Source organism: Pelobates fuscus, chromosome 3 (genome assembly GCF_036172605.1).
Source record: "Pelobates fuscus isolate aPelFus1 chromosome 3, aPelFus1.pri, whole genome shotgun sequence".
In the NCBI taxonomy this organism is placed as follows: Eukaryota; Metazoa; Chordata; class Amphibia; order Anura; family Pelobatidae; genus Pelobates; species Pelobates fuscus.
In genome coordinates, this window is record NC_086319.1 from 187646368 (window position 1) to 187790546 (window position 144179).

General features: G+C 42.6%; 1 protein-coding gene across 2 annotated transcripts; it reads left to right on the forward strand.

Annotated features, from left to right (window-relative positions):
* Positions 1-31136: 31136 nt before the first annotated feature.
* Positions 31137-87500, forward strand: BPGM (bisphosphoglycerate mutase). 2 transcript variants are annotated; one of them, XM_063447825.1, is made up of 3 exons: positions 31137-31680; positions 66037-66692; positions 87088-87500. In XM_063447825.1, exons 2-3 carry the CDS (start codon positions 66092-66094, stop codon positions 87264-87266), a joined length of 780 nt encoding a protein of 259 aa, XP_063303895.1. In that variant the 5' UTR covers positions 31137-31680; positions 66037-66091; the 3' UTR covers positions 87267-87500. The 2 variants fall into 2 exon arrangements, with proteins under 2 accessions (XP_063303895.1, XP_063303896.1); XM_063447826.1 differs by having other exon boundaries at positions 31137-31676.
* The last annotated feature ends 56679 nt before the right edge of the window (positions 87501-144179 follow it).

Below are 144179 nucleotides of genomic sequence, written 5' to 3' on the forward strand. Positions count from 1 at the left end.
TTAGTGGTCTCCCCCTCTTAGTGGAGACCCTCTTAGTGGTCTTTCCTTCCCCCCCTTTAGTGGTCTCTCCTCTTTAACCCACCTTCTTAGTGGTCACTCCCCCCCCCCTTTAGTGGTCTCTCCTCTTCTCCCCCTTTTAGTGGTATCTCCCCCCACTTAGCGGTCTATCCTCTCCCCCCCCTTTTAGTGTTCCTCTCTCCCCCTCCCCTTGGTGCTAACTCCCTGTTGTGCCTCCGCGGTACAGGAGCTACAGTTTCCTGTACCCAGCCGGACTGAAAGGAAGTGCTATTTCTGTGAGCACTTCCTGTCAGTCTGGCCAGGTACAGGAAACTAAAGCTCCTGTACCGCGGAGGCACAACAGGGAGTTAGCTGAGTCCGCGCTGCCCGGCCACGTTACACTGAGTGACTGGTGAGAGGGAGTGCTTTGCGCTTTCCTCCTACCGAGTCACTCAAATCTGGAGCCCATCCCCCCGGGCCGTTGCACCTTAGGCGGCTGTGTGTATGTGTATATGTGCATACATTCCAGCATTCAATTGCTACCACTACACACAAACTACCCCTGTATCCAAACACCAAAATTATATACAAACGCAAGCCTGCATTCAAAAGTCAACACAACATTAGAGATGTCGCGAACATAAAATTTTCCGTTCGCGAACGGCGAACGCAAATTTCCGCAAATGTTCGCAAACGGGCCAACCGGGTGAACCGCCATAGACTTCAATAGGCAGGCGAATTTTAAAACCCACAGGGACTCTTTCTGGCCACAAAAGTGATGGAAAAGTTGTTTCAAGGGGACTAACACCTGGACTGTGGCATGCCGGAGGGGGATCCATGGCAAAACTCCCATGGAAAATTACATAGTTGATGCAGAGTCTGGTTTTAATCCATAAAGGGCATAAATCACCTAACATTCCTAAATTGTTTGGAATAACGTGCTTTAAAACATCAGGTATGATGTTGTATCGATCAGGTAGTGTAAGAGTTACGCCCGCTTCACAGTGACAGACCAAACTCCCCCTTTAACGCACCGTAAACAACCGCAAACAGTCCATTTGCACAACCGCAAACTCCCCATTTGCACAAGGTTGGATACCAAGCTAGCCATGTCCCGTTCCTTGTCCTCACTGATGTAATTGAAGGTCTCTTCCTCCACCCAGCCACGTACAACACCAAGGGTCACCGAAAGGTGACAACAAGCCCCCTGGGACGCCTGCTGTGTTTGGTCTTCCACCTCCTCAAAGCAACCTTCCTCCTCTGACTCCTGTTCTTCAGACTCCTCTCTCTGCGTTGCCTCTCTCTGCGTTATTATGAGGTGTGTTAAGTAGTACTATTCCTATCAGTTTAATCCCTGTTACGTCCCCTATCAGGGGACGTGTATATGGCATCGATTTTAGGATCCGGGAGATGGAAAAAGATTGGTCGGTCCTACTTCAAATTTGGGGCACTGCGCGTGCAATCTAATGTGCCACCAGATAGGAGTGGGGTGTTAAGTAGTACTATTCTTATCAGTTTAATCCCTGTTACGTCCCCCTCATCAGGCCTTTTTTAGTTGAATGTATCGCCCACTGTCAGTCCCTTCGGGATCCATCCCTCATTCATCTTAATAAAGGTGAGGTAATCTAGACTTTTTTTACCTAGGCGACTTCTCTTCTCAGTGACAATACTGTGTCTTCTACCTGTCAGTCGAATCGTTCTCTGAGGGTGGATCCTGAAGGGCTGTGGCGATGCATAGGACTTAAAAAGCTCTGCATGTCCTTCATCAACAACATGTCTTTAAAGCGTCCTGTCCTTGCCGCGTGGTCGTGAGAGGAGGAGGATGACTTTCACCTCTTCCCCTGTTAGATTCCCGTTGTGCTGTGACATCACCCTTATACGCTGTGTAAAGCATACTTTTTAATTTATTTTGCAAATGCTGCATCCTTTCCGACTTGTTGTAATTTGGTAACATTTCAGCCACTTTCTGCTTATACCGGGGGTCTAGTAGCGTGGACACCCAGTACAGGTCGTTCTCCTTCAGCCTTTTTATATGAGGGTCCCTCAACAGGCACGACAGCATGAAAGACCCCATTTGCACGAGGTTGGATGCCGAGCTACTCATTTCCCGTTCCTCCTCCTCAGTGATCTCAATGAAGGTATGTTCTTCCCCCCAGCCACGTACAACACCACGGGTACCAGATAGGTGACAACGAGCACCCTGGGATGCCTGTTGTGGTTGGTCTTCCTCCTCCTCCTCAAAGCCACATTCCTCCTCTGACTCCTCTTCCTCACAATCCTCTTCCAGCGTTGCCGCAGGTCCAGCAAGCGATGCTGATAAGGCTGTTTCTGGTGGTGATGGTGACCACAACTCTTCCTCTTCACGCTCATCTACGGCCTGATCCAGCACTCTTCGCAGGGCACGCTCCAGGAAGAAAACAAATGGTATGATGTCGCTGATGGTGCCTTCGTTGCGACTGACTAGGTTTGTCACCTCCTCAAAAGGACGCATGAGCCTACAGGCATTGCGCATGAGCGTCCAGTAACGTGGCAAAAAAATCCCAGCTCCCCAGAGGCTGTCCTAGCACCCCGGTCATACAAATATTCATTAACGGCTATTTCTTGTTGGAGTAGGCGGTCGAACATTAGGAGTGTTGAATTCCAACGTGTCGGGCTGTTGCAAATCAAGCGCCTCACTGGCATGTTGTTTCGCCGCTGGATATCTGCAAAGTGTGCCATGGCCGTGTAGGAACACCTGAAATGGCGACACACCTTCCTGGCCTGCTTCAGGACGTCCTGTAAGCCTGTGTACTTATGCACAAAGCGTTGTACGATCAGATTACACACATGTGCCATGCACGGCACATGTCTCAACTTGCCCAACTTCAATGCCGCCAACAAATTTGTTCCGTTGTCACAAACCACTTTGCCGAAATCCAGTTGCTGCGGAGTCAGCCACTTTTCCACCTGTGTGCTCAGGGCGGACAGGAGTGCTTGTCCGGTGTGACTCTCTGCTTTCAAGCAAGTCAAACCCAAGACGGCGTGACGCTGCCGTTGATGTGGAGCAAGACGCAGCAGCAGAAGAGGACTCAGCCGAGGAGGTTATGGAAGAGGATGGAGTAGGAGGAGTAGAGGAGGTGGCAGCAGGCCTGCCTGCAAGTCGTGGCGGTGTCACCAACTCCTCTGCAAAGCCACGCATTCCATGCTTGGCAGCCGTCAGCAGGTTTACCCAATGCGCAGTGTAGGTGATATACCTGCCCTGACCATGCTTTGCAGACCAGGTATCAGTGGTCAGATGGACCTTTGCCCCAACACTGTGTGCCAGACATGCCATTACTTCCTTTTGCACAATCGAGTACAGGTTGGGGATTGCCTTTTGTGGAAAGAAATTTCGGCCGGGTACCTTCCACTGCGGTATCCCAATAGCCACAAATTTTTTGAACGCGTCAGACTCCAGCAGCTTGTATGGTAAAAGCTGGCGGGCTAATAGTTCAGACAAGCCAGCTGTCAGACGCTGGGCAAGGGGGTGACTTTCTGACATTGGCTTCTTACGCTCAAACATGTCCTTGACAGACACCTAACTGTGGGCAGATGAGCGGGAACTGCTCAAGGCGAGAGACGGAGTGGCGGATGGTTGAGAGGGGGCAAGGAGGACAGCAGTGGTTGACGTGGCTGAAGATGCTGGACCAGGAGGAGGATGGCGGCTTTGAGTTTGTGTGGTGCTTGTACTCATGTGTTGATCCCATAGGCGTTTGTGATGTGCGATCATGGGCCTACGCAAAGCAGTTGTACCGAGGTGGGTGTTGGACTTCCCACGACTCCCACATTTCTTTTGGCACAGGTTGCAAATGGCATCGCTGTTGTCAGAGGCAGACACACAAAAAAAATGCCACACTGCTGAGCTCTGCAATGACGGTATTCTGGTGGTGGACACAGCATGCGTTGATTGGCGTGCTGTCGGGCTGACCCCGGGTGCCGATGCATGCTGTCTGACTGTGCCACTAGCTCCTTGCGACGACCTCCCCCTGCTTCCAACTCGTCTCCTCCTCCTCTCTGTCTCCCCATCTGAACTTTCGCCCTGTTCTTCTTCTTGCCGAGCGGGCACCCACGTGACATCCATGGACGCATCGTCATCATCAACCACTTCACTTGTATCTGACAACTCAGCAAAGGAAGCAGCAGCAGGTACAACATCATCATCATCACACCGTACGTCCATGTGTGTAATGCTGCCTGACTGAGACATATCCCTGTTATCTACATCCTCTGGCAATAATGGTTGCGCATCAGTCATTTCTTCAAACGGATGTGTAAATAACTCCTCTGACAGATAAAGTGAAGCGGCCGTGTTGCTAGTGTTGGTGGTGGCGGCAGGCGGGTGAGTGGTATCTTGAGAGGTGCCCGAAGCTAAGCTGGAGGAGGATGGTGCGTCAAGGTTCCGAGCGGAAGCTGTAGAAGATTGGGTGTCCTGTGTTAGCCAGTCAACTATGTCCTCAGAACTTTTCAAGTTCAGGGTACGTGGCCTCTGAAAATTGGGCATTATTCTAGGGCAAAAGGGAATCACAGCACCACGACCACGACGGCCCCTGCGGGGTGTCCTGCCTCTGCCTGTCATTTTTTTTTGGATTAGTGGTACTATGCGTGCAAGCTACTGTGAGACCAGATATGAGTGGCAATGTGCACTGGCAGAGGTTGGCAGAGTACACGCTGTAGGCCTGACCTGCTTGAAGACAAGTAACTGCTATTCAATCTATAACAGTGAAAAACGTTTTTGGGTTTTAAATGCACGCTATAGTGACACCAGATATGAGTGGCAATGTGCACTTGCAGAGGTTGGCAGAGTACACGCTGAAGGCCTGACACCCGCTTGAAGGACACTGACTGCTATTAGCTTACAGTGAAAAACTGTTTTTCTTTTTAAAGGCACGCTATTGTGACACCAGATATGAGTGGCAAAGTGGACTGGCAGAGGTTGGCAGAGTACACGCTGAAGGCCTGACACCCAGACGCTTGCAGACAACTAACTGCTATTCAATCTATTACAGTGAAAAAAAAATGTTTGTTTTTAAATGCAAGCTATTGTGACACCAGATATGAGTGGTGGCACTGGGCAAGTGGGCACAGTATCCACTGTGAGCCTGACACAGAAGCTGGCAGGCAGGCAACTGCAATTACATTACACACAAAAAAACAAAAAAAAAAACAGACATGTTCTAGCCCTTTTGGGGTGCTGTCCTTACAGCAGAGATCAGATGAGTCCTTCAGGACTGTAGTGGACACTGAATGCCCTAGCCTAGCTATCCATTTCCCTATCAAATTAGCAGCAGCTACACTTTCCCTCCTCTATCTAAGAATGCAGCTTCAGAATGAATCTAAAATTGATGCTGTACAGGAGGTGGGAGGGTTTGGAAGGGAGGGTCTGTTGCTAATTTGCTGGAATGTGTTTGCTGACCGTGAGGCACAGGGTCAAAGTTTACTCAATGATGACGAATAGGGGGCGGATCAAACCGCGCATGTGTTCGCCCGCCGTGGCGAACGCGAACACGCTATGTTCGCCGGGAACTATTCGCCAGCGAACAGTTCAGTACATCACTACACCAGATATGAGTTGACCTGGTGTGACACTGTGCCCTGGCAGGCCCTGAAACGCACACTCGTGAAGGAAACTGACTGCTATTATTTCACAGTCAAAAAAGTGTTGTTTTTTTAAATGCAAGCTATTGTGACACCAGATATGAGTGGTGGCACTGGGCAAGTGGGCACAGTATACGCTGTGAGCCTGACACACACGCTGGCAGGCAGGCAACTGCAATTAGATAAAAAAAAAAGCAGACTGATGTTCTAGCCCTAAAAAGGGCTTTTTGGGGTGCTGTCCTTACAGCAGAGATCAGATGAGTCCTTCAGGACTGTAGTGGACACTGAATACACTAGCCTAGCTATCGATTTCCCTATTAAATCAGCAGCAGCTACACTGTCCCTCCTCTCACTAAGAATGCAGCTTCCGAATGAATCTAAAATGGATGCTGTCCAGGAGGTGGGAGGGTCTGGGAGGGAGGGTCTGCTGCTGCTGATTGGCTGGAATGTGTCTGCTGACTGTGAGGTACAGGATCAAAGTTTACTCAATGATGACGAATAGGCGGCGGACCGAAAATCGCATATGTCCGCACGCCGTGGCGAACGCGAACAAGCTATGTTCGCCAGGAACTATTCGCTAGCAAACTATTCGGGACATCTCTACACAACCTATAACAATCCACACAAACTCCTGCGTTCAAAACAAATACTATATATAACTGCAAAAGCCAACACTACACACAAATACACTGCTATATTCACACACATCTTTCATACAAAACATGCTAACATTCAAGCACAGAAATCACCAGAGGGCAAAGAATTGTGGGAATCATACGACAGTTGAGGGCCTACTGTTTGACCTCCCTTGTGCAAGAGATCACCCCCAAGATTTTGCACCTGGGCTCTTTTTACAATCGCTCAGCCTCTGCTTTTACACAATCCACGGATGTGGTTCCTAACTATATGACTGTTCTTTTGTTTGATTTGGCTTTGCATTTGATTATTCTCATTTATGGTTTTCTGACTCATGGATTTGTTAAATGTTTATTCTGAATTCTAGCATGCTAAATATGGTTTGCCTGTAGTTTTACTGCTGATCCTCCTCTTAGGCTCTGTAACTTTACTAAAGCTTTCTTTACTTTAAACTACTCGACAAACAGATATTCCCTATCATAGTAACTTTGCCAGAATTACCCTGACAGTATGGTCCAAGAAAACTCATCAAAAGAGATTATTCTCATGGTGTCTAGAGTCTGTGTGTACTGGTTTTCACATGGAAACGCTGCCCATACAGAGATTAACCACTTAGCTGTCAGAGATTTAACTCCACCTATGGCAGCATCATAAGGGTGTCATAAGCCAGACAGGAACTAGAATTCCTGAGTGGCGTATGTCAATTCTGTACAACTTTAATGTTTCAAAGCTTTATTAAGGTTAAGGAACTTGAGTACAATAACACAGTAATACAAGGGGTGTAAATGCAAAGCTTGCAGGTCTCAAAGCAGTAGAATGAGAATGCAACAATACATGCAAAGTTTCATATGTAGTAGTTTGAAAAACATAAGCAGTAACAATACCGATATGTAGAGGTTTCGAAGCCCATCATATCTGAATGCATAGTAAGAGCGTATAGACCCCAGAAGCTCCGATTGAATGTGGGAACTGTTGAATGATTATGTCACTGGTGGTCTACGGGGGTCGAGTGGATCCAGGCTGGTAAGGGCCCACCAGAATATGTCTAACACCTCTGATTAATCATCCCCATGAGCATGCTTATGTGGGTAACAGGAGCTAGTGCTTTGAATGGGTGAGGTAAGGTCGTGGTGTGAGACATAGGCAGTGGTTAGGGGTGTTATGAGTGTTCGTGCGTGTGTCCACCCAAGCATTTGATATCCCATTTCACTACTATGTGGGATTCTCAGGGTTAGTCTAATAGTTCACATGTGTCAGGAGTTGGGACTCATTAACATGGATCCCCCTACGCCGATCAGGGCCATTTTTTTATATTTACAAGGCTTTATGAAGATTAAGACACCAAAAATACTATTATACCAGTGCATTAGGTGCAAATGTAGGATACGCAGGCCTCCCAGCTAGTGATCAGTAGTGCATAAATACAAGCTGTGACGAAAGCACCTTCGTCACTGGGATTTGGAGAGGCCTGCTTGCCAGCCTCTTGCCCTGTGACTATGGCCCTTGGGATGTATTGCCCTTCAAACACTATATTTGGGCTTATGGGGTTTTAATACACTATTTCTGCCCCAAGACTATGGGCCCTGCAAAAAGACATGCTTAAAAATGACTTCCATGGGAAAATGTGCCTCTTCCCCTCCCCCTTTTTCTTGTCCTATTGTTTTCCAGCAGGGCGTTGTCCCAGGGACCCTGCCAGACCAGTTGAAACTGGCTGCTTTGTCCCTCCTCAATCTCTCATCAGCCTTTGCTATTGTTTAACCGCATGGCGACCCCACTGTATTCGTAACATCTGAGCGCTTCTCGAACATATTGAGCGCTTAGATCCAAGCTATCTCGGGATATGTTGGACATATAGGTTTAACATTGTATTATAAGAGTTATGTATTTTTATGTGGTTTTTGTAACAGTTTTTGACTTAGAGATTTTTTCTGTACCTGGAGATAATTAAGTTACCACAGTCACTTGCCAATTATCTCCAGGATAGAGGAGAAGATCTGGGTTTTGTTTGGACATGTTGTTCACCCAGATCAGGGCTATCCAGGGATGTATATTTTGTGGGGATATGTGGTTGTTTTGGGGTGTTTCTGTGTGTTGGGTAAAAACTGTATATTTTCTGCCTGTGATAATTAAGTTAGCCCATTGTGTTTGGTAATTATATCACAGGCAGAGGGGAGGGTTTGTGTGCATTAGCTGGGAGTGTCTAACTGTACTGTATGGATTTTGATTGGCTGTTGTAACTCTGTGTCCTGTGTACCACAAGGTCCACGTGGGTGGTAACCTTGTGGGAAAATGTGTATAAAAGAAAGGTCTTTTGTGCTCATAAAACAGACCTGCTTACCCCTTCATGAAGTCTTGGCTCATGTTTGGGGGATTGGAGAACTACACTCTGGGGACTGCTATAATCACTATACTCCCCAGAGTATAATCACTAGCTGTTCTTATTCCTGGTTCCTGCTCTCTGGGTTTAGGAGAGGTTCACCCACTGGAAGCTGGAGCCCAGTCTTGGGTCCAGAGTGGGTGGAGGACGGCGAAACCCCAAACCAAGCTGCGGCAGTTCGTGGGGTTGGCGGTGGTTGTGGTGTTGAGTGCAGTGCTGATTGTCCTTGGAAAGCACTAGGAGCATCTTTAACGAAGCACCCAGTCGGGGTGGCAGGCGTTCCGTCACACAAGCGAATGTTCATTTTCTACGTGTCAGAAAAACATGGGTAGGAGCAATATAGAAGTGTAGAGGTATCAGAGCCCATCAGACATGTCTAAACGTATTTTATGTGTGTGCAAGCCTCATATGAGCCAGCTAGGCATCGAACCCATCAAGCAAGTACTCACTGGAGGACTACGATTGTCAAGCGGACCCCATCCGGCAAGGGGTCGCCTGGATATATCTAACACATCTGATTGATTGGCCGTATGAGTGTGTTTGTGCAGTTGGTAAGGGCTACTGCTTTGGGAGGATAGGATGAATTTGAGGTATATGGCACAATGGTGTTTTCGTAGGGGTGGTATTAGTGCTGGTACAAGCGTCTACCTTAGCTTTCAAGTGTCCTCTGTCGCCACTGGTTAGGACTTTTAGGGTGATTCTAATAGTTCACCCATATCAGATGTCATGTCTAGTTAACTGACAGATGTCATGTCACTACACTGACCAGGCCCATCCGGACCGGCGCCTGCATGGTCACTAAGATAGAAAGGGGATAGATATTGGGAATAGAATGCAGTAGACAGTAGGGTGAAAGTAGGAAGGTTAGTGAGGAAGTGGTTAGGTGAGAGTGAAGGTCGGAGAGAGGGATAGGGTATACCCTTTATTCAGCACCCCGCCACATATTCGAACCAGGGCCGCCAGCGCTCTGTGTGTTTCGTGTCATTCCCTGTCAAGAACGCTGGCATTGCCTCTGCTGACTGGATGTCTATGACCTTATCCAACCACTGCTCTACCGTGGGGGGCTTTTTTTGTTTCCAGAGGGCAGGTATCGTGGATTGGGCTGCATTTAGGAGATGACAGTAGATGACAGTAGATAGATTTTTTGTACGTGGCTAGCGGGGAAGGAATAGCATGTAGAAGTGTTGTTGAAGGGTGGGGTCTCCCCTAGTATCTCTGAGATCTTGGTGCTGACCAACTCCCAGAATGGTGTTATTCGGGGGCAATCATTTTTGTTTATTTTCATTTTATTTGTTCATTTTATTTTATCATTATTATTTCCATTTTCATTTATTTTTTTCTCATTTGATGTTTTCTTTTTATCATATTTTTTCAGTATTTTTTATATATACTGTTATTCTCTATCTCTATCAGTTATATGGTTGGACTTTGTACTTGCTATATAGATGCATATGTATAGTATCTCAGTGTTACTCTCTGTTTATATTTGTCCTATTCCAAATGTAGTTGATGATTAATCTTTTGTTTTTTATTATATATCTTTGTATCGTTTTATTATAATTATATGGACTTTTTACTTCCTGCGTATGGAATGCATTCACGAACGTTGAACGCATATCGGCGGAAAGTGATGACATCACATTATCGACAGATGGAAATCCCCACACGGAAATGAGGCTTGGAACGCAAGTCGCGGCACAACAAACTACAGCTGCGAGAGCTTTATGCGGATTGGCTGCTGGCAACCCGCGGGAATTTTTGCACGTAGTTAAAATGCTCCACGGACTTTGTTTGATGTAATGTTATTTTTTTTACCCTGAGGAAGTTCAGTATTTGAACAAAATGCGTAGGGCCTTAGTGTTTGTGTTATTAGAGTTTCCTTTTTATATCTTTTTTTTATACTTTTATTTGTTGGCGCTTTTAGAAGGACCCCATCTATTTTACATCATTCTTGAGGGAGTTCCTGCTTTCCTACACTGAGTTACTTCTTTGTGATGTGCCTATTTACTCATTTGATCCTGTAAGTGCAATGTTTATTAAAGGGTTTATACTGCTATAGAAACTCTGCACTATTACTTTTTTTATTTCTCTCCTATATGCTGTGATACTGATACGAAGATATTCTTCAATGTACTGATAAGCCTTCAATCAATTTGGGTTTGCCAGTGTACCTTTACAGATTTTAGTATTATTTTGTACACGTCAATATTACCCTATGTCTTCTCTTTTTATTTTTGCGTTGTAGTTACCTGCTCTCTGGTATTGTGTATACCCTATGAAGGTAGTCAGGTGTACGATACCAAGAGGAAAGGAGTTTGTAGTTGGTTTCCTGGTACCTGGTGCTTAATTGAACTTTTATGGGCCAAAATCAGGATCTTCTCCCATAGCGCGTAAGTGATAGTTTTTTCAAGGATGTTTTCCCAAGATCGTTTGAAGGTATGATTGCTCTCCAGGTGTCCAAGGAAACCAAGGTAGAGCAAGGAAACCGGAGCATCAAATTTGTTGCTAATTCTGTACAACTTTAATTACACGGATAGCCATGTAATTGGCTGAGAGTGATCAGCTGATTATCTCATACAATGAAAAGCGACTGATGTGGCTTCCAGCTTCTGCAAACTAGTAGAAACAGGAATCGTGGCACTGGACCACTAGAGAATATCGCATTCCAACAGGAACTTATTTAAGGGGGCAAACCGTTGCCTCTTTACTAAGAAACAGGGTCAGGGTACCCTCGGCATCATATCCTCTACAGTAGCTTTAGTGGTTATAACGCTTGCTGTAACCCTTTAATATAAATATGAATGTGTACAAAGGTTTAAAGGGTTTCTGTCATGGTAGACACAACATATACTCACCATAAAGAGTATAAAATATAATCTATACATTGTTCCAGTAGAATTGCTGCAAATATATAGAGATTGGGATTAAAGAAAAATATTTAAAAATATGTATTTCACCCATGTGTCAATCAATAGACATCTATGCCAAAGAACTGACTAACAAGAAGAGCAGAATAGACCTTCTAAAGGCGTACCTGCTACTGTTAACGCTTCTAGAACTGACTAGGAAGTAAAGGAATGGTGTGATGTCAGATGTCGAAATGCAGACAATAAAATGTTATGGAGAAAGTGTCCCCAATCAGTGGGAGGTGGGTGTTACAACAGTGTAACAGTCACAAAGATGAAGATATGGCACTGCTCGGCCAGAGGGGAGGTAAGTTAATGTCAACATTCTACAGTGGTAATAAATCATCTGCCTCGGTTATAAACAATATATGCAATGGCTATAGAGGAGATTTTTGTTAACATAAAAAATAATGCATGCTCCCTTGATAAAGGCGTATAGCGCCGTAACATTGGGGGCTTTTTTTTGTGCCTTTTTCACCCTTCTCTCATTCACTTGGATAGGTTCTATTGATTCTGGTATTCATTATTTGGTTAACATTTGTATACAGGTATCAATTCTCGTTTGTATTGGTATCAGCACCATCTAGTCTGCATATCCAATAATGCTTATTTTTATTTTTCTGTTTATGTCAAAGCTTTCAAATTGACTATATATGTATGATTATATTTACACTTTGATTCACAGATTGGATATTTTGTGATACCTGTTACTCTTGTACCTGTATAATAAAGTACTTTGTATTTTAGTTGGTTGTGCTCCTCGTTCAGTACTGTAACATAAAAAATAATGACAGGTTTTTCTTTTAAAACTGGAGACAGATATGTAGATAAGATTGCAACACGTCACTTTATAAAGTTTAGAAGTTCTAGGATGTTACACAGGAGAAAAAAACTCTGTATGGGAAAGTAAAGACCTGGGTAAAACAGATAACATAATGTTAGTTTGCCTTTATTGTGCTCTTTTTGTCAAATGCTAAATACTTTCAACTCTTGCAATCCAAGAAGTTTTTTCGGTTTTATTTGTTACCAAAACGTTACATTTTCATCCTCTTCCACGTACATATCCTGATGACATAATATTTATCAGGAATGACGTACCAGATAATAATTTTATCTATAGATTGTGATAAATAACATGTTCAAATGTGTAGCTGAAAGTTTGTTCCAATTTTCTTTTTTTCTGAATTCCGTAGCCTTTGCTACTATGTTATTAGCAATATAAACCCATATATTGTGTAGTGGGTAATGAATGTTGGTAATGATACCGGAGAAACTGACGGAAGCCAAGCACAGAGAGATGGACACAGGTTTCTTCAGGAAGGAAGAGATTCTTTATTCGATTCACCAAACGGGACTCAGAGGGACTAGTGTCACCAAAATACAACAAGATCTGAGCCCCGGACAATAGTGTAGGCTCCTTATATAGGCATGTAACTCCTCCCATAATAAGCTCCACCCACACATACTCTTACCCAATCAATCGAACAAGAACTAACTTCCTGTTTGACCACATGGCTTGCCCAGCACAATGGAGGAGGGGAATACTACATCCGGTATTCTCGCACATGCTCCGTACACTACTGATTGTATCTTTGCCACGTGCAACCAACCGACCGATACACCAGTATATGCACGTACACATGCCACGTGGTAATCTCGGCCTACTAAATTTATTTTTACCGAGATTCCACCACATTCCCCCCTTTGATGCTTCTGATATTTTCACAATTCCAGAGGCATCACTTAACCATAGTTTGCATATACCTCAGGTTGCCATGAACCAGACCAGACTTTGCGACATGAATCCCTCAACATTCCTCTTCCTGTTCTGGTTCTCCCTGATTTAAAGCCTCATATCTATATATGGCCATTATCTGTGCAGCAGCCTTTCTCTCTGCTACAGACCTAACTACCAAAGGAACAAGATATGGTAGGAGAAAACACATCATTAATATTAGCATGACTCCACCTACCAATGCCTTAAGTCCTCCAAACTGCTCATACCAATTACCAAACCAACTACTTGGATTATACCCTTTCCATACCTGAGTAGGCACATGCGCTAGTTTAACCATATGGCTAGTAAGCTCAGCTATTGCTTGCCCTTCATCATCTATTTGAAGACAGCAATTGCTTAGGTTAAACTTCCCACATACACCTCCCTCTACTGCCAATAGGTAATCCAAAGCTAATCTATTTTGGTAAACGGCTGTCCTCATCCTAGTATTATGCTTCGCTGGGAGATTGAGCGCTTGCGATGTCTCATTGGTAATTATCTCAACCACTGCCTGTAACCTTATAATACGGTTGAGCATATATATTGGGGTTCTATATCCAAAAGTACCATCCTCTGCCCATGTAGCAGGCCCATAATAATCTATAATACGCTGGGGAGGCCATTCATTATCTTCCCAGGTACCTATCTCTAGGGGTCCCCTTTTCTTCCTATGATTCACATCATATACTTTAACTCCCAAAGTCTCTCCTGTTTCAATAGGCAACAAGAAGAAGGATGGTTTGAGCATACCTAACACACATGCCCCTTCCCAGTCCTGTGGTAACTCCGAATAGGCTTTCTTACCACAGATCCAGTACAAATTTGCCGGGGCTTTCCAACTAGATGTGATAGATAGATCAAACCACACGTCCTTTAAATTGGTATAACTTGCAAATGGGTTAGGTGGTTCTGAGACATTTGAAGCCGACCACCAGGTTGTATTCTTTGTATTATCATCATAAGCTTTTTGCCCTAGACAAGTCAGTTCTCCTGCAGATGTATTAAACATTATTCCTTTCCTTGCTATGCAAACATAACCGATAATGGAGGTCTTTAATCGCCACTCAGATTTACCTCTAACACACATTTGATAATCGGCTTGAGAAGATATTATTTGTTCAATTGTCTCAGAACCAGAATACATTACCTCCTTTGCTTCCCAGGGCCATTGGTCTCCCATGTTAGTACCTCCACACACATAGCAGTTGGTCACATTAAGACTACCAGCAATACTCTCAGCCAGATCAATAAACAGGTTTTTAGCATTATGGGGGATCTTATTTTCTACACTCATCTCTTCATAGAAAGAATGGAAAACCTGATGAGTTTGGGATGCTATGGTATCGGTCTCTATCCCTATAAATAATATTGTCCCAGGATCCAAACCCGTCCCATATATCTGAAACCCAAATAAATTTCCGAACCTATCTATAAATTGTTCAGGATTATTAATAAGTATATGGACTGGGTTACACTCCATAGACTTACAATATGGTTTGGTAGGCAACTTAGTAACAATCATATCCCTATCTACTATCTGTCCCCAAGTTGCCCACCCCACACAAGACCAATATGGACAATAATTATAATCCCTATCTGGGCATTTTGGATTTACATACTTGTTTTTACTACAGGGACAAATATACTTATCATTGGACCCGTACGCTCTTTCCCATTTAAGATCCCCGCATACATTCCACGGTTTTCTACCACTTGATATCGCCTTACATGCATCAAATAGCAGAACACCCGAAGAATGTACGGTTTCTAATACTGTTTTATTTATTAGGGTCCCTTGTGGGTCTCCATTCCGGAGGGTCAACCAAATTGTACGGGGTTGATACTCTGGATTGAAGCACTTAGGTTCTCCTACTCCTAAATGGCATACACTATACTCTACACCTAGATACATATCCTTTACACTCATATTGTGAATGCCAAATAAGGGTCTGGGAAATACCTGTTATAGTAGTCTTAATGCAAACCTCACAGCTAGGTGTGTCGGTACCTCTACCTTCCTGAATAATTAAAATCACAAAAATATACATTATCAAGAGCACTTCTTTCGACGTCTTCATCATCATTCTTCGTCCGTGCGATGGCACCTCAGCTTCCAGGATGTAAGGGCTGCAAGGAATGGAGTTCTTCAGGTCCTCTCTTCCCTTCACAGAGGTCCCTTCAAGACACTCTGGCTATGTCACGTGGGTAAGTGGTCAGGCTTTATTATGGCCGTCAAAACACTCACTTGCTGATCTCTTTAAACACACTTGAAATCCCGATATCTCCTCGTCACTCCGACTGAATCGTGCGCTTTAACCAGATCTTGCAGGGATTCTCTGGATCTGGTGTAGCTTGCCAAGAATCTACTGATGCTGGTTTAACCCTGGAGTGATGAATCCACGGAGTCACTTCAGCCACCTTTATAGCTGTAGGGGTAGACAAAAGAACAACATAAGGACCCCTCCACTTAGGCCCTAACGGTACACTGTTCCACTCTTTTATCCATACTTGATCTCCTGGATGATAACTATGAACAGGGGGATAAATATTCACAGGTAATCTATCTTGTACCCATTTCTGTACCTCCTCCATAGTTTTACCCAACTCTACAACCTGCTGCCGGGTAATTCCTTCTCCCAACTGACTCAAATCCCCCCTTAAGTTACCAAGTACGGGAGGTGGACGCCCATACATGATTTCAAAAGGTGAGAGACCCATACTTCTGGTAGGTGTACTACGAATGTGCAACAGAGCTATGGGCAAAAGAACACATCTTTGCCAATTGGTTCTTAATAGTTCTGTTCATCCTTTCTACTTTCCCAGAGCTCTGAGGTCTATATGCCGTATGAAGATTCCACTTAATACCAAGCATATGAGTCAGTTGTTGTAGGCACTGGTGAACAAAGGCTGAACCATTATCCGATCCTATAGAGCATGGTAGTCCATATCGGGGTATTATTTCTCGCAACAGGAATCGTACAACTTCTCCTGCTTTCTCTGTACGAGTAGGACATGCTTCTACCCAACCTGAGTAGGTACACACAACTACTAGTAGGTAGCGATGTCCACCGGATTTAGGCATTACCGTATAGTCTATTTGAAGATCGGACATAGGGAATCCCCCCATATACTGGACTCCCGGTGGTTTCACTGGTCCTTGCCTTGCGTTATTCTTAGCACATATCACACATCTTCGTACAATGGCTTGAGTCAAGTTGGACAATCTTGGTATATAGAAATGTTTTCTGAGAGATTCTTCCATACTATCTCTTCCAGAATGTGTCCTGTTATGATAGTTCTGGACAATTTCTACAGCTAGTGATGCTGGAATACTTATTCTTCCATCTTCTAACTGATACCAATTGTTCTCCAGGTACTTTCCAGCTTCAGTCTTTAACCACTCTTCTTCTTGAGCTGTATAAACTGGAGTCCATTGAGACAGTGGAGTCGGTATAAGAGCAGCTATATGTTCCACATACTCCTGTCTTCCTGATTCAGCGGCACGCTTAGCTGCATTATCTGCCATCCGATTTCCTTTGGTTACATCACCATCTCCTTTCAGATGCGCTCGACAATGTATAATACCAACTTCTTTCGTTTCCCACACGGCTTCCAGTAGTTGTAATATCTCAGCTGCGTACTTGATTTCTTTACCCTCTGAGTTCAATAATCCTCTTTCTTTATACAAAGCTCCGTGGGCATGAGTGGTTAAAACGCATACTTGGAGTCCGTGTAGATGTTCACTCTTAAACCTTCTGCCAATTGTAACGCTCGTGTTAGTGCAATTAGTTCTGCCTTCTGTGCCGATGTTCCTTTTGACAATTGCCGAGCTTCTATCACCTTGTCTATGGTTGTTACTGCATATCCTGCATAGCGAATCCCTTCTTTCACATAACTACTGCCGTCCGTATAGTACTGGACATCAGGGTTCTGGATGGGAAAGTCACGAAGATCTGGTCTACTTGAGAATACTTCATCCATCACTTCCAGGCAATCATGTTGACTCTCAGTAGGTTGTGGCAAAAGGGTAGCTGGATTTAAGGTGTTAACAGTCTCTAGATGCACTCTTGGGTTTTCACACAACATAGCTTGATACATGCGGCTGTTACTAAACCAATGATTGCCTTTATAGTCTAGCAACGTTTGGACTGCGTGCGGGACTCGCACATAGAGTTCCTGACCCAGAGTGAGTTTATCAGCTTCGGCTACCAGCAGGGCGGCAGCAGCTACGGCTCTTAGACCAGGTGGAAGACCACTGGCCACTGCATCCAGTTGTTTGGACATATATGCAACAGGTCATTGCCATGATCCCAAGTACTGTGCCAATACTCCCACAGCCATTCTTCTTTGCTCGTGTACATATAAGTAGAATGGACGTGTATGATCAGGTAGACCTAATGCTGGGGCACTCATCAAAGCCTTCTTCACATCTTCAAATGCCTTTTGCTGTTCAGGGGTCCACAGGAAGGGATCGTGTTCTGTACCTTTGATAGCTGCATAAAGAGGCTTCGCCAATATCGCATAACTGGGAATCCATATCCTACAGAAGCCTGCTGCCCCCAAGAATTCCCGCACTTGTCTTCTATTCTTGGGTATTGGTATTTGGCATACAGCTTCTTTTCTCTCTGGCCCCATTATTCTTTGACCTTCAGAGATATGGAATCACAGATACTTGACAGTCGGCTGACACAACTGAGCTTTCTTCCTGGACAGCTTGTATCCTGCCTTCCAGAGAATGTGTAGTACATCATGTGTTGCTTGCTGACATATTTCTCTAGTAACTGCCGCTATCAACAAATCATCTACGTATTGCAATAGTACACACTCTCCTGGGATGGACTTGAAATCCAGTGAGTCTTGACTTAAAGCTGATCCAAATAGGGTAGGTGAATTTTTAAATCCTTGGGGCAGTCTTGTCCAAGCCATCTGGCGTTTCGAGCCCGTTACAGCATTTTCCCATTGGAATGCGAAGATACACTGGCTTTCCGCAGCAATTCGAAGGCAAAAGAAGGCATCTTTGAGATCTAGGACAGTAAAATAGGTAGTCCCGCCCGGAATTAAAGCAAGCAGGTTATATGGATTGGGCACAACTGGGTGTATACTTACGACCGCATCATTGACTGCTCTCAAGTCCTGCACAGGGCGATACTCATCTGTACCGGGCTTTTGAACAGGCAACAATGGGGTGTTCCAGGGGGAAGTACAGAATTTTAGGATACCATACCTTATGAACTTATCCAAATATGATTGTATGTTCTTCTTGGCCTTTTGTGGGATATGATATTGTCTTAAGCTCACTGGATAAACCCCAAGTTTCAATTCAATTCGAATTGGTGGAATATTGCGAGCAAGTCCTGGTGGGTTGTTCTCTGCCCACACTCCTGGTATATTGAACAGGGATTCATCACTCTTAGGGTTTTGGCTAGTCAACACTGTATAAAGTCGCCACTCTTCTTCCTTTGGTACAGATATTGTCATTATACCTGAAGGTCCATTGAACTTTAAAGATGTTGTTCCATTAGGTAGAAACTTTATCTGTGCTTGTAATTTTGACAACAAATCACGTCCTAGCAAGGAATTGATGTTTCACTACGTGGCCTCCCAATGTACAGAGTCGACTTTTAAGAACCGGTTTAGCAGCACTCCTTCCAGTTGCTCCTATTACGGTGATAGTTCTTCCAGATGGAGGAGCAACTAGGTCAGTAACCACCGAATGTTCAGCACCAGTATCAAACATGAAAGCACTCCTTTTTCCCCCTATTGCTACATCGACCATAGGCTCCGCTCGGCCAAGGGGGATGGAGCCCGGTCGGTATCAATAGTCCTCCATGACTGTGTCCGCCAAACCTACAAAGTCCCTATCTTCTCTATTGCGGGGTCTCTGCGCTGCTGGGTAGTACCTATCTCCACTAACACTTCCTCTATTGTTACCACTATTCCCTCCAGGACCTCCTCTACCTCTCACTCTGCCTCTATAATTACCATATCCTGCCCTAGGTCTGTCTCTCTCATACTGTTCCCTTTGTGGACGCTCACTTCTCCAATGCCCTTCTTCCCTACAGTACGCACATTGATTCCTACTCAAGGGTTCCCTATTCCATTTACTCTCGCCTTTATCCGTTCCCCTATACACTTCCTTTTCCCTTCTATCTACGCCTGCGATCGCTACCGCTAGCATATCTGCCTTTCTACGCATCTTACGCTCTTCCTCCTTCTTTGTCTCTGTTTCCCTATTCATGTATACCTTGTTTGCTACCTTCATTAGTTGGGTTATGGACATCCCTACAAACCCTTCTAACTTTTGTAGCTTGCGCTTTATATCTCCGTAGGCTTGGCTGACAAAGGCAGAGTTAACCATCCGGGAATTCTCAGGAGCCTCTGGATTAAAGGGGGTATACAAATGGTATGCCTCCAATAATCGGTCATAAAAGACACTGGGCGATTCATCACATTTCTGTAATACCTCAGCCGTCTTAGACATGTTAATCACCTTCTTTCCTCCAGCTTTCATGCCCTATAAGCTTTTAAATGGACCATGTCTGCGCCATTGGCATTCCCATTTGGATCGGTGTTTGGATAATGGGCTGCGGCCCATGCTGCCGGGTTGGCCTGATTTTGTGTACGGGCCACTTCTTCCAGCGCTTTAATTGCCGCTTGATTTATCCTTGTCCTTTCCTCATTATTAAATAATGTCATCAACAATTGCTGGCAACAGCCCAAGTGGGATTGTGTGTCTATTGAGGTAAACAAATCCGTCATGGCTTGAGGCTTTTCGGTGTAAGAGGAGTTATGGGTCTTCCAATTAAAGAGATCGGTGGTTGTAAAAGGGACATAGACGAAGACTGGATCAGCATATTGTATCTCGCCGTCACCGTTAATGTGTGTCGGGCCTGGAGTCAATCGAAGAGGCATCTGATAATGTCGGGGTTGTAGGGTACCAGTCATTTGTCGGGTTAGTATGGGGCTTCGTTGAGATACGTCAGTTAGGGGTTCCGGTCAAGGGGTAGTAAGACAAGGGGATGGAGACGCTTTACTAAGGGGAAGGTTGGTGAGTAGAATATTCCGGGCCGGGCTAGGAGGAGCCTGACCGGAAACTAGATATGGCGCCAGATCTGGGTAAGTGGAGTTAACGGAAGTAGGTATCGGAAGGGGAGGGTTTGAAACAAGGGGGCTGGGCTCTGAGCTAGAGGAGGGAGTAGGTGGGGACAACGGGGCAAGGGGAGGAGCGTTTCCAACAGCACCCCCTCTTCCTCTTCCGGTGGAGGAGGAGTAAGGGGGCGGCATGGGGATCTCAGACTCAGGGGGCGTGTCCAAAATAGGCGTAATTACGGCCTTAGTGGACAAGCGAGTCCTGGCCACCATGAGGCGACATTGTTCCTCGTGGCATACTCGGATCCATTTTGGCGAGTCATTTACGGCCTGCCTCCAACAATCAATATATGGAAACTGGCCGTAAAGTTCAGGCCTACCTGATACAGCCACGTGTACACGCTGTACCAGATTAGGATCCAAACTGCCACGTGGTGGCCATGCGGCAACCAAAGTAGGCCATTCCCTACTACATAAAATAGTCAGGCGTGCTGGAGACATCTTTACCCCAAAATCACATGTAGTATATCCCTTTTTAAAGTTTTTTATCATACATCCTAAGGGATCCAAAATCGTTGAATCTGACGCGCCCATACTTAACAATGAAGCGTCGTCTCCAACAGAAACTAAACAAACACTCTTCCAACGGTCACACCTGTTCCCTCGGCAACAGCACCACGTGGTACAGTTACTAAGCGAAACGCACACAACAAAACACTCAGGGAATTCCCGTACACACAGCTGTTACACCAGTCACTAAATAACTAATACTGTGCCCTTTGGCAAAACTATACAGTCACCCACGCTATAATTCCCTATATCTGAATTACCCGTCTATAACATACCCCAGTAACATCGTCTTTACAAACAGTAGTTATAGTACAGTTAGCATTGGTTAGAGTACAATTTAAAGTCACAGTTCAATTAGTAGTGGTTATGGTGTTAAACATACAACTTAGACAACAATTATTAGTACTTATTTACAGTGTCAGTAATTATACATGGTTATGGTACCGTGCGCTATAATACAGTTACACACTATTCACACTCTCGCTAGACGGCAGAGCTCACGCTATCTAGCAAGATATACACGCTACTATAACAATCTTTAGCACATTTACAATTCCCAACTAATCTATTGGCCAGTACCTTGATGGACTACCTAAAACTATCTACATACGTTTTGGTTAGCCACACTGCCCAAGCACCACATATAGCGAACTAGAGGGCGGAATTTACAACAGTACCCTCTTAGTCTATCTACTCTATCAAAAATCTAGTGGGTTCCAAATTTACACGCCTTCCCACTTAGCCAAGATAGGTTGAGATCTAGCGAACCGAATTTACACAGGCGCCGCTTAGTCTCCCGGTCCCTCCGACCTAGCGAACGTAATATACACCCTAGAACGCTAGTCTAGACAAGACACCGGTGTCCGGCTAGGGCTATTTACACCAGAACCTCGCCTGACTCCAAACCAAAATTAAACGGGCTGACTACAGGGCGTTTAATTGAGCGGTGCGCCTTCGCTCCTTCCCTCCACTGGAGGGGGCAGATTCCAAATAACCCCTTATGGGCCTACCGCACAATCGGTATCCAATACCCCTAGTGGGTCCGCCGTCTAAAACAGCGGTCGTCTTACCTCCTCGTTCCTGAACCTGAGTTCACACTCATCGACGGGAACACCCCAGCACTTACTACATAGAGGCCGATGATCTCCTGGACAACAGACCAGTGGCGCCGAGACGAAGGGAGGTCCACGCAGAAGTTCAGGGGTGCAGCCGTAGAGAACGTGGGCAAAGATAGACCGTCTCACGCCTCTGCTTCTCAGCTACCGTTGAACGATGAGCTTCCCGGCCAATGCACCAAATGATACCGGAGAAACTGACGGAAGCCAAGCACAGAGAGATGGACACAGGTTTCTTCAGGAAGGAAGAGATTCTTTATTCGATTCACCGAACGGGACTCAGAGGGACTAGTGTCACCAAAATACAACAAGATCTGAGCCCCGGACAATAGTGTAGGCTCCTTATATAGGCATGTAACTCCTCCCATAATAAGCTCCACCCACACATACTCTTACCCAATCAATCGAACAAGAACTAACTTCCTGTTTGACCACATGGCTGGCCCAGCACAATGGAGGAGGGGAATACTACATCCGGTATTCTCGCACATGCTCCGTACACTACTGATTGTATCTTTGCCACGTGCAACCAACCGACCGATACACCAGTATATGCACGTACACATGCTACGTGGTAATCTCGGCCTACTAAATTTATTTTTACCGAGATTCCACCACAGTACCCCAGTTTTTTATTAGATTTCATTCTATTTAATAAAAGGTCTACTTATCCCAAAGTGATAAGGAGCATTGAACACTGCCATAAACAGTAAAGGCTTAGAGGATAACTAAACAATATGATATTTGCAGTTCAAACCAGCTAAACTGCCTGCAGTCACATGCTCTTGGCTATGATTGCTTATCTATACTCTTGTCACTTTCATAATATACTAAACAGCCAGCAAATGTGACTTGGGCATACAAGGCCTAACAATGCATAAAGCATCAGTCTTCAATCTAATAACTGAAACGGACATGCATCACTTTGAGACATTCACTCTGCAGGATGAAAAACAGGTAAAAATTAATTGCTTATTTTTTTCTTATGCTTTCCACACACAGTTAAGAAGGGGGGAGGGGAAGGAAACATATCTAACTAATCATTGGCATATCCCTAGGAATACTGGAAGAGTGCATTGGCCATGCCTGTCAGATTTACACGTGTGCAGTTCAAAGATCTCTTCACTTTGCAACACCCTGACAGAGGGGGAAGAGAGGGAGTTTAATCAGTATGATTATTTGCAGGATCCAGTGTAGGGTATTTCTCTCCGACTGCTGCACAATGATACCCTGTATCTGTTATTAGTGAACTGGTCTGAAACTTCTGAAACTAAGATGGCTGTGTAAGGGGAGGGTGCGAGGCTGAATAGGTTTCCCTAGCTGAGAGGTGTGTAATACAATGCAATCTGACCATATTAAGTAAGTATATGCAAAAGTAGGGATATCTGCTGAAAGAGCAAACAGCAAAACAACATAACATATAACTGTGTTGGTAAAATGTCAAAAATGTCAAATCCTTGCAGGGTTGTATTTAGCACTAAGTAGTGTTTGTGTGTGGAGAATGTGTGTGTTAATGTAGGTGTGTGTTTGTATGAATGTTGGCAATTAAATGAAAGCATGACTTTATGTGTAGTGGTTGTGTTTTAATTCAGATGTGTATTTGTATGTAGTGTTGAGTTTGCATGCAGGGGTGTATTTGTGTGTAATGTTGGCATTTAAATGCGGAGATATATGCACATATACACTGCTAAACAAACTATGATACACATACACATGCTGACACTTGAAGATATACATACATATACACACAATGACACACATACAGATAGACAGACACACATATACACACTGACATACATGCAGATACACAGACACACACTGACAGATACACAGACAGTTACACACACTTACACATACAAATACACTGACACACAGATGCACATACAAATACACTGACACACAGATGCACAGACAAATACACAGATACACACGCTGATACACATGCAGTTACACAGACACACAAATACACACTGACGCACACAGACACAAATAGATTGATACACACTCACATATTGGTTCCAATTAGTATCCCCACCTCTCCTTTGAGCTCCGGTTCCTCCAGTCACCGAAACCTGACTGCATTACATTAAAGAAGAGCCCCACATGGGCTGCAGAAAGCGGTCCACAATTCACTGGGCAGCAGAGCTCTGGGAACTTCCAAACCGTATCCAAGGCAAGTAGCCCCTCAAACAGACCTCATTGTGGCCCAGTCTGAGAGAAGGAAGGAGGGAGGGTCCCCGACCAACGACCTTCTTTTGTGCTTCTCTGCACAACACTGTTCACAGAGCCCATCAGGCTAGCTGGACCATAAATCAGTGGTGGAACTCCAGGTGCTGGTCCCCCTTAGCGATCTAAGCCCCGCTGCAGTGGCACTGGAGGTAGTTCCGCCACTGCCATGTATTGTTTTTCACATGGGCATTGTAACATATAAATCACATATATTGTATTTTAAATTTATATTCAATTTTATTTAAAAAATGTTATTGGTAACTGTACTCTTTTGGTTTTTGCATGCCTTACACATGCTACAAGAATTAAAACATTTTATTGTGGATAAAGTGCTTCTTTGTGTTGGTTTTATTGTGTAGCTTGGCGCTCATAAGCTTTTGAGATCTTATGCAATTTTAAAAATTATTGGTGCTTTTTTTGGTAAAACATTTCCTGATAATGGGTCTTTATATAAACGATTCCAATGCTTACTTAAAATGGTTCTTAGTTTTCCGTATTGTACCGGTATATTGTACTGTACTGTGTTATAAAACAAAATTTTAAATTTTGGGTCTCTGTTTTACAAGATGTTTTCCATTTTTATTTTCAATTGCTTCAATTTCCTCCTCTAAAAACACAGGCTCATTCATATTTCAAAAAATGTATTTTAAGTGCCTAGCTTGTTCCATATAGTCTGACATTTTTGAACAATTGCATCCTACTCTTGTTAGTTGACCACTTGGGATGGTTTCTAAGCATGTATCATAATGATAACCTTTTCTATGGATGAAACTGTTACCCTCTGTTTTTTTTAAATGCCATTTTGAATAAATGCTCTGGTTTTCAGTATAGAAGGTGATATCTAAAAAGTCAATGGTATCCATGTTTATGACAAGAGTGAATTTTAGGAGTTAAGAGTTAAAGTTCATCTTGGGAACGTTGATGTCATCTGTGAAACGTTTTCAAAGGAGCAGGTTCGCTGCCCCGCCATACGAAGTTGGATTTTCAATCTTTCATGTAGATGTTGGCATAGCTGGGGGCAAACCTAGTCCCAATTGCTATAACCGTTGTTTGTAGGCAGAAAGTGTCATAAAAAAAAATGAATTGACGGTTAAAATGAATACTATTCTACTATAAAAATCTTGAGAATTTGATGGAACAAATTCCTCAAATTCCTCTTTCACAATTTTTCAACTGTCAAAATACCTTTTTGTTATATTTAATAATTGTATATAATAAAGTGACGTCAATGGTAACCCAGATGATTTCCTCCATCCAACTCATATCCTCAAATGATTTGTAAAATGTGTAATGTATCTTTCAGGTGCGAAGGTGTCTCTTGTGTGTACTTTTGGAGCTTATGATCAACAAATTCATGTGCAGTTAATTAGTTGATACCACTAATGATTGGCCTACCAGGTGGTTTTATGTGATTTTGTTAATGTAATTTAGGTAAAAAAAAAAAAAAGAATAATTGGGTGTGTTCGTTGTTCAAATATTCCATATTTCTTTTAGAAAATGTTTATAGGCCTGATTTAATAAACATTTTAAAATGTAATTAAATCTTCTTGTTGGATCCTCTGTCAGTTTTATATAAGTGTTGGCATATCCTAGAGACCTAGACTGTTGTCTAGGTTTTAGCTCAATCCTGTGTAGTGTAGGTTGGTTTCCTCCCCACCAAGGAGGTAAAAACACTTTTGCGTTTCACCCAAAGGGGCTTTTTCAAAGTATGTTTTTATGTTATTGGTTTTATTATCTTTGTTTTAAATAAAACTAGTTTTTGACCTTACCTGGATATTCCTGATTTTATCTCTGAATATTTTATAAGAAGGAGCCACACTTTCTACCTCCATGGTGGGGAGGAAACAACCTACTCTACACAGGGTTGAGCAAAAACCAAATAATTTTGATCTCCTTTTGTGAATATACCTCCTTTTATAACAACAAAACAGAGAGCACTATTTTTCTGTTTTTATTCTCATTTTATGTATTTGGTGAATATCAGTGACACTGCAATTTGGAGGGAAATACCCGTGAACGCTCAACACGCTGACGCTTGACCCTGACAAGGAACCAAGCTGAGCGACATATCTACAGGCAGGGACATACCGCCCAGGTGCATATATCTAGAGCTGAACATAAGCTCCAGAAAATTGTAAGTGGCATTTTTCCTTTTTTACCTTACCACCTATAGAATATACTATACTATATTCTGGTTATATAATATTTTCCATACTGACTCACCACCATGAGTTTGAGGACACCCAGAAGGCGAGGCTTCCCTGTACCCTTTCCTGACCCATACCTAATTTATAGTTGTTTGTTGCATTTTTAACAAAAATACTGCCCTTTCACCAATGATATCATCAGCATTATATGTTTTACTACTTTAAAACACTCATAATTGTGTTCAGTGATGTCTTACATGTACAACAGTACCCCCATGTCCAGGTTTTATGGTGTTTTGGAAAACAAACAAATAGGATCAAATATAACATGGTCCCATTTTAGTTTTTATAAATTGAAATTTGTCTTTGAGACTGTACGGCAGCCCAGTAATTAGAATTACCCCCATCATGGCACAAGGAGTGTACCTGTACATCGTACACGTTGTACACTCACAAGTACACTGTACAAGCACTAGTGTACTTGTGAGACTTCACTGAACACAAATATAAGTATTTTAAAACAGTAAAACTTATGACGATGATATCATCAGTGAAAAAAAAAAATGAATTTGAACACTAACTTGTGATTAAGTGGCTTTTAAAAAGACTGGACCCCATAGGGTCCCTGGGTTGCCATAGGGTCTTAAAGGAAACATAGGTCCAGCAAACCAATCTGGCAAATTGAAATGAGCAAAACCTATATTTGACCCTATAACATTCCAAAACACTTTCTGAAACCCCATAAGGCCTGTAAATGGAGTTACTGTTATACTCTTGAGTCTTGGCTGAACACAAATATCAGCGTTCTAGAGCACTAACTTTGGCCAGGGATTTTGACTAAGTGGCTAGTAAAAAGACTGGAAACAAGCATTTTTTAATACTTCTATGAACACTAACTTTGGCCAGGGATTTTGACTAAGTGGCTAGTAAAAAGACTGGACATAACCAATTTTTAATACCCTGTGTTGTCTACTTTTGCAAATGGTATACCATGGTGGGGGTAATTTTCACTTCTGGGCTGTCATACTCTCTCAAAAGCAACATAGGCCCAGCAAACCAATCTGGCAAATTTTAATGTGTAAAAACAAAAATGGACAAGCTTTTAATTTGACCCTGTAACATAAAATCTGTACATTGGGGCCATAGGCAGGGCAGGCCCAAGGCATTGTGCTGCCTGGGTCAAAGGATGAAATGCTGCTCCCCCTCCAACAAAACCACACCAACCAAAACACGCCCACGTCCATTATGTTATGCAGTGGGTGTAGTGGATGCAGTGTGTGTATTTTGCACAGTGTGTGTATTTATGTAGTGGAAGAAGTGGATGCACTGTTTGTGTATTGCATTGCGTGTGTGTATAATGGATGCACAGTGTTTGTGTGTGCATAGAGGATGCAGTGAGTGTATAGTAGATACAATGTATTGTGTGTGTGTGTGTGTAGGGAAGTGGATGCAGTGTGTGGCGTGTGGATAGTGGATGCAGTGCGCGTGTGTATAGTGGATGCAGTGTGAGTGTATAGTACATCCGATGTATTGTGTGTGTGTGTATAGTGGATGCAGTGTGTGTTTATATAGTGAATGTAGTGTGTGTGTATAATGGCTGCAGTGTTTGTGTATAGTGGATGTAGTGTGTGTGTATAGTGGATGCAGTGTATATGTGTATAGTGGTTGCAGTGTGTGCAGTGACTGTGTTAATGAAGTGCAGGCAGTGTTTGTTGTGATAAGTACATTTGTGGGGGTTGAGCAGTTTTTTTTATTTTTAACTTATTCCCCCCCACCCTGCCTCTTACCTGTGGGCAGGGAGAGGGATACATGATTCCCTGGTGGTCCAGTGGAGCTGGAAGAAGCTGGAAGAAGGAGCCCTGAGAGTGATCTTACAATCCCCAGCAGCAGGTACTCTTCTCTAGCAAACCGCGAGAACGTTACCATGCAATGCATGCCGGTGTGTTGCCATGGCAACTCATGGTAACTCTCTCACAGCTAGAGAGAGAAGAGCACCTGCTGCTGCTGGGGATTGTAAGATCACTCTCAGGGCTCCTTCTTTACTGTACACACCAACAGGGCCTTGAACAGCACATATGTATCGCGGTACTCACTATACATATGTGCAAATAGGCAGTCCAGGCCCTGTTCCAGATTTATTAAAGGTACATAGTTGGCCACCTCTGTCACAGTGCCGGCAAAATGCCGCCCTTGTCACAGTGCCGCCTGGAGCCGTGGCCCCACTGCGGCCAATGGACGGGCCGGCCCTGTGACATCACAGCATACAAATATGTGTGTTTTAGTGCAGTAAAAGCTAGCAGTACTATACATTCATAGTTAAAATACCATGGAGAACTCGGAAAATAAGAGTTATTAATTTCTCACACTTTTTTAGATTTTATTTTATTCAATTATGTTTCATATATAAATTATGGTTGAACAGACATATAGCTAAAATTCTATGTTTTGTTTTGATCAGAACTTGTACATTTGACTCTGTCCTTAAGGGGTTAAGGACATAAGCAATTTTGGCTGTTTCTGTTCAACTGCAATATGCATTGTTCTCGTTTATTGCACCGACACATTTTATATACCGGTTTTAAGGGACAAAAAGAGCTTTAATCAGATGTAACATAAACATATATAAATTCTCATTTATTAATAAAAAATCCCCAAAAAAACAAAACAAGAATGAATTTTTTTTTCACAGCTTGGCAATATTAATAATATGTTCATAATAAGAAAAATCATTAAAAATAAATTAATTATATGTCTAGGATTTCAGTTCCAGGCATTAGCGCCATGAGCATTGGCATCAGCACTTTCTACTGAGGGCCCTGCTGAATCTGGCAAAGAGTCATCATCAGCGTCACTCTCTGAGAGTCAGCGGTTAAAATTCTATAGGCCTCCTTGGAACTAAACTTCTTAAGCATGATGTGTAAATAAACTTTAAAGGGACACTATAATCATCAGATCAACAGTAGCTTAACCCCTTACTGACGAATGACGGACGCGGTCTGTCATGCCGGAGAAGCTGTTAACGCCATATCAAATATAAAATAACTATAGTTTATAGTAAATTAGCACATACATTATAAAAATTACCTCTCATGTTAAAGGACCCACTCATTTATCTATACTAAATTAGATATCGTTTGAAACATATTTTTCAATGAAACGTCTCAATTTGTAGAGCTATACCTACTTAAAGGGAAAGGAAAAAAAGGGATTAGTACATATAATGTCAACCATATGCACTTATTGTATAAAATATTATAAAAAATTGTATTAAACGTTATAAAAAATTAAAAAGATCAAAATCTATGTTAAGACCATGTTGTAATTTGTGGACCCACTTCATATCTTCTCTTACTATTTTCAAAATATGGTCTCCTCCACTATATGGTTTATTAACTATTTGGATTCCTAAGAAAATTAAACCTCTGGGGTCCATATTGTGTTTTGCTTTAAAATTAGCAGACACTATGTTGAGTAACATCCCTTAAAATGTTCTCCTATTCTCTTGCGAAGTGGGCGTATTGTACGGCCCACATATTGTTGTCCACATGGGCAAATTAAAAGATAAATCAAATTTCTAGTAAAACAATGAATAAAATCATTAATATCAAACTCATTGCCATTTTGTTTGCTCTTGAATTTATTAATACCCATTAAGGTCTTATTTTTGCTATATTTACAGCCTGTACATTTGCCACAGGAATAGAAACCCTTTCTATCGTTCATAAAGTGTTTCTGTGCATTTTTTTCCGGTTGTTTATGAGTTAGAATAAGATTAAAATTGGGGGCACCCCTAAAAGTTATAAAAGGTTTGTGTGGTATGATTTTAACCAACTCTGTATCTTCTTTAAATAGATGCCAATGCCTATTAATTATCTTCTTGACATTCCTATGTGCAATATTAAAATCAAATACTAAGGGTACATTATCATGGTTTTTACTTTCGACACTATGAACCTCTTTTCTTTTAATAAGATCATCTTGATTTAAATTAACGGTTCTCTCACATGCATCAATAACTAAACTTTCAGGATATTTTTTTTCCTGACACTATGCTAAAAACACATTATATGGCCTCTCCTCTTAAACAAGAGTGAAAACTCACCTTTATTCCAGCACCGCACTAATCTGCTGGCGGTGGCTCCACATTCTTGGCAGGCATCATCAGAATTGATATGTCTCTATGCACCATTAAAAAGCCTGTAGAACATGCTATAGCCACTAGAACCACTACATTAAGCTGTAGTTGTTCTGGTGCCTATAGTGTCCCTTTAGTTAATGAAAAACACTGTAGAGTGCTGCCCGCTTCCTGCGGACCAGGGACAGGACCTGGAATATATGGACATATATAGACCTCAAGTAGAGAACACCTAGTTTTTATATATAGATATGACCCAAGATATACATCGACTCTAGTGGCTGTTTAAGGGCTGTGCTCTATGTGAACCCTATACACTCTCCATGCGTTGCAGGCACTGCACACTCCCCCACACACCGCCCGCATTGACTTTCAAAGCAGACATTCTGGGGCACAGTAAACAGCAACTAATGGCAGAATAGAAGCGCTGCTTCCTCCGGATTGGTCCATGGATTGGTCCAGCCATAGCACTGCTCACAATTGGCTGTAACCGCTGCCAATCAAAGCTTACATTTGGGCGGGATCAAAGAAATCAAGCAGGCTGCTGCATCCCAGCCCAGAGGGAGGGAATCCAGAGCGGTAGTTTACTCACTGTAAAACATAGAGAGCTGGGAGCAGCTTGACAGCCATACATACACACACATATACAGAGAGCTGGACAGCATACTGACTGCAAACACCTTACAAGCAATTCCACAACACCAGAGAATACTCTGCAATATAAACACAGATATACAAAGAGCTCTGCTGGGCCTGCAGCACCCAACAGTAATACACCGAGCTCTGCAGGACCTGCAAAACATAAACTGCAATACACACCGCTCTGCAGGAGCTGCAACATAAACACACGACTACACAGAGCTCTGCATGACCTGCTAAACAGAAACAGGAATACACAGAGCTCTGCAGGAGCTGCAATATATACATATATAAACAGGAATACACACAGTTCTGCAGGATCTGCAACTTATTTTTACAGCAATTTGCAGCGCTGCAATAATTGCTGCACCTTTTGAATCCAGGTCTGCAACCTTGGTTGCCTGGCAGCACAAATGCAGTAGCCCAGGACCTTCTGCAGTAGCCCTGTAGGTAAGTGTTTATCTTTCCCTCCATTTTACACATTTTCAATATGACCTAGTTTTAAAATAGAATTGTATTTGTTTACAGTTCTTAAATGGAACTAATTCTTAACTAGGCTATACAGAGCCTTGCAACAACTTCAAATGGGCACATGCATCGTGATGATGCACAATAAACAGAATAGGAGACATTTCCTAAAACAGTTTAGTTTAAAACCTCATGGTCAATTCAGTCCTGTGTGTGTGTTGTTTTCTGAGTCATTCATCACAAGCATCTTTCTTAGTTCATTCAAAAACATCTTGCTTGACATGTTTTCATGTCCTTTTTAGTAGTAACAGGAAATCTTGTTGAAACTTTCCTGTTTACACAAAGCTGTAGTTCTATGACTCATTGAGATCTGTATTAATGGGCCAAGCTAGTTATAACCCCCCAAAATGCTTTTAAATTAAAACTATCAAACCCTCAACTTTAAGGTTTCAATTGGATTAACTTTATGCTGCTTGTGCGTAGGCTGTAAAAGGGTATTTTGCAATAATGTTTCTGTAGACCATTGTAAAATGGTATATCAAGAGTATGCGTTTCGAATAATTACCTATTTATCGTCAAAATGCTCTATTTATAGGAACTCTGTCCCTGTGGAGGCTAGTCCATAGGGGTAGGGAAGGGCTCCCACCAGTTTTTGTTGCAAAAAATAATTTATTGGCCTTGTAAGAACTTTTGACAATGTGTCTGTCGTGATGTCCATTGCATTGACAATACATAACTTATTAGAGCAATAACATTAAACACACTAAACCCCCCACAAAAAAGATTGTAAATGGATATAATGGCCATAGCTTTAAAAATATTAAAACCAATAAAACCAAAATTGAATAAACCTTAAAATAACTTTAAAACCAAGTTTAAAATAATACAGTCCTTCAGATTATCATGCCACTGCCAAAATTGTCAGCAACCTTATCCATTTATTTAAAGGTATACTGTAGTGTTATGAATGCAAACCTGTACACTATAGCTCCCCCACCGCTAATAAAGCGTTAAAAACCCATAATATACTTACCCGATCCCAGCGTTGGAGTCCCTCGACACTGGGTTGGTGCTCCTTCTCTGACGTCTTCTGACAAAGGGACCTAATGTGTGAATGCATTGGGCCCTCCCCATAGGAAAGCATTGAATCAATGCTTTCCTATGGGGTTCTCTGAAGCTGAATGTCCTCATGCAGAACGTCAAGTCACCTAGCAAGCAAGAAGCGCCTCTAGTGGCTGGCTAGTTGACAGCCACTAGAGACGCTGTCTTAGTGCTGCAATATAAACATTGCAGTTACTCTAAAACTGCAATGTTTAACATTGCAGCAGTAAGAGCAATAGAGACTCTGTACCCAGACCACTTTAATGAGCTAAAGTGGTCTGGTTGCCTATAGTGATCATTTAAAAACCTACAACAGATAATTGGGAGAGTGGGTGGGATGCTTGTCCTGGAAAGTTGAGAGAAGAGGTTAAGCCTGCCAAAAAATGCTGACTTATACATCACTAGAGTACTGCACGCACTTGAAAAACACTAGCCAATCAAATTATTGCTTTTTCACACCATTTTTGCTACTAACCACCCTATATTCCCACCCCCTTTTTTTTTTTTCTTTTTTTTTTTTTTTCTTCTTCTACCTAATATACCTGACCTATCTGACAGTTACCGTTCTGGCTATATTACAAGCGCTTTGCAAAACGGTCTAGTAGAAGTGCTCATTCCTGCTGGCCTCCAATGTTAAAATTCTAGAGGCTGTGCTATGTCTCTGCCTTGCCCAATACCAGGGATTGGCTTAGTGCTCTCACCTGATGCTCCCAGGCTATCACTGCCTGCTACCATTGGTATGACTTGAAGCAGAGCTTAGCTCTGCCTCTGCCATTTCGACCTTGGAGGTTGGGCTGCAGGCTGTTGGGGACTGAGCATCTATACTAAATTGTGAGTAACGCGTTTAGCTGTAGCACCCACAGACTCCAAACACCACAACCACGTCAATCTGTTGAAATTATTATGGTTCCTACAGTGCTACAGTATCCCTTTAACATTCTGTACATATTGGACAATAATAATTGCCCCAAAATGCACTAGGACAAGGATTTTACTCCTACACATAGCAAAGTTATTTCTGCAATAACTGCATTGAGTGAATGAATCTTTTATCAAGTAAATGTGCCGAAAACCTTTAAACTGTAAGTTTCGTACCGATTCTAGTTCCCCCCCCCTTTTTTTTTTTTTTTTTTTTTACTCCAGCTCCCATTTCTCATCTTTATTCTGTTGCCTTTAATGTATTTGCGAGGTTACTTCTTATCTCAGTAGATCGTTGAAACCACTTGACTCTATTTCCGTTTTTATCCTCTGAGTGTTTCAATCCAAGCCAAGTCAAGGTTCCACTAACAGAATTGCTGTTGCGTCTTGTGAGGTGTCTTTGTTTTATGAAATCCATTCATATAAATTATTATACCGAAGTGTCTAATGAAGTATAAATGTGTGAGACCAGTTGTTAGAATACAAGCCACTAATAATAAAAATGTATTTAGGAACCCGTAATACTACTTTAAATATCAGAATGATCGACGCAGAATGAAGGATAATTTTCACAATAGAGGTGCTAGTTCACCTGATTTATTACGTGACTGGCAAAGTCTCAATATGTGACACCCATGCTGCAGGTGCTGAATATATAATTACTTTGTCATCTAAATTAGAAACTAATACCCTGCAAGGAATCTTTTAAAGCGTTATTTGAATGATTTTGTCTGTAGGAGGGAGGGGCAGTGGTTTGTATCTTTGGTCTGTATGGGTTGATTTTTAAGATTTTTAAAGGGTTACTCTAAGCCAGAGGTTTCCAAATTGTTTTCCAGTGGAACCATTTGACCTGGTGTATTAGGGATCGACAGATTATCGGTCTAGCCAATATTATCAGCTGATATTTGGTATTTTCTGCAATATCGATATCTGCCAATAAAGATACCGATATTGCCGATAATACATACCTGGACCGCCGGGTCCATGAGAAGCCTGGCGTTCTGGGGGGGGGGGCCCGCAGCAAGCGCTTACTTACCTTCCCAGCAGCTCCCTTCAGTGGCCCTGTGTAAATCTTGCCAGTCCCGCTGGCCACGAGATTTACACAGGGGAGCCGAAGGGAGCTGCTAGGAAGGTAAGGGCTTGCTGCGGGCCCCCTTTGCACAGTCCGTGCCACCGGACACGAGGGAATGCCATATCCCCCACTTCCTGGCCAAGTAAGAAGCAAGGAGGGGGGGGGACTAAAAAAAAGGTATTTTTTTTTTTTAAATTAATAAAAAATGCCCCCCTCCTCCCCTATTTTACACAAATTACAGACCTACAGAAACACACACACTCTACATTATATTCGCACTACACAAACACACGCACTCTGCATTCATTATATACACACACTACACAAACACTATGCATTCATCATATACACACACACTACACAAGCACACATTACATAAACACACACACTGCATTCATTATATACACACTCTGCATCCACTACACACACACACACTACAGAAAAACACACAGCTCCCCTGTCTAAACACACTGCACCCACTACATGTGGCATGTATATTTTGTGCATTTACCTTTAGAAATAGTTTATTTTTTCAAAATGGTAAATGTACAGAATATCGGTAAGCTATCGGCCTGAAAGTTCACAGATTATCTGTATCTGCTCTAAAAAAAAAAATCAATATCGGTCGATCCCTATAGTGTATCAACCTTGTGGAACGCCATAGCATAAACCTTTCTATTAATAGAGCGTAATGTTTTCCTTTTTGGCAAATTTTGTTTGTTTTTTGGAATTTTCATAATGGGATATGTTTGTAATGTTTGCATGTAGTGTTTGCTTTTAAGTGCGGAAGTACTTTTTTGTGTAGAGTTGGTATTTAAGCGTTTGTATATAATTTTAGTGTTCAGGGGTGTTTTTGTATGTCATGTTTGTGTGCAGGAGTGCGTGTTGTGTTGGTGTCTGATTGCTGGGATGTCTGCACACGCATGCTTACACAAATATACATACACATTACCAAGCAGAAACCCACTGACACATACACCGTTGTATACGCACTGACACAGATGCACACACTGGCACGTACAAACACAGTTACACACACCTTGACACACACAGACAAACACTGGCACAAAGATACATGGTGGCACATACACAAATAAATACACTGACACACAGATGCACAAACTGGCAGATATACACATACACATACACACACACACACACACACACACTGACAGGTACACTGACACATACACACACCATGCCTGACCTCGGCAAGTATCCTGACTATTCTTTGGTACGTTAAGTCCAGCCATTCTAAGACCCAGTAAGACGTTACCTTTTAGTCCTATGTGTGATGCTCCACTCCCTGGCCACAGATAAAGGCAGGGAGGGGGGAATAAAATTGTGTGTGTGTGTGTGTATATGTGTGTGTGTATATATATATATATATATAATTATATATAAAAAAAAAAAATATTCCTGTTGTCTCACTGCTCAATTCTCTGCCATTTAGGAGTTAAATTACTTTCTTTATACAGCCCTAGGCACACCACCCTGCATGTGACTTACACAGCCTTCCTAAACACTTCCTGTAAACAATCATCTAATGTTTACACTTCCTTAATTGCAAATTCTGTTTTATTTGTATTTTATCTCCTACTCTGTTAATAGCTTGCTAGACCCAGCAGGTTCTCCTGTATGTGATTAAAGTAAAATTTACAGAGCAGGAGAAAACACTTTTACACCAAGTCACGTCTGATTTAAAATAAAGCCATTTTGTTTTAATGCAGGTTGTCGGTCACAACCAAGGGAAGTTGTGGCTAGGGCTGCATATACAGAAACAAAAATGTTTTAAATCCTAAATGGCATATAATTGAGCAGTGAAACTTCAGAGGCACGAGCTATACACTAAAACTGCTTCTTTAACCCTTTAACCCCTTAAGGACCAAACTTCTGGAATAAAAGGGAATCATGACATGTCACACATGTCATGTGTCCTTAAGGGGTTAAGGACCAAACTTCTGGAATAAAAGGGAATCGTGACGTGTCACACATGTCATGTGTCCTTAAGGGGTTAAGCTAAAGTTGTTTTAGGGACTACAGTGTCCCTTTAAAAAAAAAAAAAAAAATCCTCTGGGGGCTTACCACAGACCTCCGAAAGTAACTCCTAGAGATAGGGAGCAGGACTGCCCACGTGGAGAAATCGATGGACGATTTTGCAGTGGCTCATAATAGCCTTGCGGACAAGATAAAAGAGCCGGAGACCTCATTAAAAACCCCAAAACGTAAAGTAGCAGACCTGAAAGATAGATTCAGAAGGAACAACCTCTGTTTCAGGGGACTACCTGAATCAGTTCAGAACACAGAATTGAATAAATACCTGACCAACCTGTTTCAGGAATTAGTCTCCGCTACCTATCCTGACCTCCTAGTGATCGACAGAACTCACCGCCTGTGCAGCCCCAGCCAACTACCTACTACGACCGTGATGGATGTTATCGCACGCATTCATTTCTAGCACGTGAAAGAGCGCATCACGAAGGTCTGTAGGAACGCAACCCTTCCCGAGCCATACTCCAACATCAAATTCTTTGCGAACCCATCGGCCACCACGCTGCAGTTTAGGAAATCGATGTCCTTGGTCACAACCACTCTCAGATCCAACAACATTGGCTACTGATGGGGATATCTGGCGAAGCTGCTGATACAGAAACAAGAAGTGGTCCATGCCGTGGCGACAGAAACTGAAGGCCTGCACAAGTTACAGGACTAAGTCCCCTGGCATCCTCGCTGGCTAAAGTCCCCAGACGGACGCCGGAATGGACTCACTCCTAAGGGCAGAAAGCCCTCGCCTGTAGGGTATCGTATAGAACTATCTGGATAAGATAAGTAGATTAAACCAAAATATAAGCCTTAATGGCTCACCTCCATATGGTTCCAATAATACCTAGTATCCTCTTCACTCAGGAAATCACTACTGGATACTGACTTTAATAAGCAATTAGCATGGTCAAGTCCAGTGGTTAGAGTGTAAACCATAGGTAACTGTCAGATAGCTGACATAGGTATCAGAGAAGGGTCACTAAAAAGTCTGTCATGTTGGCGAATACCGAATGGCTATTAATTGACACCAGTACACATAGAGCCTATACTGTTACGGCTGTGGATAGCTGGTTAAATCAAAGAAGCCCAAAAACGGTATTGGGGGTAGCATGCAACTGCACCTAAGAATCGTTGCTACTACACTATAGTGCTAACCTATACATGGTTACAATAGCTAAGAAAGATGAGTTCAGCATGCTTTCCAAATGTTACCCCATATCACCCAGAGGAATACCCTCTATAGACTCCAATATAAAATAGTGACCCAACAGAAAAGGAGGTGAAAGAAATAGTTAAAATGCCTCCATGTGCAGAACCATACTTAGAATGTTGGTTGCCTGCACATGGTGATAGATAGCTTAAGTGAGAAAAACGTGTACGTGAGAAAAGAGCCCAAAGAGCCCGACGCGCGTTTCGGTGCTTGCTTAGATGCACCTTCGTCAGGGGCTGACTGGAGACTAGTCCCTAGTCTCCTTTTATATGTTGTCAGATACTTGAGCCTCTAAGCAATGTCCAATCAAAAAGCCGGTAGTCTGTTCATTCCGGCGCCAAAACCCCACGTGGTGGTATGTTAATGAGCTACCTTCCGCCATCCAATCCAGTGTCTATGTTAATCTATCCCGGTTTCAGACCGCATTAACCACCTCAGTGCCGGGTGAGTTCCCAGGCACACAGGTGTATATGAGGGGTGGAACTGTTGTAGCTGTCAGACCTAGCTACAGTAAATATTATAACTTACACATCGCATCTCTGGGATCTAATACGGCTCCGTGGCTTCGGTATACGCCGTGATGATACAAGTCATGTATCGTTTACACTGTTGCTGAAAGTCATAGCCGACGATGACAGTGTTATTTCACGATTTTGTATACAATAAAAATAGAAATTCGTCGCATTGCCTGAGTGACGAATGGTCCGCTAGGAAGAGGATATGGATTGTTGGGAATAGCATTTCATAATTATGCTGATGATGGTTCACATCTCTTGGGGTATCAGTTAGCAAGGTACCATGGATTGCTCACTAGGTATAGGAGTCGTGTTGAGCCCTCCCGAATGTATTAACCATCTCGGTGCCGAGTGGGTTCCCAGGTACCCAGGTGTATACGAGGGGTCAGATATGGCTTCAGTGACTCTCCAAGTTCCGGAGCACATCTCTGAAGTCTAATAGGGCTTTGTTGCTTCGGTATATCCCGTGTGAATTAAATAGTTATGCATTGGTAACATTGTTGCTGAAAATTGTAACAGTATTTACTGTTTTTGTTCTTGTTTAAATACAATTAATTTATGAATGAATTGGTGTAACTTAGAGAGATTCCGCTAAGAGTCCAACTATAAGTAGGGCTAGCATGTACCAATGCCAATTTAATCAAAATTCATTTACTACGAGATGTGATGTGAGTTGTTACATGGCCTGATTGACCTAGAGTCAGCCAGGACGAGGATATAGGTTATCGGGGATAGTTAGCATTATCACTATGACAGTATACTCCTCATCCTTGCTGTCATATTTATGCTAATACTTGGGTTTAGAATGCCATTCAAAGCCTGTGTGGAGTTGGATGGTATGGAGGATAGATATTTACGCGAAAGTGGGGTTTCTTATAGTTCTATTTATAGGGACATGCCAGTTGTGGGTGTTAGAGGCACAGTGGTTATGGTAGAACGTATATACATATTTACAAAATTTACAATATATACAGATTACACTTTAATAATAATTTATATTATTAAGGCATGCTCTAAATGGAAATAGGCGATAGATTAGAGGTTACATGGTTTAGAGTGAAGTGCACATTTAGTTCGTTAAAATACGAAGCTAGTGCTCTTCCGACAATTGTTCACATATCAAATGAAAGGGGTATAGGAGAAGCCTTCGTTTAGGCCATTGGGAGATAGGGTTTTAAGTGTAAAGATCCAATAGCTCTCTCGTTGTAGTAATTTGACGTCTATGTCTCCCTTTCTAGGTCCTAATTTGATTTTTTTCGATACCATGAAAACGTAGGCCCTGTGCTGAGCCATCGTGTCTTAGTTTAAGATGTCGAGAGATGACCGTATCAATTTGTCTAGAGGGGTTTACAGAGTTAACATGCTCCAGAATTATTTTTTTAAAAGGTCTAAAGGTCTTGCCCACATATTTTAGATTGCAACTGCAGGTTAGAAGATAGATCAAACCTGTTGTTTGACAGTTAAAGAAGGTATTGGTCATATGTGTTTGTGTGTTGGTTGAATCCGAGAAGATTTCGGATGTATTTACAGGCTTTACATCTACCACATTGAAAAGTGCCGGTTGCTGGAGTCCTTAGCCATGTGTTTTCTACTTTTGGTAGTGAGAGATGGCTTGGTACCAGTAGGTCCTTCAAGTTGCGACTCCTTCTGGCTGTAAGTGATACATGTGAGGTTAGAACCTCTTTTAGATGTTGATCTTGATATATCAAAGGCCAATACCTTTCTAATATCCGTTTTACAGGGTCCCATCCAGTATCAAAAGTGCCAATGCATCTAATCAGGTTTTGTGTCGTGTCTTTAGTGGTATTGTCCTCTAAGAGAGTTAATCTATCAGTCATTAGTGCTCTTTTATAGGCGGTTTTAAGGCATCTATTGGAGTAACCCTTCGCCTTAAACTGTAGCCTCAATGACTTAGCTTTAATTTTGAACTCATCCATAGTGGAGCAGTTACGTCTAACGCGAAGGTATTGTCCTACTGGTATCCCATATTTCAGAGGTCCAGGGTGATGGCTTTGCCAGTTCAGGAAACTGTTGGTGGCTGTGGGTTTCTTAAAAAGGGGTGGTAGAAATATGGTGTTCATCATCTGTGGTTTTTAAGGTTAGGTCCAAAAAATTAATTTGTTTACCACCCACCTCGTGTGTCAGTCTGAGGTTCAAGTTGTTGGTATTTAGTGCTTTTACGAACTCCTCAAAACGTTCTATTGAGCCTGTCCACACAATCAGCACATCATCTATGTAGCGTTTCCATAGTTTAATACATTCGTGATATTCCGAGAACTGCTGGCTAAACACGATGTTTTCCTCCCACCACCCCAGGTGGAGGTTCGCATAGGAGGGGGCGCAAGTCGTCCCCATAGCAGTTGCTCTCACCTGGTGGTAGTGGGTACCTTCAAAGAGGAAATAATTGTGCGTAAGGATAAATTGTAGGAGTTGTAGTACAAATTGGTTATGGTCACCCAGAGATGTATCTCGTGTCTGGAGAAAGTATTGAACATTGTTTAGGCCTGTTTCATGAGGGATGGAGATGTAGAGTCCTTCTACGTCCAAGCTGCACAGCTTTGCCCCAGTAGGTAGTGTCAGACTGTTTAGTGCTTTCAGTGTTTGTTTAGTGTCTCTTGGGTATGAGGGGAGAATTTTGACAAGTCCACTTAAAATACGTTCCACATAGACACTGCAGTTCTGGGTGAGATTGTTATTACCAGATACTATCGGTCTCCCAGTAAGTATTTCCTGTTGCTTGTGTATCTTCGGTAATGCATAGAAGGTGGCTATGGTAGGTTTCTTGTTAAGCATAAATTTGTGTTCATCTATGCTTATGAGTTTACTCTGAAAAGCCTGATCAAGAATATTCTTTAGATCTAACAGGAAACTATTGGTAGGGTCTGCGGCCAGTGCTACATATGTATCCTTGTCGTCCAGTAATCTGTGTACCATTTTAACGTATTCCGTCCTATCAAGAATTACCAGGTTGCCTCCTTTATCGGATGGTTTTATGATTATTGTATCCTTCCTTCTTAGTTTGGCTAGTGCTCTGGTCTCTTGAGTGCTCAGATTACTGGACTGGGGTCTTGGTTGTACCTCGTTGTCCATTGTCTCTATTTCTTTACAGGACAGTTCAACAAATAGATCGATATACTTATATTCTGGTATATACGGAGTGAATTTGCTTTTTGGTTTCAGGTTAGTGAATGGAGCTAACTGTGCACTGGAGGGATCGTTGCTGTTAAGTAGTTCCACTAGATTGTCTAGCAAATTCATATCCCTTTCTTCTAGGCCTAGTCTTATTGCTTGCTTAGTTTTTTGTATACAATGATACTTATGTAAGGCTAGCTTTCTAGCGAACAAATGGATGTCCTTAATCCAGTTAAATTTGTTGAACTTAGGTGTGGGGACAAATGATAGGCCTTTTTTCAAAAGCTGAGTTTCTGTAGTAGTAAGCTGATAGGAGGAAAGGTTGATAATTTGACTCTCTTAGGTCAGTATGCTTTCCTCCATTGGAACCCTCTTGTGGATCTGCTCCTCGTATTTCTTTGAGGTCTTGTATCCTGGTTGGCTCTGTCTAAAAAATTAATTCCCTTCTTTAAGATACTCTTGGGGTTAGATTCTGACAGAGTGGTAGAGCTATCAGAGCTAAGTTCAGGTTCAGAGCCACTAGTGTCGTATTCAGAGGTGGAAAATTGGTCAAACTCCACCCTTCTGTTCTGTCTAGATCTCTGGTAAACGTTACCTGTCTGAAAGTCTTTCGTGTCACGTATAAACTTAGAATGTTTACGGGTTTTAATTGAGGATTGAAACCTATCCAGTTGGTTTTTTAGTTTAATCTCCAGCTGTTCAAAGCTGTTTTCTGTTTTAAAGGTTTCAATTTTTTCCAACTCTTCATCTACTTCTTTATTGATCTTTTCTAATCTTAATTTTTCCGATCTACACAAAATATCCATGAACTTTCTGGAACATGTACTTGCTGCCTCTTCCCACTCCTTGATATATTCAGTCCCTTCTATATGTGGTCCAGGGATATTTTGGACTCTAAGTCCCCTAGGTATTAGCTCTTTGCTTATGTATCTTTCAAGTGAGGCGACTTCCCACCCTGCTTTAATTTGTTGTTTAAAGAGATATGTCAGGTGGTTAAATGCAGAGTTGATATTTGTATGTGTGACACTTTCATTGAGGTGTCCCTCAGAAAATACTGAATCAATGTCTGTGTACCATGCTTCCTTAATAGTTTTATCGTATAGAAATCCAGCCATATTAGAGCAATGCCTTCAAGGTGATGGGTATTGAAACCGTTATTTACAATAATAACTAGAAAAATTCCGCTTGTGATGATGGGTCAAAAACAATTGGCACCACCTCACTAGTGGAAGAACACCTTAGTGGACACTCCAGGGGTGTCCTGGGGCTTAACCCCTTTAGGTCAAGAGAAAAAAATTATAATACTCAGATGGCTGGAGTAATCCAGACTAGCTGAGTATAGTCCTGGAGAGAAAATCAATAGATAAATAAATAGATAAATAGATAATTTAATAGATCAATCAATAAATCAATAACTATATAATGTGGATACAGTGTAATCTGGATAAGATAAGTAGATTAAACCAAAATATAAGCCTTAATGGCTCACCTCCATATGGTTCCAATAATACCTAGTATCCTCTTCACTCAGGAAATCACTACTGGATACTGACTTTAATAAGCAATTAGCATGGTCAAGTCCAGTGGTTAGAGTGTAAACCATAGGTAACTGTCAGATAGCTGACATAGGTATCAGAGAAGGGTCACTAAAAAGTCTGTCATGTTGGCGAATACCGAATGGCTATTAATTGACACCAGTACACATAGAGCCTATACTGTTACGGCTGTGGATAGCTGGTTAAATCAAAGAAGCCCAAAAACGGTATTGGGGGTAGCATGCAACTGCACCTAAGAATCGTTGCTACTACACTATAGTGCTAACCTATACATGGTTACAATAGCTAAGAAAGATGAGTTCAGCATGCTTTCCAAATGTTACCCCATATCACCCAGAGGAATACCCTCTATAGACTCCAATATAAAATAGTGACCCAACAGAAAAGGAAGTGAAAGAAATAGCTTCTTTGATTTAACCAGCTATCCACAGCCGTAACAGTATAGGCTCTATGTGTACTGGTGTCAATTAATAGCCATTCGGTATTCGCCAACATGACAGACTTTTTAGTGACCCTTCTCTGATACCTATGTCAGCTATCTGACAGTTACCTATGGTTTACACTCTAACCACTGGACTTGACCATGCTAATTGCTTATTAAAGTCAGTATCCAGTAGTGATTTCCTGAGTGAAGAGGATACTAGGTATTATTGGAACCATATGGAGGTGAGCCATTAAGGCTTATATTTTGGTTTAATCTACTTATCTTATCCAGATTACACTGTATCCACATTATATAGTTATTGATTTATTGATTGATCTATTAAATTATCTATTTATCTATTTATTTATTTATCTATTGATTTTCTCTCCAGGACTATACTCAGCTAGTCTGGATTACTCCAGCCATCTGAGTATTATCATTTTTTTCTCTTGACCTAAAGGGGTTAAGCCCCAGGACACCCCTGGAGTGTCCACTAAGGTGTTCTTCCACTAGTGAGGAGTGCCAATTGTTTTGGACCCATCATCACAAGCGGAATTTTTCTAGTTATTATCGTATAGAACTGCAAATTATATGTCCTTGCCTGTGAGATGTTCCAATGTTTATACAGGTGATACTCGAAAAAATAGAATATCGTGCAAAAGTTCATTTATTTCAGTAATGCAACGTAAAAGGGGAAACTAATATATGAGATGCATTACATGCAAAGCAATATAGTTCAAGCTGTGATTTGTCATAAGAGCGATGATTATGGCTTACAGCTCATGAAAACCCAAAATCCACAATCTCAGTAAATTAGAATATTGTGAAAATGTGCAAGGAGTTTTGTTTATTTTATTTGAAATGAACTTTTTCACGATATTCACATTTTTTGAGTATCACCTGTATTTCTATTTGGTTTTACATGGTTTAGACCAGTGATGGCGAACCTTTTTGAGCCCGAGTGCCCAAACCGCAATACATGCCAACTTTTTTTTCCTTAAAGTGCCAATACTGAGGTTTAAGTTTAGAAAAAACAACTCGTAATGTTGTCCGAACTAATTAACAACTTTTGTTTTAAAAGAACACAACAGCAGAGAGTTCAATAATACACATTTTAAATAATGAAATAAATAGATAAAATTATGCTTATATTTATTAGTATCTCCAACAAATGCAATACATACACACAGAGACTGCTGAATACATACACAGTCTGCTGAATATACACACACACGACTGCTGAATACAGAGACTGCTGAATACATACACAGTCTGCTGAATATACACACACGACTGCTGAATACAGAGACTGCTGAATACACACACACAGTCTGCTGAATACACATACATACAGACTGCCGAGTACACACAGACTGCCGAGTACACACACACACACACACACACACACACACACAGACTGCCGAGTACACACACACACACACAGACTGCCGAGTACACACACACACACACAGACTGCCGAGTACACACACACACACACAGACTGCCGAGTACACACACACACACACACAGACTGCCGAGTACACACACACACACACAGACTGCCGAGTACACACACACACACACACAGACTGCCGAGTACACACACACACACACAGACTGCCGAGTACACACACACACACAGACTGCCGAGTACACACACACACACAGACTGCCGAGTACACACACACACACACACACACACACACACACACACAGACTGCCGAGTACACACACACACACACAGACTGCCGAGTACACACACACACACACACACACACACACACACACAGACTGCCGAGTACACACACACACACACACACACACACACACACACACACAGACTGCCGAGTACACACACACACACACACACACAGACTGCCGAGTACACACACACACACAGACTGCCGAGTACACACACACACACACACACACACACAAACACAGACTGCCGAGTACACACACACACACACAGACTGCCGAGTACACACACACACACACACAGACTGCCGAGTACACACACACACACACACAGACTGCCGAGTACACACACACACACACACACAGACTGCCGAGTACACACACACACACACACAGACTGCCGAGTACACACACACACACAGACTGCCGAGTACACACACACACACACACAGACTGCCGAGTACACACACACACACACACAGACTGCCGAGTACACACACACACACACACAGACTGCCGAGTACACACACACACACACACACAGACTGCCGAGTACACACACACACACACACAGACTGCCGAGTACACACACACACACACACAGACTGCCGAGTACACACACACACACACAGACTGCCGAGTACACACACACACACAGACTGCCGAGTACACACACACACACACACAGACTGCCGAGTACACACACACACACACACAGACTGCCGAGTACACACACACACACACAGACTGCCGAGTACACACACACACACACACAGACACAGACTGCCGAGTACACACACACACACACACACACACACACAGACTGCCGAGTACACACACACACAGACTGCCGAGTACACACACACACACACACACACAGACTGCCGAGTACACACACACACACACACAGACTGCCGAGTACACACACACACACAGACTGCCGAGTACACACACACACACAGACTGCCGAGTACACACACACACACACTGCCGAGTACACACACACACACACACAGACTGCCAAGTACACACACACACAGACTGCCAAGTACACACACACACAGACTGCCAAGTACACACACACACAGACTGCCGAGTACACACACACACAGACTGCCGAGTACACACACACACAGACTGCCGAGTACACACACACACAGACTGCCGAGTACACACACACACACACACAGACTGCCGAGTACACACACACACACACACACACAGACTGCCGAGTACACACACACACAGACTGCCGAGTACACACACACAGACTGCCGAGTACACACACACACACACACAGACTGCCGAGTACACACACACACACACACAGACTGCCGAGTACACACACACACACAGACTGCCGAGTACACACACACACACACACACACACTGCCGAGTACACACACACACACACACACACTGCCGAGTACACACACACACACAGACTGCTGAATACACACACAGACTGCATTGAGGGGTGTAGTTTAAGGGGCATTGAGGGGTGCTGTGTGTGTGTGTATGAGGGGTGCTGTGTGTGTGTGTGAGGGATGTGTGTGTGAGGGGAGGGGGTTGCTGTGTGTGTGAGGGGGTTGCTGTGTGTGTGAGGGGAGGGGGTTGCTGTGTGTGTGTGAGGGGAGGGGGTTGCTGTGTGTGTGTGGGGAGGGGGATGCTGTGTGTGTGTGTGTGTGGGGAGGGGGGTGCTGTGTGTGTGTGTGTGTGTGTGTGTGAGGGGAGGGGGTGCTGTGTGTGTGTGTGAGGGGAGGGGGGTGGTGTGTGTGTGTGTGAGGGGAGGGGGGTGCTGTGTGTGTGTGTGTGTGAGGGGAGGGGGGTGCTGTGTGTGTGTGAGGGGAGGGGGTGCTGTGTGTGTGTGAGGGGAGGGGGGTGCTGTGTGTGTGTGTGAGGGGAGGGGAGTGCTGTGTGTGTGTGAGGGGAGGGGGGTGCTGTGTGTGTGTGTGTGTGTGAGGGGAGGGGGGTGCTGTGTGTGTGTGAGGGGAGGGGGGTGCTGTGTGTGTGTGAGGGGAGGGGGGTGCTGTGTGTGTGTGAGGGGAGGGGGGTGCTGTGTGTGTGTGAGGGGAGGGGGGTGCTGTGTGTGTGTGAGGGGAGGGGGGTGCTGTGTGTGTGTGAGGGGAGGGGGGTGCTGTGTGTGTGAGGGGAGGGGGGTGCTGTGTGTGTGAGGGGAGGGGGGTGCTGTGTGTGTGAGGGGAGGGGGGTGCTGTGTGTGTGAGGGGAGGGGGGTGCTGTGTGTGTGAGGGGAGGGGGTGCTGTGTGTGAGGGGAGGGGGGTGCTGTGTGTGAGGGGAGGGGGGTGCTGTGTGTGTGAGGGGAGGGGGGTGCTGTGTGTGTGTGAGGGGAGGGGGGTGCTGTGTGTGTGTGAGGGGAGGGGGGTGCTGTGTGTGTGTGTGAGGGGAGGGGGGTGCTGTGTGTGTGTGTGAGGGGAGGGGGGTGCTGTGTGTGTGTGTGAGGGGAGGGGGGTGCTGTGTGTGTGTGTGAGGGGAGGGGGGTGCTGTGTGTGTGTGTGAGGGGAGGGGGGTGCTGTGTGTGAGGGGAGGGGGGTGCTGTGTGTGTGAGGGGAGGGGGGTGCTGTGTGTGTGAGGGGAGGGGGGTGCTGTGTGTGAGGGGAGGGGGGTGCTGTGTGTGTGTGTGTGTGAGAGGGGTGCTGTGTGTGTGTGTGTGTGAGAGGGGTGGTGTGTGTGTGTGACAGGGGTGCTGTGCTGTGCTGTGTGGGGGGTAGGGGTGCTGTGCTGTGGGGGGTAGGGGTGCTGTGTGTGGGGGGGGTAGGGGTGCTGTGTGGGGGAGGGGTGGGATGCTGGGTGTGGGGGAGGGGTGGGATGCTGGGTGTGGGGGAGGGGTGGGATGCTGGGTGTGGGGGAGGGGTGGGATGCTGGGTGTGGGGGAGGGGTGGGATGCTGGGTGTGGGGGAGGGGTGGGATGCTGGGTGTGGGGGAGGGGAGGGATGCTGGGGGATATGGGTGCTGTGGGGCGTAGGGGTGCTGTGTGTGTGTGGGGGGTAGGGGTGCTGTGTGTGTGGGGGGTAGGGGTGCTGTGTGTGTGGGGGTAGGGGTGCTGTGTGTGGGGGGGGGTAGGGGTGCTGTGTGTGTGTGTGGGGGGTAGGGGTGCTGTGTGTGTGTGTGTGGGGGGTAGGGGTGCTGTGTGTGTGTGGGGGGGGGTAGGGGTGCTGTGTGGGGGGGGGTAGGGGTGCTGTGTGTGGGGGGGTAGGGGTGCTGTGTGTGGGGGGGTAGGGGTGCTGTGTGTGGGGGGGTAGGGGTGCTGTGTGTGGGGGGGTAGGGGTGCTGTGTGGTGGGGGGGTAGGGGTGCTGTGTGGTGGGGGGGTAGGGGTGCTGTGTGGTGGGGGGGTAGGGGTGCTGTGTGGTGGGGGGGTAGGGGTGCTGTGTGGTGGGGGGGTAGGGGTGCTGTGTGGTGGGGGGGATAGGGGTGCTGTGTGGTGGGGGGGATAGGGGTGCTGTGTGGTGGGGGGGATAGGGGTGCTGTGTGTGTGTGTGGGGGGGGGATAGGGGTGCTGTGTGTGTGTGTGTGGGGGGGATAGGGGTGCTGTGTGTGTGTGTGTGTGGGGGGTAGGGGTGCTGTGTGTGTGGGGGGGGGTAGAGGGGCTGCTGTGGGGGGGTATTTAAGTAATAAAATAAAAAAAAAGTATATTAAATCAGTCCCTCCTTCCCCCTTCCCCCTTCCCCCTTCCCCCTTCCTCCTTCCTCCCTCTAATGAAGGAAGGGGGGGACACAGCCATCCCTGGTGGTCCGGTGGTGGCAAGCAGTCTTCCGGGTCGAGAGGCAGGGAGAGGGATCTTTGCAGCAGCTCCCCTGTCCCCCTGCACGATGCTGTGTGGAGCGTTGCCACGGTAACACGTGGCAACGCTCCACATAGCTTGCTCGCGGGAGGACAGGGGAGCTGCATCACAGATCCCTCCCCTGCCTCCCGACCCAGAAGCAGAGTAGGCGCCTGCCGTTTCGGGCAGGCAGGTGCCTACTCTGCATTATTGGCGAACCTATGGCCGCGTGCCCACAGAAAGGGCCCGGCGTGCCACAGGTTCGCCATCACTGGTTTAGACTAACACTCTGCCTCTATGGTTAGAATCCGACACTGCCCGATTCGCAAATATCTTTAACAGATCGTATATTAGATGTGCACAGAGGCAATTAGAGTTACACTTGCATTTAAAAAAAAATAAAAATAACACCTATCCGGTACTCCGAATACGTACTAGCTGATAAACTATAACATTGCACACTAGGGTGTATCATATATACTTATGTACCGCACACAAAGTGCTTCCCCACCTGACTGGGCCCTAAGACCAGAGTGACTCTGGGTTATGGAGACCCTCAAAGCCGCCCCCCCACCCCGTGTGGGTCTGGATAAGCCGGATCACACTGCTGCTCAGATTTGCTGAGCGTTATTCCACCCGCGGTTGCGGGACCTTGTCCCCCCCTCCCCCTTTTGGTTATCCACTCCCAAACACTACCTTCAAACTCTTCTCCTAACCATCAATGAAGTTAAGACAGGGGGCGTGATCCTTTGTGGGGATATTAATTTTATCCAACTGCTGACCATAGATACTACAGCCCGCCCCACGGAGGAAAACACACATGGTACAACACGCATACCCGAATAGACACCTTTTTTCCTCGACAATGCCACCCTAGCGCAACTACAGGAATGCAGAATAGGGGAAATCACTTGGTCTGACCACAGCCTACACCTACATGATGCGCCTCAACGAATCTCTATTGGCGGATGACACCTTTTGAGATTCAATCCAGAATACACGACTGACTACTTCCAAACGAATGGGACATGGGATATAGCAGACGGAACATTCTCGTGCGCCCATAAGGCGGTAGTTCGAGGGCCTTTTATCATACTGGCCTCCTATCTTAAGAGACACAACCAACACACACTGATGGAAGCTTACAAATACTTAGCCGAAATCAGTGCGAAAAATAAAGCCCAACCTACGCAAGCATATTTAAGTAAGATAAATAACCTTCACTCAAACATCGTCAAACTACAGGCGGATAAAACTAATAGCCTTCTCTATAAGCTCAGGGCCACCACATATCACACTTCTGGTAAAGCCCCCAAACATTTAGCAGCAAGGCTCAGGGCCAGATTAACCCAGTCTAAAATTTCCCACATAATAGACAACGGTAATAAACACATAGACCCACAAGCGATTAGCACCGCGTTCGCAGCTTTTTACTCTAAGTTGTACAACCTCCCAAATGGATGATACTAGGTCCCACCCCCAACCCTCTGAAGCCGCCCAATACCTAGCAGACGTCACACTGCGCAGGTTGTCAGATGAAAAATGCCAAGTCCTACTGCAGCCTATCACTGTACAAGAAATCACTCAATCCCCCATATCATCTCCAAGCCCAGACCATAATGGGTTTTACTAGAGCGAGATCAATTGGGTAATCATGAAATCCCACACTTGCTTTGGACTCAGTCACATCTCAGACCTGATCTACCGTTGCTTCCCCCCAGATGCTGTTGTTGTTTCAGATCTGGGATAAATACAGACCCAGGCTGGGCAGCACCCCTGGTCTTTCTCTGGCAACTCCCCTCAAGGCCCTACCTTATATCATCCCCACATTCAATGCCTTACCGTGGCACCGCAAAGGCGTAACGCACCTTTAACAACTATTTACTGCTAATAGACTCCTAGACTACACGAGCTTAACTGCTATATATGCACTCCCACAGTCCTCGCTGTACTCATACCTCCAACTAAAATCCTATATGTCCAGAGAAGTAAAACGCTGCTTAGACACTTCCAGGGATGCAAATAGGATTATTGCATGGGAACAAATGTGTATAACTGCAAAATTATTGCCTCATTGTAAACTGGTCTCCACGTGTCTTAGCTCCATGGCAAATTATAGCCATTTCTCCACTACCAAATATGCCTGACAATGGGAGAGCGATCTTCGCTGTACAGTGCCACCCAAATCCTGGGACACTATTTTATCCGACCCACTCAAATTACTAAAATCGACATCCCACATGGAACAGCACCGTAAAATACTGTACCGTTGGTACTTGGTGCCGACCAGACTACATAAGATCTTTCCCTTCACCTCACCACTGTGTTGGAAATGTCACACAGAGGAGGGCTCGATGCACCATACATGGTGGAGCTGTCCACGGCTACTCAGTTACTGGACTGAAGTCCACGCACTAATCCAAGACATCACTCAAAGCCCCCTTCCATTCACCCCGCTGTCATGCTTACTACTAGATCTCCCTAGAGAGATGCCCCAACACGTCAGGAAACGGACCCTCCACATCGCCTTGATGGCGCAGCAGTTAATAGCAAGGAGATGGAAGTCTCGATCCTTCCCAAGAAGAAGAGCCTACTAGAGGAATTGCATAAGCAGTGGATTTACCAGACCTCCTACAAGTCCCTCTTCACTTCCCTTCCCTCCCCCACTCTACCGAAAAACCTGGGATCTTTGGCAAACATGGAGATCTGGTACTTTACCTTGTTAGTCGGTCCAAAATGTCCTTAAGGCACGTCTACCGCAACCGACCGCCCACACGCCATAGCAAGGTTGAAAGGCCACTTAAACCTTATGGCCCTGCTACTATGAACATTGTTATGCACTGCCATCTGCATGTTGCTATGTGGATATGTTGATGTATTGTTGCTACAATGTTGATATAATGCTTGACTGCTTCATACAGTGATGCACCCCCACCACCCCTTTTTTATGTTTTGTACCCGTTCCCTGAAAAACTATTATTACCTACCTTCCCTTTTCTGTACCCCGACTACGTTGTTTAATGACAAAAAAATAAAAGGTTCCTCTGGAAATGAACCCAGTAAGGGTTATTCACTAAAGGAAAATTTCAAGTGAATTTTAAATTCAAGGCCAAAATAGCTGAACCAGAGGTTTGAGCTCTTTGGGATGGCTTCTAGTTTGACTGTTGTGTCCTTAAATTCGAATTTTAACTTTAAAAAAAAATCATTTATACTTTTATTTTGGAGACCTAAGTGTGGGTGTCTCTATCCCATGGACATACTGTTATCCAAAATAGCTTTAAGGGGATTCTATAGTGCCAGGAAAACAAACTAGTTTTCCCGGCACTGTAGAATCCTGCAGTACCCCTTCAGTGACTTACCGGAATCCAGTGCCGATGACCCTTGCGCTTGGTCAGGCTCCTCCCCTGCCGATGTCAGCCAGCGGGAGAAATCTAATGTGCCTGCTTTCTTATGGGAAAAATCGGACGCTGGAAGTCCTCATGCAGAAGTCTGTTTGGATTCCTGAAGTCCCTATAGTGGCTGTCTAGTAGACAGCTACTAGAGGAGTTGTTAACCTTCAGAGGTAATTCTTGCAGTTTCCCAGAAACTGCAATAATTACTATTGCATGTTTAACCCCTTAAGTCCGGCGGACGTATATTTACGTCCTTTTAAAAGCGGCTCTAAACGCCGCAGGACGTAAATATACGCCCGCCGTTTTTTTTTTACTTACCCGGATCGCGGTTGGGGGGACTCCCAGGGAGCCCCCCCGCGGCAGATCTGCCTCCTCCGGTCCCTCCCGGTCATGTGAGAGTGAGGTCCTTGCGAGGACCTCACAATCACATGGCCGGTATAGCTGTCTTCTGTATTGCCAGCAGGGGGACCAACTGTAATGACAGTTGGTCCCCCTGCTGGCTGAAAATAAAATAAAATAAAGTTAAAAGTGTAAAAAAAAAAATATATATATACTTAGATCATATATATATATTATATATATATGATCTAAGTATATATATATATATATATATATATATATATATATACACATATACACACATACACCGTCTAGGTGTATTTTAATATTAATATATATATATATAATTATATATATATATATATATATATATATATATTATCAAATTACACGTAGACTGATACTGATTAAATATATATATATAATTATTGTTATATATATACTTATAAATAATATTAAAAAAATAAATATGTAAAAAAAATTAAATAAAAAAATAATTAAAAATAAAATATTAAAAAATATATAGATGTTTTATTTCGTTCTAACTGTATTGTGATATTAATATATATATATCAAAATACACGTAGAACGAAATATATATATATCTATATACATAAATATATACGTATATATCACTATATATATATATATATATATATACCTATATATAAATAAAAATATTTAAATATTTAAAAAAAAATATATATATATATACGTATATATACACATATGTATATATATACATATATTAATTCTACACATATATTTATGTAATAATTTTACATAATTAGGTATCCTAATTAATTACAATTAGCGGGACCTGCCTGACAACCCATGCCGAAAGTATAAGGAATTGAATTTGCTAGCACTATATTTAACCTTATAACTTTCCAAGACACCATAAAACCTGTACATGGGGGGTACTGTTTTACTCGGGAGACTTCGCTGAACACAAATATTAGTGTTTCAAAACAGTAAAATGTATTACAACGATGATATCGCCAGTAAAAGTGAAGTTTTTTGCATTTTTCACGCACAAACAGCACTTACACGGACGATATTACTGCTGCAATACTTTTTACTGTTTTGAAACACAAATATTTTTGTTCAGCGAAGTCTCCCGAGTACAACAGTACCCCTCATGTACAGGTTTTATGGTGTTTTCAAAAATTACAGCGTCAAATATAAGGCTTGTGTTTCATTTTTTTCACATTAAAATTCGGCAGATTGCTTACGTTGCCTTTATGACCCTATGGTAGCCCAAGAATGAAGATTACCCCTATGATGACATACTATTTGCAATAGTAGACAACCCAAGGTATTGCAAATGGGGTATGTCCAGTCTTTTTTAGTAGCCACTTAGTCACAAACACTGGCCAAAATTGGCGTTTTTTGCATTTTTCACACACAAACAAATACTAACGCTAACTTTGGCCAGTGTTTGTGACCAAATGGCTACTTAAAAAGACTGGACATACCCCATTTGCAATACCTTGGGTCGTCTACTATTGCAAATGGTATGCCATTATGGGTGTAAATTTATTTCCTGGGCTACTATACAGTCTCAAAGGCAACGTAACCAATCTGACAAATTTCAATTTCAAATGTAACACGCTATATTTGACCCTGTAACTTCCCAAAACACCATAAAACATGTACATAGGGGGTACTGTTTTACACGTGAGACTTTGCTGAATACAAATATGTGTATTTTATTGCAGTTAAAGCAAACAGTATTATGACATTGACAGTTAAAATGTCATGTAGAACTAAAAAAATAAAAATAAATCTTATTTTCTCCCATGTTTTTCATATTAAATTATGTTTCATAGCTAAATATTTGATATTAAATGAAAGCCCTGTTTCCCCTGAATAAAATGATATATAATAAGGGGGGGTGCATTTAATATGAAAGAGGTGAATTACGGTTTGACAGACATATAGCGCAAATGCCAGGTTTTGTTTACATTTTGTTTCGTTCACAACTTGTACATTTGGCTGCGGTGTTAAGGGGTTAAGGTACATGGGACAATGTACCTAGACCACGTCAATGAGATTAAGTGGTCTGGGTGCCTACAGTGTCCCTTTAAGGGAACATGAAGTGTGCACAGCAATACCAGAGAAAGAACTTTGGTTTAAACTTATAATTTATGTACCACTAAGACTCAAATGACGTTCATTTTGCATAACTATTGTGCTTCAAAAGCTGAAGAAATACTGATGCAGATTTTTTTCAGTAACATTTGACAGGATCTTAACCATTCAGAATTGAAATTGTGTATCAAGTTCAGGTATGGAAGTTGCATTTCATGTATAAAATGCCATATATGTGATCGAGCTTGACTGGATTGCACAGAACTGGTGCTTGGTGAGATAAAGTTCGTCAACCTGCAAATGTCAGGGTGCCTTTCTCTGGCTGTCTTTCAATGTTGTGTAACACAATCTATTTCAAACTTAAATTAAATTCTGACCATAATGTCACCTTTTCTAAGGTGGGGGGGGGGGGGGGGGAAGAGGGAAGAGGGTTGTTATTTTAACTTTTTATATTCCTTTTTATAAGAGTGCACAAACTTTTACCGGGGCCACTGCCATATGAAGTCAATGAGATGGTTGTGTTTGAATCTTGGAAGTGATATTTCTAATGTGTGCTTGCAGGCACCTGGTTGAAATCTGTTGAATTCCTTGAAGATTGAAATCTCAACTCATGCTCCCCAATGTTGCCTTTGCCACACCTCCCATGTGTCTCTTCCCAACCTTTACAATCACTCCTTGTAGTACCCCCTGCCTTGTGTCTCTTCCCATTACTCTTTTTTTTTTCTCTGTAACTATGCCTTTTTCACACTCCCCATATATCTCTACACATCGCCCTATTTTACGCTGGCAGTCCTCCCCTGAGCAATACATGGAAGTTGACCTCTTTCTTTGCCAGGCTGCAGTTCACCTCCCCACCATTCACACACAAGGCAATGTACAGTATGTATCCTTTTCAATTCCACCATTTCTCAACCTTCACACATGAACCAAGTTGTAAAGTTGATGAAGAGACCTGTTGCCAGTTTTGGCATAACAGGGCCTACAATTGACACGTTTACATTGTCTGCTGAGATTTTATTTGAGGGCAGGTGCACATGCTCCGTTATTGTTACGTGTAACTTTGTTTGCGAAGGACTGCGGGCTAGTGGTCATGCATTCATGGGCTAAATTTGGGCTGCAGGTTGTATATACATGAGCACGTTTTCTAAGGGAGTGAGGAAGGGAACCATTCTGGGATGTCAGTTGTTACTAAGGGGGTTCTAGAAACACCATTTACATTTGAAATGAGATATTTTGTGAAATAAGACAAAGGGTACAGAATGTTAACAGTAAAGCTTTACAGCAGGATGAAGTGTTTTAAACTAGAAGCATTGAACTTTGAATCTCATTGTGAAACACTGCTCTAATATACAAGGCCCTATGTGAGACCATCTTCAGCAACTGCAATAATTACTATTGCATGGTTAAGGGACATGCAATCATTTCTCAGAAACTCCTATTGTCCTAGATTTGAGATACAGGCATACCCCACTTTACATACACTCACTTTAAGTACACTCGCGAGTACAGACATTCCCGTGCCTCTTCTGTCCGCAAGTGAACAGGAAATGGAAGGTTCTATTCTCGCCCGGAGCAGCTCAGTTCAGAGTCTTTGGGGCAAGAATTTTTCACACCTCACTGGAAATCTGCAGTTGCAGTATCAGTTATGCCTGTAAATGACTATTGCAATGCAGTACATGCATTGGGAAGTGAAATAAGGTATTGCTTCACTTTAAGTACATTTTCGTTTTACATACATGCTCTGGTCCCATTGTGTATTTAAAAGTGGGGTATGCCTGTACTCTAGAACCAAGTAAAGTATTTCTAGTTCTCTGCAGCTAAGCTGTGTAAAACATTTGGTATCTTTTTAATCCATGCATACCACTGGCAGAAATATCATAGCATGGTTCCTGGTGCAATAATTTTTTGGGCCCCTCTTTTGCAAGGATGGCCAAACGGTAGATCCTCATTGTTGTACAAATCCCACAATGCTTTTCCAGCGTGAAATCTACCATTTTGCTTATCCATGCAGGGTTGTGTTTGAATGTAGGCTTGTTTTTGTATGGGTTAAGTGTGTGTGAATGTTAGTTTATTTTGTGTACTTTTTCCATTTGAATAAAGTTGTGTTTTTATGTACTATTGCCATTTGAAGCAGTGGTGTACTTGTGTGTAGTGTTTGCTTTTTAATGTAGGGGTGTGTTTATATATACTACTTGGTGTTTTAATACAGACGTGTATTTGTGTGTAGTGTTGGCATGCAGAGATGCATGCACATATATACATACACTGTCAGACATACCGATAGCGTGCAGGTAGACCTGCCACTGCAGACCACATCTAAACACTGTGCTGACACATAGTGCATCTGTTTTAGACATTAGCCATTATCACCTTGTTTTTTTTTTTTTTTAATATCCATATTCATACTGTATTGTGAGTTTGAGTGGCTAATCTCACTGTTTATTGACCACTACAAACTGTCAAGAGTGAAATGATTATACTGCCCCCCGGTCAGAAGAGTAAAATGTGTCCTACCTCCTTGGCTGAGATAATCAGTCTTGACGATCTCAGCCAATCCAATGTTTTCCCATTAGAATGCATTGGGAGTCTATTGCACATGCACGGCAAAACGCCATGCTATGCCAGTCAGCATCTCCTCATAGCAATGCTTTGAATGAATGCATCCCTGAGGAGCTTTCAACGCCTCCAAACAGACCGTGGAGACTCTGAATGTCGGTGCTGCACGTTGTTCAGCAGTGACCCAGAAAGCACCTCTAGTGGCCATCTGAGGGACTGCCACTGGAGGCGTTCCTAAGCAGTAATGTAAACACTGACTTTTTTCTGAAAACCGGGTAAGCCGTTAGATATGTAATACACATTGTACAGAATTTGCAAGATAAGTCACAGTAGATTAGTAGTACTTCATTTTTATATAATGAAAACAAGCAAAGACAGTCTAAACCAGCATGTCTTTACCAACAGCAGGTGCTATACCTGAAAATGGAAAAGTATGCTAGAAATGTAGATGGAAGATCTGCCTCAGTTGTAATGAAAAGATAAAGAAAGATCAGGCATACAATTTGTTGCAGAAAAGGCGTAAGACATGTGAAGCACTTCGGAAGTAAAGCCGTGTAAATACAAGTCTAGCTAGATTTATATGTCTGCAAACATGCAAAAGGTACAGCAGTCGTACAAAAAAATGCAGACATGGAAAATCTCCAAGTAGTAGAGAGATGCTGGGTGAAATACAAGGTTGAAATAACCACGGCAGCCTGGACCCACTATAAACACACTGCACTGCCTAAACCCATATTCAAAAGGGAAAAAGAAAAATTTACAAATGACAGGTCAGCAGCTAGGCTTGGAAGGCCTGGAACTTCTAATAGATGCAGGATATCATCCATCACTAGCTGGGAAAGCTCTGAATGGGTTAAAGAGGACTACTTCTCTAAAATTAAAGGCAGTTGTCATTCAATACCAAGATTTGCAAGTCGAGTATATGCTGCAGGGAGGTTGTAGATAATGGCGGCAAGACAGGCGGAAGCTGGACTATCCCTCCAGCTTTAGGCCTGAGCAAAGGCCAGCATCGCTGAGCCACTGACTCTGAGGCTCTTAGAGTAGGAAAAAAAGCAGAAGGCCTTGATGTTTTGTCGCTGTCTGCAGCGATGGGACTTCTACTTGTGTGGATGATGCATCGGTGTTGGCCTTAGACCTGGACAGGCAAGAGTCGAGAGAAACGGGCTCCTCTGCATAAGCGTCAACAGAAGGCGTCCCATGCGCACATGGCCACTGCTTCTCAAGCCACTCCAGATGTTGAGACAGTGTTGTAGACATGCGGGCCTTAATTATTGCCCGGAAGTTGTCGAAAATCTCATCCAACCCTCCCAGGCTTTGTCAGCTCATGTCCATTAGCTGAGAATGCCTTTACCATTTCTGGAACACAAGATTCTGGTGAAACTGTGACTGGTGACAGTCTGCATTATTCCACAAAGGTATGTAGTGCAGGTGGACCGGAATAACGTCTGCTGGTCCAAAGGGTGGGGGATTCAGGACTGTGGAGTACTTCCACGAGCGTCCAATAACTATGTACGGGAAGCAGCTGCCTCTCCCATCCGATGATCTGATAGTCCTCACCAGAAAATTTGTTCATTTTGTGTTTTAATCCTCCACTTGTTTTATTTTGTGGAAATTCTTCTACTGCAAACCATATTTTTATTGTGCTACTGTTCTCTATTACAATAACCCACATTTGCCCTTGTATCCAACCCTTGATTCTTCCCATAATAAAACCACTAAAACACCGGGTAATCTCACCTCTCTGTGGGTCCTCTGTACTGTGTGATTGCAGATGAAAGAGATTGATAAAGCCCATGACAACCCAGTAGCAAGGGCCATGCAGACAGATCTCACCCGAGGGACTCCTTGACACCTATTGGGGAGGTGGCTTTGTGGCTTTGGGTTGTAACTCTGACAAAGAAACCCTCTGGTATCTTGAGATTTAATCTCTGCTGTTACTAGAACTGCTAGAAGGTCTTTACCCTGTAGGTGCAATAAAACCCTGCAATGCTTCACTGCCTAGAATCCTAGACCTTCATGTGGTCATTAAGGGGCTAATTGCAGAAATAGTTTTTAGTAAGACACTTTCAATTTATCAGAACATACTCTCCCCTAGCCACACCTCCATTAACATAACTACAGTTAAAGTGTCCCAATGTGTCCATTTGAAAAGTTGGGATGTATGCCTATTTGCTTCTTTAATAAACCTCCTCCAAACTTTTGAGCACAACTGTAGTTTAAATGGGCAATTTGTGAACCATTTATTTAAAATTGCCATTTCTTTGTAGCATGAAACAAAAGCACACATTGATTTGTGCAGGGGGATTTGGAAGGCGTCTACAGATCAGTTTTCTTTCTTTCTAACTTTATTTCTCTTCAATGATGGGTCTAGTTATTAAACCTCACCTCTATGTATGTAGTACTGTTCCGTATTTAGGATCTGACTTAAAGGCTTAAAAATATCTGCACTGAAAGTGTTAGCAGTGTGAAGATTTCAGTTGATTTTCTTACCGTTAATAATTTGTGAGAGTAACATTTTCATAGTTAACCTGAAATGCCTGGCTGCTATTAAAAATATTTTCCCTCCTACTATCTGTTGTCAATAACAACATTGCTTAACTTTTTTTCCCTAAAAAAAATGGAGTCCTAAGAAGTATAGATTTAAATATCAAATTGTCATCTGTGTTAATTTGTTCCCTAATGTGGTCTTTTAAATAGGATCCGTTATCCGCTTGGACACTGCAAAGTTCATTGCAAAGTCCATTGTGGACTTTTTACTTTAGATGAATTTGATCGCCTTTCAATGTTTAACCCTGACATGATTTTAAATTTGATAAGCTCACCCAAGATTTACATATCAGTCTGAACTTCATGGGTAGACTTCAAGCTGTTTATAGCCCTTTAAAGCACTACTTGAGCTTTTTTTTTTTTTTTGGTGTAGGGATCTATCCACAAAGTCGATCTTTAACATTTTCTAACAATAGCTTTATCTTGGAAGGTAAGGTTTTTATTCCTGTACTTGCGCACACATGCTATGAGCAATCTACGAGTGATCTTGGGCTGCACATATCTTTGCACTATATTCTTTGACTACCAATTCATTACTGGGCATAGTCTTCAACTCTAGTTCAGGGCTGGCGCGTCCTATAGGCGACTTGGGCAGTCGCCTAGGGCGCAAAATTCAAATGACCCGGCACAGCGCTTCCTCCTGCCAGTCACTCAGTGTAGCGTGGGCAGCGTACAGGTCATGGGGAGCATTAAGGGGCAGGGGGTTATAGGGGGGACAGACACACCGAAACATACAATGCATACATAACTTACAAACACACACAATGCAACCTTGCACACATACACATAAGCAAACAATGCATCCCTTACACCAGGGCTCGACAAATCCCAGGTCGCTATGGCAAGTAAGAATTTTGCCTCGGCACCTGGAATTGGTCGGCCCGTTTCCTCCCGCAAGGGGATTGCAAGCTTGAAGGCAGCGTTTAAAGACTGCCAGCTTGCCACCCGCCCGCACAAAGCTGGTCAACCCACTCCCATTTTACAGAGCTGACCCTCCACTCCGCCCCTTTAAGCAGAGCCGGGTGCCCGCCCTTACCCTGCGCCAGGATGAAGTAATCACAGTTCCCTTCACTTCCTCCTGGCGCACTGAGATCTGCACAGGGCTGAGGACAGGAGATGGTGTAGTCTGGAACACTGGCAACTGCTCCCATCAGCTGCATTAGCCCCCACTAACCTATTGTCATTTGCTCCTGCCCAGGAAGCCACACCCCTGAGCCCAAGAGGTAGAAAACAGGAGGGTAGCTAAAAATATGTATAAAAAAAAATTAAAAAATGTGTGTATATATCTGTTATGCCTGTTTGTAACTGTGCGTGCGCATTTGATGTAGGTAGGAGACCGTTTGAGTGACGACTACTAGTGGTTTTACTAGGCAGCAATGTGAACATGGCTTTTTCTCTGTAAAAAGCCTGCAGGGACAATCTATAGACACCAGACCACTACATTAACCCCTTAACGCCGTTACGGCGTGCTATGCCGTCACGGGTTAAGTGGGCTTTAAAGCCGTTATGACGGCATAGCACGCCGTAACGGCTTCCAGCCCCTGGAGGTAAGATGTACTTGCCTCCGCCGCGATCCGCTTCGGGAGGACTGCCTCACAGCCCAGGCAGCCCTCCCACGGCAAATCAGGCCCCCGGGGGCCATGTGATCGCTCTCAAAGAGCGATCACATGGCCCTCTATAGCTGGCTGTGGATCTGCCAGCAGGGGGACTGTTTGAAATATCAGACAGTCCCCCTGCTGGTGGGAAGTATAAAAAAAAAAAAAAAAAGACAAGTGTAAAAATAAATTAAATATATTTTTATATATATATATATATATTATATATATGTAACGTCATACAAAGTGTATTTTAATATTAATATAAGTATATATATTAATATTAAAATACACTTAGAATGACGTTACATATATATAATATGTGTATATATATATATATTATATATATATATAATAGATGCACATATATATATATATATATATTATATAAATACGTATAATTAAAATAATAAATAAATAAAATATTGAAACAAAATTTAATATAAATTATATATGCATATGTAATTTCATTCTAACTGTATTTTGTTATTAATATATATATATCGGTAACAAAATACACTTAGAATGACATTCTATATATATATATATATATATATATATATATATATATATATATATATATATATATATATATATAATTACATAAAAGATTACATTAGTATACACGTAGAATTTAAATACCTATAAATGCATATATATTAAAATTCTACATGTATATTTAAATAATCTTTTAACGTAATTATGTGATTTGATTAATTAAAATTTGATTGACATGCCTGACAACACAGGGAGAAAGTGCAGAGAATTTAATTTGCAAGCACTATATTTGACCCTGTAACTCTCCAAGACACCATAAAACCTGTACATAGGGGGTACTGTTTTACTCGGGAGACTTCGCTGAACTCAAATATTCGTGTTTCAAACTGGTAAATTGTATTACAACGATGATATTTTAAGTAAAAGTGACGTTTTTTGCATTTTTACAAGCGAACTGCACTTTTATGGTCTATATTATTGTTGTAATATGTTTTACTGTTTTAAAACACTAATATTTGTGTTTAGTGAAGTCTCCTGAGAATAACAGTACCCCCCATGTACAGGTTTCATGGTGTTTTGGAAAGTTAGAGAGTCACATATAAGGCTTTCATTTCATTTTTTTCACATTGAAATTTGCCAGATTGGTTATGTTGCCTTTAAGAGCGTATGGTAGCCCAGCAATGAGAATTACCCCCATGATGGCATACCATTTGCAAAAGTAGACAACCCAAGGTATTGCAAGTGGGGTATGTCCAGTCTTTCTTAGTAGCCACTTAGTCACAAACACTGGCCAAATATTCGTTTTTTGCTTTTTTCACACAAAAACAAATATGAACGCTAACTTTGGCCAGTGTTTGTGACTAAGTGGCTACTAAAAAAGACTAAACATACCCCACTTTCAATACCTTGGCTTGTCTACTTTTTCAAATGGTATGCCATTATGGGGGTAATTCTCATTCATGGGCTACCACACCGTCTCAAAGGTAACATTACCAATCTGGCAAATTTCAATTTGAAAATGGAATGTTCTATATTTGACCCTGTAACTTTCCAAAACACCATAAAACCTGTTAATGGTGGGTACTGTTGTACTCGTGAGACATCGCTGATTACAAATATGTGCATTTTTTTGCAGTAAAACCTAACAGTATTATGACATTCACAGTTAAAATGTCAGACGGAAATGCAAATTTAAAAAAAATCTTATTTTCTCACATTTTTTTTACTTTTATTCATAATAAATGATCTTCCATATATGAATAGTTAATGATAGATTAAAGCCCTGTTTCTCCTGAACAAAATGATATATAATAAGTGTGGGTGCATATAATTTGAAAGAGGGGAACTACGGGTGAACAGACATATAGCGCAAATTCCAGTTTTTGTTTTGTTTTGATCAGAACGTGCACTATTGACTCCGTCCTGAAGGGGTTAAGCTGTAGTATTTCTGGCGAATATAGTGTCCTTTTAAGAACTGTATTTTTGTCATTGGGGAAAAAAACTGTCTCCTAACTTTTTTTTTTTTTAGCTGGCTCCTAGATTGAAAGCAAATTTGTCAAGCCCTGCCTTTGTAGGGATTGTAGGCATACTCGCGGTCAGGCCCTGGGGGCCCAGACCTTGAGCTGTCTAAGGGGCCCCAAAAAATGAAGTTGTGCTGCTTCCTGTTCATTGATTTTTGTGAGCACTGCCTCCAGAGAGCCTGTTTTAACACCAGACCAGTGGAGCCAGACTGCAGCCTGAGCTCATCATCATCTTGTCCTCATCTGGTGGTAAGTAGGCAATCCATTATATTATTAGTGGAACTAATCTCTATTTTACACCACATTAAATGGACACTATAGTCACCAGAACCACTACAGGGTAATGTAGTGGTTCTGGTGTATATAGCCTATCCCTGCAGGCTTTGTAATGTAAACAGAGAAAAGACACTGTGGGCAGCACTGGCGCATTTGGCAGATCATATGGGTGGGGTATTGTGATGTCACATAATGGGCGGAGCATATAGGGGTTGGAGGAGATATTTGTTTGCCTATGGCGGCAAAAATCCTTGCACCGGCCCTGCTCTAGTTGTTACCTAAAGTAAATGACCTACAACAAAGTATGGAAGGAGTTATTCACTTTACTTATTTGGCAGCATGAAAACTGTAGTCCCCTTCATGTTTAAGGCCTGAAACTCTTCAGCTTTCATTCCCTTTTTGGGTTAATGAGGAATGGAGGAAGTACACAATGTATATTGCAAATCTCGCAAATCCTCTATATCCCTATGTAAATACAATTTTGGGCTCAATGGTGAAGTCAGCTGCCTTAATGATGGCATTAAGAGCATGTTCACTGCCTATCCTTTTGCTTTTACAAGGCTCAAGGGCTGAACCCATAATGCTAGAGAAGGCAGAGCATAATGTGCTCTGGCAGTATATCTTTGACAAATGTTGGCCATAACTCTGAAGCCTGAAAAAACATGTTACTACTGTTGAATAAATTGTGTGTGTGTGTGTGTGTGTGTGTGTGTGTGTGTGTGTATGTATGTATGTATACGTGTGTGTGTGTGTGTGTGTGTATATATATATATATATATATATATATATATATATATATATATATATATATATATATATAAATATAATTATTTTTTGGGGGGGATTATATGCTCTCTTCTGTTACAGCAACCTTTTTCTGCTGAGACATTTTACATTATATACCCATGGCACAATAACAATTTAAATGAAATAAATTTATGATGCTAGGAGGTCCTTGGCGCTTCTTTACCTTTTGAGGTTAAAGCGTTTATGAACTGACCACTCCAATCCAATCAGTGGCGCCCAAGTCCTAGAAATTTTTTTTTTTTTTTTTTTTTTTTTTTTATAGAAGAATTTCTGAAAGCAGATGTGGACGAGGACAGAGAGAAACTGGGCTGCAGAGCATATTTTGTACACAGTAAAATGTAGCACTTGTCCAATCAACTCCTCTCTGAGAAGCATTGATTGAAGTACCCAGTGTGACTGTTATTGCAGGCAGTGGACATCAGTAACATTGTTGTACCTACGAAATTGTAATGTTTTACATTGCAGGACTAAAGCTACAGGACCACTGCACCCAGACCTAATTTACATGAAGAGGTCTGAGTGCCTGAAGAAGTCAGGCACTCAGAAAATTTAAAATTGTGTGAAACCGTTCAGGAATATATGACTCAAATTCTTATTTGCAAGCATGGTTGGGATTCGGTTTACTGATGACTCCAGACTATACACATACACAGCAATACAAAAATAATAATTTTGTAATAAAAAGACAGCACACTTATGCTGCTACCTCAAATGTGATCAGGATATAATTTACTAACTTTACCTCCATTACATAGTGGGCCTCCCAAGTGCTGGTGGTCATAAACGCACTCTTAGAATATCTACAGAATGGAATGAGATGCAAAAATATGCACCATCAATTGTGTTGACTTATGGTAGCAAAAATAAACATGGACAGTGGACATGGACATATGACATATGAAATGTCAAGTCAACACAGATCTCATGCCAAGATGCCTCAGTCAGAGTATCTGAGAGAGATGCGCGTTGTCAAAATGTATTTTTTTTTTGTTTTTCTTTTTTGTTTCCCCTTTTTTACTGTGGGATCTTGACATGAGATTCTTTTTGCCTTGCTATGTTATATAAAGTGTTCCTTTGTCTGTTTTCCTACAATACGTCAACAGACTTGATGGCACTTTTTTTGCTTCTCATTTCATTCGGTCGAATTGTCTTTGTATTATGCATTGTATTTTAACCATTAAGAATTCTTGTTGTGAGTTTGAATGCTTTGCTCTTTTGTCTGTCCTTCACAGGCATAACTTTGTTTTTTTGTTTTTTTTCCCAAGATCGTGTTTTCTCCACTGCCATATCATCTTCCAGGAGGTGAGCCCACTATCCAGTATGTCAAAGTATAAACTGGTTATGCTGAGGCATGGTGAGGGAGCTTGGAACATAGAAAACCGCTTTTGCAGTTGGGTTGACCAAAAGCTGAGTGCTGATGGACTTAAAGAAGCTGAAATGTGTGGGAAACATTTGAAGTCATTGGGTTTTGAATTTGATATGGTGTTCACATCGATCCTGAGCCGTTCCATACAAACGGCGTGGCTAGTGTTGCAGGAGCTGGGACAAGAATGGGTTCCACTACGGAGTTCATGGAGATTGAATGAGCGACATTATGGAGCACTAATAGGCCTCAACCGGGCAGAATTGGCACTGAACCATGGAGAGGAACAAGTGAAGATTTGGAGAAGAAGCTATGATGTTGCACCACCACCAATTGATGAGACCCATCCTTATTACCAAGTAATTCATACAGATCGGAGATATTCATTTTGCGATATCCAGAAAGAAAAATTACCGAAATCTGAAAGCTTGAAGCATGTTTTGGAAAGGCTACTACCCTACTGGAACGATGTAATTGCACCTGAAATAAAAAAAGGAAAAAATATTCTTATATCTGCACATGGTAATAGTACAAGGGCATTACTAAAACATTTGGAAGGTAAGTGTATTTTTTATTTATGTATATAGTTTAAATGTTAAAGATCAACACTTGTTTTGTTAGTCGTTTTACTTTTTAAAGTTGACCTATAACCTTGCAAAAACTTTACCTTCATGGGGCATCCTTCTTGACCTGACTGGCAGGGTTTCGTCCCACATTAATTTATCTTTCCCCTCTGAAAGAGACTTTGTCCTGATAAGTTTACCTGTGTCTGTGTACAAAAGGAGATACGCTTCAATCAGGTGGATGAATAATTACATTTTTTTGAATGTTATTTTGGAAGAAAAAAAAAAATCCAGAAGTTATAAGGCATTAATGGCCAAGCTTGCACCCCAAATATTTATCATCATATAATCACTACTCACACTGGATATGGACATAGGACAAGGTATGTCTCACTTTCTCCTATATGATTGACCCTGCTTAAAAACCATGCATTAAGCAGAATTCTCCTTCCAATGGTTCTGGCACGTAATGTCACTCCTTTGACTCCTGTATTCCGCTGCAAAGAGGAGGGGCCTTATGTTTATAAAGCTTTTATTCCGAACACTATAATGCCTCTCTTGAATGAGATTTACCCACCTTTTCTCCCATGCAGTGCTGGTTTCTGCGCTGCTGCCCCGCCTCCTTTGCTGAGATCATTGAGATTGATGACCAGCCAATGTTTTGAAATAGGAAAGGATTGGGAGACTAGAATATGCTCTGCTGCGCAAATCTATATGAGACCATCTGATTGAAAAAGCAGAGTTTTACTTCGCTGTTTCTTCAAAAGCGCCTTTAGTGGCTATCACTGTGACACTTGGACTCTGCAATTTAAACATTGCGGTTCTGCAGAACAGTATTTTACGTTGCAGGGAGAAAACGACATTGAGATGAAGTGGTGTGTGCGCCTATAGTGACCCTTTTAAGAACAAAACAATTCTCTTAGTAAACTTTATTGTAGAAGTATCCACTAGAGGTGTGTTTAACCCTACAATGTAAACATTGCAGTTTCTACAAAACTGCCATGTCTTACATTGCAGGGTTAATATTACAGGGCAATCTCACCCAAACCAAGCCACGCTATGGAGATGACGTGGTCTGGGTACCTATAATATCCCTTTAAAAACAAAGCAATTATCCTAGCAAAATTGCAAAGCCCATTTGTGTTCCATGAAAACGGCTTTTAAGAGAATTAGTAGAATATTTCATGCAAAGTGTATCCCTAGAATGTATGGCCAAACTTTTTATTTAATTTTTTTTAAATCTTTATTTTAGCAGTTTATTTTTGGATATTTTGAACTTTTAGTTGGTCAAAAAAAACAAATAAAACATAGATGCCTAACTGTGGTTATTACAAGAGAAGAGTTTTCACAGACTCAATCTGTATTCAGTACAATGAACTCTGGCTTCAAATCTCAGGGCGGATAAGAGGGAGAGGAAAAATAAACCTGTTCTTTTCATACACTCTATACGATAATGGCTGCTCTAGTTGTAAAATTATAATAACTAAATTGTTACCTTTCATATAAAGAACATAGAGCTATTGTTCCTACCTCCTTCCAGTCTGAGCAGGTTTGTTCATGACAAAGCTAGTGAGTCATATCTCCTTTTGACCGTTTATATAGAAATTATTGTAAAATGCCATTCTAGCATATAAAATAGTCTAGAGTAGAAAAGAGGCTAATACAAACATTCTGTTTATTTTACTGTTAAGTGTTACGTACAATTCTCTAGTGCTCCGAGAGTTAAGTTTTTCCTTTTGTTTAACTTGGCTGATGGGGCACATGGCTAAGCTTGGTTGATCATTTAAAACAATTTAGAATCAGGCCATGTACAAATTCCTGGCATGCAGCAGACCACAAATGCTGACCAATTAATTTAATTGTACACATAATACTAAGGGAGAATAAAGTATTTGTTTGCGTGTGTTAGGCTTTGTGTTCATTTTGTGTACCTGCTAACGTTACATTGGTGTATTTTAAAATCATATGTATTGTGGGTGATACTTTTCTAGCAAATATTGTATATCCAGAATTCTTTTAAAGGGCAACTGTCACCTCAAAATATGTATTATTTAATAAACCTTTTCATCATGTTCTGAAGGAATTTTTTTTTTTTTTTTAATTAAGTAAACATTTTACTAAATTGGGAAAAGTCATACCTACGTTTAGTATGATCAGTTTTTAGTATGATAAGTTCCGCAGCGCTGTACGATCGGTGGACTAACACCAGGCTAGCGGGCGACAATGGCATGGACCAGCACCTTAGCTGCATCCGGTGTTAAATATGGGCATTATTTTAAATGGAGCTGCAGGATTTGGGAACTAACTGGTCATAAGGGGTGACGGAGAGGTCATAGTCAAAGAACACCTAGGCAGCGAGGTAGAGGTGATGGCAGCGCCATTAAGTTGGAGGGAGACACACTGGAGTACCAATATTTGAGCGAGGAAAGACCAGAAGTGTTCTATTGGACAGGTTGAGTTTAAGGAAGTGAGCAGCCATCCAGTTAGAAATTGCAGAGAGGCAGTCAGACACGAGTCAAGATGGGTGGAGAGAGAGATTAGGAGCGGATCGATAGATTTGCGTGTCATCTGCACAGAAATGATATTGGAAGCCAAAGGAGCCGATGAGTTTACCAAGGGAGGCAGTATAGATGAGGAACGGTAGGGGTCCAAGGACAGAATCTTGGGGAACATCGACAGAGAGGAGTTGAAGAAAAGAGGCAGAGCCAGAAACACTGAAAGTGCTTTGGGAGAGGTAGGAGGAACACCAGGAGAGAGCCGTATCCTGTAGAACAAGATTACGGAGGATGAGAAGAAAGCTGTTGATGATCAGTTAGTCTCTATTGTCTTCCCTGCTTAACTCCCTGCACAAAAGCAGGAAAAACTGTAGAGACCGTCAGTTACCAATCACTGTGTGACCCAAAGTGCATGTTGACTGGAGGATCCAGTTATATACTATGAGATTTTGTTTTTCATACACTTCATTGAAAAACAAAAAAAACACTCTTCTACCTATACCATGTTTGTTCCACATCTGCCTTGAATATTAATTATGCAGAGGTGTTATGTGCAAACACAATGCATATAGCGGCTAACCTGCATTTGGCTTTTCTCATCACTGACACCCTGTGTGCATATCTAGAGATCTGGGCTCACCATGCATTACGTCTAGCACTGCATCCTGATTCATCATTATTAGTGCTTTTCCACAGGCTTAAAAAAAGTCTTATATTTGAAGTGACCCTACTGAATATCCTTGTTGAGTGAAAATGTCTTATCTTTCCAAATATTGTATTAAAATGTAAACGGTACTTGCCAAGTACCATTTACAGCAAGCATGTCAAACTCAAAGGCTAGCAAGGGCCAAATAAACAAGGTTTAAGTTTGTGGGCTACAAAACACAAACGTAAATTTTCACTCCCTCGTCTACTAAACCCCAGTTCCCCCCCCCCTCGTCTACTAAACCCCAGTCCCCCCCTTGTCTACTAAACCCCTGCCCCTGTTTAAAAATAAAAAAACAGCCAACAAGCAGTGTCCGGCATACACCTAATGTCCCAATCCGCACCTTAAAAAAGCAGATCCTCCCGTTTCTCCTTGAAACTCTCACTGAGAAACCCTCACTGACAGACACATACAATCACTCAGACACACACGTTCACTGACACACATGCTCCCTGACAGTCACATGCAGACAGCCAGACAGACGCAGACAGCCGTACACATGCAGACAGTCAGACACGCATACACACAGACTGGGTTGGTTTCTTACCTGGGGTCTAGTGGGGCTGCTGGGCAGACGGGCACGGGGCGGACAGGCAGTGAGGGAGCGCTGAGTGTAAGCTCTCCCTGCTTAGCTCCCTCGTGTGCCGCAGTGACGTCATATTCCGGCTCCCAGCATCACTGCGGGGAGCTGAGCAGGAAGAGCTTACACTGCTCTCTCGCCTCGCCATGTGGGCCACAAACATATTGGTTGCGGGTCGCTAGTTTGACATGGCTGATTTACAGTTTACTGCAATATACCCAGTTAGCTTGTTTTATTCTCGGTGTGAGAATTATTCCCTTACAGTGCTGTTTGTGATTTTTCATACCATTCCCAGAATGGCAACATTGCAATTGTTGTTGGATTCATTTAAGAAATTTGAAATCTGGACCTTTCTTTTCTTGTAGTAGCTTGCAAATGCTAGTATTCTCATTTGCAAACTGTACACCCTCTTTCTCTTTTAAATTTTTTTTTATTTTTTTTTATTAGATTAGATTTTTTGCTCTTCTCTCTCTTTCCCTCTAAAGGGCGTATTTCTTTGAGGGAACACTTTTGATTTATTGTAGTAGATTTTACCCCACCCAAAAAAATATGCATGTAGTATTATTTTTAATTTTTTTTTGCATGTTTTCTTATGTGGGTTTATGGAAAAGCAAAACAGCCAGCAAGCACTCTCATCTTTCCCTGCCTCAGACTTTCAATTTGTGCCAGGGAATACACCAATCAGAGGCTTCTCATTGAGCTGTGCTGTCAACTAGAAGTGTCTTTTCCTCCCAACTACATAAGTGCCAATTTCCATTGAAACCGACACTTTTATAAACTGACCCTAATTCAACAGATTCTGACACATAAAACACTTCAGCAAACTGAAGTGCTTTATGTGTCTGGAATGTTCCTTTAATACAGCTGGATCCTGGAATGGTTTTCCCCACACTTTAATACATTTGAAAACGGTGTTTGTATGTGTTTTTGTTGCATGTGTTATATAGGTTATTTTTTTTTTTTTTTTTTAACCATTCTACCATTGAGGCATTGTTTACTAGAATTAAGAGTTTTTGAGATGTATTCAGAAAACTCAGCTGTGCATTAGGTAAACACATTTTCCTCACAGAAGAGAGCAAGAAATGTTTAGCATGTGTTTGTGCACATAGGAGCTGTGTGCTGGAACAGAAAGAGTGGTGTCAAAGGAAGAAGCGCTACCTACAAGACTTTTATGTAAGGAAAATTATGAAAATTATAAATAACAAAAAAGCAACAACACCTTGTTTGCAAAAGTCTGCACACCCTATTCAACTTATACTTTGTAGAAGCAACATTTGCATGTATTACAGCTTGCTAGTCTTTGTAAATAAGTCTCCATTAATTTTGCACATCTAGACTACTTTGCAAAATAAAGTATCCTTCAAATCGCAACTGCTGTATTTAGGTCCTATCACAAATTTTCGATGGGATTGAGGTCTGGGCTCCAACAGGGCAATTTCAAGACTTAGCTTTTCTTTTAATGAATCCATGCATTGGTAGACCTGGCTGTGTGCTTTGGGTCATTGTTGGGCTGTGAAATTCCTCTTTCTGCAGGTTTTTTGCCACTATATCTTGTAATGTTGGCTATTTATTATCTCCTGTATCTTGATAAGTGCCCCTGACCCAGTTTATGAGAAACTGCCCCAAGGCATGCTTTCAACACCATGTTCACCCAGTATTGTGTTCCCTGGATGATGGAGCTTTATTGACTTTGTGCAAAACATACGTTTTACAATTTTGGCTGAAAAGTTCGACTTCTCTCTCATGAGACCATAGCACAATTTCCCACATTGCTTGGTGTGACTGACTAAAACATTTGGTATAATTTGGATGGACTTGGATGATTATTTTTTTTTGTGATGAAAGGGTTTCTATCTTGCCATCCTACCTCTTAGCCCAGACATGTACAGAATATGAGAGATGGCAGTCAAACACAAGAAGTGACTAGTACCTACCAGAAATTCCTACAGCTACTTCAATGTTGCTTTTGACTTTTTGGTAGCCTTGCTTGTACGTTTTTGTCCTCATCGTCTCATTAACGTGGTCTGATATTTTCAGTTCCTCTGCGGTGGCACATGTTCTCCACTTAATGACAATGTTTTTGACAGTGTTTCAAAGTACATCCAGTGCCTTTTATTATACTTTTATATCCCACTCCTAATTAGTACCTTAAACAATTAGATTTCAACACTTCGTTCTGGACTGCCCTTTTGGGTAGGATCAGTCTGATATGCCTTGGAATATGTTCTCTTATTAGTGGCACAAGTGAGCAAAAACATTTGAGACCTGAGCGGAGATTTGTCGAGGAGCAAGCAACGGAGTTTCTCTAAGCTTTTGTCTGTACTCAGAATTCTCATATGTTTTGTTGTTTTAGGGCAGGGGTAGGCAACCTACGGCACTAGTGCCATGCACGGCACTCGAGGTGTCTTTGTACGGCACTCAAGGCTGCTGGAGCCAAACGCAGGAGTCCCAGTAAAACTTCAGATATTTGCTAATACGAACGAAGAGGTGGTGAAGGACAATCCTCAATTTATGCATTGCAGCACATAGAGTAACTGATCTCAGATCACTTCCTCCCAGCACTTGTGAATGGGAATCCACACTTTAGTAGAGCAGCTATCGCAGCTCCTGTCCTTGACCTGTACCTGGCCAGCCTGGTCCCCACTGGAACCCAGGGAACCCACCCACACTGCTAGATATACACAGAAATGCAGAATAACCCTCCCCTCATACAAATAATATGAACAGCCCACAAACAAACATACACACAATCCGCACAAATGCAACACCACTAACAATACACATACATGCACACAACCCCACATGCAGCCTCTCACATGCAATACCCCAAACAGCCCCCACACACTACCAAACACACAATGTGACATATCCATCCACACACAATTCCACAAGCAGCCCTCATACACAGCCCACATTCATATGTATCATACACGATACCACAAACTACTAATGAATAGATACAATAGCTCATATACGCACAAATACAACGATACAAAGCAATTACAGTAAAAATAACACAAGCAGAATACGGCAGCATACACACCTTAATTTAAAAAAAATAGGAACAGCACGCTACGGAACATCACAATCCTATATCGGCACAGTGCTGCTAAAAGGTTGCCTACCCCTGTTTTAGGGTATGTATGCTATTAACCTATGGGCATGATTTTTAGAATTTGATTGGTTAACACTGCTTGAGTCCACGTGAAAGGGTGTTGTAGTTTTTGAGGTTTTGCTTTTTTACATTTTTGTAATTATTTAAAATGTTCATATTAATTAACGGTTTTATATCTGGATTTATGTTTGTTGGAAGATCGCATTACAGATAAGTCTAACATTTATATTTCTGTTTTTGCATTTTAAACGCCTACATTTCATAAAGGTGTGTAGACTTTTCTAACAAATAATATTTTCACTAATTACCTAACTGCAGTGAATTGAAAACTGAACTGCAAAATTTAGGCGATGCAAATTTGCAGTATGGTGTCTAGTTCACTACAATTTGGTACATTATAACATTACAGAATATGTTCACTAAACACACAGGACATGTGCATGCTATGCTAACATAGGGGAATACCATTCACTCACTTTTAAAAATAAAATTGTGCTTTTATGGGTTTTCTTCACTAAAATTACAAAACAAATACAGTATACTATAAAACCACTGCAGACATTTACTATGTGACTAAATGCGGTAATGCCATGACCTGGCAAATAAAGTTCAAGGTGTAACCCTATATGATCTGCTCACTGACCTTTTACAATGTTAGATTCTTGCTCTCCAGAGAACATCCATGTGTTAGCCTGCTTAATATGGAGCTGAGTGAGTGTGCACCTCTCAAAACAAATGTATTACATTTGATGTCAATCCAGGAAGCATAAATGAACCGGTTTCTCTAATTACATAGTTTAACACACAATCTCTATACCGCTAAATCTTATTTATTTTTGTTCCTGCTTCCATTGAACAGTTTGTCAATTTGAACAGTACCCAATAAAATGAAAACTAATGTTAACACCTATATCCAGTTTTAAAGGGAACCTATAGTATTTGAAATACAAAGTTGTATATAGCGCCCTATGCATTAGGGCCTCTTCGTAGGAAATCATTGCTTCAATGCATTCCTAAGGGGTTTTAACTGACTCTGGGTGTCCTGATGCAGAGCGTGAGGACGTTTAGCATTATTTAGGGGACCTAAAGTCCGAAAAACTACAGTTAGCGCTCCTAGTGGCTTCCTGATCAACAGACGCTTGAGGCTCTCTTAGTACTGCAATTTAACATTTTCTCAAACTGCAATGTTTTACAGGACAAAGAGAGGCAGGTACATTGCACCTAGACCACTTCAATGAGCTGAAGTGGTCTGGGTGCCTATAGTGTCCCTTTAAGGTGGCAATTGTTCCTTTAACACTTTCCTTTTGCCTTATCATTTTAACTCCCTTTCTTTTGCAAATTGCATTTTTATAATTTGGGACTAGAGTGCTTGCACGGCTTTGAGGGTCTGTCCCTTCAATAGAGGGAAACCTGTTCTAACATTTTTAGTTTAAAGGGACACTATAGTCACGAAAACTACAGTTTATTGTATTTGTTCTGATGTGTAATCATTCCCTTAATGCTTTTTGAAGTAAACACTGTCTTTTTAGAGAGAGTGTAGTGTTTACAATGCAGCCTAGTAATAACTCCACTGGCCACTTCTCAGATGGTTACTAAAGGTGCTTTCTGGGGCAGTGCTGCACACTTTGCAGTACTGCCATTCAGTGTATCCACCCTCTGCATGCAGACACTGCACTTTCCTCATAGAGATGCATTGATTCAATGCATCTCTGTGAAGAGCTGCTAATTGGCCAGGGCTGTGTTTGCCTCCTTGACCGTCTCAGCCAATTATATGGAGAAGCATTGTGATTGACTCATACCACCATTTCTGATGTCAGCAGGCAATTCAGGGGCAGAGGCAACCGCTGAAGACTTGAATATATGTAACATTTTACTATATTTAGGGAGGCATGGGGGAGGGCTAGATGGTGGTTTTAACACTATAGGGTCAGGAATACATGTTTGTTTTTGTGATCCTATAGTGTTCCTTTAAAACGCTGTTGTGTTTTGGGTTTTCTTTCTTCAAGCAGAACAAATTAATTCAAAGCACACAATTATAGAAAAAGATTACACTTTGTACCCAATAGATATAATAAATGTATAAACTATTAATGACGTTAGAGGTATACGCCAGGCATAATCACATTTATGTATTTTGATTTTACCAGCATTTTTTTTTTTTTTTTTTTTTTTTTTATATTGCATGCTGTAGTAGTTATTGTGCTTGGAGTGTCCATTGTATGTACTTCAAATAATTAGCTTGTTTCTGTTCTGTTTTTCAGTTTCAGTTAGGGATATGTGACTATTCTGAACTAAAGCATATTGCTATGGTAATAATTTGTTTGTTTAGAAAGTGGTGAATGTGGTATGTGCTTATGTATGAGTGTTGTCTGTTTTTTAATGCCAGAAAAATCTTCTGTATTAAGGTCTTTGATCTTGAGTAATGTCCTGCATCGTAATTACTTACAATGTTACACGCCATTCCTTTTTAAGAAATTAAATTCTGCAGATCTAGAACAATTTTTTTTTTTTGTAAACTGTCATGTCATTGTCATATTAAATGGAAGCTTACAAATTACAAAAAAATAATTTTTTGGGGGGAGCTTAATAAGGGTTTGCTTTTCATTATTTTGGGGGGATTAATTGTTAGTATTTTTTTTTTTTCATTCTTTTTTTTCATTACTTTTTTTTATTCTTTATAAATGAAGTTTAAAGATGGTCTGCTTTTTTCCTTTATCCCAGTGAATATCAGTGATTGCGTACTTACCTGTGCTGTACTTCCACATTTCAGGGGCCTCACCATCCCATGTAGCAACCTGGGCATCTAACAGTGAATTTTAAAATGTGCACTCAGAATTCTCACCGTATGCACACATTATTATCACTATTTATATAGCGCCAATAGATTTCGTATCGCTTTACAACATGCGCCATGTGTGGTACTGCAAGAGTTAACTTTAAAAATTAAAACCGCCAATACCTAACTTATGGTTAACAATTTGGTTGTGTTAAAAGTGAGTAAGTGACTATACTTTAACACTGCAGAACAGAAAGAAACAATTGCTAAGGGTCTCAAACTAAAGCAAGTAATGAGACCCTAGGCATACCTGGATATACGTATAGTAAATTGGAAAAATCAAGATGTATACAAAATACTGATAGCTGTATCCCCCAAGCCAGGGAGGAAAGTGCTACAAAAGTAGTGAATAAATAAATAAAATTAAATAAAGTATATACAACAGATTCAGTCTCTACTGTCTGATAGGTCTGGGATATAGGCAAAGTGCAGAGGACTATTATGGGATAGAGGGAAAAAAATAAAAAATCCTTTAATGTTAGTTATTAAATGAATATATCCATATCCCTGCCCCTAATGCCTACCCAGCCATGTATATATAACCATCTCCTGCTAAAAGCTAGGGCTTAGACCTAATATTTGATATAGTATAGGTCCTCAGCTCCCTAGCAAAAATACAGTTAAATAAAAGAAAATATTCAAAAAATAAAAAATAAAAAATTGAACTGTATCACCAGAGTAATGCAAGCAGGAAATAAAGCAATAAAGTACTGTACACAGTACTGGAGACCCTATCTTCAGAAGGATATTGATACCTTATGCCTCGTTTCCACTGAGCGGATCGGTTCGGGTCGGTACATTTTGGAAGGTTTTGAATGGTCCGGCCTATTCCAGCGAGCGTTTCCACTGCAAGTTGGAACGCCTGGAGGCTTGCGTGGTTTACGCCAAATGCGTGTGACGACACACTTGGTCGACAACATACGTGACGCTACAAATAACAATAATGGAGGTCATCCAGCAGCTCGTCTTTGCTCTATTTGGCTTTTGGTTCTTTGAAATCAAAGTACATGCCGCACTTTATGAGAGAAGGTTGCGAGCGGCGAAGAGAAACACAGCAGAAAAGAGAAGAAAACTTATGGCTTGGGTCTTGAGCCGGGAGGAGAAGTACACCTTTGTGCGGCAAAGACAAAGACGGCAGCGCTATAGGGTAAGCAACTTTATGCCATTTGTCATGTAGTTCTACACGTATTAAAAATTAAAAATAATACTGAATATGTTAAAAATCGAATACAAGATGGGAAGGAAATACATTATGTATTTAACAACATCATGTTGCACACATTTGTAAAAATCAAGAATTACACCTTATACATAAATACTCCTTATGTTATTTTTGTTGATCGCTTTTATACATGATGCTATTAATAGTGATATAGTAACATCTGTCCTTTTTTGTTTGTTTATTTTTTTAGACGCTTCTCCTTTTGTCAAAACAGCGCCGCCGACCAGTCATTTGGGCTCTCCGCCGCGCCAATGAGTGGTGGGATGTGACCGTCCCTGGATTCACACACACACAGTGGGTGCACAATTTCAGAATGTCGGAGGAAACATTTTTATACCTTTGTGCAAAGCTAGGTCCAGCGATGGAGAAGCAAACCACCAACTTCAGAGCTTGTGTGCCTGTGAGGAAAAGAGTTGCCATTGCACTGTGGAAGCTGGCTACCAACAGTGAATACAGAAGTATAGGTCATCTTTTTGGTGTCAGTAAATCATCAGTGTGCCGGTGTGTGCAGGACTTTTGTAAAGCTGTATGCACATTGCTAGCTCCTGAAATTATTCATTTTCCGGACTGGCAAAAGCTTAAAGACATGGCTGACTACTTTGAGAACAGGTGGGGCCTTCCACAGTGTGTTGGTGCTATTGATGGGTCACACATACCAATAATAGCACCACAAGAATACCACACTGACTACTTCAACAGAAAAGGGTGGCATTCCATCATCCTCCAAGGAGTAGTGGATGGAAAAGGACTATTCTGGAGTGTGAACGTAGGAAAGCCTGGGAGCTTGCACGATGCTCGGGTTCTACGACTGTCCACATTTTGGGATTGGGTTGGCCAGGGAGGCCTGTATCCTGTTTGCACTAAGAACATTGGGGGGGTGAATGTTGGCTATTATGTGCTCGGGGACTCTGCCTACCCTTTACAAAATTGGCTCCTGAAACCATTTCCTGACAATGGCCGCCTGACACTAGAACAACAAACCTACAACAAGAAAACATCCAGGGCTCGTGTAGTAGTTGAAAATGCATTCGGAAGACTTAAGGGTAGGTGGCGTTGTCTTATGAAGAGGAATGACAGTGACATTGCACTTGTCAAATCCATGGTGCTTACTTGCTGTGCTCTTCACAATCTTTGTGAAAGACATGGAGAAGACTTCCACCAGGATTGGAATACGTCTGCAGAAGAGCCAGGACGGGTAATTACACTGGATAGCGAAGAAGAGTGCAGTGAAATACGTCAGGCTCTCATGCGGCACCTCAACCTTTAATTTCTTACCCTGGTTTTATTAACGTTTTATTACAGTTTTATTACATTTTAGAAATTTTTAATAAAGTTTTAAATTTAATCAGACACACACAAAAAGTCTCTCCTGTTTTTTATTCTAATAAAAAAATGATCTTTCAAAATATACTCACAAGTACAGAGTAAAAAAATATATTTACAAATAAACATTATTTACAAAAAGCAAAAATAAATGTAATTATCAAAAAAATAAAATAAAGAAGTGTACAGGTCATGTGCTAGTGGAAACGAACTACTGCCTGGGCGGTGACCTGGGATCACGACTGCCTCCCAGCACTTGAACAAGCTGCCCAAGGACACCAAGGAAGGCCTGGTTGAAGTTAGCCAACTGCTCCATCTGCTGCCGGGCGATTTCTGCCTCCTGGCGCCTCGCTTCCTGGGCATCTTGACGCAGTGCCTGAAAGCGCCGCTCAGAAAGGTTCTCCATCCTTTCCTGCTGCCTTTCCTCTGCTGCCCGCATATCCTCCATGACTGTGTGCAAATCCAGCTGAAACCGTCTCCTATCACCTGGAATAAACAAAAGACCATAATAGTGCTTTTTTTTTTTTTAGCAATTGGTACAAAAAACAGGTGGATATTTATCATTTAACATAATGTAAATAAGGAAAATATGTAACACATAAGAACAGTATAAGCACAAAGTACAATAAACACAATATACTTAAGATAAGCTCAAAATACAATGGAATTTAAATAGCAGTATATACAGACAATGTACAATTATGATTATGGATTTAATTATGCAAACAAACTACATATAGAAGCATTTTGAGTGAGTTCACAGTTTGCTGTAAATTAAAAGTTAGGAAAATGCACAATTACAATGTTCACTCTGAACAGCATGTCTTACCAGTGTGCCGGGGTGCATTGGGCATACTCTGCGGTTGGGTCTGTGGTTGGGTCGGTGTTGACGTAATCGTACTGGTGCTGCTGAACGACGTTGATGGACCATCGTCAGAAACATATGAAAAGCTTGAGGTATCATTGGAGAGTCCTTCAACTGTATCTGAAAATGCACAGATCAATAGTTCAGTACACTGTACAAATAAAATGTGTTTTTTGGTGCAAATAGTTAATGGTTTTGTTCAGTGAATCTATAAATGGTTAGCAGAGCGAAAGCCAATGCAAATTAAGAAAAAAATAAATCTTACCAATGGGTTCTATCATGGATTCGAGAAGTGTAGATGCAGAGTCCAGACCGCCCTCCCTGCCTTGGTTTGCCGGCCTATGACCGTAAATGGCGTCCATGGCGTCGTACCACTTCCAACTACTTCGACTGTTTCCACTACGGCTGTTGGCATCCTTAATTTTTTTATATTGGCCTTTCAGCTTTTTAAGCTTTGCCCTACACTGACCCGATGTCCGTTCAAATCCCTCAGCAGCCATCCGCTGAGAAATATCTTTATACACCTTTTCATTTCTCACTGATCCATCAAGCTCACTCTGAATAACGCTATCGCCAATTATAGTTAGGAAAGTGGATAGTTCCTGAGCCGACCAGAGCTTGCTGTTGTTTGCAGGCATCCTTCTCCTATTATCTGGACTAAACGGCGACGTGGTGTTTATTTCGCGCTTGCCTTTGACGTGAGCATTGACGTTTTTCTATCCGCCAATCAGTGGAATGTATTGTGTGACGCCAGTAGCTCCGCCCTAACCGTACCGTACCATTTCCTATGGCCCTACATCTAAAGGGGGACCATGAATGGTGCGGTTTGGTTCGGTTGTATGGGCCACTTTCATAATGGAAACACTCAAAATAGCGTACCGTACCGAACCGACCTGAACCGATCCGCTCAGTGGAAACGAGGCATTAGAGAGAGTTCAAAGAAGGGCTACTAAACTGGTTCATGGATTGCAGGATAAAACTTACCAGGAAAGGTTAAAGGATCTTAACATGTATAGCATGGAGGAAAGACGAGACAGGGGGGATATGATAGAAACATTTAAATACATAAAGGGAATCAACACAGTAAAGGAGGAGACTATATTTAAAAGAAGAAAAACTACCACAACAAGAGGACATAGTCTTAAATTAGAGGGACAAAGGTTTAAAAATAATATCAGGAAGTATTACTTTACTGAGAGGGTAGTGGATGCATGGAATAGCCTTCCAGCTGAAGTGGTAGAGGTTAACACAGTAAAGGAGTTTAAGCATGCGTGGGATAGGCATAAGGCTATCCTAACTATAAGATAAGGCCAGGGACTAATGAAAGTATTTAGAAAACTGGGCAGACTAGATGGGCCGAATGGTTCTTATCTGCCGTCACATTCTATGTTTCTATGTTTCTATAAAGGGAGAGATAAATGTAAGACAGAATAAGAGGTCAGTGCTAAATGCACTGACAAATGCTTTATAAAGCCTCTCTCCCTTTTCAGCTAACTAGACAGACATGGTCTCTACCATGTCTGTCTAGTTAGCTGAAAAGGGATATTTACATTTATCTCTCCCTTTATTTCCTGCTTGCATTACTCTGGTGATACAGTTCAATTTTTTATTTTTTATTTTTTGAATATTTTCTTTTATTTAACTGTATTTTTGCTAGGGAGCTGAGGACCTATACTATATCAAATATTAGGTCTAAGCCCTAGCTTTTAGCAGGAGATGGTTATATACATGGCTGGGTAGGCATTAGGGGCAGGGATATGGATATATTCATTTAATAACGAACATTAAAGGATTTTTTATTTTTTTCCCTCTATCCCATAATAGTCCTCTGCACTTTGCCTATATCCCAGACCTATCAGACAGTAGAGACTGAATCTGTTGTATATACTTTATTTAATTTTATTTATTTATTCACTACTTTTGTAGCACTTTCCTCCCTGGCTTGGGGGATACAGCCATCAGTATTTTGTATACATCTTGATTTTTCCAATTTACTATACGTATATCCAGGTATGCCTAGGGTCTCATTACTTGCTTTAGTTTGAGACCCTTAGCAATTGTTTCTTTCTGTTCTGCATTTATCTAGTTTAGGGGTTAAGCCCCTGGAGACCCCTGGAGTCTCCTTGCGGTACAATAGGACAAGCGGGGCCAGACTGTGACTGTCCCACCTGGTTCAGTGCTAGTGACTGTTCCATCTGGTTCAGTTATCTGGTCTGTTACCCGCTACCTATTTTTTGTTCTGTCTTTGTATACTTTAACACTGTAAATGTTTAACTAAACTTCCGATGCTCAACCATCAAAAGGCTGTGATTTCTTCCTTAGCCCTTCTAACCCACTCCTACAATTAGTCTGAGCTGTATTAAAGGAGCACTAAAGCATTAGGAAGTCAAACTTGTATCCTAACATTTTAGGATCCCTTTCCTGGTTATATAGCCCCTTCCTCCCCCTCATGTGTGTGACTAATAATAAAATAAAGGTTTTTACTTGCCTATTTCCAGCACCAAGGCTTCATCGGAGCTGCTTCTCCTCCCGAGACATCATTAAAGAGGTCATGGCCTCCTCCGACGTGGTCCAATCCAGTAATGCACCTCATAAAGGATCATTGGGGACCTGATGCACTGGTGTGGTGTGCATCCAAACATCCCCATAGGAAAGCATTAAATCAATGGTTTTCTATGGGGGGATTCCACGTCATGTGAGGATTTGACTCCGTGCCGCAGAAGCATCTCTAGTTGTAGTTTTGGCTGCAGTGATGAGTGTGTTCTTGCTCTGGGTTATGGGTAAATTTTTGTACTTGTATGTTTTATGGATTTTTTTGTGTGTTTTTTTTAAAGATTGGTCTAGTAATCTCAACAACAAATCTACATCTAAAAAGGTTTGCATTTTTTTGAGGGGGGTGTATGAATGTTCCTTTAAAGCAATCAATACATTGTGGTGAAGAACCGGTGTCAAATTTTGCATGATCCATAATAGTGTTCTAGTTGAGCAGTTACCACTGACCATAAGTAACGAAACTCACATTTTTCATAGACCAGTTGCAAATTTCTGTGGATTTTTTTTTTGTTTTATTGTTTTTGTCTCTAGTTACTAAATAAATGCAACTTTGAGAAGTAAATTGCTTAGTTGGACAAACACAGATATTCCACTTGTTTGCACATGTCAGAAGATGTATTGCTCTTTATAGTAAATATAGGGCCAATCCTAAAAAATGGTGTACTGTGGTATTTAAATGGTGCTTTCAATGTTTGGAACAAACACTCCACATTCACCAGGCTCCAGTTAATGTTTATTACTGCAGTACTGCTTTCCCCATTGCAGTTAAGACCCATGTGACACCAGAAAGACTATGTTGTTTGGTTTGTTGTTTGTGTGGTTTGTTTTTTGTTTTCAACAGCTCATTTAAGTTAGTAACAAACATTACACACACCACAAACCACTATAGACTTAAATAGATCCTCCATTAAGAGGAAGGAGGAAATTATGAGTTAGCCAGCTATAAGTGATGTCTAAACATGTTTTGTAGTTATTTTTAATATAGCACCAACAAATGCCATAGTGCTGTCAGTAAAAAAAAAAAAAAAAATAATACACATAAGTGGGATGTTATATATGGTAATGATCTCTACTACTTCTCAGTGGTCATACAGGAAGAAAAAAACACTCAGGGACTTTGCTACAGAGTTATTTAATTTTTAGTGAATACGTTTCTTACAGAATTCTAAAAGCTACAAAAGTGCCACAAGACTATTAGAGAAATAATTCTAAAGTTCAAGATAAAATCAATATACCGTATATACTCGAGTATAAGCCGACCCGAATATACCCGAGGCCCCTAATTTTACCCCCAAAAACTGGGAAAACTTATTGACTCGAGTATAAGACTAGGGTGGGAAATGCAGCAGCTACTGGTAAATTTCTAAATAAAATTAGATCCTAAAAAAATTACCGTATATTAATAGAATATTTATTTACAGTGTGTGCGTATGAGTGCAGTGCGTTTGTGTCTGTATGAATGCAGTGTGAGTGTGTGAGTGTGTGTTTGTGTATGTGTTGGGGGGTGGGCATTTTGGTTATTGTTATTTTATTATTTTAATCATTTTTTTGTTATATTATTTATTTTATTATTATTTGAATTTTTTTTGTTAGAATTTTTTTTTTTTAATTATTTTTTTTTTTTATTATTATAATATCTTTTTTTCGTCCCCCCTCCCTGCTTGATATATGGCAGGGAGGGGGGCTCTCCTTCCCTGGTGGTTCAGTGGCATTGGCAGTTCAGTTGGGGCTGCAGAGAGCTGTTACTTACCTCTCCTGCAGCTCCTGTCAGCTCCCTCCTCCTCTGTGCTGTCCGTGCAGCTCTTCTGTCAGCTCCCACTGTTAGTCTCGCGAGATTTACACTCGGAGCTGAACGGACGGCGCGGAGGAGGAGGGAGCTGACAGGAGCTGCAGGAGAGGTAAGTAAGTAAATTGCCATAATACAGACTATTGACTCGAGTATAAGCCGAGTTGGGTTTTTTCAGCACAAAAAATGTGCTGAAAAACTCGGCTTATACTAGAGTATATACGGTATTTATTATTAATGCACCAAATCTATAGTTTGTTACAATCAAGCAATGAGTGGCACTCTCAGCAGCATAACATATATGGTGGGCTGTATTGGTTGTGGTGCTTAGACTATCCCCTTATCGCTGTTAGGGCGTACTATGCCGTCCCACATTAAAGGAACACTATAGTCACCTAAATTACTTTAGCTAAATAAAGCGGTTTTAGTGTATAGATCATTCCCCTGCAATTTTACTGCTCAATTCACTGTCATTTAGGAGTTAAATCACTTTGTTTCTGTTTATGCAGCCCTAGCCACACGTCCCCTGGCTATGATTTGACAGAGTCTGCATGAAAAAAAACACTGGTTTCACTTTCAAACAGATGTAATTTACCTTAAATAATTGTATCTCAATCTCTAAATTGAACTTTAATTAAGATTTTCTTATCCCATGCTAGACCCTCCTGTTTGTGATTAAACAGATCTTGCAATAAAAGCCTAAATAGGGCTCTCTTTACAGGAAGTGTTTATGGAAGGCTGTGCAAGTCACATGCAGGGAGGTGTGACTAGGGTTCATAAACAAAGGGATTTAACTCCTAAATGGCAGAGGATTGAGCAGTGAGGCTGCATGGGCATGTTCTATACACCAAAACTGCTTCATTAAGCTAAAGTTGTTCAGGTGACTATAGTGTCCTTTTAAGTGAACTTAAACGCCATCAGGGCAGCATAGTATGCCCTAACGACCGTGCACTCCCAGGCCTCTATTTACTTACCTGAACCGACAATCCTGGTCTGGGGGGACTGCCTCATGAGCCAGGCAGTCACCCTGCTTTCTTTCCTACCCTCCAGGGCCATGTGATCGCGATGGATGTTGAAATCACATGACCACAATAGCGGTCTTTGAGACTGCCTGAGTGTTCAGGCAGTTCCCCTAGTACCTAAAAATTTAAAAAAGTTAAGATCACACATTACAATAATATATTACAAGTTAATTAAAGCATCTTATTAGCAGATGATGCATATATAATACATGTAATTCTTACTGTATTTTGATATATATATTAATACCAAAATTGGTTCTGGTCTGTCGTCACATTCTTTCGGCCCATCTAGTCTGCCCAATTTTCTAAATACTTTTAGTTAGTCCCTGGCGTTATCTTAAGTCTAGGATAGCCTTATGCCCATCCCACATATGCTTAAACTCACTCACTGTGTTAATCTCTACCACTTCAGCAGGAAGGCTATTCCATGCATCCACTACCCTCTCAGTCAAGTAATACTTCCTGAAATTATTTTTAAACTTTTGCCCCTCTAATTTAAGACTGTCCTCTTGTTGTGGTAGTTTTTCTTCTTTTAAATAGTCTCATCCTTTACTGTGTTGTTTCCCTTTATGACAGAAACATAGAATTAAATCAAATTATAATTAAATTATATTATGTTTTATACGTGTAAAATATGCTACTTAGATGATTTAATTAAATTATTATACATATATTAAAGTACATCAAAATTAATATATGTAATATGCAATAAGCGTGTCTTAATATTCTCTCTCTCTCTCTCTCTCTCTCTCCCCTCACCTCCTTCCTTAATTTACAAGCCCTATATTTAACCCAGTAACTTTCCAAAACACAATAAAACCTGTATTTGTGGGGTACTGTTGTACCTGTATTTGTGGGGTACTGAGAACACAAATGAGTGGTTTTTAAAACACTAAAACTTGTAATGATATCCGTGAAAGCACTGTTTTTCTCTGAAAATAATGCAAATAAAATATATGAAAACAAACTTTGGCTAGTGTTTGTGACTTAGTGGCTATTACAAAAGACTGGACTTACCAAATTATGAATACCCTGGGTTGTCTACTTTTGTGAATGGTATGCCATGATGAAGGTAATTCTCATTCCTTGGCTGCCATATGGTCTCAAAGGCAACACAGGCTCAGCAAACCAATCTGGCAAACTGAAATGGAAAAGAGTGTACTGCTTTATCTGTGAGGAATCCCTGAACATAAATGAGTGTTAGAAAACCTATATTGACAATGATATCAGTGAAAGGGCATTTATTTTCTTGTAAAAATTAAATGGGCAAGCCCTATATTTGACCCTGTATCTTTACAAAATTAAATAAAACCTGTTCAGAAGACCTGTTCATAGTGTTTTACAGCAGTAAAATGTATAATGACCGTGATATCAGTGCAGTCTTTGTGTGAAAAATGCAAAAAACTAATATGAACTCTAGCTTCGGCCAGGCTTTGTGACCAAGTGTAATTTATTGCAGTAAAAACTAACGGTTAAAATGCCATGCAGAATTTGAAAAATAAAATTTCTTAAAAACGTTCATATTAAATTATGTTTCATATAGAAATATTTTGATATGAAATGAAAGCCCTGTTTCTCCTGAACAAAATGCTATATAATAAGTCTGTGCGCACTTAATAGGTAGAGGTGAATTGTAGTTGAACAGACATATAGTGCAAATTCCAGATTTTGGTCAGAACTTGTACAATTGAGTCCATCCTCAAGGGCTTAAAGAGTGAGTTGCCAAGCGGTGTTAATAAAAAACAAAAACACCTCACTAATTTACAGAATCCTTTTTAGACTTTGCATTTAATATATTTATATAAATGTATGTAAGTTTCTCAGTGACCTGCTTAACAGATTTCTTTTGGTTTTGTTTTTCGTTTCTATGTTTTGTTTTGTTTTTAGGCATTTCTGATACGGACATAATAAACATTTCTCTTCCAACTGGTGTTCCTGTGCTTCTTGAACTTGATGAAAATCTGCACCCAATCAAGCCACATGTATTTTTGGGTGATCAAGAAGCTATCCAGGCTGCCATAAAGAAAGTAGAAGATCAAGGAAAAGTGAAGCCTACTGATAATTAGCTTGCAAATGTTATGGTTTGCATTTTTTTTTGCCATTTCCTCCTTTTGAGAGGTCCCTCATGTTTTTGTGTGTTTTAACAAACCTCTTAATTTGTAGCACATTGTGTAAATAGTTTCCTGTTTTTTTTTTTTTTGCAAACAAATGTTGTACCAAGTTTTGTATATGCATATGCTATATATTCAGAAGGGGGTTTATGACTTAGCTAGCACTTTATTAAAATGCTGTTTAATGTGTTCTTTAGGTGTTATTTAGTTTTGCACCTTTTAATGTACATTATCCTTTTTTTTTTAGCATTTCTATTATGTCCTGTATTGGGAACTAATTTGTAAACCAAAGGCTCAGTGTTAAAACACCATAGGTATTTTCCTGCTAGAGACATATGTTGGATACAGCAGAGAGCTCTACTTGCTCCCTGCTCCCTGCTTAATATGCTAAATACTCCTTTTTAAAAAAAAAAATTAAAAAAAAAATTAGAAAGCATGTCTCACATACATCCTATGCAACTCAATAGTGGGGAGTGGCAATTATCTATACACTTTCAAGACAATGGATACAACCAATCTAATTATCAAGGCAGTACTGGCAAATTATCGCTTATGAAAGGATTAAGCTAAAGGTAATTTGTGCATACAATATTTGAGCGTGTCTCTTTAATAAGTAAACCAATGTGAATGGATTGGGCAAAAAAATAGGAGTTGCCTGACCTAAGGGAAGTGCTTAATTGAGCTTCTTTAAACCTATTTATGCTTACATGTGCCTTTTATAGAGGAAACCTTTTTTCATCAGTACCTCAAATGATCCCATTGTTAGTGGCAGGCACAATCTTAATATCAGGTAAGTCTCCTCTGCAGAGATTTTTTTTTTTTTCTTTTACGTTGACTGAGATGCATCTAGTTTTGAAATTCTCCTTAATGGCACCATCGATCATAGATCAAGCAGTTAATACAGTAGGTACTTTTTTTTTTTTTAAACCCATGGGAAATGTCCATTCATGACTACAGGTCAGCTCACCTATCTTCAAAAGATACACCATTCAGGCAATAATTTACTCACCTGTAGCTTAGGCAAAGTAATTAAGAAATAGTTACTTTGGAAATGGAAAAAATAAATATTTAACATCGAATATGGCGGAAAGTTGTAGCAAATATTTTATCACTTTTCAAAGGTTCTTTGTTTGTTTTTATTCTACAAAACCCTTGTAGATGTCCAAGTAGAGAAAAATAAAATTCTGTACAAAGATATACATTTTACCGTTTTAACTAATTAAATTAATTTTTTTTTGGCTAATGGTAATCTACAGTTATAAATATCTGATAATTTTGGTAACACATTTTTTGGGGGGGATAGGGTAATGTAAAACCGAGACACTTTCCCATTTTAGAATTTATTAGCAGTTTTGTGACATAACCCTTAGAATGTGTGGTCAGCAGAGTGGGCGTGAAGTGCCCAACACATAATTGTCACAAGGTAATCTGATCTACTCTGCGCCCTATTGGTTAAAATATAGATGAGTAGGGAGAGTTAAAAGAAGCATTGATTGCTACACAGGTGATACTTGAAAAATTAGAATAACGTGCAAAAGTTTGTTTATTTCAGTAATGCAATGTAAAAGGGGAAAACTAATAAATGAGATAGCCGCATTACATGCAAAGCAAGATCGTTCAAGCCATGATTTGTCATACGTGAGATGATTATGGCTTACAGCTCATGAAAACCCCAAATCCACAATCTCAGTAAATTAGAATATTACATGCAATCAATAAAACAAGGAGTGTACATAGAACAATATCGGACCTCTGAAAAGTATAAGCATGCGTGCGGACTCAGTACTTAGTTTGGGCCCCTTATGCAACAATTACTGCCTCAATGCGGCGTGGCAGCTATCAGCCTGTGGCACTGCTGAGGTGTTATGGAAGACCAGGATGCTTCAATATCGCCCTTCAGCTCTTTTGCATTGTTCGGTCTCATTTCTCTCATCTTTCTCTTGGCAATGCCCCATAGATTCTCTATGGGGTTCAGGTAAGGCGACTTTACTGGAGAATCAAGCACAGTAATCCCACGGTCATTAAACCTGGCTTTAGTGCTTTTGGCAGTGTGGGCAGGTTCCAAGACCTGCTGGAAAATAAAGTCAGTATCCCCATGAAGCTCGTCTGCGGAAGGAAGCATGCAGTGCTCCAAAATCTGACTCCAGCCTCAGTCCACTCCTTGTGAAAGTCCACAACACGTTTGAATGGCCTTTTCCTGACAATCCTCTCCAGGCTGCGGTCATCCCTGCTGCTTGTGCACCTTTTTCTTCCATACTTTTCCCTACCACATAACTTTCTATTAATGTGCTTTGATACAGCACTTTGGGAACAGCCAACTTCCTTCGCAATTACATTTTAAAGTTTCCCTCATTATGGAGGGTGTCAATGATGGTTTTCTGCACAACTGTCAGATCAGCAGTATTCCCCATGAGTGTGATTCCTACTGAACCAGACTGGGACCATTTAAAGGCTCAGAAATCCTTTGCAGGTGTTATGGTTTACTTAGCTGATTAGAGTGAACCTAGACTATTGCACCTTTTCACAATATTCTAATTTACTGAGATACGTTTACTTTACACGATATTCTAATTTTTCAAGTATCACCTGTAAATGTGTTTTGATCAGGTAACTACACTTATACCAGCATATCCTTGATGTCTCTACATGGAGACTTTAAAGCGGCACTATCATGCCGAACTTCTTCTCTCCCTTTGTCAGGATCTGTTCTTCATTTCTTCCTGTCTGCTCTATTTTTCTTTAAAACATAAGACAAAGTAGGGACTACTTGTCTTCTGGAGGTTTCCTACACTTGACTATCTCTGACCAGCGGAGGAGCAAAGTGTGCTTCATTTCCGGTGGTCAGAGCAATTTTCCTACAATTCTCACCTTTCCTCCGTTTTCCTGCGAAGGGGGGGACCTAGCGTCCCCCACCACTAACACTAAGTAATCTTTTCTTAGTATTAGTAAATTTGGCTGAAAGACCAATTCTGATCCGAAAAAAGTCCCAAATTGCGTCCTGCCACAAATGGAGAAACTGTTCTCATTCTGTTAGGGTGCAGTTTGGTAGTTTTGCCAGTGTTCTGTCTAAATGACAGGCCATTCGGGAAAAGTGAAAGGAGGCTTTGCAGGAACACGGAGGAAAGGTGAAAATTGTGGGAAAATTGCTCTGACCACCGGAAATGAAGCACACTTTGCTCCTCCTTTTTCTTATGTTTTAAAGAAAACTAGACCAGACAGGAAGAAACGAAGAACAGATCCTGAGAGAGGGAGAGAAGAGGAATCAATTAAAGAAAGGTAAGTTTGGCATGACAGTGCTACTTTAAGCCTGATCTCTTGTTGTAATTACATCACTGGGAGCATCTGCCATACTCTCAATAATGGTGCAATAAAACTAAATACAGTGGTACCTCGGTTTACGAATTAAATGCATTCTCCGGGACTTTTCTTATTACGAAAGATTTGTAAACCGAAATGCGGTTTCCCATAGGAATGCATGGAAAACCAATTCATCCGTTCTGGAGGTCAGAAAAAAGTCAAAATGAGCTGGCATGGAAACCAACCCACAATGCAGAACACACAATAAAAGGCATGCAAACGACAAAGCTCAGCTCCCTACCTTTCCACAGCTTGAGAAATGCACCAAAAAGTCCCAAAACAACTGCAAATAATTTCCAGAATGGCTCCAAAACTCCAACACCTCCACACTCGACGCCACGTGCTACCACAGGCTCCAGCATGCAGGGGGCAGTGCTATAAACCTCCCAGGTGCAATGCATCCTGGGGAAATTTGCTTTGTATTGCGAAAAAAAAGTGTAAACCGAGGCATTATTTTCAATGGAAAATTATGTTAACCGAGTCGTTTGTAAACCAAGGTCCCACTGTATGAGCAATTGAGTTTTATTTTTACCTTTGCTCCTATAAAGTCTGTATAAAGTGGACTTAATGAGGCTTACACACGTAAACAAAATTTGCTACATTTTGTAACATCTTTAAATTTGCATTTTTTCTTAACAGTATGCATAACCAGAGAATGGCTGAAAACAGCCCCTCTTTTTATACAAAATCTACAACAAATTACCTTATTATTGAAAACACTTTTCTATTTTGCTGCTGCTTGTGCAATGGTGTATATTTTCCAGGTGAAATTTTTATAAACAAAAAAAATTACTAATAAAAATGAAGGAGGGAAAAATCATGGTTTAGGGGTGTTGCAAATTCGCATCAGCTTGTTAAGGATGCTCATGGTGCACTAATTGATTCTATTTGTTTGCGTGCACGAGCATGTTATATTATGGAGAAGCCACAACTAGATTGAACCCTGAAGGTGCATGAATGAGGTAGTGATATGTAACAAAAAAACAAGGCTGTGAGAACAGACAAAAGCTTAGAGAATCTCAGTGGCTTGCTCTTCGGTACATTCCCGCTCAGGTCTTAAAAAATAGTTTTTGCTCCCTTGTGCCATTACAAAGAGCATATCTGAAACATATCAGACTGGTCCCACCCATACAGACAGTGCAGAACTGAAATGCCAGCAAGTTATCTCTGCACAAGTAATACAGCAACCCCAGACAATCATTTTGGCCTCGTTGGTGAGGTGTAGCTGATACCCCTCTAAGCACAGTTAGCACGCGCTCCATGCCTTAATTACACTTTGGGGAGAGCCAGGTTAATGCATTACAACAAAAACAAAGGATGTGAGAACGGACAAAAGCTTAGAGAATCTCCGTAGCTTTCCCTTTGGTAAATCCCCGCTCAGGTCTCAAAATAGTTTTTGCTCACTTGTGCCATTACAGATAGAACATATCTGAATCATAGACTGATATGCTATGTGATGCATCACAGATAGTGCACAAGTGTGGCATCTAAGGTAAATGGATAACCATAAGTTACAAGCAAAGGGCAACTGAAGAGAAGTGTGTATGTTTATTCTAAAGTTGCTTGCTGATATTATATATAGTTTAATGTGTTCGTGTCTCTGTATATGTTTGCTAGTATGTTTCAATGCATATGTGTGTGACGAGGAAGCTCCCCCAAAAGGTGAGGGTGGCCATGGAAATAAATACATTATATAAGCATATAGGAAAACAGAAACATACCTAAAAATGTTGGCAAAATGTCTACATAAAAAATTTCAAATTGTATCATAAGAAATATTGGTACCATGTTCTTCCAATCGGTTTATGGGGTAGTGTTAATTGGTGTAAAATTAAACTCACAAAAAGGTGACATGGAACAGATACATTTATAAAAATGCCATGGCTAGAAATAGAAAGGAACGTGTTACTTATAAGGAATTTTAGCCACAAATACATTAACAAACCTTTATCTAACCTCAGCACTGTATTTGTAAAATGTAGCTAGTTCAGATCGTGGCTGTTATCTAGAATTTTACACAGTGAAAGTTTGAAATTCAATGAAAAATCCATTATTTATGTATGGTTATGAGGAATACAATCCAACCAAACAAATATTATTAAAAACTGTGCCAGTTAAAAACGTCAACCACCCTATGGAGGCTACTTTTCAAAAAGATGTGTTTTGGGAGGCAGTTTTGGGTTTTAAGGAACGCTATACATAAACGAGTATTCCTGACCCTATCATGTTCAAAACATTATTTAGATGCTTGGATACCCAAAAAGGGACACTAAAGGCACCATGAAGGCTCATTGAAATTGCACTGTCCTGGGTCCCTTAACCTTCAAAGGTAATTCTTGCAGCTTATTAAGAAGCTGCAATAATTACCTTTCAGGGTTACCTCCCCCTCTAGTGGACAGCCACTAGAGGGACTTCCGGGTTGTTAGGCAACTTTTGGTCGCCTAGCTGATGCTGGATGTCTTTGCGCCATGCATGAGGACTTCCAGCGTCACCTGAATCCCCATAGCAAAGTATTGTATAATTCTATCCTACGATGGAATCCCTAATGCGCATTAGGTCTCCCCTGCTGGCTGATGTTGGCAGGGGTGGAGTGATGGTGGCCCCGAGCCAGAGCAGAGGTACATGGGCACAGGACTGCTGTTAGTGACAGAAGGGATTTTTAAGCCCTTCTGCACCACAAGGGAGGGGGCGTTAGGTAGTCGGAAGCTGTCCTGGCACTATAGTTTCCTTTTAAGTAGGGTTTACTCTAACCAGGTCTGCTGACTCTGCCCCTGCCCTGACTCCTTGGCTGAGATCTTCAGAATTGAGCATCTCAGCCAATCTAATGCTTTCCCATAGGAAAGCTTTGGGAGGCTATTGTGCAAGTGCTGCAGAACACAGCGCTGGCCAGTCAGCATCTCCTCACAGAGATACATTAAATCAATGTGTAGCGAACCACGGGTAACCCGACTGGTTGCCTCCGCTCATTCCTTCCTTCAACCATTAAAACAAGCAGACATCCATCCCCCCAGTAACCAGACGAAACATAGTTCTGAGAGTCAACTGATTGATTTATTCCAGACCACATACGGCTTTTATGCACAGAGCGCTTCATGGGGTCTCAAATACAATAAAACAGTGGTTTCAGTCCCAAGATCCTCTGTGTCTGAGAGATAATTGCGTGAGAAAAACCTATAATTCAATTATCTCTCAGGCACAGAAAATCCATACAAAATATACACTACTCCAAAAGTGCCCCTTCCATAACTAGGAACCCCACAAAAGTTATATCCCCAGATAGCCCTGATCTGAGTGTATTTCATATCCAAATATCACTCAGATAGGTTTGGTGAACCTGGAATGCCACCGGGGTAAAGTTTTGACTGGCCGGACACGAGACACTAGCCCAAAACAGTTCCAGGGAAATAGGTGCCTTTGCCAGTCTCTGTTCGGAGGTTCCTGTGCGAACACCATGCAAGAGAATCTCTTAGTTTCAGGGTACGAATGCTCCCCCTGTTCGATAGTTCACATCTCCCGAACGTTGTTCGTATAAGTGGTTGGGAAATAGAATCTGCAGCGGGCTAATCTTTACCGGGTTTGTGCGAGTGCCTAGCCGAAAAGAGTTCCAGGCACTCGAAGACCAAGTGCCGATCGCCACTCAGGGGCAGCATTCATTAATTACTTCCCTTGCAGTTTCGCACTTAAGTTGCTGGTGTGAACGTTCTAATGGGGGTACAGGGGTGGTCCTCGTTTGGGAGACGAATAGATAACGTTCGTATATAATAACTCCTGAACGAAAAACACACAAACAGGATCAAAGTATACTAAATTGGCGGTAAGTTCCGTCACACAATGCATCTCTTTGCTAAGCGTGGAGGCGCTGAACGTCAGCACTGCATGCACTGACCCGAGAAGCACCTGCAGTGGCCGTAGTGACTGCCACTGGAGGTGTCCTTAGGCAGCAATGTAAACACTACTAAGATACAACAAAACAGAAATAAGTGCTCGCACTCTGACACTGCAATTCACCAACAAGGTATTCCCCCAACCTTGTGCAAAACAAATTGAGGTAAAGGATATAATAAGGTGAACAGTGCTAATGACAAAAATTACATACGTAATTGGAACGAAATCCAGAAGTATATATCTTAAAATAAAAAGACACAATAATGAGGTAGCATATAGTGGTAATAGTGCAAACAACTATATAGAGCCAAAGGAACACACACTTTGTAGAGCTATATAAGCTCTATTTTAAGAGCCTGGGTGAAATAATCCCTGTCTATGGATTTCTTGGTGTGCAACGGTACTGTTAGGCTTTCAGGTGGATGTAGTCAGCACATAAAAGGGAAAGAAATAAACCAAATGGTGTAGTACATAGGTGTACAATTAAAAAGAAAAGAGTAGACCTACCCAATGACCTGCTTTAGTGTTATGGGTTTCTGGTGGAACAATCCCCACCTAGGGATATACTGGACCCGGAGTCTTCAGCAGAAAAACTTGATGTGAGGTGAGTAGAGCATAGAAATGACTGGGTATGTATAAGAATTTTACAAAGTACTTTGTTATAATTAAACAGTGATAAAATAAAGTGATCTATAAAAATATTAATAAAAATCAGTGCTTTGTAGTAGTCCTCACTTCTCCTCAATCCTCACTTGACGCGTTTGATAAAGCTTCAGCGAAACGCGTCAAGTGAGGATTTAGGACTACTACATAGGACTGGTTTTTATTAATATTAAATACTCTCTGCTCTAGGAGATTCCTGGGGAAAAGGGATTCAGGTAGTGTATGTATATATATATATCTCCATGTGCTGCACAGGGGCAGTATACAAGCAACACGTGGAGCCATATCAGTTGATCGGTCTGTCTGCTTTCAATTTAATCAGTAATGAGTGCTGCAGATCACGAAGGGGGTGGGGGGGTTTGTGAGCTAACATTATTCAGGAGCCTGAGTAACGTACACAAGTGCTGTCAGTGTGAACAGTTGTTAGGCGCAGGCTGGAAGACACATGACAGGCTGTGTCTACCATAAATCAAACCACATGGCACAGACGTAGTAGGTAGAAAAGTCCACAGCTATTTTATTTATTAAATAGTTATTTCCTCCAATTAAGATTACATATCACATTAAAACCATATAATAAAATTAGACAATGCCAATATTTTTAACAGTGTTAACATAACCATAAATAACATAAAGAATGCAAACATAATTAAGCTTTAACATAATTTAATATTTGCAGACCTAACTTTCTCCCAGAGATCCCGATGTTGGAACCAACCCAACCAGTGGGACAGAGCCATCTACCCAGCCCCAATTTAGGCTGAGACCCCTCTTCTGGCACAAAATCTATCACCAAGCCTCCATTAGGCTATCTCCATATCCTCATTGTAAGCCCATACACTGTCCCCTATCAATCAGCAACATTTCTGGCTCCCAGGCGTCTTTTATACAGGTAACGAGCTGAGATTAAAAGCACTCTCTCAAAGTGAGTGCTCCTAATCTCAGCTCATTACCTGTATACAAGACACCTGTCCACAGAAGCAATCAATCAGATTCCAAACTCTCCACCATGGCCAAGACCAAAGAGCTGTCCAAGGATGTCCGGGACAAGATTGTAGACTACACAAGGCTGAAATTGGCTACAAGACCATCGACAAACAGCTTGGTGAGAAGGTGACAGCAGTTGATGCGATTATTCGCAAATGGAAGTAACTGTCAGTCTACCTCGGTCTGGTGCCCCATGCAAGATCTCACCTCGTGGAATTTCAATGATCGTGAGAATGGTGAGGAATCAGCGCAGAACTACACGGGAGGATCTTGTTAATGACCATAGTCATCATGAAAACAATTGGTAACACACTACACCGTGAAGGACTGAAATTCTGCAGTGCCCGCAAGGTCCCCCTGTTTAAGAAAGAATATGTACAGGACTTTTCTTTTTGTATTTGTATTAACTTTTTGCATCACACAGCTAGCTGAGGAGAGAGAGCAGGTAACTTTTTTTTCTTTGGTTTTTACTATATGTATTGGAGCTGATGTGTACTGTGGTTGTTGCTGCCGCCCAGGAGTGATGGGAGTGAGCGCAGGACTTTTCTTTTTGTATTTGTATTCACTTTTTGTATCACACAGCTAGGTTACAATGCTGCCGCCCATCCCATGTGTTCCCTATTAAGGGTTAATACGTATATAGGGGTGTATATAAAAAATACCCCTCTCTGTCTCATTAGAGATATCTGTGCCCGAAGCTCAAGTAAGCAAGGTGAAGGGTCAGAGTAGGACCTGTCTAGGGAGGGGTCTGCCTTGACGTTGGCAGGCGGGCATTCCCTCCAGTGGCCATTGGAGTAACTAAATGAACTCCATTTGTTTAAATATACATAGGGATTGAGGAGAGAGCTCAGGTAACCTTTTTTTTTCTTTGGTTTTTACTATGTACAGGCCCGTCTGAAGTTTGCCAATGAACATCTGAATGATTCAGAGGAGAACTGAGTGAAAGTGCTGTGGTTAGATGAGACCAAAATCGAGCTCTTTGGCGTCAATTCGCCTTGTTTGGAGGAGGACGAATGCTGCTTATGACCCCAAGAACACCACCCCCACCATCAAACATAGGGGTGGAAACATTATGCTATGGGGGTGTTTTTCTGCTAAGGGAACAGGACAACTACACCGCATCAAATGGATGATGGACAGGGCCATGTACTGTCAAATCTTGGGTGAGAACCTCATTCCCTCAGCCAGGGCATTGACAGCATGGAAATGACCCAAAACACCCTGTTTGTACTGACTACGGCAGCACAAAACCAGGATACACCACTGCCTGTAACTGTGTGTTTCTGCCTGGTCCTTTGTATGTGACTATCTGCCTGTGCATGTGGTGGATTTGACAGTGTATATGTATAACTGTGTGCATCTGACTGTGTGAATGTGTGCACTTAACTCTGCAAAAATATACACCTGCATTCACACACAGGTCTAACACATGTCACACAGGTCTAAATGCATGTTTTTATCTGAATTAAATAACCATCACACACAACCAATAAACCCAGCACAAATATCACATACAACCAATACATGCATATTACACACTGTAAATACACCCATTACATATATCACACACAGTCAACACAAAGCATACATATCACACACAGTCATCACACTTACACACAGTGTTTGGTAAAAATGTGTGCAACACCTTTTGATTGATTTGTTGACACTGATGCTGCACTGCCTTGTTAAGTGCAATGGAAACCACCTGACACTGGGAAGAGTCTGATAAAGGTGTTTTGCAGAATGAATGAACATATGTTATATATAATTTTAAAGTGGATGAATGAGTCAGAATTGATGATCTTAGCTAACAGAGGAGTGGTGGCCACGGCAAGATCGACATGCCAATTGGCAGCCATTAAAGGGGCCCCCATTAAAGGGGCTTCTTTGATGTGGTCCTGAAATCTATTGCATCTCCACACTGTGCATGGAGACGCTGAACGCTCATCATAGAAGTGCAATAAGTCAATTCATCTCTATAAGCATGCACACTAGCCTCCCAATACTACCCCTAGGAGAAGCATTGCAGTGGCTGTGGTCATCAGTATTGATGATCCTAACCAGCGGAAGAGTGGACTACACGACAAGACTGGCACACCGAGGAAAACTCTGGGCACCAATACAACTTTACTGCATTTGTTAGATTTAGGTATTATTAATATGCTGTATGATTATCTTTATAGTTTTTGTACAGAAAAAAAGCCTGCCTCCTTAGCTAACCCCCCTCATGCCAGAAAGACATCCTTATTAAAGTCTCAGCACCAACAGCACTGAGTGAGCTGTTTAATTCACAACCTGGCTGCAGACAGTCAGAGATACTGCAAACAGGTAGTGATATCCTTACTAAATGTGTCTCTTGGTGTCCTCTACTTCTAATGCAGGTTGTTTTGTAGTTCAGATCATCCAGTGCAGTCAATGATTGAGCTGCATGCATAACTTTGATGAGTTTTTTTTATGCAAAAAATATAAAGATTTAAATAAAAAAAAATACATTAACCCCTTCCCGACCATGGACGTATCAGGTACGTCTGACAAAAAACGATCCTTTAGGGACGTCTGGGGCTAATTAGAGCACTGGAAGCGATCATGATCGCTTCCAGACACTCTAACGGTATTGCAGTGATTCCTCGATGTCGAGGCATCATGCAATACCTGTCACAGCTCCTGACATCTCTGCCGGCGTGGCTGCACTCAAACATAGCAGCCACGGCGTCAGAGATGTTTCAAACTTACCTTGGGCTCAGCGGGCAGCTACCCGGTCTCCCTCCATTCCGGTCCCCAGCAGGTGTGACATTCTTAGGAACGCTGGCTGCTGCGGATCGGACTTTTATAAGAAACTTACCTTCGCCCAAATCAAAGATGACGCCAACATGCGTGCGGCATCACGTCATAGACACACACGCACGTTATGGGGTCAGAGACAGCCAATTACAGCCTAAGGAGGGTTATTTAAACCCAAATTACCTTTTTGTCAGTGCCCTGTCGTGGTTTCCACTAGATGGTTATCTGAGAGTGTGTTCATGATTGCGTTTTTCTGGTATTTGACTGTACTTCGTTTTGACTTCCCTGATTTCTGGTATCCTTGACTCATCGTTGTGTCTCATTCTGTGTCCCTGACCTCGCAAGTATTTTGACTATTCTGCGGTGCGTTAAGTCCAGCCATTCTAAGGTCCAGTTACATGTTATCCTTAGTCCTAGTTGTGATACTATTCTGCGTGCTGGATCAACTATAATCCTGACATTATGACATGGCCATAGATCCTGCAGATTTGTGTCAGCACATAGCAGCTTGCAAGAGAAAGCTAGGGGAAAATGATCACTGTATGGATCAATTTGCCCAGGCTTTCAATACGCTTCTAATACGTACAGCTCATTTACAGCCTGAAGTTCCTCCGGCAGTTACACTTCCGTCTACTGTACCTACACCTATAGTATATAAGGCACCTACTATCTCCCCAACTCCACCCCCGCATTTTGAAGGTAATACTCAAGAATGTCGGGGATTCCTTAATCAGATTGAGTACCATTTTGAAGCCTCACCTGGGTCCTTCCCCACGGATAGAGCTTAAATTGGGTACTTAATGAACCAACTGAAAGGTAAAGCCTTAGCTTGGGCCAATCCATTATGGGAGAGTGATAGGACTATTGCCCATAATTGCCAAGAATTTATTGCGGAATTTAAATTAACGTTTGAACCATTAGGAAGGGGAAATAACGCTTCCACTGCCCTAATGCGTATCAAACAAGGGAACCCGCCTGTCTCAGATTATGCCATAGAATTTCGCACTCTGGCTTCCGAGGTAGACTGGACTAATAACGGATTAATCACTGCATTTGCAGAAGGATTATCTGAAGCTATCCTTGACGAAATTGCAGCCAAAGAACTACCAGGGAGGTTAAATGAATACATCACGTATGTGATGCATATCAATAATTGACTTAGGAGCAGGGAGTTAACTAGAAATAGAACCAGACGTATGAATATGTCACTGGCACCTCGCTTCTCCAATCCCATTGTCCCTGGCCTTTCTGTACAGTCTGAACCTGAACCTATGCAGTTAAGGGTTATGAGATTGTCAGAGGCAGAGAAACAGTTTAGGAGAAAAGAGGGCTTCTACTTATACTGTGGCAAGAAAGGACACATAAGAAATGCTTGTCCCATACGTCTGCCAGTAAACAACTCATATCAAGGAGAGATCATCACCCCTGGCCGTCAAGGCCATTGATGGAAGACCACTCTCTCAGCCTTTAATTACCCACGAAACACTACCTATCACTACCATGATGGGAGTGTTACACAAAGAACTCATCACATTTCAGATAATTGTTTCCCCTTCTTGTCCCATTATACTTGGATTCCCATGGCTTGTTAAGCATAACTCTCGTGTTGATTGGGCTAAAGGGGAAATACTGGAATCAGGTATGAATGATGCCTCAGTCAACCAAAATTCCTGTGCATTATAGGGAGGTTAAAGAAGTATTTAATAAAAGTTACACTGATACGCTACCCCCTCACAGATCCTATGATTGCTCCATAGATTTGTTACCCAGCACTATACCCCCTAAATGGGGGTATAGTCACCACAGGAAAGTAGAGTTATTGAAAAATACATTAAAGAGTCACTACTAAAAGGCCGCATACATAAATCTTCTTCTCCTGCAGGTGCACAGGTGCAGGGTTATTTTTTGTTACTAAGAAAGGACTAGAGTTACGGCCATGTATTGATTATAGGGCATTGAACAAGATCACCATTAAAAATGCTTTTCCCATTCCCCTTATCTCAGAATTATTTGACAGACTCCAGGGCGCTAAGGTGTTTTCCAAACGCGACCTTAGGAGTGTTTATAATTTGGTAAGAATTAAGGAGGGACATGAAAGGAGAACTGCTTTTAACACGAGAAATGGTCACTATGAGTATCGTGTCATGCCCTTCGGCTTATGCAATGCTCCAGCCTTATTTCAAGATCTCATTAATGATGTTCTCAGAGACTACGTTTATACTTTCGTATTGGTGTATCTGGATGATTTACTTATTTATTCCCCTGATATCCAGGCTCACCATGGGCATGTTAAACAAGTGTTGCAAACTTCGCTAAAAAACAGGCTATATTGCAAACTTAATAAATATCTATTTGACCAGATGGAAGTTCAGTTCTTGGGCTATAATATTTCAGACGCTGGTTTTCAGATGGATCCCGGTAAATTAGAAGCTGTTCTACACTGGCCATTACCCAATGGGTTAAAAGCCATTCAAAGGTTCATTGGGTTTGAGAATTATTATAAGAGATTCATCAAAGGTTTCTCTACTGTAATAGCACCTATCACCAATATGACGTGAAAGGGGGTTGACTGTAATATATGGTCTAAAGAAGCTTCTGAGCTACTTAAGAAATTATTCACATCTGCTGACATATTGGTACACCCTGACACTAGTAAACCCTTCATACTAGAGGTAGACGCCTCTGAGAAAGGGGTCGGGGATGTCCTTTCTCAGAGGGAGAGTCAGGATACCCCTTTGTATCCTTCTGGGTTCTTTTCTAGAAAGTTGTCGCCAGCGGAGCGCAACTATGCTATTGTTAGCAGGGAATTGTTAGCCATTATCCTAGCTCTGAAAGAATGGCGACAATTTTTGGAAGGTTCCAAGGACTCTCTCCTGATCATAACTGATCACAAAAACTTGGCATACATTGTAGATGCTAAAAGACTGTCTTCTAGACAAGCTAGCTGGTCATTGTTCTTGTTACACTTTAACTTTATCATAACGTACAGGCCTGGTCATAAGGACGTTAACCTTATCTAGGCAATTTGACCTAGAGGCGGAACAAGATCAAGAAACTTCTCCCATCATACCACCTGAATGTATCATTGCCTCTGCGGTTCTTTCCTTGTCTTCGCCTCTTCTTTGTGCTATGATGGCAGCTCATCGTGGCAGCTATCACCAAGTGATAAGCCTCAATATAGATGGTTTATTCCGTTACTGGAAAGAGAGGATGTTCTAAGAGTGTTTCACGGTAATGTGACAGCTGGTCATCCAGGTATTAATAAAACTGTGTCTGCTGTCTCTAGGCCATTTTGGTGGCCTTCTCTTAGAAAGGACATCAGAGAGTATGTGGAGGCATGTACTATTTGTGCGGTTTCTAAGGTTCCCCATAAACTATCTTGTGGGCTATTACAACCGCTTCCTATTCCCAGTATTCCATGGTCTTATTTGTCTATGGACTTTATTGTGGAACTACCGATTTCTAAAGGCCACAACACCATCCTCGTGGTTATTGATCGCTTTTCTAAAATGGCACACTTTGTTCCGCTCAAAAAGATACCCTCTTCCCAAGAGCTGGCTCATATATTTATATACAAAATAGTCAGATTACATGGTATTCTGCTAAATATTGTGTCAGCCAGGGGTTCGCAATTTGTGTCACGATTTTGGAGAGCATTTTCTAAACAGTTGGGTATTGATTTATCGTTTTCTTCTTCTTACCATCCTCAAACCAATGGTGCGGCTGAGAGAGCCAACCAATCATTGGAACAATATTTAAGATGTTTTATTAATAGTGTTACAAATCGCTATTTGTAACTGGCCCTTTAAATGAGAAATTGCCCTGCTTCCCTGGATTGTGGAGAAGCATGTTTGCCAGCCTCCTGCCTCATGATTATGGCCCCTGGAATATTGTGCCCCTGAAAACTTATTAACATTTATTGGGTGTGTATGGCCCTTTAAGAACCGTCTGGGGACATATTGTGACTTTGCTGAACAATGCCCCTTTAAGACTATGTCCCCAGACCGGTAAAATAACTTGCCCCTGGCTTTCCCCCACTTGGTTCAGTAAATAGGGCTTACTGAACCAAGTACCACACAGGCAGACCACCCAGAAGTTAAAGTATGCAGGCAATTTACCTCCCAGGCTGTGAGGTTACTGCCGGTTAATTGCACGTGGCGGCGGCCATCTTGGTTTCCTCGAATGCGGTCAGCGGTGTATGTTAAAGATTCTGTGGAACTAAAATCGGCTACACATTCTGCCGAACACCGCTGGCCCTTACCTTCTCCCATACGGAACTTGCAGCTCCAGAGACTAAGTCCCGTTCGAAATGGGACTTAGTCGTTTTTTCGGCATGAAATTGACCGACCGCACAGCCCAAATCTATGGAACTGTTTTGGGCAGGAAATTGTGCTTGCGGTCGGTCATAAAGGACTTCCAGCTAACTTTTGATCCACTGGAGGGATTTGGCTGATTTTTGGAAGGGTTTATGTTTGATGTATGCTGAGTCTGAATATGCAACTTTTATTGAAATTGAATGTATGGTTTTAAAGTTACAGTGTGTGTGTAAAAACTGTATTTTTATTGTATGTAATAATTGGTTTAACTGTTTATCTGAGGGGAGGGAATGTGTGGGCTGCACCAGATGTGTGATTGGTGATTTTATGCCTCCCCCTGGGAGTGTCCTATTTGCATGTAACCTCAATAAAAGCCAGGCTGGGTGTTCCAGACCTCAGACCTCTTCTGACCCTCAATACGTAGCCTTGTCTCGTTATTGGAGGGAACTGCTATATCACACTGGGGATTGCTATGCGCTGCATATTCCCCTGAGCTCTTAATCACTTAGCTCTTTTAAGAGCTTGTTCCGGATACGCTCTCCAGGAGGAGAGATCTTCCCCACACGTTCCTGAATGCTGAAGGTTCATTCCAGGGTGGACGGAAGACGGCGCGGCTCCAGTTAAGCTACGGCGGTTGTGGAGCCTGCGGTGGTTGTGGTGTCGTCTGCAGTGCTTGGAGTCCTCTGAGAGCGCTAGGAGCATCCATCAACGGAGGGTACTCGGTCGGGGTACACGGAGCTCCGTTACAAATAGCACTCAGGAAAACTGGTCTGATTTGCTACCATGGGCCGAATTCGCCAGAAATAATGCTACCCATAACTCATCTGGACATAGTCCAGTTTTTGTTAACCCTACTGTCCTCCCTGCAGTATTCTCTGACACTGCTATTCCCGCTCTGGATGACCATCTCACATGTACACGTGAGACTTGGAATAAGGTCCACACGGCTTTGGAAAGAGCTGCTGCTCATTTCAAAATGCATGCTGATAAGAGGCGTGGTGACAACCCTGGTTACCAGGTAGGTGACAGGGTATGGCTCTCCACACGCAATGTTAAACTCAAGGTTCCTAGCATGAAGTTTGCACCTAGGTTTATTGGGCTCTTTTGAATAATTCACAGGGTTCATCCTGTGTCTTATTCTCTGGCTCTCCACGCCTCTCTGCGTATACCTAATACGTTTCATGTATCCCTACTGAAGCTCCTTATCTGCAACAGGTATACCACCCATTCTGACCCTCCCCCTCCTTTGGTTGTTTGTGGACAGGAGGAGTACGAAGTCTCCTCTATAATAGGCTCCAGGTTTTCCTCGAGGGTATTTGGTTGATTGGAATGGTTATGGGCCTGCCGATCGTTCTTCGGACATACATCCATTCCTTCCAGCCAAATTTCCCCTCAAACCTGGTCCTGCCCACCCGCTGGGTGGTCTTCAAGTGAGGGGTACTGTCACGGCTCCCGATATCTTTACCGGTGTGGCTTCACTCAAAAATAGCAGCCACGCCATCAGAGATGTTTAAATTTACCTTGGGCTCGGCAGGCAGCTAACCGTTTTCCCTTTGTTCCGGTCCCCAGCGGGTGCAACGTTCCTAGGAACGCTGGCTGCTGCGGATCTGACTTTTATAAGAAACTTATCTTCGCCCACATCAAAGATGGCGCCGACATGCGTGCGGCATCACATCATAGACGCACACGCACGTTTTGGGGTCAGAGGTCAGAGACAGCCAATTGTAGCCCAAAGGAGAGTTATTTAAACCCAAATTACTTTTAAACCCCCATGTACAGGTTTTATAGTGTTTTTTGAAAGTTACAGTTCAAATCTAAGGCCATTTTTCAATTTGAAATTTGCCAGATTGGTTATGTTACCTTTGAGAGCGTATGGTATGAGAATTACCCCCATGATGGCATACCATTTGCAAAAGAAGACAACCCAAGGTATTGCAAATGGGGTATGTTTCATATTTTATTTTTTAGCCACTTAGTCACAAACACTGGACAAAGTTAGCATTTATAATGGTCTTTTGCATTTTTAACACACACAAATATAAATGCTAACTTTAGCCGGTGTTTGTGACTAAGTGGCTACTAAAAAAGACTGGACATACCCCTTATTGAATACCCTGGGTTGTCTACTTTTCAAAAATATATGGTTTGATGGGGTAAATTACATTGGCCGGCTTCCTAAATGTTCCAAATAGGACATGGGTGCATGATGACCAGCTGTGAAAATTCCAAGTTGGAAAACTGGAATGCGCACCCTCCAAATAAGGTCTTTTAGCTCCCAGAGAACCCGACACACCTATACATGGGTGGTACCCATGTACTCAGGAGATGTTGCTGAACACATATTGAGGTGTTCTTTGGAAGTAACCCTTAAAGTTCTCAGAAAAAAATAAACGTGAACTTGTCCACATTGGCTGTGGACAGGTGGCTGCGCTTGTCTGTGATAACACCCCTTGCCGTGCTAAACACACGTTCAGACAATACACTGGCTGCAGGGCAGGCCAGCACCTCCAAGGCATAAAGGGCAAGCTCAGGCCATCTGCCCAATTTGGAGACCCAGAAGTTGAATGGGGCAGACCCATCAATCAGTACGTGTAGGCGTGTGCACACGTACTGTTCCACCATGTTGCTATAATGCTGCCTCCTGCTAAGACGTTCCATATCAGATGGTGGTGCTGGTTGTTGTGGCATGCTGACAAAGCTTTTCTACATTTCGGCCGTGCTGGCGGTGCCCCAGCTGAGTTTGCAACCTCTTCCTCTGCCTTCGCCTTGTGCTTCCACTGAGCCCCTGGTATCAGTTGGGAAAGCCCTCAGCAGCGAGCTGCGTTGGGTGCCATCCTGCTGTGAACACTCATCCTCCAGAACTGTGCCCTGGCTGGGCAATTGTATACCTGGCCTATGCTGGTGCAGGAACCCACCTTCCAAGCCACTTGTGAATGACTGGCCTGATAACGGTGGAAATGACCCCTCTTCCTCCTCCTCTTCCTCCTGTGCCACATCCTCTTCCATCATCGCCCGAAGCATTTTTTCAAGGAGACATAGAAGCGGGATAGTAAGGCTGATAATGGCGTCATTGGCACTGGCCATGTTGGTGGAGTACTCGAAACAGTGCAAAATGGCACACAGGTCTCGCATGGAGGCCCACTCATTGGTGGTGAAGTGGTGCTGTTCCGCAGAGTGACTGACCTGTGCGTGCTGCAGCTGAAACTCCACTATCGCCTGCTGCTGCTCGCACAGTCTCTCCAGCACGTGCAAGGTGGAGTTCCACCTTGTGGGCACGTCGCATATAAGGCAGTGAGCGGGAAGGCCGAAGTTACACTGCAGCATAGGGTAAGAACGCTGAAAGCGCGCACAGACGGCCCGCACTTTCAGCAGCAGCTCTGACATATCTGGGCAGTTTTTCAGGAATTTCTGCACCACCAAATTCAGCACATGCACCAGACAACAGAAGTGCGCCAAACCGGCTAGGCCCAGAGCTGCTACGAGATTTCGCCCATTATCGCACACCACCAGGCCGGGCTTGAGGCTCAGTGGCAACAACCACTCAGTGGTCTGTTGTTCCATGCCCGTCCACAGCTCTGGCGCGTTGTGGGGTTTTCCCCCCAAACATATGAGTTTTAAAACAGCCTGCTGTCGTTTTTCCCTGGCTGTGCTGAAGTTGGTGGTGAAGGTGTTACGCTGCCTGGAGGTGGTGGTGGTAGAAGAGGAGGAAGCAGAGTAGGTGGAGGAGGCAAAGAGAAATGGCCTGCAATCCTCGGTGGTGGAAGGACATGCGCCAAACTGCTGTCTGCCTCAGGCCCAGCCGCCACTACGTTTGCCCAGTGTGCAGTTAGGGAGATATAGCGTCCCTGCCCGTGCTTACTGGTCCACGTATCTGTGGTTATGTGGACCTTGCCACAGATGGCGTCGCGCAGTGCACACCTGATTTTGTCCGCCAATTGGTTGTGTAGGGAAGGGATGGCTCACCTGGAAAAGTAGTGGCGGCTGGGAACCACGTACTGTGGGACAGCCACCGCCATCAGGTTTTTAAAACTGTCCGTCTCCACCAGACGGAATGACAGCATTTCAAAGGCCACAAATCTTGAAATGCTGGCATTCAGGGCCAGGGATCGCGGGTGGCTAAGGGGGTACTTCCTCTTTCTCTCCAGTGTTTGGGAGATGCACAGTTGAACGCTTCCATGGGACAGTGTGGAGATGCTTGGGGACGGTGGCGGACGTGGTGGCGTTGCTGCCACATCCTCTGTTTGCGGGGTGGCAGCTGCCACTGTGACTCCAGAGGTGGAGGAAGAGGCAGAGACAGCAGCAGAAGAGGAAGCAGGAGGAGCCTGAGACCTTTCTTGTTTTTTGAGGTGCTTACTCCACTGCAGCTCGTGCTTTGCATGTAGATGCCTGGTCATGCAGGTTCTGCTCAGGTTTAGCACGTTTATGCCTCTCTTCAGGCTCTGATTGCACAGCGTGCAAACCACTCGTGTCTTTTCGTCAGTACATTGTCTGAAGAACTGCCACACCAGGGAACTCCTTGGAGCTGGCTTTGGTGTCCCTGGGTGTGGTGGGCTTTGGTGTCCCTGGGTGTGGTGTCTAGGGGACGGCCGCTCCGCTTTTGCACCCTGCTCTCTCTTATGCTGTGCTGGTGCCTCTGTGCGACCACCGCCTCTTCCTCCAAACTGCACACGTCACTCGCATGACCTTCATTCCATGTGGGGTCTAGGACCTCATCATCCTCCACATCATCTTCCACCCACTCCTAAACCCTGCCCTCCTTGCTGGTCTGCACACTGCAAAAAGCCACAGTAGTTGGCACCTGTGTTTCGTCATCATCAGAGACATCAGTGCACTCAATCTCTTCTACTTCTGGGGCAGGGCTAGGTGGCCCACGGAAACCCCGCCAGCAGAGTCGTCAAAAAGCATAAGAGACTGCTGCATGACTTGTGGCTCAGACTGCTTGGCTGATTTGCAAGGGGGTGAGGTGAAAGACAGATGGCCATGGGCTGCAGGTGCCAACTCTGAGCTTTCAGCAGGGTACCGGGTTGGAGACAATGTGAAGGACCTGGAGGCACTGTCAGCCATCCAATCTACTATTGCCTGTACTTGTTCTGGCCTCACCATTCAATGTAACCGCCTATAGTCAACTATTTAAAAAAAAAAAAAAATGTAAATCTTTTTTTTTAGTTTATTGGACTGCAAGATATGCACCGCAGGCCGCAAATTAGAATTTTTGAAAGTGCGATGTAACCACAGTATTTGACGGTTCTATTTGACTCTTAGATATGAAGTGCACACACCAAATGTAATATTTAGCACCAAAACAATTTGAATTAGGCAAACTGCAATGTCACAGCAGTATTTGACGGTTATATTTGACTCTCAGATATAAAGTGCAGGCCCCAAATGTACTATTTAGCACCAAAACAATTTGAATTAGGCAAACTGCTATGTCACAGCAGTATTTGATGGTTCTATTTGGCTCTCAGATATAAAGTGCAGGCCCCAAATGTACTATTAAGCACCAAACCTATTTGAATGTTTAAAAATGAGCTGTAACCACAGTATTTGACGGTTCTATTTGACTCTCAGATATGAAGTGCACCGCAGGCCGCAAATGTACTATTTAGCACCTAAAAAATTAGAATTTTTAAAACTGCTATGTCACAGCAGTATTTGACGGTTCTATTTGACTCTCAGATATGAAGTGCACACACCAAATGTACTATTTAGCACCTAAAAAATTGCAGTATTTAAAAATGCCTAGATTTTTCCCACTGAGCTACCAGTACAGGATTAACCCCTTAAGGACACATGACATGTGTGACATGTCATGATTCCCTTTTATTCCAGAAGTTTGGTCCTTAAGGGGTTAAAGTAATGTGCCTGGCACACATGCAGTTGCAAGTGCACTGCACTCTCTGTGGCACTGGGCTCAGGGCAGGGTACAAAAATGTAGTATTATAGCACCCACAAAAATAATTGCTGTAGTTTGCAGATTCAAAACCAGAATCATTTTCTAATCTGTCCCTCACAGCTGCAGCATCCTCTCCCTACACTAATAAGAGCTCATGTGCGTGCGGAACTACGTGACTCCAGCTTATACATAGAGGCTTGGTCACATGCTGCACTGGCCAATCACAGCCATGTCATTAGTAGGCATGGCTGTGATGGCTTCTAAGCGCACACGAGTCAAACGCTTGTTGATTGACTGCACTGCAGCCTTTGCAAACGCGCCATTAAGTCACTGAACACCGAACTCCAACCGAACATACACTGATATGTCCGTGTTCGGGTCCGGGGTCCAAAAACAGAAATGTTCGGTACGAACCCGAACTTTACAGTTCGGGTTCGCTCAACTCTATTCATTATCTAACCAACCCTTTCGATTCTGTTTCTCCCGTTTCAGTTTACAGTCAGTCTGTGGTGCCAGGGTTGACATTTGTTCTCAGATGGATGACGTCGTTGCATTCATTGTATCTAGGACTTAATTTTTCTCCAAATTGTTTTTTCTGCCTAAAGCTAGCATAATCTACAATTATAATACTGTATCTACTTTCCCAGCATTTCTAGATACACACATATGTTTCACTAATACACTATAAAATGCTTCATTAAAATGTTTCCACCACACCCAAATGTCTATCAAAAATATTTATTTTAGTGCCTAAGATTATCTCCACACCACTTTAAGTCAATATTGCTAAATTACTTAAGTAGTTTAGCTAGCTTTCCAGTTAGTACAGCAACATGAAAAAATTAACTCACAGTTTTGATAAGGTTAAATTACCAAAGTTATCCAAGGTCTCATTAAACCACAGAATTCAGGCACATTTGTAGCCTATAAAATATACCGGCTGGGTGGAACACATGTATACATTTCATAAAATAAACTTTGCTATGTGTACCTAATATGTTATTTGGTACATTTGTGTTTTTCTAGCTGTGCTTGTTCCAAACTGGTCTTTGTACAATCAATCACTTAATGCAAATTGTGCATTTTTGCATAGCATTTCTCTCATATGGAATAACTGAAGTAGAAGTTGCTTAGGTGGATAGCTTGATTTGTAGTTATGAATTACAGATCTATCAGCACAAGTAGTGCATTCCAAAATTAATATTTGACCTCTAATAACATTTAAAAGTAAAATTGATCAGGAACAATGGCTATGATACAGTTAACCCCTTCACTACCAAGCACTTTCTGATTTAAAAATAAAAATAAAATGTTTAGCGCCACATTTATTTGTAGCAAGGGATGCATTGGTAGCATATACAATTGCAAGAAAAAGTATGTGATCCCTTTGGAATTATATGGATTTCTGCACAAATTGGTCATAAAATGTGATCTGATCATCATCTAAGTCACAACAATAGACAATCACAGTCTGCTTAAACTAATAACACACAAATAGTGATGTACCGAACTGTCCGCCGGCGAACAGTTCCCGGCGAACTTAGCGTGTTCGCGTTCGCCGCGGCGGGCGGACACATGCGCAGTTCGATCCGCCCCCTATTCGTCATCATTGGGCAAACTTTGACCCTGTGCCTCTCGGTCAGCAGACACATTCCAGCCAATCAGCAGCACTCCCTCCCTTCCACACCCTCCAACCTCCCTCCCAGCATCCATTTTCGATTCATTCTGAAGCTGCATGCTTAGTGAGAGGAGGGAAAGTTTAGCTGCTGCTGATTAGATAGGGAAATTGATAGCTAGGCTAGGGTATTCAGTGTCCACTACAATCCTGAAGGACTCATCTGATCTCTGCTGTAAGGACAGCACCCCAAAAAGCCCTTTTTAGGGCTAGAACATCAGGCTGCTTTTTTTTTTCCTGTGTAATGTAATTGCAGGTGCCTGCCTGCCAGCTTCTGTGTGAGGTTCACATTGGATACTGTGCCTACTTGCCCAGTGCCACCACTCATATCTGTTTTAACAATAGGTTAAGCTTTACATTTAAAATAAATATTTTTTTTTCACTGTAATAGAAGAGCAGTTGCCTGCCTGCCAGCTTCTGTGTGAGGTTCACATTGGATACTGTGCCCACTTGCCCAGTGCCACCACTCATATCTGTTTTAACAATTGGTTAAGCTTTAGATTTAAAATAAATAATTTGTTTTCACTGTAATAGAAGAGCAGTTGCCTGCCTGCCAGCTTCTGTGTCAGGTTGGATGCCTTGCCCATTTGCACAGTCAGTGCCACCACTCATATCTGTTTTAACAATTGGTTAAGCTTTAGATTTTAAATAAATAATTTGTTTTCACTGTAATAGAAGAGCAGTTGCCTGCCTGCCAGCTTCTGTGTCAGGTTGGATGCCTTGCCCATTTGCACAGTCAGTGCCACCACTCATATCTGTTTTAACAATAGCTTAAGCATTAGATTTTAAAGAAATCATTTTTTTTCACTGTAATAGAAGAGCAGTTGCCTGCCTGCCAGCTTCTGTGTCAGGTTGGATGCCTTGCCCATTTGCACAGTCAGTGCCACCACTCATATCTGTTTTAACAATAGCTTAAGCATTAGGTTTTAAAGAAATCTTTTTTTTTCACTGTAATAGAAGATCAGTTAGTTGTCTGCAAGCGTCTGGGTGTCAGGCCTACTTCAGCGTGTGCTCTGCAGACCTGTGCCAGCGTGCTTTGACAGTAACCAATCATATCTGGTGTCTCTTTAGCGTGCTTTTACAAAGAAAAAAGGTTTCCAGTGTAAGCTAATAGCAGCCAGTCAGTGTCCTTCAAGCGGCTCTGTCAGGCTTCTGTGTGAGGTTCACATTGGATACTGTGCCTACTTGCCCAGTGCCACCACTCATACCTGTTTTAACAATTGGTTAAGCTTTAGATTTAAAATAAATAATTTGTTTTCACTGTAATAGAAGAGCAGTTGCCTGCCTGCCAGCTTCTGTGTCAGGTTGGATGCCTTGCCCATTTGCACAGTCAGTGCCACCACTCATATCTGTTTTAACAATTGGTTAAGCTTTAGATTTTAAATAAATAATTTGTTTTCATTGTAATAGAAGAGCAGTTGCCTGCCTGCCAGCTTCTGTGTGAGGTTCACATTGGATACTGTGCCTACTTGCCCAGTGCCACCACTCATATCTGTTTTAACAATAGCTTAAGCTTTAATTTTTAAAGAAATCATTTGTTTTCACTGTAATAGAAGAGCAGTTGCCTGCCTGCCAGCTTCTGTGTCAGGTTGGATGCCTTGCCCATTTGCACAGTCAGTGCCACCACTCATATCTGTTTTAACAATTGGTTAAGCTTTAGATTTTAAATAAATAATTTGTTTTCATTGTAATAGAAGAGCAGTTGCCTGCCTGCCAGCTTCTGTGTGAGGTTCACATTGGATACTGTGCCTACTTGCCCAGTGCCACCACTCATATCTGTTTTAACAATAGCTTAAGCTTTAGATTTTAAAGAAATCATTTTTTTTTCACTGTAATAGAAGAGCAGTTGCCTGCCTGCCAGCTTCTGTGTCAGGTTGGATGCCTTGCCCATTTGCACAGTCAGTGCCACCACTCATATCTGTTTTAACAATTGGTTAAGCTTTAGATTTTAAATAAATAATTTGTTTTCATTGTAATAGAAGAGCAGTTGCCTGCCTGCCAGCTTCTGTGTGAGGTTCACATTGGATACTGTGCCTACTTGCCCAGTGCCACCACTCATATCTGTTTTAACAATAGCTTAAGCTTTAGATTTTAAAGAAATCATGTTTTTTTCACTGTAATAGAAGAGCAGTTGCCTGCCTGCCAGCTTCTGTGTCAGGTTGGATGCCTTGCCCATTTGCACAGTCAGTGCCACCACTCATATCTGTTTTAACAATAGCTTAAGCTTTAGATTGTAAAGAAATCATTTTTTTTCACTGTAATAGAAGATCAGTTAGTTGTCTGCAAGCGTCTGGGTGTCAGGCCTACTTCAGCGTGTGCTCTGCAGACCTGTGCCAGCGTGCTTTGACAGTTGGCAATCATATCTGGTGTCTCTTTAGCGTGCTTTTACAAAGAAAAAAGGTTTCCAGTGTAAGCTAATAGCAGCCAGTCAGTGTCCTTCAAGCGGCTCTGTCAGTCCTTCCTTCAGCGTGTGCTCTGCAGAACTGTTCCAGTGCACATTGCCAATCATATCTGGTGTCTCTATAGCGTGCTTTTAAAACCAAAATTTATTTTTCACTGTTATAGATTGAATAGCAGTTACTTGTCTTCAAGCGGGTGTCTCAGGCCTACAGTGTGTGCTCTGCAGAACTGTTCCAGCGCACATTGCCAATCATATCTGGTGTCTCTATAGCGTGCTTTTAAAACCAAAATTTATTTTTCACTGTTATAGATTGAATAGCAGTTACTTGTCTTCAAGCGGCTCTGTCAGGCCTACAGTGTGTGCTCTGCAGAACTGTTCCAGTGCACATTGCCAATCATATCTGGTGTCTCTATAGCGTGCTTTTAAAACCAAAATTTATTTTTCACTGTTATAGATTGAATAGCAGTTACTTGTCTTCAAGCGGGTGTGTCAGGCCTACAGTGTGTGCTCTGCAGAACTGTTACAGTTCACATTGCCAATCATATCTGGTCTCACAGTAGCTTGCACGCATAGTACCACTAATCCCCAAAAAAATGACAGGCAGAGGCAGGCCACCCCGCAGGGGCCGTCGTGGTCGTGGTGCTGTGATTCCCTTTTGCCCTAGAATAATGCCCAGTTTTCAGAAGCCACGTACCCTGAACTTGAAAAGTTCTGAGGACATAGTTGACTGGCTAACACAGGACACCCAATCTTGTACAGCCTCTGCTCGGAACCTTGACGCACCATCCTCCTCCAGCTTAGCTTCAGGCACCTCTCAAGATACCACTCACCCGCCTGCCGCCACCACCAAAACTAGCACCACAGCCGCTTTACTTGGTATGTCAGAGGAGTTATTCACACACCCGTTTGAAGAAATGAGTGATGCGCAACCATTATTGCTAGAGGATGTAGATAACAGGGATATGTCTCAGGCAGGCAGCATTAAACACATGGAGGTACGGTGTGATGATGATGATGTTGTACCCGCTGCTGCTTCCTTTTCTGAGTTGTCAGATACAAGCGAAGCGGTTGATGATGACGATGCGTCCATGGATGTCACGTGGGTGCCCGCTCGGCAAGAAGAAGAACAGGGCGAAAGTTCAGATGGGGAGACAGAGAGGAGGAGGAGACGAGTTGGAAGCAGGGGGGGGTCGTCACAAGGAGCTAGTGGCACAGTCAGACAGCATGCATCGGCACCCGGGGTCAGCCCGACAGCACGCCAATCAACGCATGCTGTGTCCACCACCAGAATGCCGTCATTGCAGAGCACAGCAGTGTGGCATTTTTTTGTGTGTCTGCCTCTGACAACAGCGATGCAATTTGCAACCTGTGCCAAAGGAAACTGAGTCGTGGGAGGTCCAACACCCACCTAGGTACAACTGCTTTGCGTAGGCACATGATCTCACATCACAAACGCCTATGGGATCAACACATGAGTACAAGCAGCACGCCTACTCTAAGCCGCCATCCTCCTCCTGGTCCAGCATCTTCAGCCACGTCAACCACTGCTGTCCTTCTTGCCCCCTCTCAACCATCCGCCACTCCGTCTCCCGCCTTGAGCAGTTCCCGCTCATCTGCCCACAGTCATGTGTCTGTCAAGGACATGTTTGAGCGTAAGAAGCCAATGTCACCAAGTCACCCCCTTGCCCAGCGTCTGACAGCTGGCTTGTCCGAACTATTAGCCCGCCAGCTTTTACCATACAATCTGGTTGAGTCTGAGGCGTTCAAAAAATTTGTAGCTATTGGGACACCGCAGTGGAAGGTACCCGGCCGGAATTTCTTTTCACAAAAGGCAATCCCCAACTTGTACTCGATTGTGCAAAAGGAAGTCATGGCATGTCTGGCACACAGTGTTGGGGCAAGGGTCCATCTGACCACTGATACCTGGTCTGCAAAGCATGGTCAGGGCAGGTATATCACCTACACTGCGCATTGGGTAAACCTGCTGACGGCTGACAAGCAAGGAATGCGTGGCATTGCAGAGGAGTTGGTGACACCGCCACGAATTGCAGGCAGTCCTGCTGCCACCTCCTCTACTCCTCCTACTCCATCCTCTTCCATAACCTCCTCGGCTGAGTCCTCTTGTGCCGCTGCTTCTTGCTCCACATCAACGGCACCCCCCCCAGCTCCCCAGGTACTATTCCACATCCCGGATACGGCAGTGTCACGCCGTCTTTGGTTTGACTTGCTTGAAAGCAGAGAGTCACACTGGACAAGCACTCCTGTCCGCCCTGAACGCACAGGTGGAAAAGTGGCTGACTCCGCAGCAACTGGATATCGGCAAAGTGGTTTGTGACAACGGAACAAATTTGTTAGCGGCATTGAAGTTGGGCAAGTTGACACATGTGCCGTGCATGGCACATGTGTGTAATCTGATCGTACAACGATTTGTGCATAAGTACACAGGCTTACAGGACGTCCTGAAGCAGGCCAGGAAGGTGTGTGGCCATTTCAGGCGTTCCTACACGGCCATGGCTCACTTTGCCGATATCCAGCGGCGAAACAACATGCCAGTGAGGCGTTTGATTTGCGACAGCCCTACACGTTGGAATTCAACACTCCTAATGTTCGACCGCCTGCTCCAACAAGAAAAAGCTGTTAATGAATATTTGTATGACCAGGGTGCTAGGACAGCCTCTGGGGAGCTGGGAATCTTTTTGCCACGTTACTGGACGCTCATGCGTCCTTTTGAGGAGGTGACAAACCTAGTCAGTCGCAACGAAGGCACCATCAGCGACATCATACCATTTGTTTTCTTCCTGGAGCGTGCCCTGTGAAGAGTGCTGGATCAGGCTGTAGATGAGCGTGAAGAGGAAGAGTTGTGGTCACCATCACCACCAGAAACAGCCTTATCAGCATCGCTTGCTGGACCTGCGGCAACGCTGGAAGAGGATTGTGAGGAAGAGGAGTCAGAGGAGGATTGTAGCTTTGAGGAGGAGGAGGAGGAGCAAGACCAAACACAACAGGCATCCCAGGGTGCTCGTTGTCACCTATCTGGTACCCGTGGTGTTGTACGTGGCTGGGGGGAAGAACATACCTTCAATGACATCAGTGAGGAGGAGGAACGGGAAATGAGTAGCTCGGCATCCAACCTTGTGCAAATGGGGTATTTCATGCTGTCCTGCCTGTTGAGGGACCCTCGTATAAAAAGGCTGAAGGAGAACGACCTGTACTGGGTGTCCACGCTACTAGACCCCCGGTATAAGCAGAAAGTGGCGGAAATTTTACCGAATTACAACAAGTCGGAAAGGATGCAGCATTTGCAAAATAAATTAAAAAGTATGCTTTACACAGCGTATAAGGGTGATGTCACAGCACAACGGGAATCTAACAGGGGGAGAGGTGGAAGTCATCCTCCTCCTCCCACGACCACGCCGGCAAGGACAGGACGCTTTAAAGACGTGTTGTTGATGGAGGACATGCGGACCTTTTTAAGTCCTATGCATCGCCACAGCCCTTCGGGATCCACCCTCAGAGAGCGACTCGACCGACAGGTAGCAGACTACCTCGCCTTAACTGCAGATATCGACACTCTGAGGAGCGATGAACCCCTTGACTACTGGGTGTGCAGGCTTGACCTGTGGCCTGAGCTATCCCAATTTGCGATAGAACTTCTGGCCTGCCCCGCTTCAAGTGTCCTGTCAGAAAGGACCTTCAGTGCAGCAGGAGGTATTGTCACTGAGAAGAGAAGTCGCCTAGGTAAAAAAAGTCTAGATTACCTCACCTTTATTAAGATGAATGAGGGATGGATCCCGAAGGGACTGACACTGGGCGATACATTCGCTTAAAAAAGGCCTGATGAGATGAGCTGCCTTGGGCTAAAAATGGTCCACACGCTGCTGTATTTTAGCTCTGAATGACGTTTGACTTGCGTGACTTATCCGCCACCAACTAGGGTTCAAGCCGCCATGTTTTAGGGCACTTTCTGCCTGTGAAACAAACATCAATTTTTCTGGCCGCTGCTACAGCAGTGGCTGCAACAATACCAAATTTTTCAGGCATGTGTACATGCCTAATTTTTAGGCCCACTGGTGCAGCACTGTGGCTTCAAAAACCAAACCAAAAAAAAATCCTCCAAGATGGCACCAATATACCAGTGGTCTAAGCATCTTCCCACCTTGGCCTAAAAAGGGGAGGTGATTCAACAATTAAAAATCTCTGCCATTTACACGTCCACTGATAGGAGACGCGGAAGGTATTAAACTGATATGAACAATACTACACTCCTATCAGTAGGTCCGTCCCATTGTGATTTATGCCCCCCACCCACCGCGCAGGGATGGGGGCTGGGGGGGAGGAAAGTAGGCCCCCCCATTGTGATTTATGGCCCCCACCCACCGCGCAGGGGTGGGGGCCGAGGGGGGAGGACAGTAGGTCCCCCCATTGTGATTTATGGCCCCCACCCACCGCGCAGGGGTTGGGGAGGACAGTAGCTCCCCCCAGTGTGTATCATGGGCTTTGAGGACAGGTGTCAATCCATACCTGCCAAGTGACCCTATGTAGGGGTAACAGTCCCTATTCTGCTCTGTGTCAGTGTGTATCATGGTCTCTGTGGACGGGGAACAGTCTCTATTCTGCTCTGTGTCAGTGTGTATCATGGACTCTGTGGACAGGGAACAGTCCCTATTCTGCTCTGTGTCAGTGTGTATCAGGGGTTTTGAGGACAGGTGTCAATCCATATCTGCCAAGTGACCCTATGTAGGGGGAACAGTCCCTATTCTGCTCTGTGTCAGTGTGTATCATGGTCTCTGTGGACGGTGAACAGTCTCTATTCTGCTCTGTGTCAGTGTGTATCATGGTCTCTGTGGACAGGGAACAGTCTCTATTTTGCTCTGTGTCAGTGTGTATCAGGGGTTTTGAGGACAGGTGTCAATCCATATCTGCCAAGTGACCCTATGTAGGGGGAACAGTCCCTATTCTGCTCTGTGTCAGTGTGTATCATGGTCTCTGTGGACGGGGAACAGTCTCTATTCTGCTCTGTGTCAGTGTGTATCATGGTCTCTGTGGACAGGGAACAGTCTCTATTCTGTTCTGTGTCAGTGTGTATCATGGGCTTTGAGGACAGGTGTCAATCCATACCTGCCAAGTGACCCTATGTAGGGGGAACAGTCCCTATTCTGCTCTGTGTCAGTGTGTATCATGGTCTCTGTGGACGGGGAACAGTCTCTATTCTGCTCTGTGTCAGTGTGTATCATGGTCTCTGTGGACAGGGAACAGTCTCTATTCTGCTCTGTGTCAGTGTATATCAGGGGTTTTGAGGACAGGTGTCAATCCATATCTGCCAAGTGACCCTATGTAGGGGGAACAGTCCCTATTCTGCTCTGTGTCAGTGTGTATCAGGGGTTTTGAGGACAGGTGTCAATCCATATCTGCCAAGTGACCCTATGTAGGGGGAACAGTCTCTATTCTGCTCTGTGTCAGTGTGTATCAGGGATCATTAGGATAGGTGTCAATCCATATCTGCCAAGTGACCCTATGTAGGGGGAACAGTCCCTATTCTGCTCTGTGTCAGTGTGTATCAGGGATTTGACTATCTTTATTCAGATTGAAAAATTACAATTCCAGGAAAAATTTAACAAACATTTACAAGAACATGTTATGCACATCATAGAAACAACGTAAACCTCTTTAAAGCCACAAACATAAGACAAAAAATACGTACACAAAATGTGTAAGGGTTTGAAAGAATATTCTGAATCCTTACACGTTTACTTTATCGTTTGTTTGATTTTTGTGAACCATATATAAACTACAAGCAGCGTGAAAACTCAAGTGGCCATGCTGATCAAATTAAATAGTATGCTTTACACAGCGTATAAGGGTGATGTCACAGCACAACGGGAATCTAACAGGGGAAGAGGTGAAAGTCATCCTCCCCCTCCCACGACCCCGCTATATCTGCCAAGTGACCCTATGTAGGGGTAACAGTCTCTATTCTGCTCTGTGTCAGTGTGTATCATGGTCTCTGAGGACGGGGAACAGTCTCTATTCTGCTCTGTGTCAGTGTGTATCAGGGCAGGGCTTTGAGGACAGGTGTCAATGTTAGGTGATTTCTGCCCTTTATGGATTAAAAGCAAACTCTGCATCAACTGTGCAATTTTCCATGGGAGTTTTGCCATGGATCCCCCTCCGGCATGCCACAGTCCAGGTGTTAGTCCCCTTGAAACAACTTTTCCATCACTTTTGTGGCCAGAAAGAGTCCCTGTTGGTTTTAAAATTCGCCTGCCCATTTAAGTCAATGGCGGTTCGCGCAGTTCGCCGGTTCGCGAACATTTGCGGAAGTTCGCGTTCGCCGTTCGCGAACCGAAAATTTCGGGTTCGCGACAACACTACACACAAATAATGAAATGTTGCCATGTTTTTATTGAACACACCATGTAAACATTTACAGTGCAGGTAGAAAACGTATATGAACCCTTGGATTTAATAACTGGTTGAACCTCCTGTGGCAGCAATAACTTCAACCAAACGTTTCCTGTAGTTTCAGATCAGACGTGCACAACGGTCAAGAGTAATTCTTGACCATTCCTCTTTACAGAACTGTTTCAGTTCAGCAATATTCTTGGGATGTCTGGTGTGAATCGCTTTCTTGAGGTCATGCCACAGCATCTCAATCGGGTTGAGGTCATGACTCTGACTGGGCCACTTCAGAAGGCGTATTTTCTTCTGTTTAAGCCATTCTGTTGTTGATTTACTTCTATGCTTTGGGTCATTGCCCTGTTGCAACACCCATCTTCTGTTGAGCTTCAGCTGGTAGACAGATGGCCTTAAGTTCTCCTGCAAAATGTCTTGATAAACTTATGAATTAATTTTTCCTTCGGTGATAGCAATCCGTCCAGGCCCTGACGCAGCAAAGCAGCCCTAAACCATGATGCCCCTACCACCATACTTCACAGTTGGGAGGAGGTTTTGATGTTGGTGTGCTGTGCCTCTTTTTCGCCACACATAGTGTTGTGTGTTTCTTCCAAACAACTCAACTTTGGTTTCATCTGTCCACAGAATATTTTGCAAGTACTGCTGTGGAACATCCAGGTGCTCTTGTGCAAACTGTAAACGTGCAGCAATGTTTTGTTTGGACAGCAGTGGCTTCCTCTGTGGTATCCTCCTATGAAATCAATTCTTGTTTAGTGTTTTACATATTGTAGATTCGCTAACAGGGATGTTAGCATTTGCCAGTGACTTTTGTAAGTCTTTAGCTGACACTCTAGGATTCTTCTTCACCTCATTGAGCAGTCTGCACTTTGCTCTTGCAGTCATCTTTACAGGACGGCCACTCCTAGGGAGAGTAGCAGCAGTGCTGAACTTTCTCTATTGATAGACAATTTGTCTTACCATGGACTGATGAACAGCAAGGCTTTTGGAGATACTTTTATAACCCTTTCCAGCTTTATGCAAGTCAACAATTCTTAATCGTAGGTCTTCTGAGAGCTCTTTTGTGCGAGGCATCATTCACATCAGGCAATGCTTCTTGTGAAAAGCAAACCCAGAACTGGTGTGTGTTTTTTTTTTTTTTTTTTTTTTTTATAGGGCAGCTGTAACCAACACCTCCAATCTCATCTCATTGATTGGACTCCAGTTGGAGATGTCATTAGTCTAGCGGTTCACATACTTTTTCCACCTGCACTGTGAATGTTTACATGGTGTGTTCAATAAAAAATGGCAACATTTCATTCTTTGTGTGTTATTAGTTTAAGCAGACTGTGATTGTCTATTGTTGTGACTTAGATGATGATCAGATCACATTTTATGACCAATTTGTGCAGAAATCCATATCATTCCAAAGGGTTCACATACTTTTTCTTGCAACTGTAAATGTATCGTAAGACAGCATTTGTGTGTACAGATTGATTTGCAGACAAAGTTAAAAATTTTAATTATATAACTTTAACATAATTTATATTCACATATTCTTTCAACCTTTATAAATAAATATTTGAGTAATGAGAAGCTTTAGACAGTATACAGTGCCCTTTATCTTTATAATTTCACGCTGGGTCTGAAATCGCAGTATTAAAACACAAATGCAATTTTTTCCACATACAAAAGATATGACATAAAAAATGAAAATGGTCCAATACGTTGGGTATAGGTATTTGTGACGGATCCTGGAAGCATAGCCGTACAGCTTACTAAAAATGGCAACCGAATTTAAAAAGCATGTCTACATTTCACCATAATGCCCACATACAATAGATACAGTAAGATCATATATTTCTAAAATAAAGGTATTTAAAATGCTAGAGCAATGTTTGTCTTTTTCTGGATTTCTGATGTTATGTTAGCCCACTCTTTCCTCACCCTCCCTGACTATTTATATATAATGTCCCAGGAAAAGCATGTGACACGATTGATGGGTGTTTTACACTGAACCGATTTAACGCAAGTATTTCACTTACAAATAATATTATTTAAGTTAGTAATAGTATTTCAGTTACATAGCTGAAAAGAGACTTGCATTCATCAAGTTCAGCCTTCCTCACATATGTTTTTGTTGTTGATCCAAAGACCTTCTGAGTGCACTCTTTATGGTATATTATATTACACGGCATTTAAGCTTTGCACCAAGGCAAGAACAAGACCGGGAGATTGAGTACCGGGCTGAAGATAGTTACCCCTGATCAGTCACACTATTAAAATCACTGACAGGTAAAGTAAATAACATTGACTATATTACAATGGCACCTGTCAAGGTGTGGGATATATTAAGCAGCAAGTGAACGGTCAGTTTTTTAATTTCAAGATGAGTTTCACAAGGGCCAAGAGCCTGGTATGGAGTGCTTAGTACCTACCAAAAGTGGTGCAAGTAAGGACAGTCGGTGAACTGGAATCAGGGCCATGGGTGTCCAAGGGTTATTGATGCACATAAGGAGCGAAGGCTAGCCTATCTGGTCCTATCACACAGAAAATATACTGTAGCTCAAATTGCTGAAAAACAAAATGCTGACCATGAAAGAAAGGTGTCAGAATACACAGTGCATCATAGTTTCCTGTGTATGAGACTGCGAAGCTGCATACCGGTCAGAGTGCCCATGATGACCTCTGTCCACTGCCAAAAGCTCCTTCAACATAAGAACTGGACCACAGAGCAATAGAGCAATGGAAGAAGGTAGCCTGGTCTGATGAATCACATTTTCTGTTAAATCAGGTGAATGGTCGGTTGCATGGGCGTTGTTTACCTGGGGAAGAAATGACAGCAGGATGCACTATGGGCAGGATGGTGGAGGCAGTGTTGTGTTCTGGGCAATATATTGCTGTGAAATCTGGCATTCATGTGGATGTTATATTGGCACGTGCCACCTACCTAGAGATCGCTTCAGACCATATCTCCATATCTCTATCAGATTGAGCATCTGTGGGATGTGCTGGAACAACAAATCCGGTCATGGGGGCCCTACCTCGCAATTTGCAGGATGTAAATGACCTGCTGCTAATGTCTTATGCCAGATACTACATGACACATGCAGTGGTCTTGAGGAGACCATGCCTCGATGCATCAGAGCTCTCATCAGAACTATATACTGCATGATTAGAGGGTGAAAATTATAAACACAACACTTTTGGTTTTGCCCCCATTTTTTATGAGCTGAACTCAAATATCTAAGACTTTTTCTATGCACACAAAAGGCCTATTTCTCTCGAATATTGTTCACAAATCTGTCTAAATCTGTGTTAGTGAGCACTTGTCCTTTGCCGAGATAATCCATCCACCTCACAGGTGTGGCATATCAAGATGCTTATTAGACAGCATGATTATTGCACAGGTGTACCTTAGGCTGGCCACAATAAAAGGCAACTCTAAAATGTGTAGTTTTACTGTATCGGGGTGACCACGGGGGTCCGAAAAAAAGTCAGTATCTGGTGTGACCACCATTTCCCTCACGCAGTGCAACACATCTCCTTCGCATAGAGTTGATCAGGTTGTTGATTGTGGCCTGTGGAATGTTGGTCCACTCCTCTTCAATGGCTGTGCAAAGTTGCAAGATATTGGCAGGATCTGGAACACGCTGTCATATACGGCGATCCAGAGCATCCCAAACATGCTCAATGGGTGACATGTCCGGTGAGTATGATGGCAATGCAAGAACTGGGAAGTTTTCAGTTTCAAGGAATTGTGTACAGATCTTTGCAACATGGGACCGTGCATTATCATGCTGCAACATGAGGTTATGGTCGGGGATGAATGGCACAACAATTGGCCTCAGGATCTTGTCACGGTATCTCTGTGCATTCAAAATACCATCAATAAAATGCACCTATGTTCATTGTCCATAACATACGGCTGCCCATACCATAACCCCACCGCAACCATGGGCCACTCGTGAAAACTTGGATTCATACATAAAGAGAACATTTTCCCACTGAAGTCAGTTATGACGATGAACTGCAGTCAGGTTGAGACCCCGATGAGAACGACGAGCATGCAGATGAGCTTCCCTGAGACGGTTTCTCACAGTTTGTGCAGAAATTCTTTGGTTAAGCAAACCGATTGTTGCAGCTGCTGTCCGGGTGGCTGGTCTCGGATGATCTTGGAGGTGAAGATGCTGGATGTAGAGGTCCTGGGCTAGTGTGGTAACATGTGGTCTGCGGTTGTGAGGCCAGTTGGATGTACTGCTAAACTCTCTGAAACACCTTTGGAATACTCTTGCGACCCGTTTTTTTCTCTACATAAGTTTAAAGGGTAATCCAGACGTGGACCCCTTGCTCACGGTGCCTAGAGAGATATCAGCTATGCCTCACTGATGATGCCTAACAAGGCTGAAACGATCGTCTGGGGTTGCTGTATCTCTCGTGCAGAGAGAACTTGCTGGCATTTCGGATCTGGACTGCCCGTATGGGTGGGACCAGTCTGATATGCTTCAGATATGTTCTCTCTGTAATGGCACAAGATGAGCTAAAACCAGCTTGAGTTCTGAGTGGGGACCCACCGAAGGGCAGGCTATTTCAGCTGCTGTCCGTTCTCAGAATACTCCTGCGACCCGTTTTTTTCTCTACATAAGTTTAAAGGGTAATCCAGACGTGGACCCCTTGCTCACGGTGCCTAGAGAGATATCAGCTATGCCTCACTGATGATGCCTAACAAGGCTGAAACGATCGTCTGGGGTTGCTGTATCTCTCGTGCAGAGAGAACTTGCTGGCATTTCGGATCTGGACTGCCCGTATGGGTGGGACCAGTCTGATATGCTTCAGATATGTTCTCTCTGTAATGGCACAAGATGAGCTAAAACCAGCTTGAGTTCTGAGCGGGGACCCACCGAAGGGCAGGCTATTTCAGCTGCTGTCCGTTCTCAGAATACTCTTGCGACCCGTTTTTTTCTCTACATAAGTTTAAAGGGTAATCCAGACGTGGACCCCTTGCTCACGGTGCCTAGAGAGATATCAGCTATGCCTCACTGATGATGCCTAACAAGGCTGAAACGATCGTCTGGGGTTGCTGTATCTCTCGTGCAGAGAGAACTTGCTGGCATTTCGGATCTGGACTGCCCGTATGGGTGGGACCAGTCTGATATGCTTCAGATATGTTCTCTCTGTAATGGCACAAGATGAGCTAAAACCAGCTTGAGTTCTGAGCGGGGACCCACCGAAGGGCAGGCTATTTCAGCTGCTGTCCGTTCTCAGAATACTCTTGCGACCCGTTTTTTTCTCTACATAAGTTTAAAGGGTAATCCAGACGTGGACCCCTTGCTCACGGTGCCTAGAGAGATATCAGCTATGCCTCACTGATGATGCCTACCAAGGCTGAAACGATCGTCTGGGGTTGCTGTATCTCTCGTGCAGAGAGAACTTGCTGGCATTTCGGATCTGGACTGCCCGTATGGGTGGGACCAGTCTGATATGCTTCAGATATGTTCTCTCTGTAATGGCACAAGATGAGCTAAAACCAGCTTGAGTTCTGAGCGGGGACCCACCGAAGGGCAGGCTATTTCAGCTGCTGTCCGTTCTCAGAATACTCTTGCGACCCGTTTTTTTTATCTACCTTTGGAGATGGCTTATGGTAGAGAAATAAACATTCAATTCATGGGCTCTTGGTGACATTCCTGCAGTCAGCATGTCAATTGCACGCTCCTTCAAAACTTGCGACATCTGTGGCATTGTGCTGTGTGATAAAACTGCACATTTAGAGTGGCCTTTTATTGTGGCCAGCCTAAGGCACACCTTTGCAATAATCATGCTGTCTAATCAGCATCTTGATATGCCACAACTGTGAGGTCAGTGGCGTACATACCAGGGTCGCAGGGGTCGCGGCTGCGACCGGGCCCGGCCCACCAGGGGGCCCGGCCGCCCCTGCGACCCGGTATGTACCCACAGGGCCAGCCTCTTCTGCTGGGGGGCCCAGGAGCCGGCCACCTCCGGGCCCCCCGAGGCTGGCCCTGCTGTCACCCGGCTGGCGGGTGCGCGAGGGAGCACTGTCCCCTGGGTGCTCCCTCTTCAGCTCCCTCGCGCGCCGCACTGAAACCGGAGCCGGAAGATGACGTCATCTTCCGGCTCCGGTATCAGTACGCGGCGCGCGAGGGAGCTGAAGAGGGAGCACCCAGGGGACAGTGCTCCCTCGCGCGCCCGCCAGCCGGGTGACCAGCAACACCACTGGACCCCAGGGAATCCCCCCAGCTCTCACACAGGTAAGGAGGCTGGGGGGATTAAATTAAAAAAAACAAAACAGAAAAAACGTGTGTGTGTTTAGTGAGTGTGTGTTAGTGAGTGTGTGTGTGTGTTAGTGTTAGTGAGTGTGTTAGTGAGAGTGGTAGTGAGTGAGTGTGTTAGTGAGAGTGTTAGTGAGAGTGTTAGTGAGTGTGTTAGTGAGTGTGTTAGTGAGAGTGTGAGTGAGTGTGTTAGTGTTAGTGAGTGTGTTAGTGTTAGTGAGTGTGTTAGTGTTAGTGAGTGTGTTAATGTGAGTGTGTTAGTGAGAGTGTTAGTGAGAGTGTTAGTGAGAGTGTTAGTGAGAGTGTTAGTGAGTGTGTTAGTGAGAGTGTGAGTGAGTGTGTTAGTGTTAGTGAGTGTGTTAGTGTTAGTGAGTGTGTTAGTGTTAGTGAGTGTGTTAATGTGAGTGTGTTAGTGAGTGTGTGAGTGTTAGTGAGTGAGTGAGTGTGTGTGTTAGTGAGTGTGTTAATGTGAGTGTGTTAATGTGAGTGTGTTAGTGAGTGTGTTAGTGTTAGTGAGTGTGTTAGTGTTAGTGAGTGTGTTAGTGAGTGTGTTAGTGAGTGTGTTAGTGAGAGTGTTAGTGAGAGTGTTAGTGAGAGTGTTAGTGAGAGTGTTAGTGAGAGTGTGAGTGAGTGTGTTAGTGAGTGTGTTAGTGTTAGTGAGTGTGTTAGTGTTAGTGAGTGTGTTAATGTGAGTGTGTTAGTGAGTGTTAGTGAGTGAGTGAGTGTGTGTGTTAGTGAGTGTGTTAATGTGAGTGTTAGTGTTAGTGAGTGTGTTAGTGAGAGAGTGTGTTAGTGAGTGTGTTAGTGTGAGTGTGTTAGTGTGAGTGTGTTAGTGTGAGTGTGTTAGTGTGAGTGTGTTAGTGTTAGTGTGTTAGTGTGAGTGTGTTAGTGTGAGTGTGTTAGTGTGAGTGTGTTAGTGTGAGTGTGTTAGTGTGAGTGTGTTAGTGTGAGTGTGTTAGTGTGAGTGTGTTAGTGTTAGTGTTAGTGTGAGTGTGTTAGTGTGAGTGTGTTAGTGTGAGTGTGTTAGTGTGAGTGTGTTAGTGTGAGTGTGTTAGTGTGAGTGATTGTGTTAGTGAGTGTGTGAGTGAGTGTGTGAGTGAGTGTGTGAGTGTTAGTGAGTGTGTTAGTGTGTGTTAGTGAGTGTGTTAGTGTTAGTTTGTGTGTGTGTTAGTGAGTGAGTGTGTTAGTGAGTGAGTGTGAGTTAGTGAGTGTGAGTTAGTGAGTGTGAGTTAGTGAGTGTGAGTTAGTGAGTGTGAGTTAGTGAGTGTGTGTGTTAGTGAGTGTGTGTGTTAGTGAGTGTGTGTGTTAGTGAGTGTGTGTTAGTGAGTGTGTGTGTTAGTGAGTGTGTGTGTTAGTGAGTGTGTTAGTGAGTGTGTTAGTGAGTGTGTTAGTGAGTGTGTTAGTGAGTGTGTTAGTGAGTGTGTTAGTGTGAGTGATTGTGTTAGTGAGTGTGTTAGTGTGAGTGATTGTGTTAGTGAGTGTGTTAGTTTTAGAGTGTGTTAGTGTTAGTGTGTGTGTCTGTTACTGAGTATGTTTGTGTGCGTCTGTCACTGAGTGTGTGTCTGTCAGTAAATGTGTGCGTCTGTTCATGAGAGTGTGTGTGTGTGTGTCTAAAGCACTTACCTTTCTCCAGCGCCGGGCTCCCTTGGCGCTGGGGATCTCTCCGTCCCGATCCGCCTCTCAGCTCCGAATGCACATGCGTGGCAAGAGCCACGCGCGCATTCAAACCGCCCATATAGGAAAGCATTACTCAATGCTTTCCTATGGACGTTCAGCGTCTTCTCACTGTGATTTTCACAGTGAGAATCGCAGAAAATCCTCTAGCGGCTGTCAATGAGACAGCCACTAGAGATGGATTAACCCTCAGTGAAACATAGCAGTTTCTCTGAAACTGCTGTTTTCAGCTGCAGGGTTAAAACTAGAGAGACCTGGCACCCAGACCACTTCATTGAGCTGATTTGATCTGGGTGTCTGTAGTGGTCCTTTAAGTGTATGTGTTTATGCATGCACTGGCGTACATACCGCGGTCGCACGGGTCGCAGCCCTGCGACCAGGTGCCCGCCCGCCATGTGTTGCGGCCCCAGCCCGCGCAGAGTAAGCGGGGGGGGGCCCACAGATCAGTTTTCGCACCGGGGCCCCATGGGTTGTGTGTACGCCACTGTGTGAGGTGAATGGATTATTTCAGCAAAGGAGAAGTGCTCAGTAACACAGATTTAGACAGATTTGTGAACAATATTTGAGAGAAATAGGCCTTTTGTGTGCATAGAAAAAGTCTTAGATCTTAGAGTTCAGCTCATGAAAAATGGGTGCAAAAACAAAAGTGTTACATTTATAATTGTGTTCAGTGTATATATCTATATCCTTCGGGTGATAATTTTTGTGTATTCCTCATTCTTGGATCCTCTCAAAAGTTTGAGGATTCTGCACAATATCTTAGCCATTCCTAGAACTGCACTCTTCTGGATAGAGATATCTGTAATCTGCTGAAGCCACTCTTCTAACTTTAGGGTTACAGCCCCAAGTGCTCCTATCACAACTGGGACTACTACTGAACTGACTCCTCTTTCAGCCCTTAGTATTTTCCCACCTTTTCAACCTTTTTGCTTGATGCTATGGTATTGGTACATTCACCATCACTGCTTTAGTCTTTAGTTCCTTGTTTACCACCATAATGTCAGGTTGTTTGGCTAGTACTTGCTTGCCTGTCTGGATCTGGAAGTTCCACATGTTCTTAACTTAGTCATTCTCAACTACCCTTTGTGGTATCTCCCATCTGTATTTAGGCAGGTCCAGACCATATTCTGTGCAAGTGTTTTGGTACATAACCCCAGCACGTTGGTTGTGCCTCGTAGTATATGCTGTCCCTGCTACCATCTTGCACCCAGCTACTGTATGCTGGATTGTCTCAGAGGCCTTTTTGCACAGGTTGCACCTTGGTCCTGTCTGGTGTGGTAGATAACTGCTTCTATATATCTGGTGCTGAGTGCCTGTTTATGTTCTGCTAGGATTAGTGCCATACTGCTGTCTTGCAGTTTTCCTCAACCACTAGTAGTATTTTGTAATTTCCTCTTTTTCTATATCCTCTACCTGTTGTTGTCTTAGGCATTCCCTTAGCAGTTCATCTTTTTGAGCCATCTCTATGATACACTTGTGGATGCTCTGTGTTTCATCCAATAATGTTACCTTGACACGTATCAGGCCCTGGCCTTCTTCTTCCGGCTGATGTGCAGTCCAAGGATTTAACAGGATTTCAGGTTGAATTATGCATTCATTGTTAGTTGCCTCCTGAGAAGTTTCCGGGTCTTGATATTCATGACCTCCAACTTTTCTCTTGACCAGAATATTATTCCAGCTGTGTACCTGATGACTGGTAAAGTATGTATGTTGATGGTGTGGATCTTGTTTTAGCCATTGGGTTGGGACTTCCGGATCTGAATGACTCTTTGGAGGTACTTGGATGTTGTTGTCATCCTTGTCTCTTTTTGGTTGCCATTTGTTTTGGTATCCCCAGGTACTTGTAGCTGTTCTCTACATCTCCTATGTGGCTTCACCCCCGCCAGTCCTGATCATCTTATCTCTTTTTGCTATCATCTACCCACACTTATCTAGTCTGAATGACATTCCAATGTCCTTGCTGTATATCCTAGTTAGGTGGATCAGTGAGTCAATGCCCTGCCCACTCTTGGCATAAAGGTTGATGTCATCTATGTAGAGGAGGTGGCTGATGGTATCTTCATGATGATCTGCTGAGGGGGTTGAGGCCTACGTAGAACAGCATCAGAGATAGACCATCGCCTTGATGTTCACTTGTATAATTTTCTTAGAACTTGTTTCTTGAATTGTTCTCCACTTGCCCATTGAAGTTGTTGATGAAGGCTATTAGTGTCGTGTAGATCTATAGCTCCAAAGATTCCAGTAATCATGTGTATGGCATTGTCATTGTAAGTCCAGCCTGGTCTTGAAATCAGTGTGCCCAGACAGACCAACAGCTGGTGTTTTGAGCCTTTGTTGTTGCTTCCAATCCCTTTCTGAGTATTGGTCTTGTATTGACTCTTGTGCCTATTAACCTTGTAGGTTATAATGCCTGTAAGGACCTTTCATGTTGTGGAGAGGCAGGTGACTCGTTGGTAGTTAGATGGTGTTGTTTCCTTGTGAGGGTCCTTCATGGTTCTCCTTTGTTCTTCCTCTTGTTAGCCAGTCAGGGAAGGAACCTGTTGCTAGTAGCTTGTTCATTTGTGCTTTTAGGCAATAATTCAGCATTATTAGTTTTTTTTTTTTTATCCAGTAGATGTGGATCGTGTCAGGTCCTGTTGCTGACCAACTCTTTGTGTGGATTTCTCGTTGTTGGATATCTTGACTGTAATGATGGCTAATTCCTTTTCTGGGTGCATGCAGTGCTCTAGCAGCCTTGTTTTATGTGATGCTTCTTTCTTCCAGATATTCTTCCAGCACTGTTCGGTCTCTGCTCTGTGTAGATCTTGGGTGGATATGCTGGTAGCCTGCAGCAGGGCATACACCTTGGATGGTTCTTTTGTAAACAGAGCATTTATTTAATTAGCCTCTGTTCCTGTGGTGTATCTACCCAGTCTGGTTACCAGTGCTGTCAGCCTTTGCTTAGCTGTTTCCAAAGCCTCTAATGTGGGTATGCCTTTGTATTTAATTATTAGCCAAGATCAATCCTTGATATTTGCATCTGTGTGATATTGATTTAGCTTCAGGGCTGGATTTACTCACTTTAATAGATAGATGATAAAGGCTGAGGGAGAGAGAGGCTGTGGAGGGGGAGATACCTTCAATGTAAATGGCTAACACAGGTTCACAGATAAACACTCAAGTAAACAGAGAAAAACACTCTCTTTAAAGAGACATAGACATGCACACAGATACACACATACAGACTCACACTTACAGACATGCACTCACACTCCTGCATCACTCGTAGGTGTTCACCCACTGACACACACACACACACACACACACACACATCTACACAGTCACTCACATAATAATACATTAGACACATGAACTCACATTTACAGCTACAGTAAACCCTCTGCTCATAGAATGTGATGGCAGATAAGAACCATTCGGCCCATCTAGTCTGCCAACTTTTCTAAAAACTTTCATTAGTTAATGGCCTTATCTTATATCTAGGATAGCCTGATGCCTATCCCAGCATGCTTAAACTCCCTCTACCACTTCAGCTGGAAGGCTATTCCATGCATCCACTACCTTCTCAGTAAAGTAATACTTCCTAATATTATTTTTAAACCTTTGCCCCTCTAATTTAGTTTCCCTGTTCAGCACACCTGGCAATCCTCTTGACCTGCATACTGCTTCACGGCGCTCTGTGTGTAAGGAGAGAGTGGGGAATGTGATGTCACTTCCCATCTCTGCCCTTCCTCTTCACAAACACCGAGCACCATGCATGGAGGATGCAGCACAGCCCAGGGGCCATACTGATTAACATGGTACCAGTCAAACTGATCAGCACCAGACTAAAATAAAGTTAAAGGAACACTATAGGGTCAGGAACACAAACATGTATTCCTGACCCTAGTGTGTTAAAACCACCATCTAGCCCCCATGGGCCCCTCATGCCTCCCTAAATATAGCAAAATCTTACTTGTATTCAAGCCTGAAGCTGTAGCTCTGCATGCTGTTTGCCTCGGAATAGCAAGCTGTCTGCTGAGATCATCAGAAGTGGTGGCCTGATCCAATCACAGTGCTTCTCCATAGGATTGGCTGAGACTGACAAGGAGGCAGATCAGGGGCAGAGCCAACACAATTCAAACACAGCCCTGGCCAATCAGCATCACCTCATAGAGATTAGAGCAAAAATAAAAGTGGGAAGAAACCACCCAGTATACGTAAATAAATTAAAATACAACCTGGAAAGATGAACCAGGATTAATAAATTAAGTATAGACCTGTAATAATAATAAACATTACATAGTGTAATACAGTTACAATAAAATGAAGTGCGTGATGTATGTATATTGCACTCACAAACATAAGGTGAAAGCAGGCTTCTCACCCCACCAGGGGGTTAAAACGAATTGGAAAGCTGGTAGAGTTCAATCCTCATAAATTCCTTAAATAGATGAAGGAAAGAGAGCCATACATGGTGAAGTACAGTAAAATCACAGAAACATTTATTAAGACCTGTATTCCCAAATGGGATTCATTTGCAAATACATTTTGAATTCTCAACAATTCTCATTTTAGTGATTAACCTTATTTTATTTTTACTTTCTACATAACTCATAAAATGTTCACATGAAATATAATCCAGGGATCCTGCACATTTACCTTGAGACCTGGACAGTCTTGCCATTCACTGCAGGCAGAGCCGGCGCGTCCATAAGGCGGCACAGGTGGTCGCCTTACGGCGCACCGGCCCGGGGGCGCAAATGCCCGGGTGGTCGGCGGGAGGTTAGCGCACAGCACCCCTCTCCTGCCGGTCACTTCTTGTAGCATGGCCGAGCGCCAACATGTAGGACTGTGTGTAGGGGGCGGGGATATGAACGCGTCATATCCCCGCTCTCTCTGTAGCACACAGCGCGGCTGGCACCCAGCAGGGGCGGAGCTACCGCCGGCCCCTTCTCATCAGCATGGGAGGACTTTCTCCCAAGAAGACTACAGCAGAGAGCAGGAGAAGGCAGAGAGGAGGGGGACTGGGCAGGATCAGCTACTCCAACTCCCAACTACCTCAGACAGCACTCTGGATCCCAGGTAAGCCACCCTCCTGAACACACAAAGTAGGAAACAGGAGAGTGGCTAGAAAAGTGTATATTTTGACCAGCATGTGTGTGTGTGTGCCCGTATGTCTGTCAGTGTGTCTGTCAGTGTCTGTGTGTGTCAGTGTGCCTGTGTGTATGTCTGTCTGTCAGTGTCTGTGTCTGTCAGTGTGCCTGTCAGTGTGTCTGTGTGTATCTATATGTCTGTCAGTGTGTGTATGTCTGTCTGTCACTGTGTGTGTGTTTGTTTATGTCTGTCAGTGTGTGTGTCTGTGTGTCTATCTATATGTCTATCATTGCGTATGTGTGTATCTGTGTGTCTGTCAGTATGTCTGTATGTTAGTGTGTGTTTATCTGTATGTCTGTCAGTGTTTGTGTGTATCTGTACATGTGTGTATCTGTGTGTCTGTCTATCTGAATGTGTATCAGTTTGTGTATATGTGTATCTGCATGTGCGTCTGTGTGTGTATCTTCATGTATGTGCGTGTGTGGCAGTGTATGTGTATATGTGCATACATCTCAGCATTCAAACACCAACACTACATACAAATAAACACCTGCATGCAAACATCAACACTACATACAAACACACCCCTGCATTCAAATGTCAACACTACATACAAACACACCTCTGTATCAGACACCAAAATTAATATATAAATACATGATGAAGTTCTTGTATTGAACGAAACGCGTTGGACCTATTGCTGCACTTTTAAATTTTATTTCTATGGTGTCATTTCACCTTTTTAAAGAAAATAAAATTACAAATTTTTTCTACCACTACTCATCTGGAGTCCTGTGTCCCATTGGCTGCTCGACATTAACAAGGGAAACCAGTATCTTCCCATATTTCCTGGGGAGGCACCTTTGAATGCTCTTCTATTTCTACCATCTCGTGAGTGCATCCATTTAAAGCGCACTACTCACTGTATATACTGTATTACACTATTGGTTTTTCTTTATATGTTCTCTCTATAGACTGTACAGCCGTATCCCATTTCTGTTTGTGGTTCTATGCATATATAAAGATCGTTTTGGGTGGATAACGATCCTGGGAGGCTACAGATTGATTGGAGTTAAGTAATTTACACGATATTAACACTGAGTAACGGTGTTGGTTTGTTTGCTGTTTTTGTTATATCCACTTTTTTTCTTGGTACACATATCTGATATTTACTGTATTGATTATGGCCACAAATGTGAATTTTCTGTCGAATTTACAAAATAGCCGTAGGAGAAGGTTTGAGGCTATGTTTCGGGAGTGGGATAAGCCACAACCCTTTAAAGGGTTAGATGAGTTCTTTAAGAAAAAAGAGAGGTTATTAACTGCCGAAACAAAAAAATGGTGGGAGATAGCCTATTTGGAAAATTACCTCAAGGAAGGCTTAATCCCACGGGGTCTTAGAATAGACAAAACACCGGCATTTGGGTTAGAGGATGACCTTTTTCTACAGGAATGGGATGAAATCCTCACTAATTGCTCTTTTCAGTTGATACAACTCATAATTAGATATTCTAAAGAGACACAGAACAAATTGGAAAACGAATTAATTGAACTTGAATCTAGTCCTCCTATTGATACAGAGGGAAGGGATTTTAAAGAGAGGGATGAAATCTTGCAAACCAATATTAAAAAACTTGATGAGAATATTGCTGAAACAAAGAATAGGAAGTATAGTAGGGATAAAGAAGATAAATTGACTAACAACTTCTCCACACGTAACAAACTAATAAGAAAAAAGTCACGCTATGTTCCTTTTAAAAAAACTTATCCAACCACACCAAATAGAACAATGAGTAATTCGAGACCTAGAGCCCATTATAGGGCTAACTATGCACCTAGGGACGGCCGGTCTACCAACTACTCCAGTACCTGGAGTGGACAGAGACCTGCTTCTCCTAGGAGACATACGCCAGATAGGGTGACGAGTACCAGATCCCATACTCAGACCTTACATAATCAACCAGATAAATTGAGGGCCCCTAAACAATTTAACGAACAGGAGATAAATTTTCAGGGAAGACCGAGAGGCCCAAAAGAGAAAACCATCACAAATTACTTTCGCCCAAGAACCGAGACTTGGGAGCACCCCAACAGGTTCACTCCCCTGTATCAAGACTCTCCACACAAGAGGGTGAGAACAGAGGACTAAATTCAAGTTCCAATTCTTCTCCCCTTTTAAATGTGGAAGAAAGGGGTAAAGGTATTTTTAATCTAACGGGTATCCCCCTTACATCTGAGGAAATAGATCTACTTTCAAAGGGGATGAAATTTGCCCCTAATAAAATGGCAAATTATTTCAATCTGTATATAGACCTTAAAAAATGTATTCGCTCCTTAACCATCAAGAGGCATTTCCTTCTACACCCACCTATTACTGAGTGTGATGTAAATATTGTAGATAGAAGAGATAACTATAAGTTTCAACCGAAGTCACATTTTTTTCCCGTCCAAAGTAAGGGTCCGTTTTTGGAGACCTTCGAACATATGGTGGATCAGGCCTTTCAATCCATCACTAAGGAAAGAAATAGAGGCTCATCCCCCTTTAATTTGACAAAGAGGGAGAAAGCGACTTTACAACACCTTATGGAAAGAGAGGACCTGGTGATCAGGGAGGCCGACAAGGGAGGAGGAATAGTGTTGATGACTGCCTCCTACTATCTGAAGGAATCCCTTAATATCCTGGGGGATAAAAAGACATACATTACCCTCCAGAATAATCCCACGCTGATGTATAATTTAGAACTTAAGGAAATTCTGATTAAGGCTAGGGATAGCGGAATTATATCTCCAAAGAATTTTGATTTTTTATTTCAAAAGAATCCAGTAATTCCAATATTTTATTTTCTTCCTAAAACCCACCGGGTCGTCCCATCATCAGTGGAATGAATTCACTCACTGCCAATCTATCAGCATATGTGGACTCGTTCCTTCAGAAATATGCTCAGGGGGCTCCCTCCTATATACGTGATACCAAGTCCTTTCTACAAGTATTGGACAGTATAGAGTGGGAATCCGAATACAGCTGGGCCACGTTGGACGTGACCTCTCTGTATACGGTAATAAGCCACCGTTTGGGATTGGAGGCTCTTGACCATTATGTGTCCCAGGATCTGGATTTATCCCTAGGTCAGAAGGAATTCATATTGACTTCGGTGAAGTTTATATTGGAACACAATTTTTTCTTTTTTAATGACCAACATTACCTTCAGATAACAGGAACCGCCATGGGCACCAGGTTCGCCCCCAGTTATGCCAACACCTACATGCGGAGATGGGAGGAACTGTTTGTGTGGTCGGGGCACAACTGGAGGGAGAGCCTGGTGCTCTGGCGGCGTTATATTGATGATGTAATCATCATCTGGAAGGGGTCCTCTACTAGCTTTTCAGATTATGTTCATTATCTCAATTCCAATTTGTTCAATCTCTTTTTTACCCCCGAGTGGAATAAGAACAGAATCCACTTTTTGGACCTCGAAATTTTCTGCGATCAGGGCCAAATACAAACCAAATGCTTTTTCAAACCTACAGATGGTAACGGTTTCGTTCACCAACGGAGCTGTCACCACAAACCCTGGCTTAAAGGCATAGCACGGAGTCAATTCACCAGACTAAAACGTAATTGCTCTCGCCCTCATGATTTCCAGACCCAATCTACACATATAAAAAATAAATTATGTGCAAGGGGTTATAACAAGAATACTCTGGAGAAAGAAATTCGGTCAATAGGTCTCCTTGAGCGGAGTAAGCTTTTGGAGGATAAAGCTCCCGGGGCGGGAGTGTAGCGTTACTTACCTTATCCGGGGGCCGGCCGCGGTCCTCTCTTCAAGCCGCGTGCGGTCCTGCAGCTGCACGAGCCGCGCGCGGCTCATCCGACTCTCCTAACAGGAAGACGGGCAGTGACCGCGAGATGCGGTCACGTGTCCCGCCTGCAGCTAAGAGCGCGCCGCGAGTCTCGGGTGCGCTCTTAAAGAGACAGTGGGAGCCTAAATTGCAAAAAGGCTCCCATTGGCTCCTGTCATGCCAATCACCCCATACACTTACCTGTTGGGGGTGTGGAAGTGACAGGAGCCAATCACATTAGTTTGAAGGCTACTTATACTCACCCTTTTCCCTTAGTTCCTTGCCCTATCGTGGTTTCTGCTACAGTTCCCTTTAGTGCTTGTTGTGTTCAGTTGTGTTTCTCCGTATTTGACCTTGGCTTTGTATTCTGACTTCGTTTTCGCTTTATCCTTGTCTGTACTGTTTGCCGGCTTGCTGATTCCTGTGTACCAGACCCCGGCTAGTTCTCGTTTATGCTGTCTCTTTGTGCCCTTGACCTCGGATCGTTCCTGACTCTGTACTTCTCCTATTACGTTGAGTCCGGCCACTCTAAGGTCCGGTAGACGTATCTCTCCTCTGTGCTGTCTTCTGTTTGGCTGGATCCTGCGTGTAGGGGTATATACTCATTACAGGGAGGGAATGGGAACTTCAGGTCTTCTTTTGTCACCCAATATAACACCAATCATTTCAAGATAAAAAGAAGTTTGAGTGAATTTTGGCCCATTTTACAGCAGGACCCTATTTTGGGTAATTCCCTATCTGAACGTCCGATGGTGATTTTTAAGCGGAATAAGAATTTAAAGAATATGCTAGCTCCCAGTTATGCTATCAAAACCAACAGATCCAATGGATCCCCTGACTCGGGTTGTTTTAGAGGATGTAGTATTTGTAAAGCCTGCACCACTGCCCTTATGGGGAGAACTAAGGAATTTATTAGTTCTGTTACTGGGGAAATTTTTAAGATCAAATCACCGATAGGTTGCCACACGGACCATGTAGTATATTTACTGCAGTGTCCGTGTGGCAAACAGTATGTGGGACGTACGAAACGTATCCTGAAGGTTAGAATCTTGGAACATCTAAACAACATACGCAAGTGACTCGTAACCCATTCTGTTTCCGCCCATTGCTACAACTGTCCTTTTTTCTCATTTAGAGAATTCAAATGTATGGGGATTGAACATGTTTTGCCTTATTGGCGGGGAGGTGACAGGGTCAAGAAGTTATCCCAAAGGGAAACCTTTTGGATACACAAATTGAAGACCCTGGAACCAAAGGGTCTGAACATTGGGATCGATTTGGTGTGTTTCTTGGATTGATCGTTATGTCTATTTTTTTCTCTTTATACTATATGTATTTTCCAGAAATATGAGTAATACCACTAGTTTAAACATATGGGATAATTAGGTATATTTTTGGGGATATAATAAAAGTATAAAAAACAAAAAAATTATGTATATAAAAAATAATAAAAAATGATAAAAAATATAAAATAATAAGAATAAAAAATCAAAAAATAAAAATAAAAAATAAAAAATAAATAAGTGTGCTTTATATTATACAGTTATGTGTACTAATCAGGTTATATATTATAATTTATTATCACTGGTACTGAGGGAACATGTTTAGGAAAACTGGTCATGTTTTTACTTTCACCTAATAAGGAGGTGTCTGTCACTTTAACAGATTTGCAGAAATTATATAATGATGTCTGATATTGTCACAATTTTTTTTTCGCAATATAAGTTCAACTTTCACAAGAATTAGCATAAGATGGTGCTTATACATTATATATACTAACTCATTTTTCTTTTTCCATTTAGAGATTAACTGTATTTAGTTTTAACTATGTTATGATTCTTCAGTCACTGTTTTTTACTCATAATGATGGTTTCTGGTCGAGGTGGTTTTGATATAATCACTGAGCATGTGCGGACTGCATTTGGAACGCACGTGGAACGCATGTGGAACGCACGTGGAACGCAAATGGAACGCGGAAGTGAAGGAGGACGTCCACTTCCGGTTCCGGCATTTTCAAAACGCGCTCATTTTGATGCACCGAAATGCCGAAAATGCAATCAGCTGGAGGACATCATCCTTGGACCAATGAAGAGCTGGCCACTGGATACTCCCATACTATGGACCAATGGGACATTGGGACTAGCCCTATTTATAGAGATTTCTGTTAGGGAGAGAGTAGGATGTATTTTTTACAATCTGTAATATTGTTGGTGATTTCTTTTATTGTGCGGTCCCTGATGAAGTTCTTGTATTGAACGAAACGCGTTGGACCTATTGCTGCACTTTTACATTTTATTTCTATGGTGTCATTTCACCTTTTTAAAGAAAATAAAATTACAAATTTTTTCTACCACTACTCATCTGGAGTCCTGTGTCCCATTGGCTGCTCGACATTAACAAGGGAAACCAGTATCCCCCATATTTCCTGGGGAGGCACCTTTGAATGCTCTTCTATTTCTACCATCTCGTGAGTGCATCCATTTAAAGCGCACTACTCACTGTATATACTGTATTACACTATTGTTTTTTCTTTATATGTTCTCTCTATAGACTGTACAGCCGTATCCCATTTCTGTTTGTGGTTCTATGCATATATAAAGATCGTTTTGGGTGGATAACGATCCTGGGAGGCTACAGATTGATTGGAGTTAAGTAATTTACACGATATTAACACTGAGTAACGGTGTTGGTTTGTTTGCTGTTTTTGATATATAAACACACACCTGCATTCAAAAACCAAAACTACACATAAATGCATGCTTGCATTCAAACACAAACACTACATACAAACACACCCCTACATTCACACAAACATACTCCATACAAACACATGCTTACAGTCAAACACACAAATACTTCTCCGTGCTAAATACAATCATGCAAGCATGGGGAATCGGTAGAGCCCCAGCTTTCAAAGCATTGTTGAAATTGCACGACAGATGGGGATCTATCTTTTAGCCATCCTGTGTACATACACAGACATACATACACAGACATACATACACAGGCAGTCATACAGAGACATACAGTGTGTATGTATTCAAAAGGAATAAACGCAGGCAACACTCCAATAAAAAGGATGATATATTTATTGATAGGTAAACCACCCCAAAGAAAGAGTGACGTTTTGGCTCAGCAGAGCCTTATTGCATGAGCTGAAACGTCACACTTTCTATGGGGTGGTTCACCTACCAATAAATATACCATCCTTACTATTGGAGTGTTGCCTGCGTTTATTCCTTGAGAAGACTTTACTGGTGGATCCAGCGATGTCCGCCTGACACGGAGCATCCACCACTGTGCAAGATTCTTTGTTTGTCTGTGTATCTATGTCATGTATGCCTTGTCTGTATGTCTCTTTATGACTGTCTGCGTATGTATGTCTCTGTATCATTGTGTATGTATGTCTCTATATGCCTATCTCTATGTTTCTTTATGTTTGTGTTTGTATTTCTGTGTGTGCCTGTGTCTGTATGAATGTGTGTCTGTATGGCTGTCTGTGTTTGTACAACAATGTACCTGTATGTGTAGATTGTATGACTGTGTTTGTTTGTTTGTTTGATTGTGTGCCTTTTATGACTGTGTGTCTGTATATCTTTTTGACTGTGTACCTGAATAATTGTCTGTGTGCTTGTATGGTTGTGTGTCTGTATGTTTGTGTATTTGTGCATGTATGTATTTTTGCCTGTATCTATGTCTATGTCTATATGGGAGAAAAAGAGAGAGAGGGGCTGGGGGGAAGAAAGAGACAGAAAGCGGCTGGCGGGGAAGTAAGAAATACATAAGAGGGGTTGTAGGAGACACACTAAAGGCAGAAAGGGGCCAAAAGGGTAAGACATTCAAGAGAGTGGATATGCAACACTAATGGGGGTAAGAAATTCAAAAGGGGGGCTACGAGACACAGAGGTGAAGATGCATTGTTTTTTTTTGGGGGGGGTGGCAAAATGCATCTTCGCCTGTGTAGTCAAAATTCCTAGCAGCGGCCCTATTCTGCTTCTGTACATTTACTCTTAAAGTCAATTTATCCTTCTGGCCATTACCCTTGATAATATATATATTGAGCTTGATGACTTGCCCTTCCACCCTAATATTCAGCAATGCAGAATATGTTGGCGCTTTATAAATGTCAGTAATAAATAAAATATCCTGAGACTTCATTCTTAAAGCTTCCTAAATCTGTCTTTTTATGTTGAGAATCTTTCATTCCCCCGAGTTTCTGCAAATATGCTAATTCCCCCTGGGAACTGATCCGTTATTTCTGAGAATATGGCCTCTAACTTAAAGTCCCTTAAAGTCTGCCCATTCATCCTGTGACTGTCTTTTGAGATCAAACAAAATACCACTTAGTTAAGCACAATAGTTTTGCAGAATTTCAGTTTCCATCAGCCTCAATCTGGCAAACGCCGAATGAAGCTGATAGAAACTATAGTTTAATAACATCAGTGAAACTGAACTTGTTTACAAAAAAGTTCTCTTCCAGTGCTGTCAGGAATAAACACAGGGATACTGGGAGTCTGCGAATTAGCTGGCTATGCTGCAATGTACACAGCACAACAGGCAGAGGTTTAAACACTGGCGGCAAAACTGATTGACAACTGGCACTGCAAGCAATAACTGCTGTACATTGAGATAGTGCCAGCCATGCTGGCTTACTCATGGTAGAAACAAAATATTCCTGTCAATCTTTTATTTTATTATAGAAAATTGTAGGCCTAGATGTAGGTCTGACCGCGCATGTGAAACCCCAAATAAAATAGCATTACCCTCAACATAATTGTACAAATTAGTAGCTTTATTTCTTCATCTTAATATACACCACCTGAATATCACAGAGGGGACCATTATACCAGGGAGCCGGGATCACTAGAGTTTCACCTTTCATGTGTAAGAACTTATGTGAATGAAGTATGTAATTATACTAAAACTGGTAATAAAATACTCTGCGTCAATACACATAATAATAAATGGTAATCAAAAGTCTAAACTGAGCATCAAGAAAATTTAGTTTACAATAGTATGCCTAAGCCATCACTGCGCCTAAATACAAACCAGTACACACTAACAGGGTTATTTACTAATGTGAGAATTCAAAGTGAAATTCATATCTTGGGTTAAAATAGCAAGAAAGGCAGACATTTTAAATAACTATTTTTCTTCAGTAAATATTAATGAGGATCCTATGGCAAGAGATAAGCAAATGATTGCTGCAACAAACTGCAGATAACTTGTGATTGGATAACTCGAGACAAGGTGCTACAGCTATTAAAGAAAATTAATGTAAATAAAGCTCCGGGGCCTGACGGTATCCACCCACGAGTACTTAAGGAGCTAAGTGGGGAAATAAGTGAACCTCTGTATTTAATTTTTCAAGATTCTTTTGTTTCAGATATTGTACCGGAGGACTGGAGGAAGGCAGATGTTGTTCCTCTATTTAAAAAGGGTTCAAAATCCTTGCCTGGAAATTAAAGACCTGTGAGCTTAACTTCTGTGACTGGGAAATTATTTGAACGGCTATTAAGAGATAATATTCAGGAATTCATTGGGAAGGGGGGCGGGGCCTGGTGTCCGAGCCGGCTGGACGTGTTTCTCCAAGGCTCCTGCTAAACCAAGCTAAAAACAAGCTATTTCTAATAGAAAACGCTGCCAAACAAGACCCTGAACGACATACAGACCACGGAACAAGCCGGGAGCACACAGTTTAGTCTGGACCGGACCCAAATCCAAAGCAACAACTGTACTCTGCTCAGAGGCCTACCTGGGCAGGCACGGACCGCGGCGAGAGGCGGCCGATCTCCCGAGGGGGTGCCTTGCTCGAGGTGCTTCACTTCAGGAGCCCTGTTCCCCCCCCCCCCCCCTTTGGGCCGGCGGGGGTTATCCCGGCCCCCACTGGGAACCTACACTTACCTTCCATCTGGAAAGCGAACGAAACTCTGAAAGCCGTGTGGCGAAGACAAGATGGCCACAGCAGCGGACACCCTGGAGATACGGCAGTGGAGAGAAGCGTTTAATGCCAAGTTTGAGGCAATCTGCCAGAAGTTCTGGCATCGCCTCGGCAAGCAACCACAGCCATCTACCACTCACGCCACAAAGCTGACACAGCAGGAACCCAAGCAGGGCGATCCAAGCGCCCAAAAGCCTCCTCACAAAGCTCCCTATCTGCCAGGACCGAGAGCCACTCGCAGCGCTGCCCCGACCCAGCAACAACGGGCATGGAGACACAAGCACAGACAACGTACTGCACCACTCCGAGCCTCTGCCCGCTCTGGGGGAATAAAGAACCCGACCACCAGGAGCACCCGAATCAGCAGACCCACAGAGGAGACCTCACTGTGGGCCAAGGGGCGGAAGAAACTCTCAACCAAGCACGACACTTTGCACCCTACGTACCCTACCCACATGATGCCAGCATACTTACTCCGGCACGAGACCGTGATGGGTAAGCAGAACCCAAGTGAACTCTCAACGTACACCCTGCACCTGCCGACTAGTGGGGTAGGCTGACCACGCTCCCCTCGCTGCAAATGGGTCCACATGCTGAACCAGAGACTAACAGACGCCATTTGCCATGTAAAACGTGCTCGCATCCATATACCATAAGTCTGCTCCCTATTCGTGATAGGGGAACCCAGTGGCAACAAAGCCCTGTACGACTCTATAATAATCTCTTACATTAAGCCTGGTTGTTTACTTTAGCTGCCTCTAGTTTAAGCTGCTTCCAGTTTGCATGTTTCTATGACCTTACTAGTAATGTATTCGGCCTAATGTGATTAAGCTTGTTTTCTTAAAAAAAAAAAAAAGTGCAGTACATCTTGACCTTACTTGTTTAAACATTGTCCTTACACCTCTTGTTATAAGTTATAAAGTCAATACCAAAACTTGTAATTAACACTGCACAGCTAAAATAAAGAATTTAAAAAAAAAAAAAGAATTCATTGGGAAGAACTGTGTTATTAGCAATAATCAGCATGGTTTTATGAAACATGGGACATGTCAAACTAACCTAATTGCATTCTACGAAGAAGTAAGTAGAAGTATAGATCAGGGTGTTGCAGTGCATGTGATCTACTTGGATTTTGCCAAGGCATTTGATACGGTTCCTCACAATAGGTTAGTCTTCAAACTAAAAGAAATTGGTCTAGATGAATATTCTTGTTCTTGGGTAAAACATTGGCTTAAGGATAGAGTACGAGTTGTCATTAATGGTACATTTTAATGGTAAAGTGGTGTCCCTCAGGGTTCTGTTTTGGGACCGCTTCTATTTAACATATTTATAAATGATCTTGAAATGGGCATTGAAAGCCATGTATCAGTGTTTGCAGATGACACAACACTTTGTAAAGTAATAAAATGTGAGCAGGATATTGCCTTGCTGCAGAGGGATTTGGATAGATTGGGGCACTGGGCACTAAAATGGCAGATTAAATTTAACGTAGAGAAATGTAAAGTTATGCACTTCGGGGTTAAGAAAGCACAAGAAATTTACACCCTAAATGGTAGTGAACTAGGGATAACCACACAAGAGAAGGATTTGGGAATTGTTATAGACAACAAATTAGGCAGCAATATGCAATGTCAATCTGCCGTTGCTAAGGCCAGTAAGGTTTTGTCATGTATAAATAGGGGCATAAATTCTCGAGATGAAA

Bases quoted from the DNA above. Each gene is read 5' to 3' on its own strand.
- BPGM (XM_063447825.1), top strand. From the start codon at position 66,092: ATGTCAAAGTATAAACTGGTTATGCTGAGGCATGGTGAGGGAGCTTGG. The intron at 66,693-87,087 runs GTAAGTGTATTT...TTTTGTTTTTAG, and splicing joins ATTACTAAAACATTTGGAAG to GCATTTCTGATACGGACATA.